The sequence below is a fragment of the Pleurodeles waltl genome, chromosome 6 (genome assembly GCF_031143425.1).
Source record: "Pleurodeles waltl isolate 20211129_DDA chromosome 6, aPleWal1.hap1.20221129, whole genome shotgun sequence".
NCBI lineage: Eukaryota > Metazoa > Chordata > Amphibia > Caudata > Salamandridae > Pleurodeles > Pleurodeles waltl.
The window spans coordinates 511,486,178-511,630,356 of NC_090445.1; positions in this window are offsets into that span (position 1 = coordinate 511,486,178).

The following is a 144,179-nucleotide window of genomic DNA, read 5'->3' on the forward strand; positions in this document are numbered from 1 at the left end:
TTGTTTATCTGACAGCCACGTTTTGACACCATACCAGCAGCTCATATGAACCCTGAACATAAACTCATGAGGGTGCTCTATCTTTGCAACCCTATCTGTCTGTTATTCCTTCTTTCTGTCCTTCTTACCATCCTTCCTCCTTCTTTGTTCTTTTTTCTTTATTCTTCAGTCTTTCCTTTTCTCTTTCCTTCTTGCATTCCTTCTTTTTACCCCTTTTTCTTTCCTCCTACTTGCTTTCTTTCTTTTTCATACATTTTTTCTTTCCTCCTCTCCTCTCCTCTCCTCGTTGTTTCTTTCTTTTTATTTTTCTTTCTTTCTTTCCTTCTTTCTTTCCTTCTTTCTTTCTTTCCTTCTTTCTTTCTTTCTTTCTTTCTTTCTTTCTTTCTTTCTTTCTTTCTTTCTTTCTTTCTTTCTTTCTTTCTTTCTTTCTTTCTTTCTTTCTTTTCTTCTTTCATTCTTTCTGCATGTGAGTGCCCAGGGTGAAAAATATTTCTGCCAGTCCGTTTTCAGTTTCTTTAGGAAGGGGAGCTCCAATTTTGTGCTTCAAGGTTTTCCGTTCCCATATACTGCTCTTTAGTCTTGCTCAGCCCAAATCTGGTGTCATGTCGCTGTCTATACTGGGCATCACCTTACGGCTGCAGTTCTACACAATACATGCATATTGTTAAAAGCACAAAAAAGTGCTCTATATGTGTAGCAATACCCTCTGTACGTACAGTGATAGCACCACTACAAACTGTATAGCATACTCCCCAGCCTGGGTACCCACGAATTAATATGCCACACATGGAGCTATGTATGACACATCTTTATTCTTCTGCATGTAAATGCAAACTCAACATTCTAAACCTGCAATCACTTCCCCATGTTCTAAAATGTACGTCATAGCTATATGGAGTCCTTCAGAAGCCAAAAGAGTTCCATCATTCATATTCACATGACACTAAATCTCACCCTCTGTAAAAAAAAAAAAAACACACAATCATAACTCTTCAATGAGTGTTACTGGTGCTCTGATTACTTGTCTAAATTGTGTCTTTGGAAACTGGGAATCAGCAACAGGAGTGTCCATGATCTTTCTGAATCTCTATGTTGACATCAGTATCTGACGAGTGATGAACCACATGTCTAAAATCCAAGGAATCTTGCATAATCGATTTCCCAGAACGTGGGGCACTCACCATGTGTCCTTTGGTGGTTACAACATGGAATTGCTAAACATCAGATGGAGCATCAGACTTAACGTTTTCTCGGCTGACGTACAAGTACTTGATCCCCTCTTGTGAAGACAATGGTGGTCATTACAACATCGGCGGTAAAAGCCGCTTACTGCCGTGCAGAAGACCGCCAACACACCGCCGCGGAATTCCGCCACAGCTATTATGACTCACAGTACGGAATCCGCCCAAATCTAGACACCCACACAAGTCCGCCACACCAAAGGTCAGTGATAAACTGGCAAAAACAAATCCTCCACTGTCACGCCAACAGAAATACGCCCACTCTATCACGACACACGAATCCACGCGGCGGTCTTTCAACTGCGGTATTCCATTGGCGGTACACACCGCCGTGCTCAAAATACACACACATTTACAAAACACTGCCACATTGGACAATTCGAAACACACACACCTGATACACATACACACACCACTCCCACACACCCATTACAATATAAAACACACACCCACATCACCCACATCACCCACAAACCCCTACAACAAAAAATTCTGAAAGAAGGCCAGAGAGAGACAGCACCAGCAAGAACAACCACATCCACAGGCACACAACACCATCCCCCACAGAACTTCCACGCACCTCACACAACACACCACTACATATCAGCACACTTATCACCACACACATCACCTACACAACCCCATGGCATTGCAAAGACACCCCAGGTTCTCGGAGGAGGAGCTCAGGGTCATGGTGGAGGAAATCGTCCGGGTAGAGCCACAGCTATTCGGATCACAGGTTCAGCACACCTCCATTGCAAGGAAGATGGAGCTATGGCGAAGAATTGTCGACAGGGTCAACGCAGTGGGACAGCACCCAAGAAATCGGGAGGACATCAGGAAGAGGTGGAACTACCTACGGGGAAAGGTGCGTTCCGTGGTCTCAAGACACCACCTGGTGGTTCAGCGGACTGGCGGCGACCCCCACCTCCTCCCCCACAACTAACAACATGGGAGGAGCAGGTCTTGGCGATTCTGCATCCTGAGGGACTCGCAGGAGTAGGTGGAGGAATGGACTCTGGTAAGACAAATCTTAACTATTACATCTCCCACCCTACCTGCATGCCAGCACATACCCCCACCCTCACCCTCACCCCCAGCGCTCCAACTCTTCACATATGTCCCAACATCACAAACTACCCATCCCAACACCAAGCCCTGCATGCAACAACAAAGCATGGACACCCATCACTAAAGCATGCCCACTGCACATACGCATACACCCCCCTAAACCATCATCACACAAGTTCCACACAGGAATGCAAGCACTGGGGTACACGGTCACCCACCCCTTGCACACCATGACACACACAGATGTAATAACCATCCTTTTATACCCCTGCAGGACCCCTACCCAACGTCACCCGACTGGAGGGTCCACACATGTCCACACCACCAACAGAAGAGGCCCAAAGTGATGACAGCAGCTCTGTCCAACTGGATCTAGATGAACAGCCTGGACCATCGGGGACCTCGGGACAGTCGGTTCCCCTCACACTGGCACAGGCCACCACAGAGCTTCCCCCCTCTGGAAACACCAGCACAGCACCCACCCAGAGGGCCCATACCTCTGTCCCCAGGACACGTCAATCAGATGTGTGTCCACCACTACAGGGAACCCAGGCTAACCTACCACCCCAACAACAACAGGGACCTGGGGGCAGTGGCAGTGGGCACACGGTCCAGGGGACGGAGGCCCAGGAACACAGGGGAAGTGGGAGGGCTGCTGTGCAACAGGGGTGGACAGGCCAAGGGAACCCACTCTCCACGAGGCCCTCTCCTCCATCATGGGAGCCTACCACCACTCCCAGGAGACGATGGCAACGGTACTGGCCAAGTTTCAGGAGACCCAGCGCCTGCAAGAGGAACAGTATATGGGCTTCAGGGAGGAACTCAGAACCATCAGCTCCACCCTGGGCACCATCGTAGGGGTGCTAAAGGAACTCGTGAACACCAGGAGGGACACTGTGGCACCACAAGGGGCCCCTGACACTAGCATGGACGATGAACTGCCCACCACCTCCGCCGGCGCTAGTGGACAGGACGCCCCGCCACAGGACCACCACACCAGCACCCAACCCCCTGCAGAGGGAGAACCACCCCGCAAACGGTCCCTGAGATCCAGGACCAAGACAGAACATGATGCCAAGTCCCCCGCCAAGAAATGAGACCACCCTGATTGTCATCCTACTGTCCCACTTTGTCACCCTGTCCATACTCAAACTGCCCCAGCTCCACTTCCTATGCCCATTAGGGCAATGCACCTGTGAAACTAATAGACTGGACTCTGCCATGTCAATTCCTCCATCACCCCTCACCATGTCACTACCACTAATATTGAGCACTTAAATAAACACCCTTAAAGCACAAAACAATCTGGAGTCTGTCTGTGATTTCGAAATAGTTTATTAGGAATTACAGTGACAAAAAGCTCTTTCAATTGTAATGTCAACATACCTATGTCACACAGCTCTAGTCCATGAGGAATCTAAGCTGATGTCACACAATGGGACCCACATCTGTGAAATCGTAAGGCAAAGTGACAACTCAGTGACCATACACTGGGTGAAAACGACAGACAGTAGAGAGGTAGTAGTGTTAATGTACATGTAGTAGGCAGGTTTGTATTCTTACCTGTGATTCACTGGAAATATTGCTGGATCACTGAGTCCCTGTTGTTCATGTCTTCTTCCTCTGCTTCCTCGTCTTCACTGTCCACAGGCTCCACAGCTGCAACAACACCGCCATCTGGACCATCCTCCTGCAGAAAAGGCACCTGTCGTCGCAAAGCCAAGTTGTGAAGCATACAGCAGGCCACGATGATCTGGCACACCTTCTTTGGTGATTAGAATAGGGATCCACCTGTCATATGGAGGCACCTGAACCTCGCCTTCAGGAGGCCGAAGGTCCACTCGATCACCCTCCTAGTTCGCCCATGGGCCTCATTGTAGCATTCCTCTGCCCTTGTCCTGGAATTCCTCACTGGGGTCAATAGCCATGACAGGTTGGGGTAACCAGAGTCACCTACAAATGGCAAGGGACAACTGTTAGACATGCACTAACCTGTAGGGATATACCCAGACCCAGACAACCCTTCCCACTGTCTTGCTTCCAGGTACTCACCTAATAGCCACACACGGTGCCTCTGGAGTTGACCCATCACATAAGGGATGCTGCTATTACGCAGGATGTAGGCGTCATGCACTGAGCCAGGGAACATGGCATTCACATGGGAGATGTACTGGTCTGCCAAACATACCATCTGTATATTCATTGAATGATAACTCTTCCGGTTTCTGTACACCTGTTCACTCCTGCGGGGGGGACCAAAGCCACATGGGTCCCATCAATGGCACCTATGATGTTGGGGATATGTCCCAGGGCATAGAAATCACCTTTCACTGTAGGCAAATCCTCCACCTGAGGGAAAACGATGTAGCTCTGCAAGTGTTTCAGCAGGGCAGACAACACTCTGGACAACACGTTGGATAACATAGGCTGGGACATCCCTGATGCTATGGCCACTGTTGTTTGAAATGACCCACTTGCAAGGAAATGGAGCACTGACAGCACCTGCACTTGAGGGGGGATAGCTGACATCAGGTCTGGCTCCAACTGGGTACACAGTTCCTGGATTGTGGCATGGTCAAGCCTGTATGTGATAATCACATGTCACTCCTCCATTGTTGACAGGTCCACCAACGGTTGGTACACCGGAGGATGCCGCCATCTCCTCACATGTCCCAGCGGACGGTGCCTATGAAGAACAACAGCGAGCACAGAGTCAACCAACTCAGAGGTACGTACCCACAGTTTACCCAGAACACCTTTCATACTCAAAAAGTGGCCTGTATGTGTGTTGAGTGTAGGCCTAGGTATGTGTGACGCAGTTGAAAATGAAGCCATGTGGGCCCCTGAAATGGCGTCTGTCTGACCTCTAAAGTCGGACAATGGGATGTGAGGTAACTGCGCTGGCGTTGTACACCATCACGGTAGGCGGTCGAAGACCGCGGCGCAATGCTGCATTGGTTAACATTGACCCCTATGGGTCCCAGGAGCCAATGACGATGTACGCCGGCAGTGACGGTACGCACCGCCGCGGACGTGACCGCCATTTTCTATCTGTGCAATCACTCGATACCTGATCTTCTACAGGAGAGGACCTACACTGCGAGTGCTGCTGTGACTTCGGTCTGGAAGAGACAATGGCTCGAGTGTCTGGGGAAAGGGCTCCTTCCTTCACATCAGATGAGTTGGAGAAACTCGTGGATGGGGTCCTCCCCCAGTACACGCTACTCTACAGTCCTTCAGACAAACAGGTAAGTACACAGGGAGCATGTTGTATGGGCTATGCCTGTGTGGAGAGGACTGGATGTAAGAAGGAAGGGGGGAGAGTGCTGCGTGCATGAAAGACGGGGAATGCATGTGCCACATGCCAAGGGTATGGATGGGGGCCAATCACTTTGACGGTGCAGTTGGTAATTACTTACTCTTCCCCCAGTACATTTCATGTAGGTCAGCGCCCACCTGAAGAAAGATATATGGCGTGCCATCGCCAAGGACGTCCGGACGCTGGGGGTCTACCACAGACGGAGCACCCACTGCCGGAAAAGATGGGAGGACATTCACCGCTGGAGCAAGAAGACGGCGGAGGCTCAGCTGTGGATGGCCTCCCAACATGGGAGGGGTGCCTGTCGCACCATGACCCCCCTGATGTTCAGGACCTACCCGGAGTTGGATGGGCGCTTGAGGGCATCACAGCAGCCACATGGGGTGAGTACACTCTCATTCTGCTGACATTGCGCGCAGTGGAGGTGTCTGGGTGGGGGAGTCGGGCTGTGGGTGTCCCTAGGCCAGGGCAAGTTCCATAGGCAAGCCCCTCCGTAAGGCAGGCCATGTGGCACCCCAGCCCACCTCTGTAGAGTGGCAAGTACACCTAGTCATGCCCCTGTGTCATCTATGTGTGCATATGTCGTCCATAGCCTTGTAGGCCATTTCCCAGGAATTGAACAGTGCAGCCCAATATCGCGGCGTAGTGCAGGGGGCTTCTGTGTCTGTCGTGTCCGCCAATGGTAGCAGTAATGCATGCACTCAACATGTCTTTCTTCTGTCGTCCCCCCCTTTTTGTGGTCTCCTGTTCTTCTGTGCATTAGCATCATCAGGCGGAAGAGCAGTGGCACCGGAGCACCAGGGGGCTGCATCCCACATGGCCATGGAGGGCCACACTACGGACTCGGAGTTCACCAGTGGGACGGAGGGCGAGGGGAGCTCCACGGCGGGGACAGGAGCTGACACCAGTGACACAGACTTGTCCTCTGATGGGAGCTCCCTTTTGGTGGCGGCAACATCTGTGCCCCCCCCCCATCTACAGGTACAGCCGCCACCCCCCTTCCAGCACTGCTCTCACAGCACCTCCCAGCAGCCCCTCAGCCTTCGCCCCATGCCCGCTCTCCCGGGAGGGTGGGCATCACCTTCGCCCCAGGCACCTCAGGCCCTGCCCCAGTCACCCCTGCTGCCCTCATTGAGGAGGCCATTGACCTCCTCAGGTCCCTCACTGTTGGGCAGTCTACCATTTTGAATGCCATCCAGGGTGTAGAAAGGCAGTTGCAACACACCAATGCATTCCGGGAGGGCATTCATTCTGGTCAGACAGCCCTTCAGTGAGCTTTTCAGACTCTGGCCTCAGCACTGATGGCAGCCATTGTCCCTGTGTCTAGCCTCCCCCTCCAACTTCCTCCACCCAGACCCAATCCCCTGTACCTCAGCCTATCCCAAGCACACCTACAGACCAGCATGCACACACGTCAACACACAAGGGAAGCTCAGGCAAACATAAGCACCACACATCGCACAGGCACTCACCCAAGTATCACACACATGCAGACACACCAACATCCACTGCCTCCACTGTGTCCCCCTCCTCCTCGTCTCCCTCCTCCCTCCCAGTCTCGTCTACACTCACACCTGCATGCACTACCTCTACAGCCACTAGTACCATCACCGGCACACCCACCACCACACCCCGCTCACGTGCAGTCACCACCCCCACTACCATTCACACGTCCCAGTGTGTCTGTGACGCCCCCTCCGAAGATACACAAACGCAGGCACACACCCACCTAACAGCCATCCACCTCATGACAGCCTCCAACGCATGCACCTTCACCCAAAGTCAGCAAACGAACACCTCCTACAACCACAACCTCTTCCTCCACTCCCAAACCCCCTACAGCTACCCGTCCCAGTGTGTCCAAAAAACTTTTCCTGTCCAACCTTGACATCTTTCCCACACCTCCCCCACCCCGTCTGTCTCCTATGTACTGAACTAACACCTCAGCCACAACATCTCCGGGACCAGTGGTGCCTGTAGCCACCGGAATCTGGAGTGCACCGGCCACCAGGGCAGCCAGTGTGGCACGGAGCCACAGCACAGACAGTCCCCCACCTGTGAAGCATCAGAAGTTGTCCAGTGCCTGGCCGGAGAGGGGCAAGACTCCAGCCACCAAAGCCACTCCCAGGGGTCCCGTTGGGAGTGTGGAGTCAGCTGTGACACCATCCAAGGTGGGGAAGGGCCACAAGAAACCCGGCAAGTCTGGGAAGAGCAGCACGGCGGACAAGACCACCATCATCCCCGCTGCCCAGGAGGCCACCTCCAGCACAAGCCCAGCTGCCCAGGACAGGCCCGCCAGCACAAGCCCAGCTGTCCAGGACTGGCCCGCCAGCACAAGCCCAGCTGCCCAGGACAGGCCCACCAGCACAAGCCCAGCTGCCCAGGACAGGCCCGCCAGCACAAGCCCAGCTGCCCACGACCGGACCGCCAGCACAAGCCCAGCTGCCCAGGACAGGCCCGCCAGCACAAGCCCAGCTGCCCAGGACGGGACCGCCAGCACAAGCCCAACTGGGCCATGAAGGACCACCATCAAAAGCCCCGCTGGGCCATGAAGGCCCGCCAGCAGCTGAGTCCCTGGTATGGAGACCGCCGTCTCAAGCACCGCTGAACAGGGCACCACCGTCTCAAGCACTGCTGAACAGGGCACCGTCATCTCAAGCACTGCTGAACAGGGCACTGCCGTCTCAAGCACCGCTGAACAAGGCACCGCCGTCTCAAGCACCGCTGAACAGGGCACCGCCGTCTCAAGCACCGCTGAACAGGGCACGGCCGTCTCAAGAACCGCTGAACAGGGCACGGCCGTTTCAAGAACCGCTGAACAGGGCACCCCCATCTCAAACTCCGCTGAACAGGGCACCGCCATCTCAAACTCCGCTGAACAGGGCACCACCATCTCAAACACCGCTGAACAGGGCACGGCCGTCTCAAGCACCGCTGGCCCATGAGCGGCAAGGGCACTGACGCAACTGAGCCCGTCACAGGTTAATGATGTACTCTGGGCACAGAGCCCCCTCCAGAACCCGTGTAGAGACCCATCCACTACCTCTGTCCTTAGCAGGATGAAGCACTCTGGGCACCATGCCCCCTCCAGAACCAGTGGAGAGATCCATCCGCTACCTCTGTCCTTAGCAGGATGAAGCACTCTGGGCACCATGCCTCCTCCAGAACCAGTGGAGAGATCCATCCACTACCTCTGTCCTTAGCAGGATGAAGCACTCTGGGCACCCTGCCCCCTCCAGAACCAGTGGAGACTGTTATCCACTTGAGAGACTGTGGCTTTGCACTCCCCAGGATGGAACAGTGGGCAACCCACTCACTGTAGAGACTTGAGAGACTGTGGCTTTGCACTCCCCAGGATTGAACAGTGGGCAACCCACCCACTGTAGAGACTTGAGAGACTGTGGCTTTGCACTCCCCAGGATTGAACAGTGGGCAAACCACCCACTGTAGATACTTGTGAGACTGTGGCTTTGCACTCCCCAGGATGGAACAGTGGGCAACCTACCCACTGTAGAGACTTGAGAGACTGTGGCTTTGCACTCCCCAGGACTGAACAGTGGGCAAACCACCCACTGTAGAGACTTGTTAGACTGTGGCTTTGCACTCCCCAGGATGGAACAGTGGTCAACCCACCGACTGTAGAGACTTCAGAGACTGTGGCTTTGCACTCCCCAGGACTGAACAGTGGGCAAACCACACACTGTAGAGACTTGTGAGACTGTGGCTTTGCACTCCCCAGGATGTAACAGTGGGCATGTGGCCCTCTCGTGGATTTGGCGTTGTGCACTCAACCGGCTGAGGTGCCCCCCTTGTCCTCCCCCTGAGGTGCCTGTTTTATTGCTCTCTGATGCCCCTGCAGTGTTTTCTCCGTCATGGTTGGGGATCTTGTGTGGGCCTCGCCCATACCGTGTGGTCCTAGTGTTCCACGGACTTTATTTGAGCACTACCTGGACTACTATGCTTGGTATATATTTTGTACATGGTGTATATATATATTTTTGCCTACTTGCTTTTAATATATTACAATGGTTATACTAATTTCCTTTTGTCTTTGCATTCTTCCGGGGGGATTGGGGGGTGTAGCTGTAATGTATCAGGCTGTATTAGTGTGTGTGTTGTCGTGGGTGGGGGTGGGGGTGTTGCGTACTGCGTGTGTGTGTCACTGTTTTTTCCCTCCCCCCTCCCCTGTGTCGTAGGTGCAGTACTCACCGTGGTCTTCGCTGCCGGCGTTCTTGCTCCTGGTAGAGGAGCAGGAAGACTATTGCAGGTAGAATTTGGAGTTCTGGATCCATGGTGTCCTCGTTCCTCGTGGGGTGTGTAGAGGTGAGCGTTTTTCCTTTGGGATTCCTGTTTCCGCCGTGTTTTTATCCACGGTGAATCCGCCCCGTAAAAGGTGGCGGATTGGCCTGTCATAATAGTGTGGGCGGTACATTGTCTCCCGCCTGTCTGTTGGCGGTGACCGCCGCGCTGTTTGTACCGGTTTCCGCCACTGTCGTAATTGCAAAATTTTTACCACCAGCCTGTTGGCGGTCTTACCGCCGCTTTAACACCGTCCGCCAGGGTTGTAATGACCACCAATGTCTTTTGCATCTTGCCTTTTGTCTCCACAGGTTTTCATTTTCTCTTCATTATCTAGGTCTTTTAAAAGGAATTCTCCCTCAGTTCTTGATCTTGTGTTGGTCCTTTGAGGTAACTTGGTCGTCATTGCCCTCCCAAATATCACTGTTGTAGAGCTTTCACTTGTGGTCGAGTGAGGAGTCGAATGGTAAGCTTATGGGATTTAATTCAGGTCTTGATGTCAAGCTTTTCCAATGCAGCTCCCTGAACAGCTGTCTTTAATGTACTCATGATATGTTCAACAAGGCCATTGGCCTGTGGCCCAAGAGGTGAATTCTTCTGATGCTTCACATTAGGCAGAATGAGAAAGTCTCTGAATTCTTGACTATCGAAAGGTGGGCCAGTGTCAGATTTTAAAATTGCAGGAATACCATCTGTTTCAAAGCTGCTGTCTAACCTCTCAATGACTCTTTTCTGAGTGGTACATGAGAGATATTCTATTAATGGAAAACAGGAGTAATCATTGACAATCTCCATCAAGTGATGTCCATTGTCCATCAAGTGGACTGAAAAAGTCAACAGCAATTCTTTCCCAGGCACGCTTTGGCAACTCTCACATGCTTAAGGAGTGTTGAGTAGTTTGCAATGACAGACAGTCGCATAGATGACAGGCCTTTAGTTCTCTTTCATCTAGATGAGGTAAACAAATTTGATCTTGGAGAGCTCGTTTCGTGGTATGACTCCACGATATCCTTTATGGGCCACTTTGATTAGCTTTTGTTGCAGACTCTCCAGATTGACAATTCTTGAACTCCTCAGGATAATGCCTTCTTGTAAAAAGACATCCCACAGCGTTTGTGTTTTGCTTTGCTTTTGCCGCCCTAAGTGCGCCGGGTATGCCCAGACGTGGGTCCCGGGCTCACTGTGCCACTGGATTCAAGCTAGTCTGGCGGATGAGGGGTGAAACCCCGAAACCGGTCCCAGGATGCTTGTTTCCGGTCCAGGGAGAACCTGGCCTGGCAGTTCGGGCTGGACTGTTCCCATGAGGAACAGGGTCAAGACTGATTTGCATATGGCTGGGTTCAAACTGGGGTGGCATGGTGAGCAAAATAATGGATGGATTAAACCCAGATCTGTGACTGGGGGTGAATGTTTGATTGGTTCCGCATTCCGTCCATCCAGTTACGCTATCCCACAGCGTTTGCGTTTTGCTTTGCTAATGACTTCTTGTGTCATGGACAGTTCATCTTTCACATTTTTAAACTTCTGGTATTCACTGTCACTAGTAAGAGGTCGAGTATGATGGTTCCGTGACTGATCTGTAATAATCTCTTTCATGTTTAAACATGTCACTATATTGCATAATGGCAGTGACAATTTGTTGTAACGAATTGGCAGCAGCTGTGCTTGATTTCACAAAGAAATGTATGCAGGCTCCAGCTGTCTCAGAAGGAGTACCTTGTTATGGTATAGGCACTCTGAAGAAATAGTTGGCAGGGCTTTGATCTTTCCCTGGACAATGCACAGTTGTCAATCAATCAATCATAGCATTTGTAAAGTGCACTATTCCTCAAGGCACTGAGGTGGGGGTTGGGTGCTGCTACTGCTACTGCTACTGCTCGAACAGCCAGGTCTTGAGGTGTCTCCTGAAGGTTAGCAGGTCCTGTGTCTGTCGCAGGTGGATAGGACGAGTGTTCAATGTCTTGACACAAGGTGGGAGAAGGATCTGCCACCAGCAGTCGTTCTTTGAATGCGTGGAACGGTGGCGAGGGCAAGGTCAGTGGAGCGAAGCTAGTGCGTCAGGGTGAAGAAAAGTCATCTGTTGAGGTATTCTGGTCCTGTGTTGTGCAGTGCTTTGTGAGTTTGGGTGAGGAGCTTGAACATGATTCTCTTGTTGACGGGGAGCCAGTGCATGTCTCTCAGGTGGGCTGTGATGTGGTTGTGGTGGGGATGTCCAGGATGAGGCATGCGGAGGCATTCTGTATGGGTTGCAGTCTTTTCTGGAGTTTAGCCATAGTTCCTGCATAGAGGGCGTTGCGGTAGTCCAGTATGCTGCTTACGAGGGCTTGGGTGACCGTCCTTCTGGTTCCGGTGGGGATCCATATGTAGATCTTCCGAAGCATGCGGAGGGTGTTGGATCAGGAGGAAGAGACGGCGTTGACTTGCTGGTTCATTGATAGCGATGAGTCCAGGATGAACCTGTGTAGTTGTGTAGTTGTACTCTTGTAATCCTAGACCGCAATGTTGATTGCGAGGAAGCATCATGACCTTTGGATTGCCAAAGATGGACAACAATGCTTGATGATCTGTCAAAAGCGTAAAATCTTTTCTGTATAGGAACCAGTGGAAATGTTCAAAGTCCACACCACTGCTAAACTCCTTTTCATATTGTGAATAAGCATGTTCAGACTGGGACAAACTTTTGCTTCCATGTGCCTCAATATGTCTTTGAGCATGTGGGTGTCCACTATGCTATGAAAAGATTGTGCCTAACCCGACCGTGCTAGTGTCAACAACAAGTTCTGTATGGAGCTTTAGATCGAAATATGCCATTTCAGTTGCATTTTCAATAACTTGTTTGATTCTCTTAAAGCTTTTATCACATTCATGTGACCAGGGAAATGAAACCTTATGTTTTGCCAACTCTCTCAATTGAGTACTCACAGTGGCAAAGTCTTGTAGGTATCTGGAACAGAAACAAGCCATGCCAAGGAATGACGCTAACATGGAAACATCTTTTGGGGGACTGGCAGTTGGCAATGCTTGTACTTTAGCTGGGTCTGGTGTCATGCCCCCATCAGAAAAGGTATGGGCAAATAATTTTAGCTTTGTCTTATTTAACTCACATTTCTCAGCATTCAACTGTAAACCTGCATCAACAAATAATGGTACACTTGCTTTAGAGGGTTATTGTGTTTCTTCTATGTAGCTCCGAAAACCAATACGTCATCATTATAGTTGAAGGTATTCAGATATGTCAGATAACATTGTAAGAAATCTCTGCAGCTGATGAGACAATGAAACTTAGTCTCTCACATCAGTACAGACCAATATGTTTAGAAAAGATTGTAATGTATCTGCAAGTCTCCTCGCGTTCAACTGATGATGTCCTTTATTTAAATCAAAGCAAGAGAAGACCTTTACACTATCCAATTGTTTCATCATGTAGCAGTGTGCAGACTGGGATGTTGTTATCTTTCAATTACTTTTTTCGCTTGACACATATCCATGCAGATGCATAGAGCACCTTCACTGTCCTTTTAGGGTTCTACCACTATGGAGAAACCCATGACATTGGACCAGTAGAATGCTCAATGAAATCATGTCTAAGTAATGATTCAAGTTCCTTTTTGTATAATTTCTTGTAAATGAAATGCAATTCCTCTGTGTGTTTGAGCAACAGGATGGACATCCTCATTAATATGCAAATGCACTTTTATAGCCTTAAGTTTTTCTATCCCATGAAACAACGAAGAGAACTGACTTACTATTTCATGATGAGCATTCATGTTGTAGTTCACTGAGATCAGTTCCACATCACCAGTTCTGCTGAAACTAAATAAACACCACTTGACACCGTACCTCGAAGCGCGTGAATGGGCGCTTGTACTTTTTTTTCTTGTATTTCACCGTCACTACGAATGAACCTTTACTTTTTAATTGTGTCGATGCAGCCCAGGCGTGCACTTCACTTGTGGCAATGGAGTTAGTCCATAATATTTCTCATCAGGCATAATATTTATCAACGAACCACTGTTGATAAAGAAAGGCGGTGAACAACTGTTTATTTTCAGTGGTATCTTCTAACAATGTTTGAATTACTTTAGTGCTCTTTCATGTCGACGTTTCTTTGACTGATATTTTTCTTCACATGCAGCCAGTCCAACATGTGCACATTTTTCTGAGGTAAACATCATAATTGCACAATCATCTTCTTCACTTTGGCTTCATATTGATACTTTTTGACAACCAACCTTGCTTCTGAAACATTCAGTCAGCCATTTTGTCCTCTTGCCATGACACACTTACCTTTTCCTTTGCCTTGTAAACCATTACCAAGTAGTTCTCCTTCTCACAGCCGAACAACGAAGCGGGGTGTGAATTAAGGATATATGGCGCTACGGGTAATAATCTACCCACAGTAGATATCGGGGAACCTCATCAGGGAAACACCCTACCCTCGGAGGAAAAAACACCTCCAACTACAAACTAAATGTGGCGAGGCTCCCTTCTTGTGATACAGAAAAACAGGAATATTAAGTGAACACTTCACAAAAAAATATTAATTTCCATACATCAGTTCATAATATATCACAATGGTCCTGGAGTCAACCAGTCAAGTTAATTGATGAATCCAAAGTTTTTATTCCGAATCAGATTCACATTTCACAGTCTGTAATCCACAGGTTATAGTCCTTCCAGCCAACACGTGTTTCGTCTTGGGAAATAATTATATCCCTTACGACTTCTTCAGGGCTTCTTAATTCAGGCACTAATCATCAACAGTCAAAATTGTGAATTCCTTCACTCCAAATTTTGATCCATAACACCGGTAGTGTTTCAATAACCCATTAGTCCGCAACTCCTTATTTTATGGCTACAGCGTCTTCCAGTACGGACGCCTTGCGAGTACGCTCCTTCTCACAGCCTCTGCATATCTGTCCAATAGCAGGACATTTACCTTAATGTGAAAATGACAATCCACACCTGAAACACAACTTCTTTAACATCAGGACATCACCTTGAGTCTTTCAGCCTTGTGTTTCTGCTTGCTTTTCATTTTCATGACTGACACATTAGGCATCTTCCACCTCAATGACAGCAGCTTGTCGATCGCATGCTTTTAGCTCTGGCAGTCATGATAACTCGCTCCAGATTAAGAGTTTTTCTCTGCATTCATCGTCTGAATGAACCTGACAGGCATCCATCAATTACTTGGAGAAAAATTGCTTCCTCATCATTAAGTTTATTGAACTTACAGTGTATGATGAGTGTATCAAGTCTCTCAAAAAATGTGTCTATGGTTTTACCAAATCTTTCTCGTTCTTGCCTGAAAATGTACCTTTTGTAATCTCCATTTAGCATTTAATTGATTGTGAGATTCAAGGCTTCTTAAATTTGACAATACGTAACGTCATCAGCTTGCAGCATTTGCTTTATGACTTCTTTCACACCTTCACCAGCAAGATTCTTCAGGTCTTGATAACCTTTTTGTTATCTGTTTCTTTAAATGTGTAAATGAAATAATCAAATGTCTCTATTGAGGCAGTCCATCTATCACCAATATTTTGCTTTTTGGCTGTATCAGATGGTGGTGCTTGTTTCAGGAAGGGGGCAACAATATAACCATTTGTAAGAGTTACTGGCATTGTTATCTGAGTTCTTCATCTTCATCTGCTGTCCATCGGGACCTGTTCCAGTCATACCAGCCAGGCCCCGGGACATGCTGGCCTCTGGGTCATCTTTTATAACTGTGGGAAAGCTGGCCTCTTTCTTGATCTCCATTGGAAGAACAGCTTTCTACTTTTCTGACCATCAATTCAGGTGTGGATGGCTCCATAAGCATAACCCTGGGCACTTCTCCTTGGGCCACCTCCCAGTGCTGCAGTATGGTGACTCTCTTTAATTCATTCTGGTAAGCAGAAGGTAACCTTGTGTCTGAATTTCTGCATGCTCAGGTGTTATTTTGCACTTTTTGAAACTTACTTGATCTCTGCCTCACAGAGTTTTTGATTGCAATGTTATAGTGTAATTTGCTGTTGCTATTTGCTGCACTTTCAAAACCTGGTTGTAACCGCCTTTAGCAGTAGAGCTCCATGTACTTTATAGCTTTATATTGCGTAGTTGTACTGTACTTCTTCTCTGTATGGCCTTGCTAGTACTTTCCTGGTCAGCTATGTGTAGACTTCTCAGTGAACTTTCTTTATCTTGAAACACTTTACACGAACTGGAGTTGCTCTTTGACTCCATATACGCCAAAATTTGATTCTGCACTTCAGAGGCGGCACATGTGGGAAGCACAAACAGTTTACTTGGACCACGGCAACCTCTCTGGGAGAGCACAGTTGATCTTCGAAAAATGTATCCTCTATCTCCCCACTCCTCATCTTCCCCAGGCTGGGTACCCGCCAAGGAATATTCCACACGCAGTAATGTATTGCACATCTTTATTTGTATGCATGTAACGGCAAACTCAACATTCTGAACCTGCATTCCCTTCACCATGCTCTAACGCTATGTCAGAGCCCTACGAAGTACTTCAGGAGCCAAAACGGTCATTCATACTCACACAACACTACAACATGGATAGGTAGACAACGGTTGTTGGAGTCGGCCCTTTCTGCAGGGTCCTCCCCCAAAATTTTGCCTTCACCCTCCTGTTTTCTGAATCCGTTTTTGTTGGCTTTTAGGATTGCACACTTTAACAATGCTAACCACTGCTAAAGTACTTGTGCTAGCTCCTTAAAACATGGTAGAATTAGCTTATATCCACTTGGCATATTTAAATTACTTGTAAGCCCCTAGTAAAGTGACACTGCCTGTGCCCAAGGCATGCAAATTAAATGCTACTAGTGGGCCTGCAGCACATTTTGTGCCATCCACATAAGTAGCACTTTCAACAGGTATCAAGCTGCCCATTGCACCCTGTGTGTACCTTTTAACTGCCTTTTTGATCTGGTGAACATTTTACAAGGCCTAAAAACTTCCTCTTTAATACATATGTCATCCCTAGGGTAGTCCCTGGACAGTCCAGAGGGCAGGGTCAGTGTATTTAAAGAGTTGTACCTGTACGTTTAAGATATACACATCCAGGTAGTGGAAAACTCCCAAAGGTTTTTTTGTTTTTTTTACTCCTGCAAGACCTACCTCTCCCATAGGATAACACTGGAGTTACCTTATTACATTTTATGAGTGTAATTTCCAAATGAGAACAGGTATTTAGTTTATGTTTGGTGTCTCTGGAATTGTAATGAAAAATCCTAACTTATGGTGAAGTCAGATTTTAAACTACAGATTTCAAAATGCCACTTTTAGAAAGTTGGCATTTTCTTGCCTTAGCAATTAGGTGTTTGCAGTCTGTCTCTGGTTCACATTACTGGGTGTAGTTAGCAGTTGGGCTTTGTGTATTCCTCCTAGACAGCCATACCCAATGGGGAGCTAAGATGTGAATGGATGGGCTATCACTGGCAGAATGGGAGGGAGGAGCTGGACACAGCCCCACTTGCACTTGAATAGGCTGTGTCCTGTCTCCAGGCAAAGGGCTGCTTCCCCCCTAGTTAGTCTGGAGCAAGGGCCAGGAAAACAGGGACATTTTGCACTTCAAAGGCCTGCCTCTAGAAGCTTCTTCCCACTTCAGAGACTAAACTGGACATATATACTGGACCTCAGACACCACCACTTAAGTACACTTGTGGAGCCTTCCACTGTTCTGACCATCACTTCAGGTATGGATGGCTCTATAAGCACAACCCTGGCACTTCTCCTTGGGCCACTTCCCAGTGCTGCTGTATGATGACTCTTCAATTGGTTTTGGTAAGCAGATGACCTTTCCTTGTATCTTAATTTGCTGCGTGTTCAGGTGTTCTTTTGCACTTTTTGACACCTGGTTGATCTCTGCCTCACAGCGATGAAGGAAGAAGGACTGCTGTACTGTTGAAAGGATTGTCACTTTGCTGGACTGCTGCTCTGAAGCACTGCTGCTATGCTATCCTGATGTCCTCTTGGCTGGGTGAGAAGGATGAAACCTGCATCTCTTGAACCCAGTACCCAGAATGACTCCAAGGGCTAGTTGGCTGGCTTCTTGATCCGAAGCCTCAGGGATAAAACACGCATCCAACAATATTGGACCTTGAGTCTGCCATTTACCCTGCCAACTGGTGCCTCCCCAATCCCGTCCCTTTGCGAGTTGGCTTGAGATGCTCTGCCAGTCTCTGTGGATCCAGCTGAACTAACGCATCTCTGCTGCACAATGCAAACCAGAGCAGAATTGACTCATTACCGCTGCTTTGTGGATTGGATCTGTTGCAAAAATCCACATCACATCGCAGCTCATTAGAACCACTTATGTGCGATGCATCCTCAGGACAGGCCCTCGCATCCCTCAACGTTGGCAGCCTGATGACAACACCAGACTCCTCATCACAGCCTCACAGCCCTTCAGAAATGACTCCTCACCCAGACTGCGCACCGCACCCCCAATGCCGGACTTGCATTGCAAGCCCCATAATTGGGATCCTTGGTGATGGAGGCCCTCACATCGCAGCCTTGTTACATCCTGGAACCAGAACATCTTGCAACACATCCTCAGCGTGGATTCTCACAGTGCTCCACAAACCAGGAATTAAGGTACTAGGTTCAGCTGGCCTAAGTGGGTCCCTGTAGCTGGCCCATGCTCCATCGCAGTCAGGCTGAACTTATGACTTTGTCATGGTCCAGGGCAACCAGATATCTGCAGTTGGCACTTTATGCTTCTTGGGGCTATTTTCTCTAAAATAATTGAAATTGCATATCTCCAGATCTACTGATTGGATTTTCATCATTTGGGCCCTTGTTTTATGTATTAACCTTTTTTCTATTTTGTAAACTGATGTGGAACCCCTTTTGTGTGGTGCTTTCAATGTATTACTGTTTGAAGTGTTGCATACATATCTTATAAATAGCCTCTAGGTTATGCCTGACTGCTCTTTGCCAAGCTACAAAAGAGTTGAGCCCAGGTTAATTTAGGTTTATCCTGTGTCTCACCCTAAGAAGGCTTGTGGCTCCTGCTTGACCAGCACCCACACCCCAGTCAAACAACAACCCATTTTCTTGCAAAGGTATACTATAGTGGCTCCCAGACAAGATGTGCTGTAGGTTTCACAGTTGTAGCAGCAGTGCAAACAGTTTGAGTCTCTAGGCACTGCACAAGAATGGAGAGCTGCCATCTACCCACTTCTCGAGTTTGAGCTGACATATGTTAGCTCATATCTTCCAGGCCCAATCTGAGCACAATGGTCTTTTATTTCTACTAGTTTTCAGTCGCACACACTCTGTATTACAGACTTTACCTATATTCATTGCCTGAAAGGACAAGTGCTGTGGAACAAATAATCTCAGACACATACTTTCTGTAATTGATTGTTTTTTCATATTATATTGAACTAAATTGTGTACATTTTATTGCTGGCAAAAAGGGATCCTTTGGCATGATTATTGTCCCAGCAATGGATCCCTGTGCCCTGGCTGACAGGAACTATGTCAGGCTATTGATATTCTTATTTCCTAGGGGCACTCCATCTATTTGACACTATGCTCGGTGTACTGTAAAAACTGCTCTATTCTAACTACCCTGTCATGTACACTACTCAATAAATGGCATCTCCTAAGTGTTCTTTGCTCTGTGCATAGTCACTATACTTAATTCTGCTTTTCCAACAGACTCGGGGCATGCAAAAACCAGTATACTTGCCACACATGCCATTTCTGCAGCAAATGACTCAGATATAGATTGTATTGTTCAGGTTTTGTGTGGTATTCAATAATGATGTTTAGACTTAGGACCCTGGCCAGGATCACACATTGCTTAGGAAGTAGCAATGGAATGTGGATCTCCTCATTACATGTTTATCAACATACTCTCTGAATTATATTGCATTAAAAATATTTTGCCTACTTTAAAGTCCTAGATAGTCACAAATCATTTAACCCAGCAGCACAGGTGCCCCCCTGACATTAAAATATCATTGTTGATAATTCTTAGTTTGAGTAAATAAATCATTTGTAACTATCGAACACTGCTCCCAATGTGCAGACTATCCTGAACTCTAATCAGCTGCACAAATTCTAATTGGTCGCTTTCACTTAGCATCAAAAAGTCAGGGCCTTTACACGCATGCCAGAAAGTCAGTCAAAAAACGTTATTTTGGTTACACTAGTCACCATAAAAGTGCATCAAAATCACATCATTAATATACTCATTACAATCCATTGCATAGAATACAACATATAAAACACCAGAAAAAGATACAAAGTGTAAGCTTGATAATAAGCAAGACATTAAAGAACTCTTAACTCCAACATCATTTCAGGCTGCGGCTGGGCCAGTCCTTATCAGATCCGTCCTTCTTTCAGCAGGTATGATAACAAGTAAAGTGCGTGTTGGAAAATGGGTTATTGGTAGGGCAGGTAGGTACCTACACCTAGCAACAAGCCACAAACCTCCACAAAAGTACAGTTAGGTCTCAGTAAATTAATCCCAGCTCTACCCTTGGTAGCTTGGCATCGAGCGTCAAGGCTTAACTTAGGAGACAAAGTGTAAAGCATTCAAATATCACAAAACAGTATTTAAATAAAACACAGGAAACAGTTTAAAAATCCAAAACCAATTTATAAAAATAGCTTATATTTTTATCTTTAAAATGACACAAAAACGATTAAAATCGGTTCAGGGGAACCGGAGATATGAATTTTTAAAGTATTATTATTTTCTAGCGCATAGAAACAAAAAGCGCCAATCGGGTCATCTGGTTGCACCAGGACCGGGACAAGGTCAAACTTTCAGGCCGACCGCGATGGAGCCCTGCTCGGATACAGGTCGCGGGAAGCCTCGGTTAAAAAGTTACCTTCTGACTTAGTCTTTATTTTGAAGTTTTTCTTCACCGGGACGAACCTGTCAGTTGGATCCGACCTCCTGGAGCCCTTGTCCGGATACGCGAAGTCGGTTTCCTCGGTGGTGATTTCTACCTTCGGACTTAGTCGTTTTTTCGAGATGAAAATCCTTCGACCGGGGTAAACCTGGATCTTGATCCGACGTCCGTGGAGCCCTTCTCGGATACGATGGCTGGAAGGTCCCGGTCAACTTTTAACGTTCGGACTTAGTCTTTTTTTTCGGATGTTTTTCTTGACCGGGACGAACCACGAAGTCAGGCCGGGTCGCGGTTGAGGCAAGCCGGCTAGAATTTCCGCGTCGAGTCGGTCACTTTATGGAGCTTTTTTCTAAAATTTCTCCAATCTTTTCCAAACTTCTGGGGCTTCACCCAGATGTTCTTTTAAGGTTCTTTTGGGGTCCACAGCTCACCCCAAGGGTCCAGAAGTTCTGTGATGGTCCTTGGGAAGTGCGGACTTCAACTCCCAGAGTGCACCTGGCGCAAACTCCTTTTTGGCCACTGGGCAGTGGTCAGCTGGTCACTTTTTCAGGAGTTGGTGCAGGGGACTCTGGTTAGCAATTTTTCACCTGTAGCAAACAGGGAGTCCCTCCTTGAACCAGTTGAAGCCAGGCAAAGTCCTTCTTGTGGTGAAGCCCAAGTGTGCAGCTGGTGCAGTCTTTCTGAGTGCAGGGTCCAGGTGCAGGCCTGGGGTCCAGCAGGGCAGTCCTTCTTCTCCTTGTAGTTCTTTCTTCTTGAAATTTGGTGGGGATCTGAGGCGTGGGTGCAGGTCTGCCAGTTTTATCCTTGCTCCTGGGTGAAAAGCAGGGGGGCCCTGGTCCTCCAATCAGGGACAGGGTCGTCCCCCTGGGATGACCACTTCCTGGGAAGTGTGGCACAAATCCATCCCAGAAGGCAACAGTCTCTAAAAATCCAAAATGGATGAATCTGATTTTTAGAGGAGAGATCTGGCTGAGCCCACCCACTGGTGTGGCTAAAAATCATAAACACACCCCTCTCCTGCCCTCTCCTAATCTAATCAAGGGGGCACCTAGCTGTCTGGGGTTGCAGGATGTGGGGGTGTTGCTGGGTGCTCCAGATGTCCTTCTCTGCCTTTGAAGACCAGTTTGGCAGCCCTCCCCCTTCCTGCTTCCCCTTCTGCTGAGGGGAGATTCTCTCCCCCAAGCACATTCCTTTGTGTGAAGCCAGGCCACTTCACACCTCATTAAAGTGGCCTGGCAGAAGCTGCTGCAGGCTGGCCAATCAGAGCACAGCAGCAAAAACAATGCAGAGCTGAAATTGGCAACTTTTTAGGTAAAGTCTAAACTTTTTACCTGCACTAGTTATATTAAATCCAACAACTGGAAGTTGTGGGATTTATTACAACAATCAATTTGATACCAAATTCTTGGTATGTAACATTTAAGGAGACTTTAAAATTTAAAATAAAGTCTGCCCATTCTAGCCTATGAAGGCCATTTACTTCAATGAGGGAAAAACGAATTTGGCTGTTTTTACCTCACCAGGGCTTATAAATCTATTTTTATAAAGTCCCTGCTTATAGTTACATGGCACCCAGCCCTAGGGGCACATAGGGCACACCTTAGGGGTGACTTATATGTAAAAATAAGGTAGTTTAAAACTTTGGAAGTACCTTTAATTCCAAAGTCGAATTTGCATATAACTTTAATTTAAAAGCAGCCAGCAAGGCAGGCTTGCTTTTAAAATGACACTGGGCACCTCAGCAATGCACCTAGGTGTGCACCACCTATGCTGTGGTCCCTAAACCTACATGCCCTACCATATACTAGGGACTTATAGGTAGGTTTACTTAGCCAATTATAATTAGCCTAATTTGCATATCCATTTTACACAGAGCACAGGCCCTGGGACTGGTTAGCAGTACCCAGGGCACCATCAGAGTCAGGAAAACACCAGCATAAAGTGGAAAATGGAGGCAAAAAGTTATGGGGCCTCTGCAATCAGCCCCAGTTTCTCACACAACCCCCCCCCAGCCCACACGCCCAGGAGACTCAGCCCAACCCTGGGAGAGTCTTCCTGGCTTGTTAGGCGAGGAAGACAGTGAAGAAAACTGGCTGTCCCTTTGCAGGGCCTACTCTGCCTTACATCCCCCTGTCAGGGTCACTCCCTCTGGGTAGTGAAGCCATCCCAACAATAAAAGGACCCAACTCAAACTGAAACTTCCCTCTAGGGGGGTCTTCCTCCTCTCTCTCTGCCAACTTGGGTAGTGAGGTGCCCACCTCCCCTACTCCAAACTTTGCTAGGGCAACACCTAGCTTACCCAAAGAGGTCACCCAACACTTGAGCAACCCCACCATGACCAATAGGGTCAGGGGGCCTACTTTGCTATTGGCTCTGGGGTCTGCCTCCCAGGCCAAGTACAGTGCTGCCAGGAAGGCTAGCACCCAGCAGAGGCTACTGACAGCTGTCAGTACCCAGAACCACACCCTAAGCTCTCCACTGACAGGTGGCTGAGCTGCTTTAGGGGCATCTTTGGGGTCCTGGCACCCCTCTTGCTGTCTAGAGTGGGGGGCTACCACCTCCTGTGGCAGACACCCTCCTTCCACTCTCCCTTCTGTCAGTGCAGGGGCAACACCTTGCATCTGGACAGCTGCCTGACTACTCAGGACTTCCTTGGGGTCAGGTGAGGCCTCACCAGTGCCAACTCTGGGCTCCCCCCCTACTGGGGCAGAAGGCCTTTGGCTCCCTGGAACTCTCTTTAAGAGTGGCCTACCCTTCCTTTTCTTCTTTCCTTTTCTTGGGGACCCTTGTCTCCTAACTGTAGGGACTGACTCCCCAGGACTTTGGGTTGGGGGGGCGCCCTGGGCGACCACCCCATCTGTGACCAGACTCACCTCTGGGAGGTCATTGCCCAGGATACAATCTAGGGGAAGGTCAGCACTGACTACCACCCTAATCCAGTCAAGGATACCCTCCCTCTCTAGGGGCACTATGGCTACAGGTTTGGAGGTGACCTCCCCTGTGGCTATCCTGACTTTCTTTGTCTTTCCTGGGACATACATGTCTGGGGTCACTAACCGGTCACTCACTACAGTGTGACTGGCACAGGTGTCTCTCAGGCCAGTGGTAGGGATCCCATTCACTTGAATGTGGTGGAAGTGCCTACTCCCACCCTCAGGGATCACCAGCTTACCATCTGGTCCTGTCTCCCAGCACAATGCTAGGAGGACTTCATCATCTGAGGAATCCTCCTCTATGGCTACACTGGACAGCCCAGTGCTAACCACTTTCTTTGGACAGGCTGCATCTCCTCTGAAGTGACCTGTCTGCTGACAGTCAAAGCAAGCCCTACTGTCCAAGAGCTTTTTTAACCCTGGGTCTCCCTGTCTCTGCATGTCAGATTGGGAGTGGGATTTACTCTCCTCCTTCTTAGGGTTCTGGGGTACAGAGGGAGTCTCTGTGGTGGGCTTACCACCTCCCTCCTTAGGTTTTTGGGGACCTGTCCCCCCCTTCTTGGAGTCTCCCCCCTGGGACTTGACAACCACCCTGGTTCTCAACCACTCATCAGCTGCCTCCCCTAGCTCTCTAGGGTTGGTCAGCTTAGAGTCCACTAGATGCTGGCGTAACCTTTCTTGGATACAATTGGTCAAGATGTGCTCTCTCATGATCAGATTGTATAACCCCTCATAAGTATTTACTTTGTTGCCAATAATCCAGCCCTCCAGTGCTTTTAGTGAGGTGTCTACAAAGTCAACCCAAGACTGGGTACTGACCTTCTGGGTGTCCCTGAACTTCATTCTATATTGCTCTGGGGTCAGACCAAACTTCTTGGCTAAGCACCTTTTCATACTAGGGTATGAATCTGCCTCCTCCCCCCTTAAGGTCAGAAGCCTATCCCTCCCTGAGTTGGGGACCAACTCCCACAAAAGGGAACCCCAGTATTGAGGCCTAACCCTTCTCATTTGGAGTGCCCTCTCAAAGGCCCCTAGCCACTTATCTATGTCATCCCCCTCTACATAAGCAGGAACTACCCCCTTGGGTAATCTGGGGCAAACTCTCCCACCCATGGACACCTCAGCTTCTTTATCGCTGCTTCCATCTTTTTTTTCTTTGCTTGCCCACTTTTTCTTTTCTAGGGCAAGCTTATCTGCTTCCAAAGCTATGTAGGCTAGCTGGGCTTCCAGCTCTCTCTCCCTGATGGATGGGTTCTCTCCCCCTGAAAGGACCCTCTTCCTACCACTAGCTTTGGGTCTGCCCCTAGTGACTGTGTCCAGTGAGAACCGTTCCTCCTCTTCCTCACTTGGGGTCTGATGCCTTTCCTCCCCTGAGTGGTTAGAGTTAGCATCATCCACTTTTGGTTCCTCCTCTGGAGCTTCCTCTGTCTCTACCTCTTGGGCCTCAGCCCATGCTGTCAGGGATTTAATCAGGATTTCCTTCCTGAGATTAGTGGTTGCAGGCAACCCCCTCTCAATACACAACCCCCTAAGCTGGACTACTGTCAGTGTGGGTAGGCTAGCCAGATCAAGCTCCATGGTTCCCTAGTTTTGTGTCAACAAAAACTTTTTGCAAAAATTGGAAACAAGAATTTAGAAAAATTACAAAAATTCAATAATTGAAATTAATCCAAATTAATTAAAAAAAAAAATTAAAATTAAAAATTAAAAACAATTTTTGCACTAGGACAATTTAAAGGATTTTTAATTTGTTTTATCTAAAACTGTAACGTGATATTGAACACAAGTACAGGATCCCGTCGCTGCTTCCAATTATGTTGGAAAATGGGTTATTGGTAGGGCAGGTAGGTACCTACACCTAGCAACAAGCCACAAACCTCCACAAAAGTACAGTTAGGTCTCAGTAAATTAATCCCAGCTCTACCCTTGGTAGCTTGGCATCGAGCGTCAAGGCTTAACTTAGGAGACAAAGTGTAAAGCATTCAAATATCACAAAACAGTATTTAAATAAAACACAGGAAACAGTTTAAAAATCCAAAACCAATTTATAAAAATAGCTTATATTTTTATCTTTAAAATGACACAAAAACGATTAAAATCGGTTCAGGGGAACCGGAGATATGAATTTTTAAAGTATTATTATTTTCTAGCGCATAGAAACAAAAAGCGCCAATCGGGTCATCTGGTTGCACCAGGACCGGGACAAGGTCAAACTTTCAGGCCGACCGCGATGGAGCCCTGCTCGGATACAGGTCGCGGGAAGCCTCGGTTAAAAAGTTACCTTCTGACTTAGTCTTTATTTTGAAGTTTTTCTTCACCGGGACGAACCTGTCAGTTGGATCCGACCTCCTGGAGCCCTTGTCCGGATACGCGAAGTCGGTTTCCTCGGTGGTGATTTCTACCTTCGGACTTAGTCGTTTTTTCGAGATGAAAATCCTTCGACCGGGGTAAACCTGGATCTTGATCCGACGTCCGTGGAGCCCTTCTCGGATACGATGGCTGGAAGGTCCCGGTCAACTTTTTACGTTCGGACTTAGTCTTTTTTTTCGGATGTTTTTCTTGACCGGGACGAACCACGAAGTCAGGCCGGGTCGCGGTTGAGGCAAGCCGGCTAGAATTTCCGCGTCGAGTCGGTCACTTTATGGAGCTTTTTTCTAAAATTTCTCCAATCTTTTCCAAACTTCTGGGGCTTCACCCAGATGTTCTTTTAAGGTTCTTTTGGGGTCCACAGCTCACCCCAAGGGTCCAGAAGTTCTGTGATGGTCCTTGGGAAGTGCGGACTTCAACTCCCAGAGTGCACCTGGCGCAAACTCCTTTTTGGCCACTGGGCAGTGGTCAGCTGGTCACTTTTTCAGGAGTTGGTGCAGGGGACTCTGGTTAGCAATTTTTCACCTGTAGCAAACAGGGAGTCCCTCCTTGAACCAGTTGAAGCCAGGCAAAGTCCTTCTTGTGGTGAAGCCCAAGTGTGCAGCTGGTGCAGTCTTTCTGAGTGCAGGGTCCAGGTGCAGGCCAGGGGTCCAGCAGGGCAGTCCTTCTTCTCCTTGTAGTTCTTTCTTCTTGAAATTTGGTGGGGATCTGAGGCGTGGGTGCAGGTCTGCCAGTTTTACCCTTGCTCCTGGGTGAAAAGCAGGGGGGCCCTGGTCCTCCAATCAGGGACAGGGTCGTCCCCCTGGGATGACCACTTCCTGGGAAGTGTGGCACAAATCCATCCCAGAAGGCAACAGTCTCTAAAAATCCAAAATGGATGAATCTGATTTTTAGAGGAGAGATCTGGCTGAGCCCACCCACTGGTGTGGCTAAAAATCATAAACACACCCCTCTCCTGCCCTCTCCTAATCTAATCAAGGGGGCACCTAGCTGTCTGGGGTTGCAGGATGTGGGGGTGTTGCTGGGTGCTCCAGATGTCCTTCTCTGCCTTTGAAGACCAGTTTGGCAGCCCTCCCCCTTCCTGCTTCCCCTTCTGCTGAGGGGAGATTCTCTCCCCCAAGCACATTCCTTTGTGTGAAGCCAGGCCACTTCACACCTCATTAAAGTGGCCTGGCAGAAGCTGCTGCAGGCTGGCCAATCAGAGCACAGCAGCAAAAACAATGCAGAGCTGAAATTGGCAACTTTTTAGGTAAAGTCTAAACTTTTTACCTGCACTAGTTATATTAAATCCAACAACTGGAAGTTGTGGGATTTATTACAACAATCAATTTGATACCAAATTCTTGGTATGTAACATTTAAGGAGACTTTAAAATTTAAAATAAAGTCTGCCCATTCTAGCCTATGAAGGCCATTTACTTCAATGAGGGAAAAACGAATTTGGCTGTTTTTACCTCACCAGGGCTTATAAATCTATTTTTATAAAGTCCCTGCTTATAGTTACATGGCACCCAGCCCTAGGGGCACATAGGGCACACCTTAGGGGTGACTTATATGTAAAAATAAGGTAGTTTAAAACTTTGGAAGTACCTTTAATTCCAAAGTCGAATTTGCATATAACTTTAATTTAAAAGCAGCCAGCAAGGCAGGCTTGCTTTTAAAATGACACTGGGCACCTCAGCAATGCACCTAGGTGTGCACCACCTATGCTGTGGTCCCTAAACCTACATGCCCTACCATATACTAGGGACTTATAGGTAGGTTTACTTAGCCAATTATAATTAGCCTAATTTGCATATCCATTTTACACAGAGCACAGGCCCTGGGACTGGTTAGCAGTACCCAGGGCACCATCAGAGTCAGGAAAACACCAGCATAAAGTGGAAAATGGAGGCAAAAAGTTATGGGGCCTCTGCAATCAGCCCCAGTTTCTCACAGTGCGAGTAAAAAAGAATAGCAATGAGTTTCACAAGGTCCAAAAACATGTATAACTAAATATGAGACAAAGACATATAGGCGGTCATTCTGACTGCGGCGGGCGGCGGTAGCCGCCCGCCCTGCGGTTACCGACTTTGGCCGCTCCGCGGTCAAAAGACCGCAGAGGCCATTCTGGCTTTCCTGCTGGGCCCGCGGGCGCCCGCCAAAGGAGCGCCCGCCGGGCCAGCGGGAAAGGCCCTGCAACACAGAAGCCGGCTCCGAATGGAGCCGGCGGTGTTGCAGGGGTGCGACGGGTGCAGTTTCACCCGTCGCGATTTTCACTGTCTGCTATGCAGACAGTGAAAATCATGCTGGGGCCCTGTTAGGGGGCCCCTGCACTGCCCATGCCAGTGGCATGGGCAGTGCAGGGGCCCCCAGGGGCCCCACGACACCCATTCCTGCCATCCTGTTCCTGGCGGTCAAAACCGCCAGAAACAGGCTGGCGGGAAGGGGGTCGGAATCCCCATGGCGGCGCTGCATGCAGCGCCGCCATGGAGGTTCAGCCCTGCCAGGGGTATTCCGGTGGGAAAACCGCCGGATCCCCTTTTCTGACCGCGGCTTTACCGCCGCAGTCAGAATGGGCAATGAAGCACCGCCAGCCTGTTGGCGGTGCTTCCGTTGCCCGCGGCCCTGGCGGTCTAGGACCGCCAGGGTCAGAATGAGGGCCATAATCCATAAAAGGTACACACAATCGACTCATAGATAAAAAAAGCCATAAGATGACCCTAAAGTGATGATGCTTGCCTGACAGAAAAATCCCCACTAGTTATTCCTCTGTCGCAAGATAGGCAATCGGTGATCTTCCTGTGAAATGAAGCCTGTGGCTTCTCCCAGATTCAGCACCACAAGATCAGAGGAGTCAACTTAATAATATCATCCACATAATCAACTCCAAGCTTCTAGTGCTTAATGAAAATTAAACATGCATGTGAGTCACCCAAAAACAGCTCGAGCACTTTATTTTGCGGAATTGATATTGAAGTAACCCCATATAAGCGACCCATAGATGAGAATAGAAAACACTTAGTTCTGTACACTTCCATCAAAGAAGCAACCATATCTTTGGTGAGGCAGAAGTTAATGATATACCCTGCTGAACCCACAAATCTCTGGCACACTTTGCAGTACAGATTCCCCAGTATCAAAAACAACACCCAAATATGAAAAGTAATGAGGAACAGGAACAGGTTGCCCTTGTAGATGTACTCCTCACATCTTGAGGTGCCTAGGGCTGAAGGCCATAATAAAGGGTTTGGTTCAGTTGGTAACACTACTGAGTGACCCCATAAAGATAACAAATTCCTGAAACAAGATATTAAGCCCATCAGAGGTTCTAGAACGTAATTGTCTGCATAGAGTAAGACTGGAACCTTTTTATTGCCAATTATTGGGGCATTTAAAAACATTTCACACAGGCCTGTGCCTAAACCATTGATATACAAGAGGAACAGTAATGGGGCCAGGACACACCCCTCCCCCCAGCTTAAAGCTATGTGAATGCTCACCTGATGGGCCATACCTTGCTGAGGCTAATAAACCATGATGGAGTGCCCCCAGCAATTTCACTTGACCGCCATTTACCCCTAAATTAATCAGGATCTCCCACAATTTAGATCTTACCACCCTGTCAAAGACACAAGACAGGTCCATAATGGACAGAGACAGATGGAGCCCTCCTTAGTGACAGTAAGTCCACTGATCAGCAGATGCAGATGTAGGCATTGCTCCACCATGCCAAACACCTCACAAAACCCCTACTGCAGCTCCCACAGAATGTCTGTCCCCCTGACCCAAATTAAGAGGCCTTCTACAACAGTTCTCCTTGCCATCTTCACTGCTGAATCCAGTAGGGATATCTGCAAATAACAACCTGGTGATTGAGGGTTGCCCTTTTTAAATATTGGAACGATAATTGCCGTGTGCCAGGACTCCATGAATCCTGATTTGACAAGGGCTTTAAAACAGTTACAAAGCAAGGGTGTCCAGAGTTCCAGGAGGGATTTGTAGAGGACCATGGGCACCCAATCCAGGACACCGGGGTTGGTGTCCTGTTAGATGGATTCTTAAGGATAGGCTCTGTGATGTTGTAAAAGATGAATTCCAAGGCTAGGGGAACTAATACCTCCACCTTGTCGTACTGAATGGGGATGTCAGAGCCGTATAATTCTTTAAAATGGTTGACCCTGTCCTCAAGGCTAATGGTGGTAATAACAGAATTGGTTTTTGTACTTGCAGAGTTAATATTATTGCCACAAACCAGACAGCCTTAGTATCTTTTATTCTACAAGCCTTGCCCAACATCCCGAGATTAATTTTGAATCTCTATTCCTATTACATTGGACAGCCTTGTACTCCGCTCTGCACTACTGGATTTTGTGACTATCCTTAGGCTTGTCCTTCAGCACCACATGTAGGTTCACCAAGGCCTTCGTGCAGGGTTGATTAAACCATTTACCCTCATTATTTCTTGGTCTAACAGTTTTATGAGAAAGCTGCTTACTACTAAGCCCAACTGGGCAAAGTGGTTGGCCACAACCCAATGGCCATCGGTAGAGGTAAGGCAATTAAGCACCATGGGGTGGTGCTTCACACACAGTTTTGACATAAGGGCTTTTGAGTCAGCACTTCTCCGTTCCAGGCAGAGGCCTTGAGTCTTAACAGTTAAAGACTGTGAATCCACACACTTGACACCTCCTAGGGATATGTAAGCCAGCACTTAGAGGGTTGTGGTTGCTGTATTAACTTTATATAATTTCTTTCCTTGAGACCCTGGCTGACAAATCTCAAATGGAAAAAGTGTCATTAATGCAGTACTCCCCCCTTTTTAAAGGTGGCTTTAGTTGGATAAATCTGGCCTAAGAGTTCATTAACATCAGTGAGATCGAATGATTTAATTTGAAACAGAGCATGGCCCCTCTTCTCCCTGGCCTGGATTGCCCAGATTGTTGTAATGGTGTTAAACATAGTACATTCACTTCCCTCCTGTGTTAACCCAAATTTCACATTGAAGACCCCACCTAAAATAATTTCATACCCTTTATGCAAGGAAGGAAGTTTTACTCCAAGGCCTAATGTAAGATCGGATAGTATATAAAAATCAGTCTCAGTATACCCACTGTAGAAATTGATTAGTACCATGTTCAGGCCATTGGGCAAGATAAATAAAAAGGCTTAAACTAGATCACTACTGGTAGTGACCAGGCTAATTGTGCACTCCAAAGTTCCTTTAAGCCAGGCCACTAGTCCCACCCTTAGCATGCCAGAAGTAGATGAATAGCTAGGACCATATAGGAGACATAGTTGTCCAGGCTGATGACATCAGTGGTCCATGTCTCTTGGAAAACAATTATGTCATAGTTGCAGATAAAATCACTCAAGTTCTCACTAACCAATTTACTAACAAGACCAACAGTATTCCAAAAGAGTGTGTTAAGCTGTTGGGTGGTGTCAATTGAATTTGCTAGATTCCACATGCCTGTTCCTAAGGAACATGCATTCGATTTGGCATTGGTTGAACACCTGCTGTTAGCTCAATCAAGAGGTAGGCTGAGTACCCTTTTCCGCATCTAGCATCCTAGACAGGAGTCACTTCAATGGCCTGGCAAATACTGTGTCAGTCATTCTCATATAGGTCTCCCAAAGGAATAAACTGATTTTCAGTAGGAATATTGTAAGGGAGTGACTAGGTTCACATAGGGTAATGGAAGCCCTACTGAACTTTAAAATTATTAACCAAATCTCTATAGAAATAACCAAGGAGAGGTATCTTCATATTGCCATGCTTGTTCTGACCTGGGTAGAAGGCCGGTATAAGGTCACCTGCAGTCATACGGCTTCTAAAGGTGGCAACTACACAATCCCCTGTGAATTCCTTGTGCATATTCACCACCCAGCACACTCTTTTCTATAAGGACTTCTCTGAACATGTTTGCCTTTTACCAGATGTTCTCATGAATCCAGGGGGTAGTTTTATTAATTAGTTCCACTGTACTGTCAGCAACCTCAGAGCGTACGATTGGAACTCTGGCCATAACTATAACATAGGGGGAAGCTGCCAGTGGGAGGTTATATATGGAGGCATGCCCTCTAGCCAATCCAACCTTCTTAAATGGTATTTGGCTGTTTCCCAGTGCCCCTACCAGCTTGTAATCTAGGCACCTCAGGGTCCCTCAGGTGGCTATATGTAACCAGACTAACTGCGCAGGCTCCATCAAACACTTGAGGGAACGGCTGCCTCTTTCCCACAACTGTGCGGGAGAGGGGCAGCTGTCTCTTGGGCGAGTCTTGTCCTCCGTTGTCCTGTTGTCAAGCTTCCACTCTCTGTTATTCCTTGGGCAAGCCTTGAGTCCAGATCACTTAATTTTGCCTCAAAACTCCCCAGGCGGTCATGCAACCTCTGTAACTTGAAATCGAGACAATCCTCAACATCCTTGCTAAACTGGGCGAGCACATCCCCAATGACCTCTTTGATAGAACAGAGAGTATCAAATGTTAGGTTCCCTGAGGGCCTGGGCTTAATTAAATTGGCTGTTTGTTTATGGTTTGCCTTGGTTTCAGTTTGGTGCTAGGTGTCATAATTGGCTTAATGGCTAGCACATTATGGAAGGAGATACAATTGTCAGGAGTGACCCCACCCGCACATGCCTGACCTGGAGTACATTGACACAAGTTTCCCACACCAAAATTAGGATTGTCATCCTTCTGGCTCATGGATACAGGTTGTCGCTCATGGATACACTTCAAGGAAATAGTGTCACGCTGCAAAAAAGCCAAGTAGGATGATTGGGCTTTTACAGTTACAGCAGCCAGGTTGTGGAATTCCCTTCCTGATCTGATCAGGAGCTTGAGCTCATACCTATTGTTTCATAAGCAACTTAAAACCTGGCTTTTCGTACATTATATTCTTTTGGGGCCTGTTTTTGTAGTTGGGTTGTTTGCTTTAGTTGCCACTGTTTGTTCTGTTTCTCCTATTTTCTAGTGCTTTGATGCCTCCTGGTTTAACCCACTTGTGAAATATCAGGAATTAGGATGCAAAATGAATGAACCTCTACAATCGTTGCGTAGGTTAATGTTTGATAACCGCCTTTCTACCATAAGAATTTCTATATTGATGACATTCACTACCTTTTTTTAATAAACCCATCTAGCTCACTAGTCATTCTTTTTTGCAGCAGCGTCCCCCATATTAGGACCTAACTTTTGCGTACCCATCCTACTTTTCCTTCAGGCAAGCAAAAAGGAGGTCGGTGGTATGTCACAAAATAGGTTTGGATAATTGTTACTGTCAATTACAGTCATGTGAAGCACTTAAAAATTGCTCACAGATGAAATTACTAGTACCTTTTGGAACAAAACCAAGTGGGGTGGCCTAGTCCAGCCTCCTCTGGGCTCTGACAGGTGCAGATGAGCCCGCTCTTGACCTGGTCTTCACCAGGGCATGAGCCCGGGCATGTCCTGCACCATGGGAAATGCAAGCACTTATGAGCACGATGGAATGCCCCTCTTCCAGCCCGAGGGACTGCTGGGCCACAGCAATGACAGCAGAGTCCAATGCGGACTAGCAATGTGACCCACACCGTGAGAAAACCAGCGCTTCTGATCATGATGAAATTTCCTTCCTCCGAACCATGGGGCTGCTGGGGGATGAATTTCCAAGCAAAGACAGCAGAATCCAATGTGGGCTAGAAATGTGACCTGTGCTGCAGGAAAGCCAAGCACTTATGAGTGCGATGGAATGCCACTTAGGATTAGGCTTGGGTTGAAGACTTTGTGAAGTCGCAAAAAAACTCTGTCACGCTACGTGGAGTTCCGCTAGAGGGCAGAGTTTCTAGCCACGCCCGTTCACGTGACATTTAATTTCACTGACAACGCAAAGTACCTCGCTTTGTAATTCTCATGTGAATTGTTTTGCTTTATTTTTTTTCCCTTCCTTCTTCCTAATCCTTCCTTATCTCTTCCCCTCAGAAGTCCCCAGCGCCATGGCAAAGCAGGTAAGCAGCAGTACCAGGCCCCCATCTGCAAGCCCCAGCCACCTTCCTTGTGGACGGCGTGAAGGGATGCAGTCCTGCCCCATATTTTCCGAGGAGGAGGTGGCTGCCTTGGTGTTCTATGTGCAGCGCCACCTTCCCTCCACCTTGGCAGCAGGCCCTGCCCTGGGTACGGCCTCTGGGAGCACCAGCAACATTGGGAAGGATGTGCCAGGCTGTGTGCCGCAGGTCCAGGGTCCGGCACACCCAGGAACAGTTCATGCACTGATAGGCCGACATCCTGGACTGGGAAATAGACCTGCTCGACCTGCTAGGCTTTGAGGTGGCGGGGCTTGGTGTGTAATTAATTATTAGTTGTGTTCTGTCATGCTAATAGTTTCTTCCCAAATAGCAAGCATGCTGTGCTGCCTAATTGTACTTGTTTTTGGTGCTTGCTTGGGCTGTTTAAGAAGTAATGCAGACACTTGTCCTGTGCCCTGTCTAAGATAGTAATTGTTAATATTAGTATTAGTGAGTTAGCATGCTCTCTCACTTCTCTGTGCCTTTATTTTTATTAATTTGTAGCTCATACAGTGCCAACTGCCAAGCAATTTCCCAGTGATGTGTAGTAGTTTTGCATGCATACAATCTATGCATTGAGAGATTCAGAATGAGATGAGAACTGAAGAAATAATTCATTGCAATGTATTAGTAATTCCAAAATGTAGTAGGAAATTTAGAATAGAGTTAGGAAATTTGGAATAGGATGGTCCAAGATACTAGTATTATTATTATTATGATACAGGCACTCTGAACCTCTGATGTAGTAATGTTACTGTGTTTGCATTTCCTTTAAAAAAAGGAATATTCTTGGAGAGATTATTAACAGTACCACAAACCTTTTCAATTTTTTTTCCTTACATCATCCAGCATCCAGGGGCAGGAGGGGCGTTGGTGCGGACAGGGCTTGTGAGGCAGCTGAAGGTGGCCTCTCCACAAGTGCCGGGGCAGATGGCTCTGCTGGCCCCAGTAAGTCCTCCTGTTGTTGGTAATAATAATATTTATTTCCCTAACTTTTATCGCTACACATTTAAAATTATTTTTGTATCTTTTACTGTGCCTGTCTTGTATTTTTCCAACTCCACTTCGATTTATCTGTTTCGTAAATTCTTCTTATCCCTGCATTATCCTGTTTGCTTATTTTCTTTGTTTCAAGTTTCTTTACTTCAAACTGTCGGGCTGTACTAACCTGTCTGTCTGTAGCTTCCTTTCTTCTGCTTTGTCAGTGAGCTTTCCCTCTCCCCTTATATATCTTATCTTGTGGAGTGGTGGTAAGGCTCGGAGAACACACGTACTGGAGTTTGCATGCCCATTTAAGGTATTCATGTTTCGTGAGAAGTCTTACTTTTTTTTGCTGCAGCTCAATCATGAAAAAAAAGGGAAAAAAAGACGTTTTTGAACATGGTCATGCAATTGTTTGTACCCTCCAATGTTGTGTATGTATTATTAGTATAATAGCAGTTGATGATTGTGCACCTTGGCTGGAAGTATGAGGAGAATGGCCCCACTGCATTAGCCAACCAAGACCATGGTGGTCATTATGAACATGGCGGTAAACATCGCACTGCCGGCGGTGGCGGTAACTACCGCCAACAGGCTGGTAGTCCGGACCGCCAAATAATAAAGCCAATGAGAAACAAGTAGCGGTCCATCCACACACCTACATTTTTGTAGTCCATACGATGATGAAGGAGGCTGCCCTCAGGCTGGCGGAAAGACCCTACCCGCCCACCAAATAATGAAACACCACACCGCCACCAGATCTGGGGCGGGAACCACCGCCAGGCAAAGCATAGCAGAAACGAACAATATAAAAGGAAACACTCACCGGAGGTACACAGAACACGCCAACGCAGACATGAAGCGAGAGTTGAAAATAATGCCAGTGCTTCTCCTTGCCATAGTCCTCCAGGACCGTGCCCGATGACGAAGACAACAACGGTAAGTAGCGCAGCCTAGTACACATGGGAAGAAAGGGCAGAGTTACACACCCACCCCAACCACCCTGCAACAAACTCCCATCCCCTCCCACCATCCCAAACCATACATACCTGAACAAAATGTACTTATCAGACACAAGCCAACAAATACCTGCACCAATGTACACGCGTGTGCACACCACACACCCACAGTGAAACGCTGCACAACGTCTCTATATTGTGCCAACAGCACTGCTAGGCACTTATATTTTATTTGAAAGAACCAAAGTAATGTCCAAATAAGGCCATTGGCTAGTCCATGATTAAGTTCCTAAAGGGCAAATATAGCCCACATGTGCAAAGAAAACTCCACTGGTAAGGGGCATCATTGGGGCAGTCATGCACCTCAGGGAACAGGGGAAGGGGTGGCAGGGTGGGGACTCAGGTTTCAAAGGGGGGGTCTTGGGCTTACGTTTAGGAGGTGAAGGGGGTTTGGGCTTGCCCTTGGAAGAAGGGGGAGTGGGCCTGGACCAGGGGGTGGCAGAGGGACCTGGGGCAATACGGGGCTTCTTCCTCCTTGGGCAAGGGGCACGGGAATGGGAAGAGCAGACAGGGGTGGACTTATATGAGGAAGGAGTGGACTGGGCAAGGGTATGGGAACATTTAGGGACAAGACAGGGTGGGCCGGTGGGTTCAAACCTGTCAACATGGGATTGGAAAAGCTTCTTAGGTGCAGTTGGAGGGGATCTGGATGCAGATCTAGGAGTGGAGGTTGATGGAGCGGTCGTACCAGGTGTAGGTGGTGTGCCAGAAGTGGATGCAGGTGCCTGTTTAGTATACTTATGTATGGTGGATGAGTGTGGTGTGGATGTGTGTGAACGTTTGAGTGTTTTGGGAGGAAGGGGGGTGGACACAGTGAGAGAAGAAGGCTGCCAGTGTAGATGGATGTTGTGTGGGTGTCTGCAGGTCTGGTGAGTGTGCTACAAGTGTCTGTGAATGTAGTTGTGGTGAGTGCATGTGTAGTGTCTAGGGTGCATGTCTGGATGTTAGCTGTTGTGGTGACTGCAGGAATGGGGGCAGCAGCAGTGACTGAGGATGCAGTCCATGTGGGTGTGCATGTTGAGGTGACAGACAGGGTAGTGGGGAAGGTTGACACACTGGGGGAGGTGGATGTTGTTGTGAGTGCTTTGGTATGTTGGGTGTGTGCCTGCCTGTGGTGGAAAGTTTGTTGCTTGTGTTTTTCTGTGTGCTTCTTGTGTGTTGATCTGTGTGCATGGCTGTCTGTATGTGTGCTTGGGATGGGTGAAGGGAGTGGGGTGCTGGAAGGGGTAGAGGTGGTGGGAAGGGAAACGGAAAAACCAGGGACTCTGGATGCCATCAAAAAGGAGGCCAGAGCCTGAAAAGATCTCTCTAGGCCAGATATGGCACTGTGAATGCCTTCCAGGAATGTATTGCATTGCTGTATCTGGGATGATAGCCCCCAGATGGCATTCACGATGGTTGTCTGCCCCTCACAGATGGTCCTCAGGAGGTCAATAGCCTCCTCCGTGAGGGCAGCAGGGCTGACTGGGGCGGGGGATGAGATGCCTGGGGCGAAGGAGACTCCCACCCTCCTGGGTGAGCGGGCACGGGCAACTGGGTGGGGAGCAACTGGGAGGGCAGTAATGGTATGAGGGGTGGTAGAAGATGACATAGAATGGGTGGGCCCAGTAGGGTACGCCACCACCAGGGAGCTGCCATCAGAGGAGGTATTAGAGTCACTACCTCCAGTGGTAGTTGCCTCCGCAGTGGTACTCCCATTGCCCTCCAACCCACTGGTCCCCTTGGCGTTGGTGGACTCTGCCTCCTTGGAACCGTGGGCTGCTGCATCCCCACTTGCTGGTGCCTGAGCTCCCTTGCCAGATGATGCTAATGTACACAGGAACACAAGAGCACAGGGGTGGGGAAAAAAAACAAGAAATGTGTATGTCAAATCCCTGAAATAGGTACATTTTGGGACACAGACACTCCAACCCAGGTCAAGCACGAACCCTCAGCAGACACAACATACATTATGAATGTGCCCCTGACTAGTAGACACCCGACTAGTAGACATGACCCCAGAATACACCACATTACATTCCTGAAACACAACTCTGATACACTGTGTGAAGTGAACCCATGAGAGACTATGCCAAGCCAATATATCTACAGGTTCACAAGGCCACAATGAATACCAGATGACAAAAAGGGACCCCTCATAGGCCTACAGACCCTGCAAAAACTAGCAATGACACTATCCCAAGGACATAGAAGGGTCGCAGGACTGCGGGGACACACCTGTGCCTGGCACTACAATGCATGCATCCCACAGCACCCAAATACACCCATCGTAGTGGTATCACAACAGTGTTGGTAATCACCCCCTTGTGGCTGCTGTGCAGCCTCAAGCACCCATCCAAATCTGGATATGCCACTGGCAGAATGCAGGCCATTAGGGGGGTCAGGGCCCCCCTTCCTCGATGGGAGGTCTTCCCCAGCTGGGCCTCTCCGGTCTTCCTGGACAAGCGCCTCAGATCCTCCCACTGCTTCCTGCAGTGGGTGCTCCGCCCGTTGTAGACCCCCAGGGTCCGCACTTCCTTGGCAATGGCTTGCCACAGACCTCTCTTTTGATGGGCGCTGACCTGCATGGAACACACAGAGTAAAGAAACAGACGTCAGTGTGGGTGCCCGCTACACAGATGCCATGCCCATTCATACTGACATGGCCCATGGAGACTTGCAAATGAACATATTACAAGCAGATCGTGCCAGACAACGTACGGCTGGGAAGTCACACAGCAAACACACATGCATACAGGTATCCGCCACAATCACACACATCTAAGCATGACAGATAGCAACTCACCTCCTCCTCTGGTCGCCCATACAGCTTTGCATACAGGGGTAGGACCCCGTCCACCAGCTTCTCAAGCTCCTCCGAGGTGAAGGCCGGGCCTGTTCCCCTGTCACACGTGCCACCTCAGGGACCAGAGTCAGGACACAGCAGCACACGCAGTGGAGTTCTACCCTTCATGTAATGCAGGAGTCAAGGGTCTGTCAAAATGGCGGTAGATACCGCAGTGGTGTGCACCGTCACTGCCGGCAGCGATCATGATTGGCCCAGGTTCCCCATTGACAACCATGTAATCCAATGATCAGGTGCACGGCAGTGAACACCGCCTACCGCCATGACGATTAATGCCAGCGGAATGAAGTCATTTCCACACTATCATACCTGGATGGCAGGAGGCTGCCATTTTGCTTTTACCACGTCTCCATAGCCTTGCCAGGGGCCTCATTCATTGCCCCATTCTCTCTCCCCTTTGTTGATTACTGACATGATTCTTTGATCTCCACATGTACTCATGGTTGGAAGTGGGTCTAGAATGTGATGCCATTATGACAGAGAAACCTCAGCACACATTAGCCTGATGGTGTACCTCATTCTTTCTGTTTGTGTGCGTTACCTATGTGTCACATTTTAGAATAGTATAGTGACATCATGTGGTGCAAGTGTATGTCGAAACTCAAAATGTGTTCTTTCATCACCCATAGGTACAGACCCATGTGGCGAGGGAGGGCCCCATATGTTTATAGATCCCTGGCAGATCTGGCCACTATGGAGGAACGTCACATTATTATTGCCTACCAACTTAATAGAGCTACAATCCATGACTTCTGTGCATTAATGGATCCTGTTCTGATGCCAGCCAATTGGAATCAGCATGCCATCCCTACAACTCTGCCAGTGCTATCTGTGCTCCATTTTTTGGCCACGGGGCTCATTTCAGGTGACAGTGGGCATGGCTGCAGGGGTATCACAACCAATGTTGAGCCACATTCTCTCCAATTTCCTGGATGAATTTGTTCAACACTTGCAAACTTATGTCCAGTTCCCCAAAGGGCTGAAGTCAAAATCAAATCTGGATTCTATGCCTTTGCTAATATCCCACATGTGATTGGTGCCATTGATGGAACCCACATAGCCCTCAACCCCCAAGAGTAAATGAACAGGTGTATAGAAATCGTAACTATCACTCAATGAATGTCCAATTTGTGTGTACTGCTGATCAATACATTTCATATATCAATGCAAGGTTCCCAGGATCAGTCCATGATTCATTGTCCTGAGAAACAGCAGTGTGCCACACATGATGGGACAACTAGAGGGGGACAGAGCTTGGCTCATAGGTGAGTGTGTATGACACTGGATCAGTTACAGAGCTGACAGGCAGGCTGTATGCAAATAAAATGTGTGTGTTGAAGTCCTCTTTTGCCCACTTTTGTAGGTGATTCTGGCTACCCCAACATGCAATGGCTCCTGACACCTGTGGGAATTCCATGACAGAAGCAGAGAGGAATTATAATGAGGCCCATGGTCGTACTATGAGGGTGATAGAGCGCACTATAGGACTCCTGAAGGCAAGATTCCGTTTCGTCCATCTCTCTGGAGGATCCCTGTGCTATGTCCCTGACAAAGTGTGTACGATGGTGGTGGCCTGCTGCATGCTGCACAACTTGGCTGTGAGGAAAGCTATCCCACTTCTGGAAGAGGAGGGTGCTGTTCAACCAGCCCTGCAACCTCAGAGGAGGGATGAGAGTGATGGTGAGGAAGAAGAGGGGTAAGATATCAAATCCAGGACCCAGCTAATCAGGCTCTTCTTCCATCGACTCTCAGGTACTGTTCAATGATGCTGATGTTTTCACTGCATTGTTTAAGTATGACTCATGTAATAGGTACTGTGGTGTCTTTTGTCAGTGACAATGCAAAATCATGACTGAAGTGGCAGATGCCAGGGAACACAATTTTATGTACAGTGTGACATACTTCAGACACTAGAGTGTGTTGGATTCCCTCCTGCAATAAAAGTGGGATTATGATGGTAACTGGCTAATGCATTCACATTCACAATTGATCTCTCGTATTGATTAAGGACATATATTGTGAGTGCACAGGTGTATTTATTAAATTTCAAAATATACATAAGTGTTGGGACAGTGAAAGGGAGTGGGCACATGGTGAACAACATACTCAGGTACATATGCTCAACTGTTGGTTGCACAGGGGTATAGTCCATGGGCATGTTAGCAAGGTAGCTCAGTGTCACACAAGGGAGACTGTTCAGGGCAGGGTCACTTCCTGGCACAGAGCTTGGTCTTGGCTGGTCTTTCAGTGGCATATCAGGGTCTGAGGGCACGTTTGTGAAGGTGCAGCTGGGATGCATGTGTCGGGGTGCTGATGTCCTGTGAGTCCTCCGGCAGTGCCACCAATCCAGTGGATGCTGAAGATATAGATGGCAAGGCAGTGTCCTGGCTAGTGGTAGGGGCCTGCAGGTGGGTGGAGGACTCAGGCTGGCTGTGGTACTGGCACTACAGCACCCCTGCAATGGAGGCCATGGTGGCACTGAGCTGTTTCCATTGCTCCTTGGCCTCCTGGTGGTGTGCTATCTGCAGCCTCTGATTCTGCTCCAAGGTGGCCAGGTTCTGGCCCATCCTGTCCTGGGAATGGTGGTATGCTCCCAGGACCTCATATATTACCTCCTGGGCTGCTGCATCCATCCTTTAGCCAACCCCCGGTCCACTTATGCCCTTCCACTGGCCCCCTATGCCTGTGTCCCATGCACAGGTCTGGCAGTCCCACTTGCAGCTGGTCCTTCATCATCCTGCCTTTAGATGGGTGGAGACTCTGGCTTCTGTACATGTGGGCAGCCAGTTTGTGGCCTAGTGACATTGGTGTGGGGTCGTTTGGCTAGAGCTGATGATGGTGGCTTAGTGGTTGGGGTGTCAGTGGTGTCCTGGATGGGACCTCTGGAGGGTGACAGTTCAGGGGTGTGGGATGGGCCAGGGATTTCCTCTGTGTCCAGACATCCCTCTGCACTCTCCTGATTGGGGCCTCCGTCTTCAGGTGGAGGACTGGCACTCCTTGACGTCTCCGTCCGGGTGGCATGGGTGGTGGTGCTTGTGTGTGAGAAAATATCGAGATGTGGGTGTACTGTACATATTTGTCAATTGCAGCACTGGTCAGCACTAATTGATGGTTACGTTCCCATGTAGTGGCATGCAAGGTCCCTTTGTGTACATTTTGGTAAATTTTTTGTGGGGGGTGGCGGTGCATTGTGGTTGTTGTAGTGCCACTGGGATTCCATGCAGGGGTAGGTGACTGTGCACAGGGAGCTGGATGGTGATTTGTTTGGGGGACTGTGGGCATGCAGGGGACTTGGATGTTGGTGTGTGGGTGTTGTGGACTGGGTAGGGGAGGGGTCCTGGGGGTAGTGAGGGGTTGGGGTGATACATGCATTACAGGTGTGGTTGACTTACCCGAGTCTAGTCCTCCATTGAGTCTGGTGAGGCCCTCCGGGTGCAGGATAGCTAGTACCTTCTCCTCCCAGTCTGTGTATTCGGGTGGAGGAGGTGGGGGACCACGACCAGTCTTCTGCATGGCGATGTTGTGCCTGGATGCCATGGACCAAACCTTCCTGTGCAGATCGTTCCATCTCTTTCTGATGTCCTCCCTTGTGCGGGGATGGTTTACCACTGCATTGACCTGGTTGAATATCCTCTGCCATAGCTCCATCTTCCTGGCCACAGGTGTCTGCTGCACCTGTGCCCCGAATAGGTATAGCTTGACCCTGAGTATTTCGTCCACCATTGTCCTTAACTCTCTGTGGGTGAAGCTGGGGTGCTTAGGGGGTGCCATTGTGTGTGTTGTTGGTGGTGTGTTGTAGTTGTATTGGTGAGGGTGCTGTTGTGTGGTTGGGTGTGTGTCTTGTGATGGTGTTTGAGCAATGTATGGGTTTTGGTGGTGTTTTTGTGTGTGACCTGTGTGTTTAGTGTATGCCTGTTGTGTTGTCAATACCTGTTGTGCTATTGGCATTGCAAAGGATTGTGGGGTGTGTATGTGTGTGTTTTATAGTATTGTGGATGTGTGTCAGGTGCGTGGATTTCAAACTTACCAATGTGTGCATTTGTTGTTAGAGGGTCCCATTGCTGGCCGTGGCGGTCCGTACCGCCAATGGTCGTTCGACATTCACTGTCCACCAAGCTGATTTGTGCATCATTATTTGGTGGAGGGTTTGTCTGCATGGCGATGGCGGGGTGGGGTGGACTGCCTTTCCGCCGTCGTTGGCCCTGGCAGTGGGTGGAGGTTGCAGGATTTTTGGAGGTTTGACTTTATGGCATCATTATTTGGTGGTGTGCAGTTCACCGCCACTAGCGGTCTTTTGTTCACCGACATCACGGCGGTCGGCGGTGATTGCAGCCAAATTCATAATGAGGGCCCATATGTCCTTCATTGACTAATTCTTGCACCCTTTTATTTCTTTTGAAAAACGCAGATTCATCAATAGCTAGTTCTGCCCCTCTATTACCAAATCTTTTTTTCTACTTGACTAACTGGCTTTTAAAAAATTGGCAAACAACAAAATGGCCACCTGATATTTTGATAGAAGAGAAGTCTGTAACTGAAATTTTGTGATGTATTGCAGTTGTATTTTGCAATTACAAAAAACACGATAGGGGGATGCGTATTTGCCATTTAAAATGTGCAATGTTTTATTCCAGCTGCACTGACCGCCAGGGCCAGCAGCAACAATGCCAGCGCAGATGCGACTGCGGGAGCAGATGAGGGGGGAGTCTCTGCGGCGGCAGTGGTGGGCGGTGGTAAGTCCTATTGCTTGCTTATTGACAATTAGTGATATAGTCACTACAAGGGTGTACTAGTGTTTTTATTGATTCATTCATCAACACCCTGCTTTAGCAAATGCAGTGGAAGTTAAGTAAGTATTAATGTCTTCTTCTATCTGCAACATAGCAGACTAAGGTTCAAAAAATGAACTTGAAATATGATGTGTTTTGAAAAATTGAAAGAAGGATGGAAGTAGAATGGATGGGTGAAATACATTATAAGTGAAAAGATGTGTGTATGGATGAAAGGGTGTATAATAATCATATAGGTGGCAGATGAGGAGGCTAACAGGATGCATGAGTGGGTAAAGGATGGATGGAAGGGTATACAGGTAATACAGATGTGTTATATCCTTACATTGGCTTCCGATTAGGAAGAGAATCATTTTTAAAATGATTTGTCTTACACATAAAACACTTCAGTCGGTGGGATGCGATTATTTGAAATCCACCTTGTTGTTTTATCAACCTCCAAGACACTTGAGATCATCCTCTAAATTTGTGATTAAGGTACCGCATTGTAAAAAAGCCAGATGGGGAGATCGGGCTTTTACGGTGGAAGCGGCCAGGCTATGGAATGGTCTGCCTCTTTTGCTGCGTCAATTATCAACTCATTGCACCTTTAGGAAAAGCCTTAAAACCTGGCTCTTCACTAATTAGATATTTGGGGTAGCTTATGGGTTTGTTTCCTGTATCTCTGGTCTGAATAGCGATTCAATGCTTTTTGCCGGAATGCGCTCTATAAATAACTCAATACAATACAATACAAAGGATAACAGCCCAGTTCGGTCAAAGTGTATGGGTGAAAGGATTACATGACTGGATGAGTGAACGGACTCCTCAGATGGGTTAGATCTCTTAGATGGGTAAATGGGTGAAAGGATGCATGGGTGGTCATTGGGTAAATGGATGTTGGTGAAAGGTTAGTAGAGAGCCATGTTTGGAATTTGGATGGTTTTAAATGGAGAAGGACTGGATGAGAGAATGTAAAGCTTAGTTTAAATGGTGTGTATCACAGCCAAGGGTGAAAAATAACAGTACTAGAAGAACACATTTGCAATGATGAAAAGATAAATCCTTGGAATGAGGAAACAAAGGAGCTATTCTTGATAGGGGAATTCTTCTCACCTACTTTACTTACTTGGAATGTTTTTTATCAAGGTTTGATGCATAATTTTGGATGGTATTTCAGAATATTCCTTTGACTCATAGTATTTATTAAGTGGTAATATGTTTCCCATGCCAGAATTCAATTACCATCACCTCCCTCACTCGTTATGGCCTTTCACCAGTGCCACTTATGGTGACCTAACAGCTGCATGGTTAAATTCAGCAGAATCAGCACTTCAATGTTGGCTGTGCAATGTGCTTTTGTCAGCTTAAGGTAAGTTAATGTGGCAAACACTTTTCAATGCATGGTCAGTGAACTGCTTTGCCTCCTGTAGCTCCACATGTAAGTAAAGCCCTTTTTCCTCTGAACACCTGACCCCTGTCAGGAGTTCGAGGCCCTCCTCTGCCCCTAGGCTTCTGCCTGGGCCTCATCCCTGGTGTGTAGTGGGAGAGCTCTGCTTTCCTACTAGGTTGACCTCTGCCTCTCGCCTCCTTTTCCCTGTTTTGATCTCTGTGTGCTCTCTCTTCCATGTCTGCCCCCTTTGTTCCCCTTTTTCCATTCACTCTCCACAGTGCTCCTTTTGACTCTTGCTTTACACTCTTTCTTCGTTTTTCCCTCCACTCAGCTGTCCCTCACTCTCCCCTCTCTTTTTCTCCCCCACCGCTGCTGCCCCTGCAGCCTCGCCCCCTCCTCTATCTCGCGCTGCACTCCGCCGCTGATGCCCCCACAGCTCCGCCCTCTTTTCTCGCACTGTTTTCACCCGCACTCCCGCCTTCCAGCTGTCCTCTCCTCCCCCTCCCTACTTAATGGCGGCCACTTGCATGCCGAAGGTGTGCCTAAGGCAAGCCCATCTGGCCCGGATCGCGCCCAGTGCCGGAACCCCTGTTTTTCACCCCCCACAGCTGCTACACCCGACTCCGGAATGAAGCCACCACCCTCCACGCACTCAACACCGGCCGCTCATCCACCTGCCATCAAGCCACCCCGCAGCTCACCCGTGGACCCTTCTCCTGCCAGAACTGCACCTTCACCAGCCTCCATGCAACTACCCACCCACCAAGGCATGACGCGACCATCTCAGATTCATCCTACTCAACACCCCCTCCGTCCATAAACACGCACCAAACCTTTGAATCTACTCAACTCAGCCTCCCCAGATGTCACCTTGCTGACCGAGACCTGGATGAACCCCTCCTCAGTGCCCGACATCACCATAGCCATCCCAGACGGCTACAAGATCACCAGCAGGGACCGCATCAAACGACCAGAAGGAGGCATCGCCATCGTCCACAAGAATACCCTCAGAATCATGACCAGCACCAAAGACACCCTCAGCACCACCAAACTCCTGCACTTCCAGATCCACACTGACCCAAACACCACCCTCAGAGGGACCCTCGTTTACAGACCCTCCGGCCCCCGACAACAGTTCAGTGACTCCATCACCGACGTCATCAGCACGCACGCTTTCACATCCACAGACTACATACTCCTCAGGAACTTGAACTTCCAGCTCGAGAACACCAACGACAACAACTCTTCCACCCTGCTCAACAATCTCGACAACCTCGGCATCAAGCAGGTCGTTGCGACACCCTGCCACTCTGCAGGACACACGCTTGACCCCATTTTCTCAGCCAGCAAACATGTCTCCTTCAACCACACCACCGAACTCCACTGGACCGACCACTGCTGCATCCACTTCTCCTTTGAGAAACCCACAACACACCATCACCTGCAATGGATTCCCCTCTGCAGATGGAACAGGGTCACTGAAGACCAACTAATCACTACCCTCTCCCGGAACCCACCTATCAACACCACTGACACAGCAGCCTGCAATCTCAGGCAATGGATTGACGACTGTGCCAACACTCTTGCCCGATCAGGAAACTTTCTAACAGATGCACCAACAGAAAGGTCTTCTGGTTCACAGCCAACCTCCAAGAATCCAAGCAAACATGCAGAAGACTTAAAAAGAAGTGGCGCCAAGACAAGACAACCTCACAGCCTTCAAGAACGCCATCCGCATACACCACCAACTCATCTGAACCACCAAGAGAACCGCCCTTCAAAGAATGCATCGAGAACAACGCACACAGCTACAAGGAGCTCTTTAACATCGTGAAGGAGCTCTCCAAACCCGGTTTCAACATCAATGACATCCTGCCATCCTAAGACGTCTGCGACTCCCTAGCCACCTTCTTCTACCACAAGATCGCAGATATCCATGACAGTTTCAATACTCAGACCGCCCGTCAACCATGGACACCATAGACTCACCACCCACCAGCCTCCTGCTCTCCTGGACCCACGTCAACAACAACGACACCATCACAATCATGAACACCATCCACTCTGGCTCACCATCCGACCCCTGCCCTCACAACGTCTTCAACAAAGCAAGCTCTGTCATCGCACCCCAACTCCAGAAGATCATAAACAGTTCCTTCGAGACCGTCACCTTCCCGGAGAGCTGTAAGCACACCGAGATCAACACCCTCCTCAAGAAACCCAAGAAGGACCCAAAGGACCTCAAGAACTTCCGGCCCGTCTCCCGGCTCCCCTTCCTTTCAAAAGTCATAGAGAAAATGTCAACAAACAACTGATGCATTTCCTTGAGGAGAACAACACTCTGGGCCCATCCCAATCCGGATTCCGCAGCAACCACAGCACTGAAACCGCCCTCATCGCTGCCACTGACAATATCAGAACCATATTTGACAACGGCGAAGCCACGGCCCTCATCCTCCTGGACCTCTCAGCCACATTTGACACCGTCTGCCACTACGCACATGCCTCAATGACGCAGGAATCCACGACAGAGCCCTGGACTGGATCACCTCCTTCCTCACAGGCAGAACTCAGAGAGTCCGCCTCCCTCCATTCCGCTCTGAAGCCACCAAAATCATCTGTGGCGTACTCCAGGGATCGTCCCTCAGCCCGACCCTATTTAGCGTCTACATGGCTCCGCTCGCTTACATCACCCGATCTCACAACCTCAACATCGTCTCATACGCAGATGCCACCCACCTGATCCTCTCCCTCACCAAGGACCCCGCCATCGCCAAGACCAACCTCCACGAAGGAATGAAGGCCATTGCTGAATGGATGAAGAACAGCTGCCTGAAACTGAATTCGGAACACTGAGGACCTCATCTTCGGCTCCAACCTCTCCGCATGAGACGACTCCTGGTGGCCTGCAACACTGGGAACCGCACTGACACCCACCGACCACGCACGCAACCGGGAATTCATCATGGACTCATCAAGATCAATGACCCAGAAAGTCAACGCCATCTCCTCCTCCTGCTTCAACACCCTCTGCATGCTTCGGAAGATCTACAAATGGATCCCCAATGAAACCAGAAGGACGGTCACCCAAGCCCTCGTAAGCAGCAAATTGGACTACAGCAATGCCCTCTAAGCAGGAACCACAGCCAAGCTCCAGAAAAAATTGCAACGCATACTGAACGCCTCCTCATGCCTCATCCTGGACATCCCCTGCCACTGCCACATCATAGCCCACCTTATCTACACTGGCTCCCTGTCAACAAGAGCATCACATTCAGACTCCTAACCCATGCTCAAAAGGCACGGCACAACACCAGACCAGAATACCTCAACAGATAGCTCTCCTTGTACACCCCGACCTGACAGCTTCGCTCCACCAACCTTGCCCTCGCCACTGTCCCACGCATCCACAGAATGACTGCTGGTGGCAGATCATTCTCCCACCTCGCTGCCAAGACATGGAACACTCTTCCCACCCACCTGCATCAGACACAGGACTTACTTACCTTCAGGAGACATCTCAAGGAGACTGTTCAAGCAATAGCAGCCCCCTGTGTCTTGAGACATTCACGGGTGAGTAGTGCCCTCTACAAATACTCTGATTGATTGTTTGATTGTTGAATGCATGGCAATGCAAAAACAAGGTGTGTTACCCTTTCCTCCCAGTGCCCACTGTGTCAGTCACTTTGTAGTACTTCACTCCTTTAATCTTTGTTAAGTTCTGTTCCAGACTTCTGAATAATTTGAAAAATACAATTTTTGCTTGCACCACATTGTTCCAACCAAGTGATAAATGTAATTAATTATGGTCTCCATAACGAATTTACTTCTGTTCTAGTTTTTCCCTTTCAACATTTGCCAACAACAGAGAGTCACACTACTAGACAAACATTAGGCACATGATGATGAGGAATTGATCAGTGTGTACTCTACCTACCCATCCTAATACCCTCTATCTTATCCTGCAGTTGAGTACATTAAGAAGATTCCTTTCCTTACTGAAAGCAAATGTATTTTTTTGGGAAAAAGTAGCTACTACAAAGTGTGGTGGAGGAGTGGCATGAGGACAGTGAGAAAAGTAGTCCATAAGTATGTGCCTTGATTTTCCTGAATGGTATAGTCGGTGGCAATGTAAATGCTCCATATACAATCTATATCCCATTCTTTAATCCTTTACCTGTACTGCAGTGCATCGGTTTTCCCACTGCCTATTTTTTGGCAGACAGGATGTCTGCATGATTGATTATGTTATACTATGTGATGTGTTTCATTTTAGTATTCATTGGCATTGTAGTCCAGCTACAAAGAAGCACAGGACCTTTGGAATATAATAATTTTCTAGTACAGCTGCCCCAGCTGCAGACAGTAACAAGTAAGACTAGGTCGCCAGCTGTGCTAGCAATGGCACCATTAATTGAGCACACTAGGAGAGAGAAGAATACTTGTACTCCATTGTGCATATTATGGCTGTGACAGTTATCACTTTAAACTTAAATGGCCTGAGGTGGCCCCCAAATGTACTGCTACTGTCCCATGACACTACATGATTTTAAACAAGTGTTTTTCTCAGAGCATTGTTTACAATTTCTCTCCTTTCTTTTTTGATATAGCTATTCCTGCTGGTCCACCATCATGGCAGGAAATAGCAGCCTGGCTGTGGCGGACGAAGCATACGGGCTGAGTACCAGCGGCTGGTGATCCTTGAGGAAGAGGAGGAGGAGACAGCAGCAGTTGCTGCCAGTATTCAGGGCCGCAGCCGAGCCCCAGTGCTTCCAGCCTATCAATACCTACACAGCAGTGCCAGGAGAGTTGCCTGCCGTCACATCATCCCTCCTGAAACTCTCCTCCCCCCTTGGACACCGTGTTCCAACACCACATCCTTCGGAGGCTGGTGCTGATCAAGGCCCATCAGGTACGTATAGAAGAGCTCCTCAGAGGAATCCTGGCCCACCTTTAATCAAGTGCCCTCCTCTGCCCTGCCCTTTTTTTATCCTTTTATTTTGTGGTTGAAGAGGGTGGAACAGGTTTTTGCAGGACTTTCTTTTTTTTTTTTTTTTTATTCACCGTGGACAAATGGACAGGTTTTTTTTTGGCAACTTTGGTTGGAGAAAGGGACATTTGTTTGGGGACAGGGGCGGGCCAATTGTGGGTGGAAGGGATGGGTATTTATTCTTTTTGCTAGAGACAGGGGAACATAAATAGTTTACAGTTCTTTATGCCTAAAATCTTTTTTGGGGTGTTTAACTGCGCACTGCAGCCTTTACGCAGCATGTTTTTCAAATCTTCTGACAGTGTATTCCTTTTTTAGCACAGCATGTTTTACAAATCTGCTGACAGTGTATAACAATTATTTATGTGTTAGATAGGGTAACCTTGTCCTAATACTCTAGTCTCTGCAGTGCATTCTGCAAATTTGACCTATAGGAGTGGAGCGGGAGATTTTCCATTGCCAGTTATATTGCCTAAACTAAAAGTACAACAATGCTCCATAATTCTCTTACTTGGATGGATGAAGTGAGCGCTGCATGGTTTCTAAAGGTACCAGGTGGTGTAATAGTAGCATGCTAGTGCACTAACAGTGAAGGCATTGGAAGCGAGGTCACACTCAACGTAGTTGAACTCAAATGAAGATACTGCACACTGAGTTGAGGTTGCTTCTACTGCATCTGCCCCACCAAGTGTGCGATTAATCAATGGTATAAATTATTAATCAACACCTCAATAAATCACACAGCCCGGGGAAGAGGTTTAGGGATCTGATGAATGGATGGGAAAGGGATTTTAGGAAAGTTGTGACAGAAAGACAAACATTACACAAACACAATATTTATCTGGGAAAGGGTGATCAGTAGACTGTTGTGGGAGGAATAGAAAAACATGAATATGTATGACACAGAGAAAACATTTACATTATGTCAGCCCCAGTGAGACCCAAGCTGTATATATCTAAAACTGTTTGGACACCTATGTTTGCAACATAGTACATATAATTAATCTTGGGGTGAAACTAACACACATAGGATAAAAAACAGAATGTGGAAAGAAAAATAATAGTTTGTATTGCCAAATTGGGTGGTGCATCTGCAATCTTCTTGGATTGGCCCGTCAATCTTCCTGGGTGCCTGCCTGTAGCGGTCCGATAAAGTAAGCATGATTGTTATGGTGCAGGAGAAGAGAAGGCCTGTGGATTGTAAATCAGGAATGATTATCATGATATTGTAGAACCAAGAAGGATGGAATGGAAGGTAAGCTTCATGAGGAGTCGTGTACCAAGAAGACTCAGGGAGGCAGAGCAAGAGCAAAGAACTTTGCAATCATTAATTTTATGACTGTTGTGCGATCAATTAAGTGAGAGCAATTACAACAACCAACAGTCACAGACAAGTGGCAGCATGCATTGGGATGATCAAACTTGCAACTGTCATGATCCTCATAAATAACATTTAGGCTGGAACACGTGAATAATGTGACATTATCATCCATCACGTCTGTCTCCTCGAGTTTGTTACAAGGGGTCCCCCACCCAACCACCACATAGTTTTAAATTTGAGCCAGCCAGCAGATATTCACAGCAGCATTGCATTTCCTAAATCAAGTAATCGATGAACCTCTCACCACCAGTCCACAGATTGGAGTAGGCCTCTTAGACTCATCCTCACATCATCCATGTTGATATCCATGCAGTTGATAACTTCCTTCTTCTGGCGGTTGTTTAAGTTGTCAAATCATGCTCTGATTCCTTCCATCATCCTTCAGACTCTGATTAAAGATTACTATGTCCAACTCCATTCCAACTGCTCCCGAGAGTCACAGTCTCCCGACCCAATTGAGATACAGCGACCTGTAGCGCATAGCTGTGTTTAACAACAAAAGAAACAACGAGTGTTTTTTTCTGGACTAGAATTTAGTTTGTTAGCTAAATGGACTGGTCAGGTATTCTTTGACAAATATGAACCAGAAAGCAAAGCACCTGAAAATAAAGGAGTGTGAAAACGCCAGCAAAAAAATGTCGCTAAGTGTCAAAGGGAAAGGAAAAAAATACCTTCAAGAAAAAAAGTATCACACATTATTAATATGCCACCAACACTGTAAATCGATCACAACACAAACGCAAGCCAGTGTGATAATATAGTTCAACAATATAAATGAAACATGCACTCCCACTAGAGATTAGTCACACAAACCATCTCAACATTGAAACAAGTATTCCTCATATCAATCGCTGAGACATATAGCAATATTACTTACCTGTTCCAATCAAGCATAGTGGCACATTGCTTATCCTCTTCGATTCAGGAAATGAAACACACATTGGCCAGTAAGTTGTAAATCAAATATCTGGGGCAGTCCTGCTAGGGGGCAAAAGAAAGAATAGCACAGAATGGAGGCAGGCATAGTTTCTCAAATCTCCTTGAAGTGATTTTGGGTGATGGAGGTTTCCTCAATGCACATTGGTCCCACTCCAATTTGGCCATACATGTGCCTAAACAATTACGATTCATGAGTCATTTAGACAGAAACAAACAATATAAAATAATAAGGCTCCCCCCAGATAGCAATTTTTTTTCTCAAAGCACTTCAGCAATAGTAGAAAGTAGAAAGTTCTATGGTGCCCTAGATCTAGTCAGGCATGTAGAGTTCGTCCTCAAGCTCATGTGGTTCACCCAGACGTTGGTCAGCTCACACACTACCATGACCTGAGTCCGACCAATCATCACCCTCATTCACCTTCTGTTGTACTTCAGGTATGCTGTATTTTGGTGGTATAAAAAGTGGCGTGTACTCCATATGGGCAGAGGAGCGTTGCCCCCCCCACCAGCAGCGGCAGCTGCAAAACCTTTGAAAGAAAACAATGACAAACAATGTTTATTACTGTTTTCTTTAAAAGGGGCGGGGACACGGGGTGGCGTGCTCTGGGCGGGAGTTCTCAGCACCACCCCCTCAGAGCACATTTGTGTTTGGCTGGCCGTCTCGGACCGGCCAAACACACATTCGCTGTAGGCTGTCTCCAGCCCGGCAAACACACATGCGCGGTAGGCTGTCTAGAGCCTGGCAAGCCTGCCTGGGAGTGCCCTGGCTTTGCGCTACCAGCCAAACCTGATGCTGCTGTGGGCAGCATCAGGATTGGCCGCAGGGCAGGTTGGGAGCCTGTACCTGCAGCAGCGATGAGGGACAGAGGAGCGCGGCGTGGGTCTGCACCGAAGAGGTAAGTGTTTTTTGGGGTGTTTTTAAATTTTATTTTATTACATTTTTCCACCACTTCCCTGCCCCTGAGTGCCTCCTCCCCACCCTGCCCCTTTCATGGCCCATGAGCCGCTACTGGGTATAAAGTGCTGATATATTTTGATCATGGTCAATCTCTGAACGTTTTGGGTCCTTTTCACTGTCACAACTGCACTAGCTGCACTGAACACATGCTCATCAGACTGACTGGCTACAGGGCAAGCCAGATACTTTACTGCCAGCCTGCTGAGCACTAGCCATTGGTGCCTCTCCCCATACCAATACACCAATGAGTTTTGATCGAGATAGACCTCCATTGGGTCATCAAGGTAAGCCTTGACCATCCTCTCAATAGTCATTGGTGCTCCACCTTGCTCGAGCTCTTTTGCCTTCGCCTCTTCCGTGGAATTAAGCCCTGCCTTTAGAAACCAATCAAACGCAGATTTTGGGGCTGCTGCTCCTGTTACTGTTGTTGTTGCTGGTGTTGATTTTGGCTGCTGTGAACCAACAGCACTGTCTGCAGACTCTATGGAAGTTGTAGGCTGCACCCATAACTTCTGCCTGTGAGAGGGCCTCTAATTTCCAGCCGTTCTTTTTCTAGGTCTCTGTCTTGCTCAGAAATTCATGTCTAGTAGGTTGAAACATCCCCATCTGAAAAATGAATGGAAGTAGCCAGCAATTGTTTGTACCATGGGTCAAGAATTGTGGCACAAATGTAATGTTTAGATGACACAGGGGGTCATTCCTACCCTGGCGGTCTGAGACCGCCAGGGTAGGGGACGGAGGAAGCACCGCCAACAGGCTGGCGGTGCTTCTGGGGCTATTCTGACCGCGGCGGTAAAGCCGCGGTCAGAAAAGGGAAGCCGGCGGTTTCCCGCCGGCTTCCTGCTGCCCCTGTGAATCCTCCACGGCGGCGCTGCTTCCGACCCCCTTCCCGCCAGCCTGGTTCTGGCGGTTTTCACGGGCGGTCTTCCGACCCCCTTCCCGCCAGCCTGGTTCTGGCGGGAACGGGTGTCGTGCGGAGCGCGGTACCGTCTTCTGGTGGTTCCCGCCAGGCGGGCGGCGACTGCCGCCCGCCAAGGTAGGAATGACTGCCACAATGTCTCTTTAAAGCCTTGTATTAACAGATAAGTGAATGATTAAGCTCTCAGCCAGCTCCTGCGCATCTGTTTTTTCATCCACACCCGCATATGTTTCAGACACCTCGTCTAGCTGTTTCTGCAGCAGATGCACCAATGGGATAGCTTAGCCCATATACAGTCCTGATTGCTGATCTCCCGAGTGAAAATGTCAAAATGAGGCAGCATCTCTATCAGGCATTTGACCCATTTGTCCATCTCAATGATCATGCCTTTCAAAGTTGGATCCCCTCGTTGCATGAAATATTCATTGATCAGTCTGTACTGCTCAAACAGATGTTGTAACATGTAATAAGTAGAATTCCAACATGTTGGCACCTCCTGTATGAGGGCTTTAACTGGCATTCTCTTGTCACTCAATAATCCTCAACACTTGCAGGCTTTAAAAGAATGGCTAAAATGAGTGCATGTGGACAGTAAGTTGCTGACGTGGAGTTCTTTTTTGAGGAAGTCCTGTACAATGATGTTTATGCAGTGCGCCAATTACAGGACCCTGAAATGGCCACCATCTGACATGGCCTTAACTATATTACTGCCATTGTTCGTGGCAACAAATGCATTGTTAAGCTCTCTGGGACGCAGCCATTCAAAGACCCTGTTTTTTAAGTCATCCAAGATGTTTGCAGCTGTATAGGATTTCTCCTTGGCGAACATAGCTCCTGTTACATACTTCCGAGCACCATTAAAATTTCAGCTGTGTCAACACCTGCAGATATCATTTCTCTAACCCCCACAAAAAAGATCATGTGTCCAGTGATGCACATGTAATCAGTGGTTTGGCAACTGGTCCACATGTCTGTCATCAGGTGGATTGTGTGGACAGCACTCTGCTGCTAAGCTTGTCTAACCAATTCCAGCACATAGTGATATAGCGCTGAAACAGCAACTCTTGCGTAATAGGTCTGGCTGGGAACCTTCCATTCCGGGAAGATAGCTGCCACAAATTCTAGAAAACCCAGTCCTTCTACAAAAGAAAAAGGGAGGAGGTCCAACGCTAACATTTTAGCCAGCTTCCCGTTGTACAAATGTGCTGTTGAGTGGTTGCGTTCGTACTGCCCCGCCTGCCTAAACATGGCAGTAATAGTAGCCTGGATCTTTTTCTTTGCTAGTGCCACTGATGGATGCGACTTAGAAGGTGGTGTTAGACTCAATGTGCATCTGAGGGGTCCAGCCACTGTAGGTACTTGCCTTGGTGTTTCGACCTGACTCTGAGTCTTCCTGTGCTATTGCTATGTTGCTGATGTGGGTGACGGCACTACAGCACTGCTGGGGACAGGCTAATTTCTGTAACAAAAATGTCACCCTCTTCTTCATCTTCCACCATGATTGGATAAGATTCCCTGCTTTCAACACCCTCACTAACAACACATGCAGTCTTTTCCTTTTGGCCGCTAAGGTGCGCCTTGCAGCGAATTGCGTGGTGTTTTCTCAAAAGGGTTGTTTGGCCTCCAGTTCCATGATGAGGGAGTGGTGCTCCCAGCTTGCTCACCAGGGGCTTGTGCGGCAGACATATGTCTTTGCTCAAAAAAGGATGGGGGAGACAGACCAGTGGTGGGAAGCTCCTTCTTATCACTGGCAGCTTTCTTGTTCGCAGCTTTCTTTGGGGCCATCTTTTAGCTGTCAGTTGGCAGTAGCACTTAGCTTCATAAGTTGAAGAGATGTCTGTGTGCTTGTGAGTGTGGTCACGCGTCACGTTGTGCACAGGCCTTCTGTCTGGCAGTACTGTATGTGATGTCTCTTTCTCACCGTGCACCTAAAAGCAAACATGCAGGAAGGCTCATTGCAACTTAACATTGTTTTAGTTGCATTAGCAGCAGAAAGAAAGAATATCGTTTAATGGTTACTAAAATAAACGTATACGTATTTATGAAACACACTCTATCTATTTTTAAAACCACCACACCAACATTAACTTTCATTGTCATGTTCAGTCATTAAGGGTAAGAAATAGCAACAACTGCAACATACAGAATGAAACTGTTAGCTTTGTCTGCATCAAGTTGGCGTGTGGCACTCAGAGAGGTGCGGGTGACAAATGGAATAATAATTGTTGAATAATGTAATGTTATGTAATGTAGTGCAACTGTACGCCTATGTCGGACAAGGACTCATGGGGAAAATAGAATAAAAGTAAAAAAAAAAAAAAAAAAAAACTATTTACATTTATTTAAAAAAAAATGTATAAGACTGTTTTTATAAAGGTAAATAAAATACGGTTTGTGAAACAAATTAGAAAAAAGGATAACATTTTTTAAAAATAGATGTCAATTGCTGATGCTAGGGGATGGGGACTAGCATGAAAAACCACAGGGATTTGGGAGGCAAAAAGTGGTGGAGGTGAAAAATGCAAAAAAAAGTATGTAATAAAATATAAAAAAAACTGCTCATACAGTACATTTAGTAATAAGCAGTGACTTACTATGCCTGTATAACACACAAAATGAACGCCAGCTACATGGTCAAAATACAACCAGGAAGAAGGCATGGCCATCACAACAAAGAAGAACACATGCAGGACTACTGGATGCCTAAACAAAATGGCCACCAGCCACATGATCAAAGAACAAGCAAGATGAATAGAAAACAAAAAACACATATAGGGATAGAACTTTAATTGACTATACAAAGAGGGCCCCTGGCCGCATGGCATGGGGAACAAAGACAAATGGTGGCATATAAAAAATACTCTCATGCACTGGCCGGATAAAGAAGGCATTGTTACAGGAGAAAAAAACTGCATTAAGTCAGTAATTCCAAAAACTAAAATTAAAGGGGCTAAAAATGTTACAACAACACACATCATACCAAGGCATCAAGTACTATAACCTCACCATACACTATTTGCAGAAAAAAAAATTGAAATCCCGCCAAATCACATTTTGTTATCTTTAATCCAATGCCATCCATGGTGTTTCAGTTTGGTTGTTTTTTCATCATGCTTCCATGACTAGTACTGGGCCTACAGCTGGAAGGTCTATTCCATTAGCAGCTATGCCACTTAACATTAACATTCAATTTAATGAATTTTGCAAATTTACAAAACAAAACATAGAGAAAATGTAGTGAACTGTAAAACATTTTTCCTTTGTAGAACAAAACGTACAAGTAAAGCTATAAGCAGGCCCCAGATGCAGGCCACCCACCACAATAAATTAAAACAAGCATTTGCAATGCAATGGGTCTCGCATTTGCTCGAGTTAGAGCTATTAGCGATTTAAACTCCTAACCAGACTTTTCTTGCCATATAAATTGAAAATGAAAAGTAAAACAGTTTCACATAAGTGAGTCGATTCAAAATGCCACTCCACGATCGTGAAGGAGACACATAAAAGGAAATAGATATTTGCACACATTCAAAGGTATTGGCAAAAGTACAAAGGTTGATGTCCAAGGCGGTAACCAAACCGCCCCAAGGAGGGACAAACGTAAAGCATTTACCAATGATAACAAAGGATTTTGGAAGGGCAAACCCACGAATGAGTGATAGTGATTGGCTTGAGGTGGGCGTGGTTAAATGCCCAAATAGGTAACAACATGTTGGAAAAGCAGCGTTTGAGCACTGCTATGCTCGACCTAAAACAGGGATGGCTGAAGGTGGCACTCACCTCCTGTGTTTGGCTCTGCAGCAGGTGTGACATACACTTTTAGCATCTCATTTCTCATACCCTTCAGGGACTGGTACCCCAGGCACTACCTTTGCCCTCTGGTTTCCATCCTCTACCTCCCTGAGTGTACTCCTGCTTTGCCCAGAAATGAGCCCTGTTTGCATAAGGCAAGCAGACTGTGATGGTTCGGCTGAAGTGCAGTGTCTTGGGGAAAGGAGAAGGCATAGTCCTGCACATGTACTTGATGGAAATGGCTGAGCACACCCTGCATGGACTTCAATTCACCAAAAAGCTTGGGGCAGTGGATGAGAAATTATGTGTTCTTTAACCTTTTGAAATAATAAGAAATTATAGCACATGACCTTTAACACGATCACATGACATCATAAGAATTATGAACCAAGTACCTCACTTCTTTCTGACAATACTGTAACTTAGGAGGGGAAACCTTATGTCCGTTCTCACCCAAATGATTCAAAAGCGCTATCATATCTTGTCTGCAAGCTTCACGTGTATTGGACACAATCATTAGGTCATCAGTATACTGAACTAAAGCAGATTGAAGTGGCATGTTCAAAGATTCCAAATTCTTCTTCAGGATCTGATTAAAAATGGACTGAGAATCTGAAAATCCCTGTGGAGTAGAACACCATGAATACAAATGGTTGCCGAATCAGAAACAAAAGAAGAACTGACTATTCTCATGCAAGGGCACTGAGAAAAATGCTTGTGACATATCAATAACTGAAAACCATTTTTATTCACATGGAATCTGGAATAAAATCACTGCTGGATTTGACACTACGGGACAACAGGATACTGCAATTTTGTTCACCTTTCGCAAATCTTGAAATATGCAATATTTCCCACATGGCTTTCGCAATCCCATAATTGGCGTGTTACATGGGCTACACATCACTTTTTTTAATACTCCCTGCTTAACAAAGTCTGCAGTTACTGGGTTAATACCTTCAGTCACTTCTGGGGTCATGTGATACTATGGCAATTTGGGAAAAACTGCATTTGGCTTCACTGCCACTTTAACTGGTTCAACACCTTGAATAAGTTCAATATCTTTACCAGAGAAATCCCAAACTCTCAGCGTTATTGTCTCTTGTAATTCATTAGGCAAGTCTTTAACTGTCATAACAGGAAACAATGTAATGAGAGGATACATCTCATCAGTTTGACTGGAAGTCTCATCATCGCTATTGGTTTGAATTTGTATCCTTTCTTGTGTACAAGTGATGGAACATTTAAATTTGCATAATAAGTCTCTTCCTAGCAGACTCACAGGACTTGAATCACAAACCACAAATTGGTGCAGACCCTCAAAGCTTCCTATTTTAAATGGAATGGACTCTGTAATGGGATTTACCAAATGCTGATTAGCTACTCTATAACCTGAATTGTCCTTCCTAAAAGGGGCACATTTGGGACTTCTTCTGCAGATCTGACATTGAAACGTGTTGCTCCTATGTCAACCAGAAATGAAACATCATTAACTATAACACTTGCATTCACATAAGGGCCATGTTGATCTACCTCCAAATGAGGCAGCCAACACACATTCTTCTTCTGAACTCTCACTCATGTATTGTTTACTCATTCCATCATCACTGAGATCAATCAGTGGGTATTGTGTGATTTGCTGATTCAAATTTGCATTTGTTCTTTGGTTTGCGTTCTGATGAGGAACCATTGCCTGTTGCTGTGCTATCGGAACTTGTTGTATCTGCATTTGCTCTGGGACATAAATTTGCTGTTGGGGAAATAGTAACTGTTGCTGGGGAACCTGCATTTGGACTGCTTCATTAGGGACATTCATGCTTTGGCTACAGGGCCTTTGAAGTCTCTGATTTTGAAATTGGCTGTTGTCAACCATCTGCGCAACACCTCTACCTTTCACCAAATTATTTACATTATTAAAGGGACACTCCTGTTTACAGTGTCTTATGTTGCCACACGCATGACAGGAAAGCATTTCCTTCATGTTCTGAACATAGACCACATTCAAATTCAGATCTACTCGAATTCTGCAACCTCTAGTGAGGCACCATATTTCCCTGCTGCTGTGTTCCCTGCATTCCTCCTACGTTCATCATTCCCTGCGGAGTCTGCATACCTGCTGCTTGGGCAACCTTAATCTGTATCACCATTGCCTTTTCCTTTAACCTTTTCTTGTTTAAATCAATCTTATCATTACAGTATTTTGCATATTGCAACACTTCTTAAATCGGCTTTTCTTGCTAGCAAATCGAATGATTCATGATCATATTACTAATTTCAGGCTTCAATCCCTGAATGAACCTAGACAAAAAATGAATTGTGTCTCTTGGCTCAGAAATTCCTTTGCCACTGTATTGCCTGAATGCTTTAAACGTTTTCTCATAATAAGCCTGAACAGACTCCTGAGATATCCTGTCAATCGCCTTGTAATAGTTTTTCAAAACTTCTTCAGACGGCGCACCTGTTACTGCAGCTCTCAGTGGCTCACACGTTGCCCAATCAACACTCCTCTTACACTCAACAAGCATGACAAACCTCTCAGTTTGCTAGTACCATTCTACTGGTTTCTCTGTAAACTTTGAGTAATCATTTGTAAATGACAGCATTTCACTTCTACTCCAAGGGACATGAACAAAGTTCCCTCCTGGAATTTCTTTTGTTGGCATCAGTTTTACAGTTCCTTCAGCCTTCTACTTCTTCTGATTTATTTTCTTTGCCCATGTACCTTCCCATTTCTATAATTCCCCCCATGTTTGAATGCTGTGAATCAACTCCTTAATGTGAATTTGCATTCCAGTTGATCTCATGTTTGCAATGTATCTCGCATTCTAATCTGTAACTCTTCTTCAACTGTTTGCATTTATTTATTTCGATTTCATATTTCTCAGCCAAATTTGCTAATTTCTCATAAACATGTCCTGCTCGGGGAGTAACATCCTTGCACTTGAAACGTAACTCATTTTCACGGTAAGAATGATGTAGACTATTTATTCAATTCAAGTGTTCTCTCAATCGCTTCATTTAATTAAAATTTTAATCTAGTCTTTTCTCCCTCAGGCATAGTTTCCTGAAGCTGAAGTTCAGCTCAAATTGGCTCACCATTAAGTCAATTATTGGGCTGTCAATCCTTGTAAGCTAATGTTATTACCATTGCTTCGGGGCTTAAACTGTGGTACACTGCATGGGGCTCCTATGACCTGCTCTTGAGCCATCACAGATGATCCCATTGAGCACGGGGTATATGTTGCATCAATCAGTGGACCAACTCCATTATACATCTGGTTCAAACCAAATGAATTGATAGGGGTCATGGCTGCCACTGTAGTGCTTAGTCTCCACATTTCTGCATTAGTTCCAAAAGGGGAATTCATTCCTGGATTTGAAATCTGAGGACCACTCTTGTTGTTACCTTGGACATACAATGGGTCTACTGGACCTATGGTCTCAGGAACTGTTAATGCTTCTGGTCCTATCAAATTCAACTGATTTTGCAGGAACCTTAATCCTTCACTCTGACCAGTTAATACTGTACCAAAAGTCTAATTTGACTGATTTGGGGCAACATTCTGCGGTGTCATTACTGGGGAATACATAGGCATTGTCTGGCCCTAGTTCACAAATTGTGCAGGTGACTGTACAGTAGGTGTGGACTCAAACTGAGTCATTCCTGCATTCTGAATTTGCTGTGGCATAACTTGAGCTGGAACAATCTGAACTGTGTTAACATTTGGAACTGTTGGGTAAATCGCTGTCACCTTTGCAACATTAGCAATAGGCACATTTGGAATTATCTGAACCTGGCTTTGTGCAACTGGAGCTGTGGGAACACTCAGGACTACATTATGATTTACTAATCCAACTGCATTATATGGTGGGGACGATTCTGCAACAACTGAGTTAGATAAATTCATCATCTGAATCTCTCTCGACATCTACTACCCTGTTATCTTCACCCAATTTATTTTCTGTATCTTCCTCAGATTTCTCTTTGGCTTTAGACAAAAATCTTCCAGCACTTTCCGGTGTAATTGCTAGAAACAACTTTACTGCATGTAATGTATCTGCTGTCCACATTCTCAGCTCTGCGTTCCATCTAGCTTCTGCTAATGTCTTTTCTGCTTTCCTTGTTCTCCTTTCCAATTTCTGAGCCTCTTTTTGTCTCGCACCTAATTCAAAATAGCAAGTGCTTCAAATTGTGCATGTTCAGGAAGAGGCTTTGATTCATACATCACCCTCCTCAGATTCTCCAAAATTCTCAAATTAAAAGATTCTTAACAGGGAAAAGCTAAGGTACCCTCCTTCTCAGTTATTTTGCACCATTGATTTACCCAAAGACATGTTGAAACTCCTCTCTCTTCCACCACCTTGAATGCTGGTGTACCCTCAGGTGGAGTAGGCTCATCCTTTCTAACTGGAATAGCAATATCTCCTCTCAACGTGCTCATTAATGCTTTGAAAAACTTCATTTTCACACAAGTCTAATTCATAAATGCAAAATCTATGAAACTAGAAAGTAATTTTCAGTCTCAAAATCCTTTTCACAAGCTGTTCTCAACCTATAGCAGCGCAGTCTTGTCCACAAATCTGTGTGCGGCTTTTCACACCAACCAACCTATCCCAGCACGGACCAAGTGATGCCACACTCACTCCGCTCAGCAGCTGGGACTCATTCCAGAGCCATCTCATACACCTCTCACCCAAAACCTAAATGCAAATATTGCGAGCACAAAACCTGTCTGCTCACTATGGGTAGTGCTCAAACACTTCCGAAGCTATACGGAAATTTTGACTGTGGCCTTTCGCACAAACAACTATTCTTCTGGCTGTGGCTTTCTCACGAACACAAGTAAGATTTGACCCAAAAAACTCACTCTGATTGGCACGGGTCCTCCATGTCCACGCATTCACCTAATATCAACCAACAACTCACACACTCAAGGGAAATACTACTGATATTATTGACAGCACTCAATCGACCAACACCTTACCTGCAGGCAAGAAATTCACCAAGTGTCTCTATACACTTGTACAATACTACAGTCTTAGGCCTCGCAGGACTGGTTACAACAACAACAACCACGTGAGCAATGTTTTAGCACAAAGCACAACATTCACTTGGAGTATGCCAACTCCCCACTAAATTACCTTGAATACGCAGAGTCCCTATTTCACTTCTTATATCACACTTCACCGCGATTTAGCCAAAGCAGTGCAAGCACAAACCGTAGTCAAAACACATACCGTACACTTGTAACACAGCGCTGGAATTTCATCAACCCTTACACTATATCAAGAACAACGCATGATGTGGGCAAATTCTGACTCTCCTTCTTACAAGACAGAACCGTAACTCTGCTACCAAAACTTCTGACATGCTGGGCCACAGGGAAAGTTTCCTTCTCCCCAGATTTCGGTTCATAAACCACCAACGCTCAAGTGGGATACCATCACCAATCTCACCCCCTTAGAGGTTGACTGAACCTTTGGATTTGGTGAAGAGTGTAGTAGTCAGAATCATTCAATCACAACTCAATGACATTTAACTATAAACAATACTAAACCCCAAAACAATTTAAACACTAAATAAAATACCAAACCGAATAAAGTTTCAAAGCTTTATTACAATCCCAAAATCAATGTCACATATATGATGCGCAAAACTAAGTTATAAACATACATGAAAACCATAGGCTGACCAAAACATCTGAAAATATTTAGCCTCCTAAACATACATCAATACTGTTAAACACTCCAAAAGAATAATGTAAATCAGCAACAATACAATGTGCACATTATTGTTAGAATTTCAAAGCAGATGATGATGACATCAGTAACTCATCGGAATGATAGTTAAGCATACTATTTCAGGTTTCAGAACTGGGCCATTTCTACTACTAACACAAATTAGGACTTGCATATGTGAGAACGGGCTAACACATGCAAGCAAAAGCCCAAAATAAAAGAAAGACAAAATTAACTTGAAAAAAAATCTAAGTCGGATAATTCACTTACAAATATGATGGTGTAAGTCACTAGCTAAGAAAAGGAAACAAGTTGTATCTCTCCTCATGGGACAGCAAACCGTAGCAATTCGTCAAACAGGACATTCATTTTCTTCTGGTGTAAGGTGACAGCAGCATCAAGATGGTGCAGAACACAAGCTGCACATAGGACAAAATCAGCAGTTCAGAATTAGTTGGCCTTATTTGTACCTAACCACATAACAGAATGCAACAGTTAGGACTATGATGAGGAAACTCAACAGGGGACTTTAAAAAACAGACAATGACAGCAGATTTAAACAAGAATAAACAAAACTCTGACAGAGTTCTAAATGGAACCAGGGCAGGGGAGAAGACTGAGGAAGACTGAATTCAGTTCCAAAGTTCTTCACTAATTAGAAGTATGTATGATCCATTCATTGGTCCTTTAGGTGGGTGCATTTCAGACGTCAGTTTCAACATCCAATCACTGCAGATGGCACCACCAAATTTGCAACTTTCAGAAATCTTCTCAGCAATAGTGAGTTGTCATCTAACAATTTTACACGTCTGTAACCAAATATTGCATTTTCTATTTATTTGATACTTGAGATCCCTTTCTCATGATCTACAATAAACTAAACTAATTCATTTCACATGAGAACTACAGATTTCCTATTCTGTTCGACAGCTAGAACAAATAGTGTTACATTGTTGCATCTAAAACATGTCTCTTGCCTAAAATACAATAGGACATTCAACATTCACGTTAACAGCTTCAGAGAAGATTTCAGGTCACAGGAAACAGAACAAGTGATTTTCCATTACTGCAAAATGAATCTCCTTACGCCTAGTTAAATCAAGGAAGCCTTAATGCACATTAACACCTTTAATGCATTAATAAACTTATTGCTCATCTTACAATTCATATATGCAAAAAAATTATTTAATAATTTAGATGCTGCATAGCACAAGCAGGGGCAAACATATTCGACCTCACATGAATATCCTTGGTTACAGGATCAAACCTCATTAATACTACAGGGGTTTTCCTGCAGAATCCTCTTAGTTGATTGTATTGGAAAGTTATCTACTGACCCTGATATGATGAGACTCTCACCATCACACTAAGGGAATTCTAGTAGGTCAGGGCATCCAGCTATCCACCTGAAGCCATCCATCATCTAAGGTATGTGAAACAATTTTGCAGGGTCTAGGTCAGCAACTTTAGCGAAGCCCCTTGAAGCAAGCACCCATTACTAGGTTAAAAGTATAGGTCCTGCCCCTCCTGACCACCAGGGGGCATCCATGGGGCATCTAGGGAGGTAGGGTGGGGGAGCTCCATCAGAACTCAGCACAAGTTACATGCTTGTGCTCCTCCCAGCCACGAGGGGACATCAGGGGGAAGTGAGGCAGAGTAGCACCAGCAAGAAGAGGTACATACGCAAGAGGCACTTGAGTTCACGAACAGTCCTCAAATGTTCCTAAGGACTTTCATACCTCTAGCCTGTGAGAATTCCGGATGCCCAGAATTTCAACAACAACACCATCCACGCTCCATGCTGTGCTAGGCTGCGTGCTCATGCCCCTCCACCATTCTATCATCTCAAGCTATAGACCAGCTTGCCAGGAGGTGTGGCGGCAATTTGAACCGGCAGGAGACAGAGAAATGGAGAAGTGTGGCACAATGGTTAGAGCGGCAGACCCTGATGCAGAGATCTGGCCTGGGAACAGGGTTCAATTCCTGCCTCAGCGGGTCTTGGGCTCAATTCCCTTGGACCAGATAATTCTCGCCTCGGTGCCTAATCTAATTAATGGGTTCCACTCTGTAACTCTGGGCACTAGCTTGCTTAATCTCCACAACGGCCCTGACAGTGCTTGGATGCCTGGCTTCACCCTGGGGGTTGCCCAGGAGTGGGCGCCTCACAGGGAAAAGCCAGGAGGGGTTCCACAGCGGTATGCGTACAGCACCTTGAGACCCTAACAGGTGAGTAGTGCGCTATACAAGTGCGAAGTTTACAGTTTACAGAGCCTAGAGCCTGATGTCCAGAGCAAAAACTACAGACGGGATGGGAACAACAGGAGCAACAGGTGCAGTGGGGTAGCGTTGCACCTAGACCCTCAAAGTGTGAGGAGAGAGGCACTTGCTCCCTTGCTGGCCCTCGCAGTCTCAGTTGGGGATGCCACAAAGAAAATATAACATGTGCCGGCAAGGGAAGGGAGACTGCTCAACCCTGCAACCTAAACACATGTGGGAAGCACTTCACCGCCACTGGCTAATAGGGCTTTTGACGTAAGTAGCAGAGACCCCCTAGACTACATAGTAACGCAGGTCTGACCCGAAGGAAAGGACTCCACAATCTGATTCCTCTGCAAACTAGCAGCAGAGGGTCCAGAGTGGGGGCAAGCTCTCACAGAGCCACACGTAATGGAGGCATCAGTCGTTCAACCCAACAACTTGGGGCTAAGTCCAGCATATGGCACTGCCTCAGTAGAGACACTCATAGGGGGTCCTAAAGTACAAATATCACTCTTATGCCCTGCGTTAACAGTTGGTCATCATGAGCCCCACATCTTTCACATTTCCCCCTCTTAAGCAGGGACTGCACCATCACCATCTCTGAACAGAGAGTTCACTACAACTGAAGACAAAGCCGCCCAACTATTAAACCCACCTGTGGCCTGCTCTCCCCCCATTTGAGGTTGGATATCAAATGCACAGGATGATGACCGTCGCCCAAGTAGTCTGTGAGCTTGAGTGGTCTCCAGTGTAAGGGCAGTCAGGGGCAGCATTTAACTCCTAGAGACATCTCACATACCCGGGAAAGAAACAAAAACCTTGCCCGCCAACCAGGGCACGATGAGTCTCACAGACCAGGAGCTAAGGAGCACTGTCCGAACAGTTCCTCAACAAAACTGAGGAGCAGATTGACAGAACACTCAGCTGCACTACAACAGCAAAGATGCACTTGGGAAAGGATGGGGGGATCAACACCTGGGTGCACCACAGATACACAAGAGCTGGCGATGATCAGAGCCTCGCAGGACACCATGGCAACGGCACTTCTCTGGCAGGCAAACAAGATGGAGCTGCAACTTAACTTGATTCAGTCCCTGGCGACACACCTACTTGAAATCACAGCAAAGGTAACATACTTAGAGAGTCACTTCACCTCAACAAAGAAGGGAGCTCAATGTTTCTGCTCCCCACGTATCACCAAGCTAAGCTCCCTACCCAATATCCTGAGTGATCTAGTTGGAGTAGTCAAGGTGACAGCATGAAGAGATGAAACTGTAGCGGCAACCTTTACCCCCAAATGTGCCAACCAATCCAACCAGCCCAAGACCAAGGTCCAGATACAGCAGAATCATCGGCAACCCCAGGCATCCTTTCCCAAATATCTCCTAGGGCAAAGTGCTTAACCACAGATATCCCCCCACCCCAAGTAGGGACATAAAGCCCTGTAAGTATGAAAAACTGGAACCAAATGTTGAAGTAGTCACCACCAATCATGGTGATACATACAATCAAGCAACTCCCCCTCAACGCCCACTCAAGTTTTAACCAATGGCCTTACAATGAGAGCAAAGAAGAAACAAAAAAAGCAAGCCCGGAAACAAAGCCAAAGGAGATCGGACAACAGGCACAAAATACATTTTGCCCCCGAAGTACTAGAAGTCAGTGGCACAGCAAGACTGTTCCCAATTTCTCAGACACGCACAACACAAAAAGGCTTGCAACAAGAGCAAGTGGCAGAATCGCTGCCAGCCCCCTTACGGAGAAAAGGGGAAGCCACATTCAAAGCACCAACATTTGGCAAACTCAGGACATCACAACTGCCTCATCTACAAGAACACATAGCAGCAACAAAGATAAATCCTCAGAGGGAGCAGAATGCACTGGGCCTAGTTCATCATCGGAAAACAGAAAAAGAGGTCCAGCAGATATACCAGGGAGTCTGGGAGCTCAGAAAGCCTCCCTGGATCTTAGAATCCAAGATCTAAGTACTTGTCCAAAACAATCCCAGTAAGAATGACAACAGCCTGCTCCAGAAAGGAGGGTGCAAGGGAGTACTCTAGCCCACACAGTATACAGGAAAATTATCCTGAGCCGCAAACTGGCACAACGAGTGCAAAACAACCACAGCTCATAGAGTCAGCCGGCACAACCAGCTATGCGAGCAGCAGGGAGCTGGCCCACTACTTAGTGGCAAACACAACTCATAATGCCCCTTCTGGCATGGATACCTTTCATTGGGCTACAGCACCAAGTATCCGGCAGGCGGTCACGCTGGCCCCGCTACCTGTTGGATATGACCCACCAGAACCAGTAGAACAGGACTCTCTGGAACTCATTTTCATCCCTCACTACAACTCAAAAGGACTTATAGACATTTTAAACAGAAGGAACCTACTGCAGCTATTCTCTCAGGGGCCAGCTGTCAGGCACATCACCTCGGAAGACATGGATTTGGCCAGGTTTGAGCCACCCTTCCTAAACGGAAGCAGAGAGGTTACAAAAACAACCTGGAAAAACGCAGCACAAAGGGCTGCAGTTTGGTACTCAAGAGAGACCTTTGCAGTTTCGGACATTGAACCATACATTCCTCAACCTGACAAATACCCGTTTATCCTTTTAAATACAGTCCCTAGAGACAGGCTGAAAACAGTCTTAAGAGGCTCGAGTTGGGGAGGAATCACTGGACCCCTAAAACAGAGGCCCCGCAGACAATAACCATAGTCTGCACGCAAAACAGAAGAGAGGTCCTCACATTCACTCCCACAAAGCAAGCAGAGGGACTGGGTAGAACCAAGGTATAGGTCCTAGCAGTAAGTGGAGCGTAGAGCACAATCCCTTGTGCTCATCCAAATCCCTGTCAATCTTGTCATGGAATGTGGCAGGCCTCAGGAGTATTGACAGATCCAGTGAGGCAAGGTCCTATTTAAACTCTAACAATATCAGTTGTATGCAAGAAACTTGGGAATGTGCTCCATCTCACTTGCCAGGCTATTACGAGATCTTCCAGTCAGCCATTCGCCCAAGTATTTTTGGACGGACCTCTGGTGGCTTATCTACCTTCATCAAGCACGCACTCTGTTTGGCAGCCACTGAGCTGACCATCAACAGCAAAATAGCCCAAGTAATCATCATTAGTGGTGTGAACATTGATCAAGAAAAGGTAGATCTGATACTGATCAACTGCTACATAAATGCTGCAAGGAAATTAAAGGTAGTAACAATCCTCGAACTCCTGGAGAACCTGGAAATTGTCATCTTCAGTCACCCCGGTTATGAAATAGTTATACTGGGAGACTTCTATGTAAGCAAGGGAGAAGCACAACTAGAGGATGCACCACAACGACAGAGGCTGCCAACTACTACAACATTTTCTTACAACTTTCAGATTGTCTTCAACCCACCAGGAGTTATTGAACAATCTGAAAGGCTGCCCCTTTTCCCCATCCTTCAAGGGAGGCTCAACTATTGATTACGTGTACCTCTCAGAAAAGCTCACGCAGAGACTTAGCGCTTTGATGTCACGGAGAGCGATCATAATTCTCTGAAATGCATCATTGACCTTCCAGCTCAGGCAGCAGAGCAGTACACAATGGCAGGGGCCTCAACGGGCACAGAGAAGGTACACCTGGCAAGAAGAATTAAATGGAGACCAGAGCATTCATCTAAAACAGCTCATGGTTAAAAACTCAGCCTCTGGAACCTAACCTGAATCTTGAATGGTGGGTGAAGTCGGTGGAAGACCTAATCACTCTGCTTCATGGCAAGCCAACAGGTGCTTACTCACCTCACCCCGCCTGGGGAAGTACAACATTACAACTGGACAAAAATGTTCATTACAACTAGATAAAAATGTTCTCAAGGCAAGGCGGGAACTTCGTAGAGTCCTATGTAAGCATAAACAACAGCCCACACAGGACACAGTGGCTCAGATAATACAAATCAGAAGATCCCTCAAGAAACAAATATCAGAACACAAGGTGGCAAAAGACTGGAAAGAATGGAAAACCATATTTCAGCTGCTCCAGGACCCAAATTATGCCGGTTTCTGGGAGCATGTAAACAAGTTAAGGAGCAGCCACAAGTCAAGGGAGAATGATGTAGCAGAGACTGCATGGGTCTCTCACGTTACACTCCTGTACACGACCTGTGAACCAGACTCAACCAGCAATAGGCTTGACAAGACTCAGCAAACATCCCCCCTCACAGTGTAGGGCCCCCTCAACGGTTGAAGAACCCCTAGAGAGTGAAGCAGATCAGCCAGTTGCACCTGACGAGGCAAAAGGTGTGGATCCCAATCATTTCTCCATTAGTATGATAGAGAATGCTATAAAGAATACTAGGTAGGATCGCACCTGAGGGCCAAAATGCCTACCAACTTCTCTGTTCAAATGCTCTACTTCGGACTGGGCAGAGAGGCTGTCTCAGCTCTATAACAGCGCGTATCAGCTGACCACTGTCCCAGACACCTGGAGAGGGTCCATACTCAAACTATTGACTGATAGCTCTCCTGTCTGTAGAGGCAAAAATGTATGCTCAACTGTTGTTGGGCCAACTGGAAGCCTTGGCTCAGGAGAGTCAAATCCAGCCGTTTTTCCAATCTGGCTTCAGACCTGGGGCCTCAACAGTGGACAACATCATGGTGCTTTCATACCTGTAGCATCAAGCAGCTAACACCAATCCCCGCTGCTAATCTGCTGATTCGTAGACTACAGTGCGGCCTTTGACAGAGTAGACAGTGAAACCCTATGGAGGAAGCTTTCAGCATGAGGCATTCCCACACAACTCCTAAGAGCCGTCATCTCAATGTACACCCACACTTAGGTCTGTGTTTTAATAGGTCCAGGTACATTATTATGGAAAATAGAAACCAACAGAGGCCTAAAGCAGGTCTGGGTTTTGTCCCCACTACTGTTTAATTTGTACACCCCAGATTTAGAGAAATATCTGAAGGCAAGCGGCCTGGTTCTACCAAAGATCGCCCCCACAAGACTCGAAATCATCCAATACGATGATGGCATTGTGATAATCGACTGTACAAAAACTGGCCTCCAGCGAGCTCTAAATGCCCTGAACACTTTCAACATGGCTAATCATCTTCAAGTAAACCAGGAAAAAACAAAAGTCCTCATATTTGGAAGGTTCAAGAACAAGAAGATCATAACCTGGCAGCTGGGAAGCCATACCATTAGCACAGCCAGGTAATATAATTACCTCGGGGGGTTGTTCACAGAAAATAACATGGGAGGGAAACAGAAAAGCGCGATCAGGCAAAAAGCTGCAGCCATCTCATATGGAATCTCCCAACTGAGTAACCAACTAAGAAGCGCTTCCGCAGCCCCAATACTGAGGGTAAAAAAGTGACCCTAATTCCTGCTCTTCAATACGGTTACCTGGCATTTCCTGGGTCATTAGAACCCACTACAGTATGCTCACTGTAGAGCATATTTAAAAATCTTCCAACTACCGAACTACACCCATCACTCCAGGCTCAGATTGGAAATGGGCCTAGTGTCACAGCAGATAGATTGTCAAGCCTTCCATCTTGAAATATTACATGAGGCTCAGGAAGGCCAATATGCTCACATTAAAACATCCCTTGAGAACGATATTCGAAACTCCTGGCAACCAGTGGTTCTTGCAGCTAAGTAAAGCACTGAAAACCTTTGAAACGGGTGACTCCATTCAGCTGGCAGACACTGTGACATTCAGTGCTTGGAAAAAATCAATCAACAGAAGAGCAAAGGAAATCTCAAGGGAGCACGATTTACTGTCAGCCAAATCTCCATCAACAGTGCCAGCATTAAACGATTCTTATTTGATTGGTGCCCCACAACCATACCTCCTAGAAACAATAAATGCAGTAATTCAGCACCAGAATTTGTATATGTGAATATTAGTCCTGCCAATCTAGGACTTTAATACTTCCAGGATTTCACATAGGGACAAAAGAGCCTGCAGGCTCTGCTTCTACCATCATGAAAGTCGTCTACACCTTCTGTGCTGCTGTCCCATATTAGCAGCCGATAGGAGACAGTTAATAATTCCAGTAGCTTTGGCTCTGGGGGCGCGGATTTGCAAGGAGATATCCAATCTCTGCTTTTCACACTCAGCCGCTTGGACTTTGGCTAGATGTGCAAAATACGTGACAATTCTCAGCCGTCTGCTAGCCCAGTCAGTGGGGGTGGACAGCATGGTGCGCATGGGGCCAAAGGAATTCTACGCGTCTTGCTGAAAATGGAGACAAATACTAACTCCTTCTTCACAGATTTGTTTTCTTTCTTCTTAGTTTTATTTAATGTGACCAAAGTGCAAATATTATCCCTGGTGCTTTTTTTGTAAAGGTTTTAATTAACTGAACAATACATTAATACTACTATTTAATGCCACACATTATTCATAACATGTTAGAACTGATTTAAATGTGGATTTATTTGTCCACATATGTATAACGGGCAATAATAACATTTATTTATATCAATATAGGCATGTTTAATTAATATTCTTTTAATACTTCAATAACACTTTTAATATTAATTCACATTAATTTATTTTATTTAACCCCTTCGCTGTCAGGCCTTTTCCCCCTCAGGTAGCAGGCTTTTTTTTGGCAATTTGGGTCAGTTCGCACTTAGGCCCTCATACCTTTTTGTCCACATAAGCTACCCACGCCAAATTTGCATCCTGTTTTTCCAACATCCTAGGGATTTTAGAGGTATCCAGAGTCTGTGGGTTACCCTGAAGGAGACCAAGAAATGAGCCAAAATACAGCAAAAATGTTGTTTAAAAAAAAATAATTGGAAAAAATGGCTGCAGAAGAAGGCCTGTGTTTTTTTCCCTGAAAATGGCATCAACAAAGGGTTTGCAGTGCTAAAATCACCATCTTCCCGGCTTTCAGGAACAGGCAGACTTGAATCAGAAAACCACATTTTTCAACACAATTTTGGCCTTTTACTGGTACAGACCCCATTTTTACTATTTTTTGTCCTTCCGATTAGTGACAGAAATGGGTGTAAAACCAATGCTGGATCCCAGAAAGCTAAACATGTCTGGAAAGTAGACAAAATTCTGAATGCAGCAAGGGGTAATTTGTGTAGATCCTACAAGGTTTTCCTACAGAAAATAACAGATCAAATTAAAAAAATGTGAAGTTGAGGTAAAAAAAACACTGTTTTTCTCCATGTTTTACTCTGTAACTTTTTCCTGTGCTGTCAGATTTTTGAAAGCAATATACTGTTACGTCTGCTGGGCTCTTCTGGTTGTGGGGATATATAGGGCTTGTAGGTTCATCAAGAACCCTAGGTACCCAGAGCCAATAAATGAGCTGTAACTTGCAATGGGTTTTCATTGTATACCGAGTATACAGCAATTTATTTGGTGAGATATAAAGACTGAAAAATAGTTATCTAGGAAACCTTTGTATTTCAAAAATGGGCATAAGATAAGGTGTTGAGAAGCAGTGGTGATTTGCACATCTCTGAATTCTGGGGTGCCCATACAAGCATGTGAATTACAGGGCATTTCTCAAATAGACTTTTTTTTTACACACTGTCTTACATTTGGAAGGAAATAATATAAAGAAAGACAATTGACAGTAACACTTGTTTTGCTATTTTGTGTTACCCCAAGTCTCCCGATAAAAATGGTACCTCACTTGCGTGGGTAGGCCTAATGCTCGTGACAGGAAATGCAACATGAACACATTTTTACATTGAAATCTGACATGTTTTTTCCAAAGTGCTTGTAGATTTTGGCCTCTAGCTCAGCTGGCACCTAGGGAAACCTACCAAACCTGTGCATTTTTTAAAACTAGATACCTAGGGGAATCCAGGATGAGGTCACTCATTCTGTTACCCAGAATCCTTTGCAAACCTCAAAATGTGGCAAAAAAACCCACCTTTTCCTCACATTTTGGTAACAGAAAGTTCTGAAATCTGAGAGGAGCCACAAATGTTTTCCACCCAGCGTTCCTCCAAGTCTCCCGATAAAAATGATACCTCAGTTGTGTGGGTAGGCCTAGCGCCCGTGACAGGAAATGCCCCAAAACACAACGTGGACACCACATTTTCCCAAAGCAAACAGACCTGTTTTTTGCAAAGTGCCTAGCTGTGGATTTTGGCCTCTAGCTCAGCCCGCACATAGGGAAACCTACCAAACCTGTGCATTTTTGAAAACTAGACACCTAGGAGAATCCAAGATGGGGTGACTTGTGAGGCTCTCACCAGGTTCCGTTCCCTAGAATACTTTGCAAACCTCAAAATTTGGCCATAAAAACAGTTTTTCCTCAGATTTCGGTAACAGAAAGTTCTGGAATCTGGGAGAAGCCACAAATTTCCTTCCACCCAGCGTTCCCCCAAGTCTCCTGATAAAAATGGTACCTCACTTGTGTGGGTAGGCCTAGTGCCCGTGACAGGAAATGCCCCAAAACACAACATGGACACATCACATTTTCCCAAAGAAAACAGATGATTTTTACAAAGTGCCAAGCTGTGGATTTTGGCCTCTAGCTCAGCCGGCACTGAGGGAACCTACCAAACCTGTGCATTTGTAAAAACTAGACACCTGAGGGAATCCAGTATCGGGTGACTTGTAGGGCTCTCACCAGGTTCTGTTACCCAGAATCCTTTGCAAACCTCAAAATATGGCAAAAAAATACTTTTTCCTCACATTTCAGTGACAGAAAGGGCTGGAGCCTCAAATTTCCTTCCGCCCAGCATTCCCCCAAGTCTCCCTATCAAAATGGTACCTCACTTGTGTGGGTAGGCCTAGTGCCCGTGAAAGGAAATGCCCCAAAACACTATGTGGACACATTAAAATGATCAAAATCAAATCTACCTGTTTTTGCGAGGAGGGGGACATGTGTTTTTGGTCCTGGGCTCAGCAGCCATATAAGGAAACCTACCAAACGCAAACACTTCTGAAAACTAGACACCCAAGTGAATTTAGGGAGGGGTGACTTGTGTGAATCCCCCAATGTTTTTTTACCCAGAATCCTCAGCAATCCTCAAATTTAGCTAAAAAAAAACATTTTCCAACATTTTCTTTGTGGGATCAAGGCACCGGACAAATTTCCTACCACCCAATGTTCCCCTCAGTCGCCTGGTAAAAATTATACCTCACTTTTGTAGGTGGGCCAAGTGCCTGTGACAGGGAAGAGCCAAAAACATGTCGAAATTGAGGGAGAACCAAAGCGGGTCCAAAGGGCAGTTTGAAAAAAAAATCATTTTTAGGCTGACAAGTGGGGCAGAATTTTCATCGGTATAGATGAGACAATGCTGGGTGGTAGGAATTTTGTGGATTCCTGCAGATTCCGCAAGGTTCCATCACAAAAACGTGGGAAAAATGTGTGATTTCCAGCAAAGTTGGAGGTTTGCAGGGCATTGTGGGTAAGAAAATGGTGCGGGTGCATGTGAAGCATATCACCCTGGGATCAACCAGATGTTTAGTTTTCAGATTTGTCTAGGTCTTGTGGATTTTTCTACATGGCAGCGTCCCAAAGTCCAAAAAGTGCAGCCCTCACCATTCCAAGTGGGACGATTGTGAGAGTTAGCCAAGCTTTCATGGCCCAAATGTAAAACCAAAACCCAAAATAATCAAATGTCCTCTTGCTTGGCATGGAATAAGATGTTTTAGTGTGTGGGGGAGAGCTGAAAGACTGTTACCCCCTTCAGTTGGGGTGGGGGCATAACCAGGCCCATACTGATTGGTAGCCATCACCCCAGTATTTTTTGTTATTTGTAGTCCCCTGGCATCTAGTAGGCCTTCTGCCCTTCTGGGGAGTGGATCGGGGGTAATTGTCCCATCTGCCCACTGGGCAGAACAACTTTGTCCCTGTTTATTTGGGGTGGGGGTATGGCCATACCCCCACCCTCTGTTTAAAAAAAAAATCTTCCCTAGTGTCTGGTGGGGTTTCTGCCCTCAAGAGGGGCAGAAAAGGCCTAATAAAAAAATTGCCCCCTCGGGAGAGCCCCTTGCCTAAGGGGTCGCTACCCTTATGCCAATTTCATACCTAAAAAAAAAAGTCCCTGCCTTCTCCCCTCCCCCCCAGGGGCAGATCAGCCAAATCAATATAGGCCGATCTGCCCCTAGAGGGGGCAGAATAGGCACAACAAAATTATTGCCCCCTGGGGAGCGACTCTTGCCTAAGGGGTCGCTCGCCTTACGACACAAACCAAAAAAAAAAGACAAAAAGAACAATCCCTGGTGTCTAGTGGATTCTGCCCTCCCTGGGGGCAGATCGGCCTAATCAATATAGGCCGATCTGCCCCCGGAGGGGGAAGAAAAGGCCTAACCATTATTTGTCTCCCTGGCAAGCGGCCCTTGCCCAAGGGATCTCTCCCTTTATTACATAACTTTAAAAAAAAAAAACTAATTTCTTGGTGTCTAGTGGGTGTTTCTGCAGCCCGATTGCGTGCTGACATAATTAGACGTCACTGGGGGATTGGGGGTGGAAGAGGAAGCGATTCCACGTCCATCCATGACGAGGGTGTGGGTGGGAGGCCCAGGGAGGGAGCGCTAGCACTCCCCCGTGGGCCAGGTGCAGGATGAGCTGGGCTCGTCCTCGGCACACGGCAACCATGGCCGAGAGTGAGCCCAACTCTTCCAAGGCACCCGAGGGGTTAATACAAATTCAAACTTTCGTATTAAAACGGTGCAATATACGAATGGTGGCCACATGGTTCACTAAAATTCAAATTTGCACATTTAACAACTCATGTTAATTTCTCTATTAGGCTTATAAACACATGTTAATTAATCACCATATGCTAACTTCTATGTCACTAATTTAATAATAAACCTTTATCTCTCTCATATTATACCAATGTGATCCTTACTGCCTAGCTTTTATGCTTTTGTTATGCTCATGGAGTTAGTAGTGAACCTAGTTATGTGCTGCCAGTTACTGCAATTTCTTGCTTTCCTTAGAATCTTGCTTGTGAGTCTAATAGACCAATCTCCTAGTGTCCTTAGAAGTGAGGGTTATCTTTCAAAGGCTACAAATGCTGAATTTGCAATGGCAGATGCACTTTTATATTAATAAAAAAGACACAGGGGGTTATTCTAACTTTGGAGGAGTGTTAATCCGTCCCAAAAGTGACAGTAAAGTGACAGATATACCACCAGCCGTATTACGAGTTCCATAGGATATAATGGACTCGTAATACGGCTCGTGGTAAATCCGTCACTTTTCCGTCACTTTTGGGACGGATTAACACCTCCTCCAAAGTTAGAATAACCCCCACAATGTGTTTGCTAATGACACAGACTTGTATACTTAATTCTTCCCTGGAGTTCAGCCCCTTAGGGTCCAATGTCTCAAAATCTACAATGTAGCGAGACTCCAATATCCTCAAACTTCGTTCTCTATTGCCTCCCCTTTTACTCTGATTAACCTGGTCAATAACCACAAACTTCAGGAGGTTCTCATTGCCCTCATGATGACTAAAGAAATGCTTCGCTACTGGATAACTTTTTACATTTGGGATGATTAATGTAGATTGAAGGTGGATATACATTCCTCTACTTTTAGATGTGGGTTGAACTTTTTTTATTGGTATTGTATGAAATTAGAAAAAAATTCTTTGGTTCATATATTTGTAAAAAAAAAAAAAATAATTTATTTTTCAGTTTTTTGATTCATAAGAGATGAGGACTACATTAGATCTGGAAAGGAGAGGAAGGTGTGAAGAAGAATTAAATGAAAGGAGGAAGAAAAGAAAAACTAGGTAGAAAACAGCAACATGGTAAAGTAATTTTGCCCACTTGGGCAGAGTAAACTCGTGTATATATTCAATGAGTGTGTATTGAGGATCACCATTAGTAATGATATTGGAAGTTTTGAGTATTATGTATTATACCATGTATTGTATTGTTAGGAATTGAAACTTTCTTTGATAATAATGGTTGAGTAAATTATTGAATTACCATTGTACATTTCTTTGAAGAAGCGCTTCATTAGGTAAAGGTACACCAAAATGGCCGCCATGGACATGAATTGATCTAGTCCTCTTTTTATTTTTATGGATCAGGATATTTAAATGAGGTGGAGGAATGTTGCTTCGTCTGTGATCAATGCTTGTTGCCGAAAGGCGTTGGATTTAATTTGATTGCTGTGAATAAATGTTTGGAACAGTATACAGAGGTGTCCTGGCCCTCTTTGGAATCAACAAAGAATTTTGTGATTAATATATATATAGATAGATAGATAGATAGATAGATAGATAGATAGATAGATAGAAAGATATATAGAGAGATATGCCCTAGTAGGAACTTCGGCGCCTTTTGACAAATCTTCACAAAATATTCAAAATGTGTATGCCAATTACTTCAGCTGCTGTCTTGAAAGTTTCAGGCACTGAAACTTTGGGGACAACTTTGGGGACCCAAAACGTGTTTTACCCGTGCATTTTCACATATGGTCTTTGGATACGACTACAGCCCAAACCACAGAATGGAATTAAACCATTGGCCAAAATTTGGCAGGAAGCTAGATCTGGATGCGCAGATTCGCGAATCCACTGTGATTTTCAGCCAAAATTTAAATCAATGCATTTTTGCAGTGGCAAGGTCCAAGGGGGACTCCAGCACCAAGGGTAGGGAGTTAGGGTATTTGTTCCCTGCCTTCTTTTCTTTTGTTTCCCAAGGCCATTCTTTTTCATACAAGGACCTCCTCTCAAAAGTTATTTAGGCATAAGGACCCTCTCCTGCCAAGAAAATCCAGAACCTGGTACTCCTCATCTTTGACAAACATAAACATCCCCAATTCCCACTGCAAATCATTTTTATAATGAGGAAATAATATGAAACAGTGTTTAGCAAACCAAAGGTCAGTGAGTGTGGGGATTTGGTCAAGGGTGTGGCTAAAAACAAAGGTCCTCATTTATGAGGAATTGGCGTGGGGCAGCGCTGCAAGTCTTCTTGCTACACTGCCCACTGCCCGCACAAATTGCTGCCTAGCTCCAACATAGGCAGTATTGTTTTTGTGCAGGTAGGGGCACCTTCCTAAACAAAAACAATCCTGAGAGGTATTTTCCTCTTTCCATTTGTGCAGCAGAATGCAACACACATGGAAAGAGAAACAAATGAGGAGAAATGAAAACATTTCTCCTCATTGTGCCTGCGTAAGGTTTTGGCACTGCTCCAGTTTACATGATTTTGTAAATCTGGGGCAGCATCAAAATCCATGGTTGTTGCATAGGAACACCCCTACAATGCCCATGGAATGCCTCCTTGACACAGAGTAAGACAACGTAGCGGCTTGCGCTGCTTTGACTTACTCCATATCTATAAGGCCATGCACAGCTGCATAAGGTGCCTGTGCGTAGCCTCATAGGTATGACTGAGAGGCTTGTGCCGCAGGAGCATAAATAAAAGGGAGGCTCTGGTGGTGCAAGCCGTTCATAAATATGTCCGTAAATATTCTGTACGTTGTTTTAGGTCTTTCACGGTCAGATAGCTACATATAAAATAACAGGCATCTTAAAAGAAAAATAAATAAAAAAGTGGTTACTCATTGGGAAATGCACTGTAGTGCATTATGAAACCTCTATTAGTTAATGCACTGCAGAGGTTTGTGTGTAACCAGACAGCCACAGAATTAAATCTTGGTTAGTACAGTGAAGAATGGTGACGTGTATTTTTAGTGCCACAAGGTCACAGCCTGTGACAAAAGCACTGTGACAATGTAAGTAATTATTTCATATTTGTATTACACAGAGTAAAATATAGGCCACTGAAAAATGCACAAAACGTTTTAAGATAAAATGGTGTTTCCAAAATGTAGATTTAAGTAATATCAGACCATATGTAATACATTTTTTTAATAGCTGTGTAGGAGGCTGGCCTGGCTTGTAATGGGTTCCAGAGGTAGTTACACTCTGTGCCAGGTCCAGTTATCCATTATTAGTGTAGAAGAGGTGTTTCTAGCAGCTTAGGCTGATAGAAGGTAGCTATGGCAAAGCAGCTTAGGCTGAACTAGGAGACATGTAAAGCTCCTACTATACCACTGGTGTCATATGCACAATATCATAAGAAAACGCAATACACAGAACTACTAAAAATAAAGGTACTTTATTTTTATGACAATATGCCAAAAGTATCTCAGTGAGTACCCTCAGTATGAGGATACGTTATATACACAAGATATAAGTACACAAACCAAAATTATGCAGGTAATAGCAAGAAAAGTAATGCAAGCAGTGTAAAGCTAGAATAGATTGCAATAGGAGCACATAAGTATAGGGGCAACACAAACCATATACTCCAAAAGTGGAATGCGAAACACGAATGGACCCCAAACCTATGTGAGCTTGTAGATGGTTGCTGGCACTGTAAGAAAACAGTGAGGGTTAGAAAAATAGCCCACCCCAAGACCCTGAAAGGTAGGTGTAAAGTTCACCTACTACCCCCAGAGAGCACAGAAGTCGTGATAGGGGGATTCTGCAGGAGGAACAAACACCAGCAATGCAAAAACAGTGGATTTCCAGACCTGAGTACCTGTAAGACAAGGGGACCAAGTCCAATAGTCACGACAGTGTCGAGAGTGGGCAGGAGCCCAGGAAATGCCAGCTGAGGGTGCAAGGAAGCTGCCACCTGTTGGAAGAAGCTTGGAGTTCTGCAAGGAAGAAGAAGACTAGGAACTTCTCCTTTGGAGGATAGATGTCCCACGTTGTGATGAAGCTTGCAAAGGTTCTCCCACGCAGAAAGACCGCAAACAAGCCTTGCTAGCTGCAAGGGTTGCAGTAGAGGTTTTTGGGTACTGCTGTGGCCCAGGAGGGACCAGGATGTCGGCACTTGAAGGAGAAGACAGAGGGGGCGCCCAGCAACTCAGAGAGCCATCACAGAAGCAGGCAGCACCTGCAGAAGTACCTGAACAGGCACTTGGAAGGAAAGTGAACTGGAATCCACCGTAAGTCACAAAAGGGAGTCCCACAACACCCGAGGACAACTCAGAAGGTTGTGCACTGCAGGAAGGAGTGTCGGGGACCCAGGCTTGGCTGTGCATGGAGGAAATCCTGGAAGAGTGCACAGGAGCCGGAGCAGCTGCAAATCACGGGGCACCCAGCAATGCAGCCTAGCGTGGGGAGGCAAGGACTTACCTCCACCAAACTTGGACTGAAGAGTCACTGGACTGTGGGAGTCACTTGGACAGAGTTGCTGATTTCCAGAGACCACGCTCGTCGTGCTGAGAGGGGACCCAGAGGACCAGTGATGCAGTATTTTGGTGCCTGCGGTTGCAGGGGGAAGAGTCCGTTGACCCACAGGAGATTTCTTCAGAGCTCCTGGTGCAGAGAGGAGGCAGGCTACCCCCAGAGCATGCACCACCTGGAAACAGTCGAGAAAGCCAGCAGGAAGAAGTGATACAAGGTTGCTAGTAGTCGTCTTGCTACTTTGTTGCGGTTTTGCAGGCGTCCTGAGCAGTCAGCGGTCGATCCTTTGGCAGAAGGTGAAGAGGGAGATGCAGAGGAACTCTGGTGAGCTCTTGATTCGTTATCTGGGGAGATCCCCAAAGCAGAGACCCTAAATAGCCAGAAAAGGAGGTTTGCCTACCTAGGAAGGAGGATTGGCTACCAAGAGAGGTAAGAGCCTATCAGAAGGAGCCTCTGACGTCACCTGCTGGCACTGGCCACTCAGAGCAGTCCAGTGCACCACAGACACCTCTGTTTCAAAGATGGCAGAGGTCTGGGACACACTGGAGGAGCTCTGGGCACCTCCCCTGGGAGGTGCAGGTCAGGGGAGTGGTCACTCCCCTTTCCTTTATCCAGTTTCACGCCAGAGCAGGGCTGGGGGATCCCTGAACCGGTGTAGACTGGCTTATGCAGAGATGGGAACCATCTGTGCCCATCAAAGCATTTCCAGAGGCTGGGGGAGGCTACTCCTCCCCATCCTTCACACCTATTTCCAAAAGGAGAGGGTGTTACACCCTCTCTCAGAGGAGATCCTTTGTTCTGCCTTCCAGGGGCAGGGCTGCCTGGACCCCAGGAGGGCAGAAACCTGTCTGAGGGGTTGGCAGCAGCAGCTGCAGTGGAGACCCCGGAAAGGCAGTTTGGCAGTAGTGACCTATGTACAGTGCACATGTAATGGTGTCCCCGCACTCACAAAGTCCGGGGAATTTGCCCTGAACGATGTGGGGGCACCTTGGCTAGTGCCAGGGTGCCCACACACTAAGTAACTTTGCACCCAACCTTCACCAGGTGAAGGTTAGACATATAGGTTACTTATAAGTTACTTAAGTGCAGTGGTAAATGGGTGTGAAATAACGTGGACGTTATTTCACGCAGGCTGCAGTGGCAGGCCTGTGTAAGAATTGTCAGAGCCCCCTATGGGTGGCAAAAGAAATGCTGCAGCCCATAGGGATCTCCTGGAACCCCAATACCCTGGGTACCTCAGTACCATATACTAGGGAATTAAATGGGTGTACCAGTATGCCAATGTGAATTGGTAAATTTAGTCATTAGCCTGTTAGTGACAAATTTGGGAAGCAGAGAGAGCATAACCACTGAGGTTCTGGTTAGCAGAGCCTCAGTGAGACAGTTAGGCATCACACAGGGAACACATACAGGGCACATACTTATGAGCACTGGGGCCCTGCCTGGCAGAGTCCCAGTGACACATAGACTAAAACAACATATATACAGTGAAATATGGGGGTAACATGCCAGGCAAGATGGTACTTTCCTACAAGCTGTCCCTTCAACAACTCCTCAGGGGTAGTAAGCACTATGTATATACAATTACAAGTAAAATCACACACTTCACAGCCCAGATGTTAACTCTTTGCACTACCACTCAAAAAGAACAAATCTTTGTCATCACAAAGCTATGAGTGATTCAGTCAGTTAAAGCCAGAACGGGCTCCAAAGCATCCTTTATGTGTGTATATTTTACCATTTGCATTTGGAGATCAACTTGTAGCTCACATTTGCATTTCATTCAGGGAGCAGGCCCTCTGGCACAAAGGCTTCTTTAGCTGTCTGTGCAGATTCACTTCACAGCACAGGAGACTCATCAATTAAAGTTCAGCTGAAGCATTTTAACAATCATCTGGGGAAATGCACGACTCCTTTCCAGGACTCCAGGGCCCCCCTGGGGGTGGAGACCCACATATTGAAGACCTCTGCCATACGGGGTTGGGTGCTTATAGGGGGTTGGCTGCAGGGCTAGTCTTTATGCAGGTGAATTTGAAGAGAAACACATATATAATGAAGTTGCCCCATTTTATGTGAACATCACAAATTGGTCCAGCTATATTGATGAGAGGAGATTAGGATCTATTGGATGAGTTCTGCCAGTGGTTGAATTTATGTAATCCGAACTTAAAGTTCACTTGTAATAAAAACAGGTCACAGATAGAATTTTAGATATCTGGATTAAACATCAAGAGGGGCATCTGGAGGTGTCTCAATTTCTCAAACCTACAGTGAGAAATATGTTACTGCACTATCACAGTTACCACCCACGCTGTCAAAAACAAAGGATACCATTTTGCCAATTCCTACACCTACGCCTGAACTGCACTGACATCAAGGATTTTTTTCATACTGCTCAATTTTTTGCTAATAAACTGATCTGTCATGGGTCCGCTAAAAGATTAGTTAAGGGCTCCATGAAAAGAGCTAAGTACTACGACAGAGAGAGTATGTTTCATACCAGAAATAGCGCAAAGGATGATCAGCTGGTGTGCTTAGTATGTCATTCCAATTTTAATGAGAAAATTAGAAACATTATCAGGTCTCAATGGCATATTCTAAACACTAACTCAGACACAAAGGTTTTGGACAAACCTGTGGTTGCCTTCAAGCGAAACCACAATTTGCAAAACATTCTTGTTAAGTCTTCTACAAAAAGCTCAGAGAAAGTTAGCCAGAAGTCCTTGACAGACACCAGCCTGTTAAGATTATCCATAAGTGTGGTACCTGCCATGCATGTGCAGGTCATATCGTATCTAGTGAGATCACTCTCAAATAGAACGGTCCAAATCAATAGCATGACTAACTGCTGCATGCAAAATGTAATCTATTTCATTGTTTGCCCATGCGACTTAGGGTGTGTTGGAGAAACAGGAAGGGAGTTCCGGATGCACTATATCAAGCATAAATCAGTAATACTTTCTTGAAAAGTTAATGCTCCTTTGGTATCACATTGGTCTCAGGCAGGTCACACAGAAAAAGAATAAAAATGGACTATTTTGGAGAAAGTGCATGTACTTAAAGGACTGAATGGTAATATCAAACGTAAAAAAAAGAGACGTGTTTTGGATTTATACTCAAAGCATTTGAGGAGGGTCTTAATGACGACTCCCCATTGGAGAATGCCATTCTTCAATGTAGCAATTGCAACATGCGTGGATCAGCTAGAGTTTTTTTTCCGGTAAGAATTTAATGCCCTGCTATTTTTGCCCATATTCTCTCTATAGTTTGTCTTATTAGCTTCCTGTAGATTTCCATGGGAGGTATTTTGGGCTTCCCTAGAGAGTAGTTTGAAGCTCTTGATATTTCTCATAATGGCCTTTTTTAATGTTTGTATGTATTGTGTTATTTCTGTTTTTTTGGTATTTTGTTTCCATTTTTTTCTGCATATTCTCATTTTTTATTCATTTCATTTTTTAATTCTTCACACTTAATGCTGTTCTGTCCATCTTTTCTATAATCTGACTATTATTTCATCACCTTTTTTGATTGTTCTTTAGTGAGTCTTCCGCTTATGTTGAGGTAAGTTATGTATGCAAGTTTGTGAGTGGCATGTGCATGCATGGTAATTTTTTGTTGACACTTTAAGGTATTTGTTCATTGAACACTGGTGAATGCATAATTTTGGTGAATAGGTTGGTTGTGTTATATCTCCGGTCACTGGGGTGTTTTTATCACATGGTGTTAAGTGATGTGGATGACTATCCAATGTTTTTACATATGATTATTACCTGTTTTTAGTAAGTGGTAGGATTTGGGAGCCTGTACTTATCATCGTTATACTTTCTTTAGAACTCTGATGTGGTCTCACACAGCTTATTTTTAATGTTTACCATCTGAGGAAGGTGGCCCCGCAGGAGTGCGGTAACCACCGAAACATGCAATAGCGTTGGATAATTGGACTGGATAAAACACCTAAGGTTATTATATTGATCTGGCATTGGAGAACTGGCCTGGACAAAATAGTTAAGGACATTATATTGATCTCACAGACTATTAGGTTAGAATACCATGGATGTTCAATAAATTAATCTACCCTGACGGAACTAATGATGTAAACAAACAATATTTTATAAAGGAACAAGGGTCCCTTCGATAAAAGGACTATAGATATAAATATCACATAGAATCACAATGAAGTCTATGGAAAATATGCAATAATTCAGTATATTTATTCCAAAATGAAAGTAAAGAAACAGTGTAGTGGGAAAACAAAAATGTCTTGGAAACCATTAATCATAATTGCTCAGGCATACCCAATGTGACAGAAAGCACAATAAAAGTCACAATTTTGCAGTACTCTTCCTCATGTCAAAACATATATTACTGTACAGAGTCCAAGTACTAAATGTCAATGAAGTTTCAATCCCTTATTTGACTATTGGGATCATCATCAGGACATAAAAAGTATGCCTGAGATGCACATAAGTAGCCACTGACTAAATACCCAAGACCAGAATAAACCTTTGTTGGTACTTCTGTCAATCGTGAAGTTCTCAATTAATCAACCATAGTTATGTCTCTCAATCAAGGCCCTCATTGGGCAATTAGCAGTAATTACTTACGGCAAACCATGTTGCCGGATGTCCTCATCAGAGCCAACAAAGTCTAGACAGCATAAGGCATGTGTCATCATGCAAGCGAATTATGGGAAAAGAAAGCCTGGAGCCAAAAACAGTCCCACGTGGAGCCAAAAACAGTGCCGCATCATACGCACCAAAACAATAAGCAAAACTTGTTGGGTTATGTAAATGCATCTGTGTTATTTAATGACCCATAGACAGACTGGAGATGAATTTACTAGTCCAGTGTCAGGATTATGCCGGGGTGTCAGTTATAGTTACCTTAGGCCACGAGTTATAGTTACTTGAGATAATGATAGCTGCTGAATTTCTATAGTTTTATGTGCTAGCAATGTATAAACCCTACTCCAGTATTACTCCATGGCCGGGTGACAGTGGAGTATGTCCAAGTCATATGATATATAGTCTACATGGAGGCCCTGCACCTTGTGCATTCAGAGTTCTCTGCCTTACTCATTTTCCAAAGATCACTGGGGCTATAGTAGGTCCTATGAAAATAATTAAGCAGAACCATTTGTAGGGGATGGCTAGTGTCTGGGCCACTGTTTTATACTCTTGCAACTCATCATCCTCCAACTCCCCGACCTCTCCCTCCCAAACCACCCACAGAAGTATTGAGCATGAGGGAGCTGTAAAATCTTGGCACCCCCTTTCTACTTTGGATGTTCCATGCTCACCTTCACCTCAAGATATCTATATTCAGGCAGCACTCCCAGCGTGTGCCAATATGTGTCTGAAGCATGACACAGCTGGAGATATCTGAAGAATTGGGATTTATGGAGTTCAAACTCCTCACTAAGAAGCAAAAGGGAAATGTGATCACAGACCCATACATCCCCCAGTTTTGTGATATCTATCAAGTCTCATTGACAGAACACCCGGCAACTTGCCATGCGTTTTTTCTAAGTTTTAGTCTCAATGGGGTTTGTGTAGTAAGTTTCCTGAGCCATCGAATATCGGTGAGTGCAGCACGTCAACAGAAAAGGGGGAGTCTGGTGACCTGGGAGGGGTGAGTGCGGGGGAAACCCACGGGATAAAAGGGCCAGAGGCCCTAGTTTCTTAAGGGACATCAACTCCACCTGCCATGTGGTGTTGGTCCGGTCCTCAAAAAAACAGTTACCAATCAGTAATATTTTGCAATACCTAATAATAAAGATGGAGACAAGGAAGCCCAGAGCCACCCATGTAAATGGGCAATATGCATTTGGTTGAGGAGGGTTTGGGGTCTTAGCTAGCCATAGAAAACGATATACCTGTGATTGCAGGTCACAGACGTATGTATGTGGAAGGATGAATGGGTAATACTGGAGAAAGGTATAGGGAACAGGGCAGTACTATCATTTTTTAAATTGCCACCCTGCCTATTAAGTTCAACTGCAATGAGGTCCAATTTTCTAAACCTTACCGGTTACACCGCAGGATAGAATAAGTTTAAACTCCAAGCCTACTGTGTGTCATTTGAGATATGTATTTCTAGGTATTGAATTGCATCTGCAACCTGCTAGTATTTGCATCTGGTTGGTGTTTAGGGCACATACCAGCGAGATGCACATATGTGGACTTCTCCCAATTAACTACCAACTCCGAGGCTGTTCTGTATACATATAAAATGTGTAACAGGTGGGCCAGAAAACTCTAATGCTGCTGCAAGTAAAGAAGCATGACATCCTTGTATAGGGATCTGGGGTTCCTTCCCAAGCTATTCCACCATGGACTCCAGTGCTAGGGAAAAAAGAAGTGGGGAGAGGGGCACCCCTGGCGTATACCCCATTAGATAGGAAACTGGGAGGAGAATGCTCTGTTAACCCTTACTGAAGCAGTAGGGGCATTCTAGAGGCCTGCCACCAGTGCCACAAATCATGGAACAATGTTCATTTTTCTTAGGACCTGAAATAAGGAGTGCCAATTTATAGTATTTGAAGGCTTTTTTGTAGTCCAAATGGAAAAACACAGAGGATCCTGCAGGTTTTCAACAAGGGCCAATGCCACGTATAGCCTGTGCATACACTGTCTTTCTCCCCTATGGGTCATAAAGCCGGTTTGGTCCCTGTGGACTGCAACCTAATCCCTTTAACCAACCTAGTGGCCAGTAGTTTGGCCAATACTTTATTATCTACATTGAGAAGTGAAATAGGTTAGTAGGAAGAAAGTGCCTCTAGGGGTTTATTTGGTTTTAGAATAACAGAGATCAATTCACAATGTAGGTTGTCTGGGAGAGAGCTAGAGCATCCTAGAGCATTAAAAAGGTTGAGAAGATGGGTATCAGTATCAACGAGAACCGTTATAAAACAACTTATTTAGGAACTCATTTGGACCTGGTATCTTTCTGGAGGGCGAGATGGTCACTGTTGCCTGGATCTCCTCCTGTGTGAAGGATGCATCCACATTTTCTCAGTCCACCTCTGAAAAGGAGCATAGGAGGAAGTTGCTCACAATGGGGTAGAACCGTTCAAGTCTTGGCAGAGCTTCCTTCTGATGGCCCACAAAAGCGTTTGCAGTCTTGTGGGACATGATGTAAGGAGCTCCTTCTTACCTTTGCTGTGTGGCCCACGGTGACTTGAAGCTACTTTGCTGCTGAGTGGCTTCTCAGTGTGGTGGCAAGGGCACAACCATCTTGGATCGGGAGCCACACAGGTGCCGGGGGCCAGTCTTGCATGCGTGTTACTGACATACGCCGCATGGAGGGTAAAATAAGGTTGTTTAGTGTACATAATTAGATATACCCTCACGTTTTCTTGCAATATACACTTACGGATATTTTATGCATATATATATATATATATTTTTTTATCCCAATGTAAGATGACTAAACGTTTCCTTTCCTGGTCACTTCCTGTATTCCACTATAAAAACAGACTCTAGCCTGATGCCAACTGAGTCACAATTATTTATTTGTTGCTTGCATCTGTTTTCTGTGGGCCTATGCAGTCTCCAGTTTCTTCTTGCCAACCTGCTCTACAGAGCGCCTCCTGAATTCTGATTCCAGTATGGACCAGCCTAAAGGTTTTTCTGGACTCCAGTTTTTTCCATCTTGCTAGGTTATTCCATATAGCAGTTCCATTTTAGACTCCCAGTCGTCATTCTGGTGTCCGTTCCTGCCTCTGGCGCTAAACAGTCTTATCTTTACGCTGCAAAGTTATCTATCGCCTAGAAGCTCGGCTCTTGACACCTAGAGATGAATCAGTGTTTGTTCAAGCACAATCAGGGTATTATCCTAGCTCTTATTTCCTTTTGTGCCAACCAGTAGAGGAGCTTACTAGCTATATTTCCATGTTCATTGATCTCATATCTGGACATGATCTAAGATAGCTTTGCCGTGCCTAATAGGTTGTGCCCGAAGGGACACATGCAGTTTTTCCAACAGTGTTGGGTGTACTCTTGCTTGTCCCAGTGCAAGTTGGGATTCGAGAAGGAGGATCTTCTCCTCTTGTTCTGTGGCCTTTCATTCTCTATTTCACTCCCTGACTTGGACCATGGAGGGGGCCTTAGCCCTTATTGTTGCCTTAAACATCTCCTATAGGCTCACTGGGGAGGTCATAGATGGAGTGTTGAGATCAAAGTATTCACTGATGGGGTCATGGAGGAGATCTGTGAAATCAGTCTTGAAACCAAAATACATTTAACCACCATTAAGACAGCACAGAAGTGTATTTCGACTGGGGGGTGGTCTGAGAAAACTCACAGGAGAATCTGGGCCCCTACAATATGGTCAATACCACATGAGAACACAAAAAAGCAATCTATTTTTGAGTTGCAAGTGAGTGGGGTGAGATGTGTGAGTAAGACTTTGTGGGTGGGTAAGACTTTTGTTGTGTGGGTGCCAGACATGCCAAGTGTCCACTAGATACATGGACATCACCCATCTAGTCAACACTTGAGATCTTGTGGTCATAACACCTGTGTTTGTGTCCAAGGTTCTATAAATTACTGCATTAAAATCACAGCTCTCAGGCAGAGCGTGAGCTTGGGTCTGTACCAGTACATCGAAGAGTGCCTACAGTGTGCTTGAAACCAGTGAAGGAGGATTGTAAATGCTGCATGGCTGTCCAGGGAGAGCCTTCAAGGGTTCTCTCTAGGACATTGAAGTGCCCCAGGGCACCCCTGTGCACCTTGCTAGCTGACGGCAGAAGAGACCTATGGAGCATTATTGCCACCCCTCAGAGCCTCTGGCAAAGCTTGCATGGTAGACTCGGGAATATCTGTATCTCCTGAAGAAGAGGCATCTAGTCCCCAGGAGATGAGTTTCCTGTAGCAGAAACACCCCACAGGAGTGCCTTTTAATGTTTGCAGTACTTCCAATTTCTTAGTCTTATCTAGGGGCTCATTGACATTCCAGGTTATTTCTTTGAACTGATCAGTGAGAATCTCTTGTAACTGCAATTGGCACATCAGTAAATGGTGTGCCTGCTAGAGTACTTCCGCTTATTGCCAGTTTACTGACGGAAATGGACAAATCAAAGGGAAAACTGCAATAAACATCTATGAGGGAATATCTATTAAGTCTATGTAATATGGCTCAGAATTCTAGGAGTATCAAACCAGATTCGGGGAGTGTGTTCTGATACGGTCCTCTATGTCTGTCGGGTCTGTTGCAAGCCCCACATTATTGTCAGCTTGGCCAGAGGTATGCCCGGTTCTGCCATAGCGTGTACTGGACCATTGTCAATGGAGTCATTTGGATCCACTCCAATCTCTAGGATTGACCTCTGATCCTCCTTTCCTCTTCTTGTCTTTGACCCCCCAAAGGTCTGTATGTGGCCATTCCTTAACCCACTCCCAAACCTAATTGGGGGGTAGAAAACAGCATTTTCCCATTGTAAACAATCTTTAATTTGGCTGAGTATATAAGCATATTTTTTATACCAATTGCATGCATTTTTTACTTTACCTGTTTAAAGGATTTCCTATGCGTCAGCACCAGTCTTCTATAGTTTGGGACTTTCAGTATTTTGCAGGATTCATATTTAACCTCTCCAGCTTCCCTTGCCCCATGGAATATGAGGTCATTGTAGCTTTAATTTATCAAGTGTGCGATCATGGGCATTGGTAGGGTACCAGGTGGGGAATTTGGCATCAGTGCCCAATGCTTCTGCTCAACTAGGAAGCACAGAGAGATCATGTTGCTGGGCAGGAATGTTTTGAGCAAAGTTTCCAGGAATTTCTAAAGTTGAGATCCTTCAGAGTCCTCTAGGAACCCAAAAAGGCACTGGTTGTATCTTTTGGAGCGACCCTCGGCATCCTCATTGCAGGCTGACATTTCACCATTGGAGCTTTGCAGCTTCAGGAGTGTTTGGTGAAGGGCCCCAACTGTGCCTTCCAGGGTAGCAATGAGGTCTTCTGCCTCAGTGACCTGGAAGGTAGTATTATGTAGATTTTGTTGGAGAAGGGCATCATCTGCCTCTGCCACCCCAGTGTTTGACAGCCTGGCTGCAGAACTGGATAGCATGTGGGATTGCAGAGGTATTTGAGCATGTACTATAAACCGCGGATGCCCCTATAACCACTAGGGCATTCTCAGGTTGCTGGGGGCAGCCTCCTGGGTGAATTACTTTGGCAAATTTGTCAAGATTTTCTTGTTTCAGGAGAGCTTTATCTTTGACCATGATGAAAGGTGGAGCCACCATGTCCTGAAGGGGACCCTCAACCAGTCTTGAAAAGGATGCTCATCGGACTCACCTATCCCCAGCAATGAGGGAGACATGAGCAGTCCATCAGAAAAGGAAAAATAAAGCAGGTATAGAGCTCCCACCACCACCTGACTGTGACCTCTCTCTTGAGCACGACACCGCTCATTCAAGGTGGCAGCAGCAGTGATGATGAGTCCTGCACCCCCGAGTTGAAAAGCCACCAAGTCACACAACCTACCCCACACACACCACAAGCCATCCAGTCCGAGGTTCCTGGGTTGTATTTTCACAAGGGCAGGGTGATCACATTGCACCTAATCTCACTCAGAGTCCTGTAAAGATACAACATGATGGTGTTAAAGGAGAAGCCTGGCCTTATGCAGCTTGTGCGTGTGTGCATGGGCACATTAAACATGGAGAAACCATGAACTAAGGTTGGCTCAACTGTGCCATTCTTTCACATGTAGGAACCTGGAAGTAGGAAGAGAGTCCATTCTTTCACCGATTTTGCCCTGCTCTAACTGCATGTTGCTGAAATTCCAAAGAGGAGGCAACAGGATGAAAAAAATTATATTGTTAGAACAGAAGACAAAACTGAGGAATGAGGGCTATCTGCTTCACCGCCTTCTGTGGGTCTGTAATGGTCCTGTGTGAGAAAGTCATCCATTTAGCCCTGTTCAACCTACTTTTTTCTGACTGATGCTGGTAGTTGCTGACCCTGAATAAGCCCTGGGCTCTGCTAACCAGGCCCAGGGCCAGTTCTCTGATGAAAAAGGTACATGGTGAATGCTTTGATGAGGTGATAAGTGGCCTGAATAGAGCAGCGGTTATCTGGTAGGGGAGATCTGCAACTGCATATCACAGGCCAGAAAGGGGCTTGGTAAATCAAGCTGTGCTTCAAAGAGAACAGGACAGAAAGGAATGCCATCCAGGCCTTCCCCCCTCTTTCTGTACCCCACAGCCAGGCCAGAGAATGGAATTTGCAACTGGTCTGGAGGGAGAGTGTTACTAGAAATGAGCCACACCAGTTGGTTGGTTTATCCAGATCGCACTCTGCTGGAGAGAAATCCTCCATCTTGGATTTTTTAAGTTCAGTGCTTTGTGGAACAATAATACGATACACTTTGGAGGAAGCTGTCATACTTTTGGGTGGCACCCTGCATTTCATTGGATGGGGTGCCCCCTTGCTTGTCCTCCCAGACCACTGAATAAATATGTGAGAGCAGCATAGCAATTCAGAACTGTTGCTTGAAACTACAAGGAGAAAAAGGACCGCCCTGCTGGAACCCTGGGGTGCACTGTGAGAAAGTAGCCTCTTTCTAGCCTTGTTACCCCCACTTTTGGCCTGTTTGTGAGTATATGTCAGGGTGTTTTCACTGTCTCACTGGGATCCTGCTAGCCAGGGCCCAGTCCTCATAGTGAAAACCCTATGTTGTCAGTATGTTTGTTATGTGTCACTGGGACCCTGCTAGCCAGGACCCCAGTGCTCATAAGTTTGTGGCCTATATGTGTTCTCTGTGTGATGCCTAACTGTCTCACTGAGGCTCTGCTAATCAGAACCTCAGTGGTTATGCTCTCTCTTTACTTCCAAATTTGTCACTAACAGGCTAGTGACTAAATTTACCAATTCACATTGGCATACTGGTACACCCATATAATTCCCTAGTATATGGTACTGAGGTACCCAGGGTATTGGGGTTCCAGGAGATACTTATGGGCTGCAGCATTTCTTTTGCCACCCATAGGGAGCTCTGACAATTCTTACACAGGCCTACCATTGCAGCCTGCGTGAAATAACGTCCTTGTTATTTCACAGCCATTTACCACTGCACTTAAATAACTTATAAGTCACCTATATGTCTAACCTTCACCTGGTGAAGGTTGGGTGCAAAGTTACTTAGTGTGTGGACACCCTGGCACTAGCCAAGGTGTCCCCACATCGTTCAGGGCAAATTCCCTGGACTTTATGAGTGCGGGGACACCATTACACGCGTGCACTACACATAGGTCACTACCTATTATAGCGCCACAATGGTAACTCCGAACATGGCCATGTAACATGTCTAAGATCATGGAATTGTCACCCCAATGCCATTCTGGCATTGGGGGGGAAATTACATGATCCCCCGGGTCTCTAGCACAGAAGCCGGGTACTGCCAAACTGCCTTTCCGGGGTCTCCACTGCAGCTGCTGCTGCTGCCAACCCCTCAGACAGGTTTCTGCCCTCCTAGGATCCAGGCAGCCCTGGCCCAGGAAGGCAGAACAAAGGATTTACTCTGAGAGAGGGTGTAACACCCTCTCCCTTTGGAAATAGGTGTGAAGGCTGGGGAGGAGTAGCCTCCCCCAGCCTCTGGAAATGCTTTGATGGGCACAGATGGTGCCCATCTCTGCATAAGCCAGTCTACACCGGTTCAGGGATCTCCCAGCCCTGCTCTGGCGCGAAACTGGACAAAGGAAAGGGGAGTGACCACTCCCCTGACCTGCACCTCCCAGGGGAGGTGCCCAGAGCTCCTCCAGTGTGTCCCAGACCTCTGCCATCTTGGAAACAGAGGTGTCTGTGGCACACTGGGCTGCTCTGAGTGGCCAGTGCCAGCAGGCGACGTCAGAGCCTCCTTCTGATAGGCTCTTTCCTCTCTTGGTAGCCAATCCTCCTTCCTAGGTAGGCAAACCTCCTTTTCTGGCTATTTAGGGTCTCTGCTTTGGGGATCTCACCAGATAACGAATGCAAGAGCTCATCAGAGTTCCTCTGCATCTCCCTCTTCACCTTCTTCCAAAGGATCGACCACTGACTGCTCAGGACGCCTGCAAAACTGCAACAAAGTAGCAAGACGACTACTAGCAACCTTGTATCGCTTCATCTGCCGGCTTTCTCGACTGTTTCCAGGTGGTGCATGCTCTGGGGGTAGCCTGTCTCCTCTCTGCACCAGGAGCTCTGAAGAAATCTCCGTGGGTCAACGGAATCTTCCCCCTGCAACCGCAGGCACCAAAAGACTGCATCACTGGTCCTCTGGGTCCTCTCTCAGCACGACGAGCGTGCTCCCTGGAACTCAGCAACTCTGTCCAAGTGACTCCCACAGTCCAGTGACTCTTCAGTCCAAGTTTGGTGGAGGTAAGTCCTTGCCTCCCCACACTAGACTGCATTGCTGGGTACCGCGTGATTTGCAGCTGCTCCGGCTCCTGTGCACTCTTCCAGGATTTCCTTTGTGCACAGCCAAGCCTGGGTCCCCGACACTCCTTCCTACAGTGCACAACCTTCTGAATTGTCCTCTGGTGTTGTGGGATTCCCTTTTGTGACTTTGGGTGGACTCTGGTTCACTTTTCTTCCAAGTGCCTGTTCAGGTACTTCTGTGGGTGCTGCCTGCTTCTGTGAGGGCTCCCTGAGTTGCTGGGTGCCCCCTCTCGAATATTGGACTTGGTCCCCTTGTCTTACAGGTACTCAGGTCCGGAAATCCACTGTTGTTGCATTGCTGGTGTTTGTTCTTCCTGCAGAATCCCCCTATCACGACTTCTGTGCTCTCTGGGGGTAGTAGGTGCACTTTACATCTACCTTTCAGGGTCTTGGGGTGGGCTATTTTTCTAACCCTCACTGTTTTCTTATAGTCCCAGCGACCCTCTACAAGCTCACATAGGTTTGGGGTCCATTCTTAGTCCGCATTCCACTTTTGGAGTCTATGGTTTGTGTTGCCCCTATACCTATGTGCTCCTATTGCAATCTACTGTAATTTTACACTGCTTTTATTACTTTTCTTGCTATTACCTACATAATTTTGGTTTGTGTACATATATCTTGTGTGTATATCTTATCCTCATACTGAGGATACTCACTGAGATACTTTTGGCATATTGTCATAAAAATAAAGTACCTTTATTTTTAGTACTTCTGTGTATTGTGTTTTCTTATGATATTGTGTATATGACACCAGTGGTATAGTAGGAGCTTTACATGTCTCCTAGTTTAGCATAAGCTGCTTTACCATAGCTACCTTCTAACGGCCTAAGCTGCTAGAAACACCTCTTCTACACTAATAAGGGATAACTGGACCTGGCACAAGGTGTAAGTACCTCTGGTACCCACTTCAAGCCAGGCCAGCCTCCTCGATGCACCCCCAAAGGACTGCTCTTTGAGGGACTGTTCCTGCTGCACACTGGGAACTACAGCCCTGAGGACTTTGCCTTGCTTCCAAAAGGATTAAGGAATTAACTTTCTGAAAGCAACAGGTTAACAGAGCTTCCCTACACCATATCCACAAGAAGTCACCAGCCTGGAGTGTGTCCAATGGACTTTTAATGATTTGGTCAGGTGCATTGTTTGAATTGTAGTCCAAACATCCAAGGACCATCTCAGAGCTTCTAGACCCTTGGAATTTTGTTTTGGACACTTTGAACCATCAAGGGGAACTCCAGGAAGACGTTCCAGACATTTGGAGAAGTTTGGCGCAACGTTTGAAAAAAGCTCCATAAGGTGACCAACCTGTCGACTACAGTCAATCCACCGCTGCCGAACCATGACCCGGCCTGAATTTCAGGCTCGTCCCACTGAAGCTCGGGAGCTTTTCCTTATCGAAAGATTTCCAGGAGTTGACCGGGAGTGCCTACTGAGCCAAGCTAATGCCTTCACATCAGATCCCGGCCTGACAAGGAGGCTTGAACGATGATGAGAGAAAATCCTACAGAAAAACAACTAAGGCCGAAAATGAACTTTTCACCGATGCCTCTGGCTCCATTAATCCAAGCAGGGCTCTATTGCGGTTGGCTTCAAATTATGACTTGGTCTCGGTCTAATGTGACCAGATGTCCCCGGTTGGTGCGAGTGGCTTTCAAGCACTAGAAAGCACATTTTTTTAATATAATCTTCAAAAATTCTTACCTCTGGTTCCATATATTGGATTCTTGTTGTTATGTTGTCATTTTAAAAATGTAAATATTTCCTATTTTAATAAATTGGTGTGGGATTTGGTGTAGGATTTTTATTGTGTGTTGTGTCTTACTTATTTATTTACTGTTGTATTTCAATGCTGTACATACCTGTCTTCTAAGTTAAGCCTGCCTGCTTGCCGCCAGCTACCAATTGATGAACCAGGGGCTAATGTTTTGAGACCTTTACTGGACCTTATGTTGGGGTGGTGGCCTTGTTACTAGTGGTAGGTGCATGCTTTTCCCTACTGATAATATATCCTTCAACGTACTTGGTGTTCAGCAGTATGGATGTGTACTTGTGTTTGAATTACACCATACACTGAAGTAAGTTAAGATCTGTACAAATCCGCAAAATTGACTTAGAAAAAAACGTTATTTTTTTTTAATTTGGATTAAAACTGTTTTTTGATCCATTCATTTGTTCTATTTCTGATTCCAAAGTTTGTGTGGCCCAAAACTAGGGAAACCACAGAGCTGGAGCTGGCTAAACTGAACAAACTCAAAGTGGCTAAACTTAAGATTCAGTGTAGGTTCAGCGGGCTACCTAATAGCAACAAGATAAGGAAGGCAGAGTTCATTAGGTCCCTTAAGGCCTGAGCACAGACAGCACCAGAGAAGGAAGGGTGGATGATGACACCTCATCTATTTCTTCTGGTGCTAGGTTCACACTTCCAGCTAAAGGAGGGAGGGATGCTCCCCCACAGGCAAAACAGAACTGTCCCTTAAAGAGAGAAAGGTTCAGGGTCAGTTGGAAGCCCTAGCTTTAGAGAACGAATAGCTAGAACTAGAAAAGAAGAAACGGGAAAGAATAGAGAGAAATGGTGGCAGCAGCAATAAATAAGCTGCTGAGATGTCCAGGGGTGGTGGATTTAATCCCAGGCTTCCCAAGACAATAGGTCCCATGTACACTGAGGGGCTGCTATTGACAAATGGTTGTCTGCATTTGAAGAGGCAGTTGAGATGAGAGGGGTCCAATCTAAGTATTGGGGGTTCACTCCTGTGGGAACTGATCCCTGTAGCTGGGAGGGATAGACTCCTGGCCCTACAGGGATATGAAGCTAATCTTACTCCCACATGAAGCAATGCTTAGTCAAGTAATGTTTTATTACTCCAGAACAGTACAGAGTGAAGTTTAGGGAAACCCAGAAGGTGAACACACAGTCTTGATGGACTTTGTGGATATGTCAGTGAAGTCACTGGAGGGGTGGATTAAGGGTAACCAAATGAGTTCTTATGGGTGCTGTGTAGTTTAATTCTTAAAGAGCACATCTACTCATTGTATACAAAAGAAGTTACACTAGTACCTAGTAGACTCAAATGTGTCTGATTCCAGTGAACTGTGGGAGACAGCCAATGAGTGGGTAAGAACCCAGGTTTCCAATCAACACCAGGGAGGTGATCAAAAGAAAGGAGGACAAGTCCTTCCCATGGGAAAGCCCAGTGGAAAGAAGGTTAAAAACAAAAAGAGGGCTCACAAGGCCAACAAAGGCAGGGAAGTTCTGTGACCAGATGAAGGCAGGTCTGTATGATAACCGAGACACAAGAGAGGAGATGCTGTCTATGGGCCCTAAAAAGGTGCAGCTGGTGGAAAAGGACAGAAATCCACGCAAGGACCGCCGTGCGGGGAAACTTTCACCTAAATGACGCGCCGTCTGCCTCATGGCTAAAATCGATGCTCCGCCTGCATCGCAGCTGGGAGATCGATGCAACGCTGCAGGAGAAACGATGTGCAACACCCACAGCGGCTGCTGTTAACGACTTAAGCCCTCACGCAGCAGGGTTTCTTGACACCGTGCAACCGGATTTTAATGCAACATCGATGGGCACAGAAAATCAATGCAAAGCCTGCCCGGACCCGTGGTGCCCATCTGGGTCGACGCATCACTCTCTTGCGGGAGAGAAGAAATGACGCACGCCATTCCGACCGGAGGAGAAACGGCACATGGTTTCACTTGCTGGTGAGAATTCGACGCAACGCTGACCTTTTCCGACACACACTCGCTGGTGCAGCTTTATTTTGACACTACCCAGGTACGTTTGTGCAATAACAGCGTTCTCACTGTTTTCTAAGGATTAAGACTCTTATTCTTTTTAAAATTTATAACTTGACTTGGGTATGTCGGATGGTTATTGTTTTGGTCTTGTTTTGTTTAGATAAATATTACCTATGTTTCTAAGCCTGTGTTTTCATTTTGTAGTGTTTTCACTGAGTTATTGTGTGTGCTGGTGCAAATACTTTACACCTTGCTTCTGAAGTTAAGCCTGCCTGCTCGTGCCAAGCTACCAAGGGGGTGAATGGTGGTTAACTGAGGGTGATTCTCCTTTACCCTGACTAGAGTGAGGGTTCTTGCTTGGACAGGGGGTAACCTGACTGCCAACCAAAGACCCCATTTCTAACAGAGAGGTACAGACAGAGGCCTAAAATCAATGGCACTGAGGTTGAGGCTTTGAGAGATACAGGTGCCAGGGTTACTATGGTCACAAAGAAGCTGGTTTCTCCAGAACAGATCATACCTAGTGTGTATCACCAGGTAACCTATGCAGACCGCAGTCAAACTCCATCCAATGGCAATGGTGAGTTTTGTAATGGGAAGGTGCGCCAGGCCCTAAACAGGTATTTGTGTCTCCTGCACTCCCAGTGGACGGCCTACCGGGAAATGATCTTGACGCATCTGACTGGTCAGGGATGGAAAGAGTGATCCATGCAAGGATGCTGGATCTCCCTGAGTGAGTGTGTGCTGTGATCAGGTCACAGACTCCTCTGCAGGGAAAGGCTGGACACTTTGACTCTGAAACAATGGGCCAAGCATCCAATAACAAGAGAAAGGATACTTGGTCCTGTGAGCCAACTATGAGAACTCCAGAGGTGCAGGAGGAATCTAACCCTGAGGGGGAGAATCTGACCTCTGGGGGGTGGAATTCCCCCCTTGCAAGATCTGTCTGACCTCGCAGAATTGACAGAAGCTGGTGGACCCAGCTTTGTCCGCTTTGTCAGCAACAAAAGAGTGCCCCACTCTTGAGGGCCTGAGGCACACTGCCCCTATGCAAGAGAAGGGTGATGTCAGTGAATTCCACAGAGTCTACTGGGAGGATGTAGTTCTATATACTGAAGCCAGAGACCTCAAATAGGGAGCCACCAGGAGGTTGGTGGTCTCCCAAGAGTACAGATAGTTCCTCCTCACACTTAGTCATGACCTCCCCTTGATAGGTCATTTGGGTCAGAATAAGACTTGGAACTGGCTGGTTAACCATTTCTATTGGTCCAACATGTCTGACAAAGTGAAGGAGTTCTGTAGTTCCTGTGCAACGTGTCAGACCAGTGGAAAGACAGAGGGCAAACCAAAGGCTACATTGATAACTGCCAGTGGTTGGGACTCCCTTTGAGGGAGTGGTGGTAGACATTGTTGGTACCCTAGACCCACTAACTGCATCAGGGAACAGCTATGTCTTGGTGGTAGTGGACTATGCAACAAGGTGCCCTGAGGCAAGTCCCCTCAGAACAGGCACTGCTCCTTTTGTGGCTAGTTCTCTACTTGGTGTGTTCACTAGAGTGGATTTCCCAAAAGGGGTTGTTTTAGTTAGGGGCCCAAATTTTATGTTCAGCTTTCTGAAGGCGATGTGGGAAGAATTTGGTGTCACCTACAAGTTCACCACCCCATATCAACCCAAGACTAATGGTCTGGTAGAACGGCCCAATAGGACCCTGAAGGGTATTATCAATGGTTTGTCTGAAAAAATCAGGAAGAGATGGGATGTTCTCCTACCATGCCTACTGCTTGCCTACAGGGAGGTCCCACAAAAAGGGGTTGGCATTAGCCCCTTTTAATTGCTGTTTGGACACCCTGTAAGGGGCCTGGTAAAAGAGTCTTGGGAAAAGCCTCTCAACGAAGCAAAGTACAATGTGCTGGACTCTGTACTAGGCCTGGGATTTCGCATGGCAGAGTACAAGTACAAAGCAAACAGGAACCTGGATGCCAGCCAAGAGCTCATTAAGCTCTAGTATGACCGGAAGGCTACTAGGCCTGAGTATAAACCAGGACAATTGGTGTGGGTGTTGGAGTATGTAGCTCCTGGGGCCCTCCAGGACAAGTGGACTGCTTACTATCTAATCCTAGAGAGAAAGGGGGAAGTTATCTATCTGGTAGATGTTAACACCCCGATGAAACCTCACAGGTTCCTGCATGTCACTAGGTTGAAAGCCCTCCAAGACAGGGCAGTCATGACCATGCTGATGCTCATGGAAAAAGGAGGAGAAGGGGAAACTGAGCCACTGCCAGACCTCCTCTTCCCCAATGTGCAAGGTGGGTCAATGGAGGGAGTTGCACTCTCTCCCAAGCTGACAGACCAGCAGCAAAAAGACTGCAAACAAGTGTTTGAGCAGTTTTCTGGGGTGTTCCCCCTGACCCCTGGTCTCCCCACATGGTGTGTCCATGACATTGACACTGCTGACAGCCTACCTGCCAAAAACAAGTTGTACAGGTTATCTGAGCAGGTCAGAGCCACTATCAAAGCTGAGGTAGCTAAGATGCTGGAATTGGGGGTAGTTGAATCCTCTGACAGTCCATGGGCCAGTCCAATGGTGCTGATGCCCAAACCTTATCCCCAGGGGAAAAGAAAGAGTTGAGGTGCTGTGTGGACTACAGGGGACTGAATGCAATCATGAAGACTGTTGCTCACCCTATATCTAGAGCTGATGAACTCATTGATAGAGATTAGGGGCTGCTATGTACACGAGTATATTTGATTTGACCTCATGCTACAGGCAGATTGCCCAACAGTGAAGGAACAGAGGAGATGTCAGCATTCTCCACACCAGAGGGATATTCCCAAATTAAAGGAATGTCATTTGTTTCAAAGAAGTCCCTTGCCACTTCCCAAAGGTTGGTGAACAGGGTCATGCCTGAGCTGGAGCAGTTCAGTGCAGCTTATTTGGATGATAAAGTTGTGTACAGTTCTATCTTGGAGGGTCACCTGAAGGAAGTGCTTCAGACTCTACGCAGGCAGGCCTGACTATTAACCCCAGTAAGTGTCCAATAAGGCAGAGTTCAGTTGTGTACCTGAGTCACCGTGTAGGTGGAGGCTATGTACATCCTCTCAAGGCCAAAATCCAATCCATATTGGATTGGACCACTCCTACAACCCAGGCACAGGTCAGGGCCTTCCTTGGTCTGACTGGGTATTATAGAAGATTTGTTCAGTATTATGGGACCATAGTGGGTCCCCTGACAGAACTCACTTCTAAAAAGAGGCCAAAGTAAGTCATATGGACCACAGAGTGTAAGAAGACCTTTGACACTCTGAAATAGGCTATGTGTTTAGCACCAGTGTTACTGGCCCCTGGCTACACTGAGGAATTTGTAGTTCAGACAGATGCTTCAGAAAATGGGATTGGGGCAGTGTTTGCACAGGTAAATAAGGAGAGCCTTGACTAGCCAGTTGCCCTTATTAGAAGATGACTACTTCCCAGAGAGCAATGGTGGAATGCCATTGAGAGGGACACCTTTCCGGTGGTTTGGTCCCTGACAAAGCTAAGACATACCTGTTTGGTACACATTTCAATGTGAAAACTGACCACAGACCTCTCAGATGACTCATGCAGATGAGTGGGGAGAATCCAAAGCTATTGAGGTGGTGCATTGCTCTACAAGGGATGGACTTCACAGTGGAACACAGACCTGGGCTTATCCATGCCAATGCGGATGGATTTTCCAGGTTTTTCCACTGATAAGGACTACCAGGGTATAGATTAGTTACCCGTACCTCTGCATACACATTGCATGCAGCCAACGCCCCCAAATGACACACTGCTTGCAGACACATACATGTACATGCAGCTTTGTCACAACCAATGTACCCATGATGTACTCATCTGTTGGTCTCGAGGCCCATACAACCGCCCATACAGGGGTAGGACCCTATCCACAAGCTTCTACAACTCCTCCGATGTGAAAGCTGGAGCTCGTTCCCCTGTAGCATGGGCCATCGCAGGTTCCAGACACAGGTCACAGCAGCACACGCAGTAGAGATGTAGAACCGGAGAGAGTCAGGAATCACGTGAAGTGTTAGAAAGAAAATGGTGGTCACGTCCGCGGCAGTGAACACCGTCACTGCAGGCTTTGATCATCATTGGTTCCTGTACTCCATAGAGCCTCATGTTAGCCAATGAGGAGTAGCACAGCAGTGCACACTGCCTTCCGCCATGAGGCCTAATGCCAGCAGAGTGAGGTCACTTCCACCTGTCCCTGCATACAGGACAGGCGGTTGCCATTTCCTACTGCTAGTACTTATGTTGGGAATAAATATGTGCATCATTGATATTGACAATTCCAGTCTCCTACATAAATACATGCTCTGTGTACTATGATGTTATGTGTCCATAGGTCCTGCAGTCACACCGATTTTACTTTTGGCTCACTTAGATACCAACCACTACGAAGGTATAGGAGGAGGAGGCAAGCACCCGTGTACAGACCCCTTGTGGACTTGGCTACACTGGAGGACTGGCACATCATACTCACCTATCGCCTGGACAGGGCCACCATTGCTGAGCTGTGTGCACAATTGGAGCCAGATCTAATATGTGGTATCCCTAGCACTACAGCTATTCCCCTTGTAGTACAGGTACTCTCACTGCTACACATCCTGGCAAACGCTTCATTCCAGGTGACAGTGGGCTTAGCTACAGGAATGTCACAGCCAATGTTTTCTATAGTGCCTGGAAGGGTTCTGGCTGCCTTGCTCAAACACATGAGCAGCTACACTGCATTCCCCCAGAGTGAAGATTTGCCCAATGTGAAGACTGGATTCTACGCCATGGGACACATACCACATGTGATTGGGGCCATTGACGGAACCCATATTGCCTTGGTCCCTCCCAGGGCAAATGAGCAGGTACACAGGAATAGGAAGAGTTTCCACTCAATTAATGTCCAGGTGGTGTGCCTTGCAGATCAGTACATCTCCCTCGTCACTGCCACGTATCCTGTATCTGTGCATGATGGCTGTCTTGAGGAATAGCAGCGTCCTACAGGTGATGGCACACATACAGAGGCACAGAGTGTGGCTCATAGGTGAGCATACATTTTCACACAATGTATGTCAGCATATGGCAACTGGAAGTGTACTCCATGCCATTGTAAATGGGTACTGTGTGTCCCTCACTACTTCTAGGTGACTCTGGCTACCCAGACCTGTCCTGGCTGTTGACCCCTGTTAGGAACACGAGAACAGGGGCTGAAAATCAGTACAATGAGGGACATGGCCATGCCAGAATGGTTGTAGAACGCATATTTGGCCTACTGAAAGCCCGGCGGTTCCATTTGACAGGTGGGTCCCTATGCTATGCCCCTAAGAAAGTCTGCCAGATTGTGGTGGCATGCTGCACAATTTGGCCCTCAGACGCCATGTGCCCTACCTGCAGGAGGAAGGGGTGACAATGCACCTGTGGCAGCAGTGGACACTGAGGACAGTGAGGAGGAGGAGGATGTGAACAACAGGACACATATCATACAGCAGAACATCCAGTGACACTCAGGTAAGACTGTAGATCTGTTCATGTCTCCATTTCTGTGTGCTGTGTGCTAGCTTTGTTGAGGTAATCACTGCCTTAACCTTTCAATTGACTGTCACTTCTGCCTTCCATTTTTGCAGATGTTGGTGTGGTCACAACAGTGTACTGATGTGATGGCAACAGACTGCTTAACAACATTTGTTTGATGGGTTCACATTTTACATGACATTTGCACAGGATAATACAGTTCATTACATTGCACATTTCTGTCTGATGAAGCACTATTACTCCAGTTGTGTTCAAGGATGTTTATTATTGAAGTGACAATTATGAAGGGATAGTGCAATAGAATGGGGTGATGGTTAAGAAAAACCACAGTGTAGTGGTCCAGTTGGTTTGGAGCACAGTTTCAAAGTCCATGGGGTCATAGGATGAGAAGCAATGACAGTCCAAAGTGAACAAGGTGACTCAGTGGCACACAATGGGGACATTCTGGAGGGGCTCATTTCCTGGTGGTGGCCCTGGTCTTGGTAACAGTCTCTGGTGTCTGTCTGTGTCACATGGAATGTTGCAGGGTGGTTCTTCTGCTGCAGATGGAGGGGTGCTAGTGGCCTGTGGGTCCTGTGGCTGGTACTCCTGTACACTAGCTGCAGCAGATATTGATGGATGCTGAGTGGAGTGGCTAGTGGTAGTGGGCAGCTGGTGTGCTCTGTTCTCCCGCATGGTGTTGGCCATGTTACCTAGCACCCCTACAATGGAGGCCATGTTGGCATTTAGGCCCTGCAACTGCTGTGTAACCTCCTGGTAGTGTGCCACCTGCAGCCTCTAGTTCTCCTTCATGATGGTGATGACCTGACCCATCCTGTCCTGGGATTTTCGGATTGCCCCAGGACATGTGCCAGTGCCTATTGGGCATTCAGTTCCCTGGACCTGCCCCCCCCCCCGGCACACAGCTGACCTCTCACTGTCCCTGGCCCCCTGTGTCTGTGTCCCCTGAATGGTGTGCCCACTCCCACTCCCACTTACACCAGGACCTTCTTTGTCTTGCCTCTGTGGTGTCAACTCTGGTCCCTGTACAGATGGACACACTATTGACTGACGTGTCCTGGGTACAAGGGATAGGGGATGTTGGGTGGTTGCTGTGGTGTTTGAGTCAGAGGGGGGGTCCCGGGGGTGGACGGACTGTGGGATGTGGAAGCCGACTGACCTGTGGTCCCAGATGGGCTAGGGAGTATATCCAGCTCGGGACATAAAGAGTTGCTGTCATCACTGGGGGCATCTTCTGGTGGGGGACTGGTTGACGTGGCCCCTGCTCGCCGCTGACATTGGCTGGGCCACCTGTGGGGATGTAAGTGATTTGTTAGGGTCATTGTCTGTCACATTTTGCGCATTTCTACCTTTCCCTATGGGTTTAGTGTTGTCCTCCCACCTTTGTTAGTGTATGGTGTTGGATTGTGGGATTGGTTGTACTTTATGCTGTCCATGCATTGCTGGTGGGTGTGCATGCAGAGCTGGGAGGGGTGTGCCTGCAGTGGTCAGGGCGTGCAGAGGTACGGATTTACCTGTGGTCATTGGGGTGGTGCACTGTGTGGGATGGGGTAGGGTGTCGGGGTGATGGGGTGACATGCCATGCATGAATTGGTGGAGGTAGTATAGTAATGGTGACTTACTCATGTCCAGCCCTCCAGTGACTCCAGTGAGGCCCTCATGATGCAGGATTGCCATGACCTGCTCCTCCCATGCTGTTAGCTGTGGGGGAGGAGGTGTGGGTCCATCGCCAGTCCTCATGATGGTGACATGGTATCTTGCTGCAATGGAACTCACCTTCCCCCGTAAGTCGTTCCACATCTTTCATATGTCCTTCCTTGTGCATGGATATTGTCCCATGGAGTTCACCCTGTCCACGATCCTCCACTGTAGCTCCATCTTCCTGGCAATGGAGATCTGGTGGACCTGTGCACCACTGTGGCTCTACCCTGACGATTTCTTCTACCATCACCCGCAACTCCTCATCTGTGAAACGGTGGTGCTTTTTTGGGGACATGCCTATTGTGTGCTGTGTGTGTTGTGCAGATGGTGTTCATTGTTGTGGTAGGGTGTGTGGTGTGTGATGTGTGATGGATATATAGGTGGACTTGGTGTGTGTGTGCAGCTATGTAAGGATTTGCCTGGCAAGGTGTGGCAGTCTTTTTGTGTTTGCAAGGGATTGTGAGTTGTGTGGGGGGGTGTTTTATAATGCTGTTGGTGGGTCTGTAGGGTGTGTGTTTATGTGTCAGGTGTGGGGTTTTTGAAAAGGCCAATGTTGGCTTGTAGTGGTGATGGGTGCCCAATTCCACGGCAGCGGTGTGCACCACCAATGGTTGACCACTGTTGAATGTCTGCTGTGGTGATTCGTGGGTCATAATTTGGAGGGTGGTGTTTTGCTGGCATAGAGGTGTGGGTGGTGGGTCTGACAGTTTTTTGCCTTTGTTGGGTCTGGCGGACTTGTGGTTGTGGCAGTTTTCTCACGGTTTGGTATTTGTGTGTCAGAATCTGGCAGGCGGATTACCACCTCTGCGGCGGTCTGTTGGCGGCAGTCACCCCGGCGGCCTATGGAATTGACCTCCAATGTCATAATGACCACCATAGTGTCTCTGAACCCACAACTTAAGAAATACATCTTTTGGGAAAGTTGTTTTTTGAATTGTCAGTTTGAAAATGTCACTTTTAGAAAGTGGGTATTTTCTTGCTTAAACCATTCTATGACTCTGCCTGTTTGTGGATTCCCTGTCTGGGTCAGACTGACAGTTGGGCTGTTTGTTTCCCCTCTAGAAAGTGAGACAAAGGGAGCTGGGGTGTAGCCTGCACATCCTGATGGGCCACCTGAGTTAGAGTGGAGGGAGGAATGGTCACTTACACCTAAATGGGCTGTGCCTGCCCTCACATAAATTCAGTCTCCAACCCCCTGGTGTGTGTCTGAGACCAGGCCAGGGCAAGGCAGGATCCTGTGAACAACAGAGACTTTCCTTTAAGGTTTGCCTACTTCAGAGGCAGAAAGGGGTACAAGTAGTGGACCCAAAACCCCACATTTTTAGATCACTTCTAGAACCAAGAGGTACCTCTGCCAAGGAGAAGAGTTGAAGAGCTGAGCAGAAGTACTGCCCCTGCCTGTGACTGTGCTTTGTTGTGCTATCCTGCATTTGCTGCTTCTGCCTGTGAAAGGGGACAAAGACTGGACTTTGTTGTGCATTCCTGCTTGAGAAGAATCTCGAAGGGCTTGAATTGAGCTTACCTAGTTTAGAAGTCTCAGGGCCATCAAAGACTTCCTCTGCCACCACCTGGACTCTCTGCTGAGACTCCTGCCCTGCCAAGTGGTGCCCTATCCAGCCCCTGTGCCCTTAGAGGTGAAGTTGGCAGAACAAGGACTGAAATCCATTGACAGAAACAGCGTGCAGGGAAATGTTCGACGCACCATCTGCAACGCAGCTGATAAACAACGCGCCACCTGCTTTGCGGCTGAAATCAACCTCCACCTGCATCACGGATGGAGAAATCACGTAACACCCGCTTGCAGCTGCTGATAACAACGCAATCCCGATGCAATGCGGTTTTCTAACACCGTATGACTGGATTTCTCATGTATTGTCGCTGGCAGTCAAAGTCATTGTGAACCTGGGCGGATCTGAGGAGCCCTGTCCAGAAATGAACGCATCGCTCTCTTGCGTGGGAGAAAAGCAAACGCATCGCCTACCCGACCAGGGAAGAACGACGCCTGGCCTCACTTACGAGTAAGGAATCGACACATTGCTGACTTTTCCAACACACACTCGCCCGTGCGGCTTTATTTTTGACACAACCAGGTACTTTGTGTAAAATGAACTTTTCTCTATGGAGTAAGACTCATATTCTTTTCAAAATTCATATCTTAACTTGTGCAAGTTGTATTTTTGTTGTTTCAGTCTAGTTTGATTTAGATACATAGTTCCTATTTTTCTAAACTTGTGTGGTATCCATTTTGTAGTGTGTTCCCTTTATTACTATGTATGTTGGTACAAATTCTTTACACATTGCTTCTGGGATAAGCCTTCCTGCTCGTGCCAAGCTACCAAGGTGGTGAGTGGGGGTTAATCAGGTGTGTTTCTCCTTTGCCCTGACTATAGTGATGGTCCTTGCTTGGACAGGGGGTAACCTGACTGCCAAGCACAATACCCCATTTGTAACATTATGTAACATAAGTTTTTCTGTTTAATTTGAAATCTTGATCAGTGCTGATTAATCAAATATATCTAAAGCCCACAACAATATTTGGATCAATCTCATGACTAAAAAGATATTAGAGAGACTTTGTATTTCTTGTAATGGCTGTGCCTTCCTGGATCTTGTGCTGATAGTTGGCTTCCAAGCCATGTTTTCTCAATTAGAATCTGATGTTGGTATTCTAAAGACTTTAGGGACAATTGAGAACTATAATCTGATTGCCACTGCATACTTGCATATGAACCTTGAACTCTTGAGACTGAAGAGTTTGTAGTAGTTTTGTTGTGATTAACCCAGTTATTTTCAGTCAGTGAAAATCCCTGTACATGATAATTCCAGTTCATAATAATTCATGGGTAATTCTTGAATCATACTGGGGAATGTTGCCACAAGAGAAAAAAGAGCCCAAAATTAGCACAAACATCACCCAAATGTAACCCATTGGCCGAAGTTTGCATAGCACTTACCTTTTTGCTGTTTTATATATTGCAGACTTGACCTGAAGGTATTGGAATGCTTTACATGAACATCAGTTACATTACACAAGGACACATTCATTTTGGTTTTAGGCATGGCAAGATTAAGTGACTTGCCCAGAATCAGAGGATGTCGAGCTGAAACTTGAACCTGGTTTCCAAGTTGCAAAGTCTGCAGCTCTAGCCGTAACACCACATCTTCTGCCCTAAGTGTAACAAATAACAAAGTGATCAGCTGGTTAAATAAACATAAAGATAGCAAATAATTTAAAAGTGCTTTGTCGCTATTTGAGAACTCAGGGAATATGTCCTCATTTTAGGTTTTTAGAGCACTAAGCATCATTTCTATGGGAATAAGACACTCTTATTTTTATATTTTTAAAGGAAATGCTTTAAGTATTACAGTTTTGATTACATCAAGATGACCTCAGGTGTGTCAAACTTTTGTAAAATACAGAATGTTAGCAATCTATTCATTAGAATAGTGTTAGTAGGCAGAGGTCATGGGCCCTGACTCGGATGATTGAGGGCAGGGATGAGGGTGCAGAGGAAACAAGTTGACCATGCTGGGCATGTAGGAGGGGTAGTGGTAGCATAATAGACCATGGAGGGCAGGGAAAAGGGGGGCAGGGGCAACAAACTAACCATGCAGGACAGGCAAGAGAGACTATGGCAATATAACTGACTGTTGAGGGCAGAAAGAAAAGGCAGTGGCAGTACAACCATGCATGCCAACAGACCCAATTCAGGCAGGAGACTCCCTTTATCTGAATCCTGCCTAAAATATCCTGTTTTTCAATGTAAGTCACAGGGGGAAATCAATTCCCCAGGTTTTTTTCAAAGTCTTCCTCCTACCAAGTTCAAAATGTTGGCAAGTATGGTACGTTGGATCACAGAGGGCAGGAGGAATGGGGTAGGGACATGGAGTCAGATAACAGAGGCCAGGAGGGAGATGTGCCGGGGCACCAGACTGATATTACAGGGCAGGTAGCAGGGGTTGCAGCAGCACAATACAACACACAGGGCAAGCAGGACAGCAGTGCAGCGTAATAGACCATGGAAAGCAATAGGGAGGGTACAGGGTCATGCACATGGACAACAGAGAGCAGAGGGGAAATAGGAAAGGGCAGCAAGCTGACCATACAAGACAGACAGAAGAAACAGTTGCAGCATAATAGACAATGAAGGACATGAGGGAGGGGGCAGGGGCATGACAATGGACCACACAAGACAGGAGGGAGAGGATGGGGCCCATACATTGAAAATTGGGGCCGGGGCAAGGGGGCAGAGCAGGAGCAGCAAGCTGACCATGAGTGGCAGGCGGGGTGGGCACTGGAAGCACAACACAGCATGGACAGCAACAGTGAGACTATAATGGCACACACACAGACAAAGGTGGGAAGGTGAGGGGGGAATGGGGCAGCAAGCTGACCACACAAGGTAGGTGGAAGGGGCAGTGGCAGCACAAAGACCATGTATGACCAGCCAGTAGTTAGTGGTAGCACAACAAACATGGTGGGCAAGAGGGAGGGGGCAGGGGCAAGCACAAAGGATCATGGAGGACAGAAGGTTGGTGTAGGGGCTGGACACAGACAAGAGAGGGCAGGGGAAGGGGCTTCACAATAGACCACACAGGACAGACAGGAGGAGCAGCTGCAGCACAAGAGAGCATTGAGGGCAAAAGTGGCAGCAAAATGGACCAAAAAGGACAAGAGGGAGGAGATAAGGGCATGGAAGTCAGACAGGCAAGATAGAGGTCGCAGGGACAGGTGGCAGCCACCTGGCCATGCTAGGCGACGGGATAGTGGCAGTGGCAGCAGTTCATCAGAACACTCAGATTAGATAGGAGAGGCAGTAGCAGGTCCATGGAACATGGTGGGCAAAAAGGAGGGAGCAAGAGCATCCACACAGACATCGAAGGGCAGGGGGAAAGAGGATAGGGGCAGCAAACTAAGCACAATGGCTAAGCAGGATTCAATGATGAGGCATACAATTGGGCAATGAAGGACAGGAGGAGTGGGCAGGGACATCTAGCTAAATGAAGTGCATTTGCAGCCCATCGGACCATGTAGGGTAAGAAATAGGGGTCTGGTGAATGGACTCCGATAACAGAAGGTAGGAAGGAGGTGGATGGGGCAGCAAGCTAACTGTTCAGGGCAGGCAGGAAAGGCAGTGGTAGACAATGGTCACACAGGGATGTAATGATGAAGCATGGTCATGAACTTGGCCAATGGATTACAAGGATGAGGGGGGGCAGGCACAGCAAGCTTGGTTGGTAACAGCACAGTGCCAGGCCAGGCCCTGCACCTAAACCTCCCACACTGTGCATTGCGATGGTCATCTTACTAGATGCACTGAAAAAGTCAAAGGTTACAGGGATGTTATAGTTAGGAAATAGGATAACAAAACTTAGAAATTCACTAAAAACCTAAAGGTTACAGGGACATTATAGATAGGTTCAAATTTTGCATGCACAAAACCATAGAAATTCAGCCGTTATAGTTAGTTATTTCAAGTAACTATAATTCATGCCCTAAGGCAACTATAATTCACGCCCTCACCATGCACTGCTAATTACCCTAGATATTACACCACTGATGACATCTTCTATGACACCATTTGTAATTCCACTGAAACATTTGCAGTAAAATTGTTGATGAGAGAACTGTGCTTTGCAAGGGCGCTAACTATGGTTACCTTAGGGCACAAGTTATAGTTACTTGAAATAAATCTAACTATAACAGTTGAATTTCTATGGTTTTGTGTGTGTAAAATCTCAACCTAACTATAATGTTCCCTGTAACCTTTGTTTTTTAGTGAATATATATACACGTACGGTCGCCAGTACATAGTTATGGTTAGGACTATGTTTCCATAGGAAAAACATGTTTTGACTTGCCTATATCTTTGGCCAGTGATTCTTGTTGCGTATGGAAAGTTTTGAAGTGATTTGTCATACGGGGGCAAAAAAAAGGGGGGGGAGGTAAAAACATGTGCATTTTCTATGTTAATTCCAATAGGAGTTTTAAACACGACTGCAGCCCGAACTGCTAGATGGAATTACACCAAATTTGGCAGAAAGCTAGATTTTATTCCACAGACTGTGCTTAGTTATTTATTTGGTGTAAGTCTGTTCAGTAGTTTAGGAGAAATTAAAGGAAATTCCAGTTTGTATATCTGGGCGGAGCCTAAGCACAGATCTCATGGTGAAGTCTGTTTGGATGTCAACACTTTAACCAGGAAGTGCTGCCAGCCATCTTGGGACCAATATACATGATAGCATCCCATTGACATGCTTTGTTGTGAATGGCAGTCTTTGAGGGTCACAAAAAGAAAAATATATAAAGGGTGGTAACAAAATTTACTTACAATATAAATAATTTGTTGATGGTACCATACTAATTTTAGGAATTGTGGTGTGTTCTAAGGTCACCCTACTGGGCTTTCAAGAATCATGTTTGAGAGAAAAAATGTTCTCATTAGCTTCCCATAGAGGTGATGGAAGGTGTTCCAGAATCAAAAATGAGGTCATATTTTCTGTAAATTCACACTGTCTTTCTCAGCCAAAGGAGAATGAAGTCTGAAATTCTTAGTAAAACATGTACTTCCAACAGGAGCAGCCTGTCAGTTGACTTACTTGGGTTCTACTGCAGCCTCCCAGAGTGTTCTAAAGAACAACTGGTGCACTAACAGTCTTAATTATGACAAAGGTTTTGCACAGCCGAAGCCATCTTGATTGAGTCAAAATGGTAAAACGTAAAACATTTAAATTAGAAAGGAACAAAATGAGGGGGTTCATTTTGTCATAGATATTATGGTTAGTGCTGTGTGGGAAAAAGCCTTTACAAGAAAGGCGAATCCTGCATGCTATTACCACGCAGGCTTAACCACTCATGCAACATTACCACCCATGCCATTACCATGCATGCCTATACAACGGATGTGCCTTTACCACGCACGCCAATTCATTTCATTTAAAAGGAATGAATGGTAAAGCATGTTCATTGTAAAGGTTTTACAAGTGAGTGATAACTATATATATATATATATATATATGTATATATATATTTTGTTTAGAGCCATTAGTGTTGGCGCGCTCTGTGCTCCTGACTGCTGTAGGTGCTCTGCAAAGCATAACTGTCTGCACGCTGATAATTACCCTATATATATATATTTTATATATATAGCTATATATATATAGCTATATATATATATATATATATATATATATATATATATATATAGATATATATATATATATAGATACTTATTACTTACCTGTAAAGCCTATGGTGTAATTTCATCCAGCGGTTCAGGCTGTAGTTGTCTCTAAAATCCCCATGTAAATTATAATAGGAAATGTACTTTTTTTTAACCCCACCCCCTTTTTATCAGCCCACAGATGATGGATCACCTCAAAACTTCACATGTACCCTACGGTAACTATACCTTGTGCCTTTGTCATGTAGTGCTAATTACCCCAGATATTACAGAACTCATCATGTCATCTTTTAGAACACCATTGATAAAGTTTCTGTAACATTTGCAGTAAATGTATTGATGAGATAACTGTGCATGGCAGGGGCACGAGTTATAGCTAAAATATAGAAAACATCTCTCTCCTATCACCTATCAAACACAGAAACATTCTTCAAAGAAAACAAAAATGTAATGCCACACACAGCAAAATGTATTTATAATAATAAAAGAAAAAATATATCAACAATTAACATTCTATATCATCATAAAATGCAACCCCCCCTCCCTTACATGAAGGAAACAAACAAAAGACTCAGACAGGAAAAGTAAACACACAGAACAAAGACTACAAGGATCTCAAAACTCTATAACATAAAAAAGACAAAATTACAAACATAAACACACTATGGAGCAGGAACTATACTTCTCACATCATAATTCAAAGACAGTAAAACCATTCAACATATAACAAATAATACATACAAATCAGATTGACAAAATTACACAAATGTAAAGAATATCTTTCAAATATTCAGATAACAAAATATTCTCCAAGAATAGTCATTGAATAAGTCACATACTGAGTTCAGTCACATAGATTCCTCAAAAAGGGGAACCTTTCTGGCTCTTGGTCTTATTTGTACAAAGTTCAATTCCAAATGTATTCCAAGATGTTATTCTTAGTACTCGATCTTATATTAAATTTAATGACCAAAAAACCCCAATCTCCATAAGGTATCTAAGGTATCTTGTCCAGTTTAAAGATACCCCATCCAATTCACCGACGCGCGTTTCGGTGGACATGCACAACCAAAGAATCCGAATTCGAAAATTCCACCTTCCTCAGGGCATTCGGTAATAATTGTAACAAAGAGTCTTCTGGATAGCTGGATATCTAATACCAAATAAATATAGGTGTATAAATGACACCGTTTTAATAGTACCAAACATTTCATAAACTAATTCTGTGAACACTCACAACCCACCGACCAAAAATGAGGTAGATGGAATAATCACGTGCACTCGATGCAGAGTGAAACAAACAACATATCGACACCACCCCCAGTGCCAAATAGAGTCAAGAACAAATAAAGATAAAGCACCTGTATAGTAGCCAAAGATAAGAACACACCCACGTGCAGAATAACACCACAAACAAATTAAAAAATATATTTAAAAAAGGCACCTTAGTGCGTGAGTTATAGCTACTTGAAATACCTCTAACTATAATAGTTGAATTTCTGCGGTTTTGTGCATTTAAATGTGAGCCTAACAATAACGTCTCAGTAACCTTTAGTTTTTAAATTGAATATATATATATATATATATATATATATATATATATATACACATACATATCACTCTTTTCTGTAGTCTCTTTGTTAGACACTTACACTTTTTTCTCCTCCTATCTTTCTGAAATACTCAATCTGCACCTCTCGCACCTCATCTTCAGCAAACTCTTTTTGCTGTCACCTGCACGTACTTCTTTGCATGCATCTCCTTCACTTCACTAATCACAATCACACACAAAATGGATCAACACATCCATCCCCTATTGACTCAGTTTCTTTCTTGCTAATCTACCACTCACACTTTGCAGGACGCACCCTTGATAGCATTTTTAACAACATATCCATATTATGTGTGGGAGAAGAATTTAATTTTGCCAGTGGAATTGGAGGCATTTGTTAATTGTGCTGCACTCTTGTAAAGTGGAAATACTAATAAATTCTGCCACCGTTATTAATCTGCAGTGTTTGGTTTTTAAAGAGGGGTGGAAGAGGGAGAAAACACTCTATGTTTAAAAACCACTGCAGATTCAACTAAACTGCAGTGATCTATAAACATAGAGGGACAGTTCCCTCTTCTGGCCCTGTTTAACAACTACTGAATGAGCACTGATGTGCATACCCCTTGAAGCCCTCACATACTCAGAGTTTATATGCTCTGAGTATCTAAGGGCGCTGAGGGGTAGGCACAACAGTGTATACCCCTCGGGACCCTTGCATACTCTCCAGTAATCACTGCAGAGTATGTTAGGGTGCCGAGGGGTATACCCTACAGTGCACCCCTCTGTGCCCTTACATACTCTGTAGCTATTACTGCAGAGTATGTAAAAGTGCCAAGGGGTATACAGAGCAGTGACAAATACCAAATGCACTTATAGTGCATACCCCTCATACTTTGCAGTGGTTACTGCAAGAGTATGTAAGGGGCACAGCAGTACATAGCCCTCAGTGCCCTTACTTACTCTGCAGTAATCACTTCAGAGCATGTAAGGGCGCTGAGTGGTATGCACTGCAGTGCATTTGGCACCAGTATTTTGTAGCACAAAATGCATCCTCCCATCCATTTTAAGGGTGCATTTTGTGATTAGAAAATATTGCCAAATGCCCACTCCACCTCCATCACGGAATTTCATGGAATTTTAAAGTCATTCCATGGAATACCGCAGGATCAAATTCTGCAATTTCCACTCAAGCCTATTCAAAATCCAGTGATCTACCCCTTATGTGAAATACATATCTTGCCATCCCTTTTCACATCATGGTCACACAATACCGCAATTCTAAAAGTCAGCAGTTTTAACCAACAATACTAGCACACGCCTTACTACAGGTACCCTGCTGAAAAAGATCAAATGCTTTTCTCTCAGTGCTTCTAAAGAAACCTGGTCTTGATGAAAATGACACTGCGACTCACAAACCAATAGTCAGTGGATATTGCTTGGATAAAATAATTGAAAGTGTTGCCTACAAGGAAATGCAGAAAATCATAAAAACATTCTTTAAGATGCCCAAGGCGGTTTCTATCCTAGTCTCTACAATGGATGAACTACGGACATGTACAAATGCAATAGGAGCAGCCACCTTGAGCTTATTAGACCTCTCTGCAACGTTTATTATGGCCCAACGCTTAACATTACTCACCAGACTAAAGAATTTGGGCATTCAAGAAAAAGCCATGGATTGGACCAATTTCGTCCTATCCAGCTGGAGATGCATTGTCTCCTTTCATATCCATACTCATCCACTTGGATGCCAGCATCCACCAGGGCACAAGCATCTCTCCCTTCTTCGATATCTACTGCAGGTGAACCTGAACGGATTCAATATTTCACATTACAGCAATGCAGAAGACACCCAGATTATTCAAGAACCACAAGGACACAACTCCTTGATTTGAACCATGAGTAACTGCGGTGAAATGGTGGGTTAATGCCAAGCACCAGAAACTCAACCCAGACAAAGCCACTATCCTTAGATTAGGCAGCTGGCCGCCTGCAAAAGAAATGCCAGCCTGGTCTGCAGACCTAGGAGGAGCACCCTTACAAACAAGCATAACGCAAAGCCAAGAAGTTGTCTTGGTTGTAGCTCTTACCTTGGAACTGAAAAAAAAGATTCTGTAGTTAAATCCTCAAAAAACATGCTCAAAATTTTATGACGGATTTTTCCTAAGCTATGCTTCCCACAAAGAGTTCACACAACAGCCGTACTTGTACTATCTCACCTTGACTCTACAGACAGCAAGTATTGAGGAGCTCAAAAATGTATCCTAAATAATAGTACAAAGGGTCCACAATTCAGTGGCCTGACTACTTTTGCACCTGAATCAAGAGGACTCCATCACCCCAGGTTTTCTGAACGTACACTGCTTCTCAGTGTTTTGGTGGATGCGCAACACACCCAGCACCGTAAGATACATGATCATTTTTTTACAGCAATAATTTCACAATCACTATCATAATAGACATCTCCGATCCAACACAGTTCGACAGCTGAAAGAATCACACTTCATCAAACCTGACTAGAAGGGCATTCGTTGTAAGTCCACATCAGCAGAGTTGTGGTATTACCTACCACACGCACATAAAGAAACTAGAAAAAACAGCTCCGTTTTTGAATGCTGTAAAAAATTGCACTTTTTATTTTCATCCTCTAAGTTAAGATAAATAAAAGCAACTTCAAGAAAATACCAAGAAGCTAGTTAGCCACAATGAAAAACAGGATAACACTTCATACAGACAAGAAGTTAATTTTTCAGCCAAAATAAAGTTGCATGGAGTGCGTAAAGCTGCCGACTTTGTAGCAGGGGAATCAGGCTTGAGTCGGCGAGGGCTCAACATCCTGTGATTCTAAGCAAATCACTTAAATCTCCCCGTGCCTACCAAAAAAATGAATGTGTCCTTGTGTAGCGTAACTGGTGCTAATGTAAAGCGCTCTAGTACCTTCAGGTCGAGTTCGCGCTTTATAAAATCGCAAAAAATAAATCTCTACAAACTACAAGCCGTGCCAGACTTGCAGTGTTAGGACCTCACCCACCTCTTCCCATATAGGTCCTATTGCAATCATACAGTTTTACAACCATACCGGTCGACTTTTACTTGCTCCTGACATAGCGCCATAATACCACACTAATAGCAGTTTACCTTTCTACGAGTGACGATAACATCCGCTTCAGTTAAGCCTTGTATGTGTACCAAGATCTCAAGTGATTCAGCTTCGGGATTTCTATCAAAATCCACCAGAGGGCACTGTAACCCTACATTTCACAGTTATTAGAGGTTTGGTTTTTATTGATAGTACCGGTTCTTTTCATTGAGTTTTGCAGCATTTTGACTGTGCATACGTACTTGGCACAACCTTCAAAGTGTAATAACACGTGTGTAATAACACAAGCAAATCATGGGTGCTTTGTGGCAAAATACATTTTGACTGCAAATTCACATCTCATTGGGACCGGAGTTGCATTTCCAAAGCGTTCGTTCAGTCATAATAGAGCATCTCGCTGCTAGGTTATTGCCATGAAAATCATTTCTATGTAACTGAGAGAAGGCGTGCAATACCAATGGCATGAAAAACTTCTAATTAAAAGTTTTCTTTTTATTTTGTTATGTCTTGCATGAAGTGAAAACGGCACATCCAACTTCCCACGTTCAGGGATCTCAAACACATTACGATAGTACATAAGGTTAGAAAAAGATCTAGCCCCATAGCACTTGAAACTGTATCTTTAATTTGCAGATATTCGTAATCACAAATAAACCTCTCTTCTTAACTATACTCTTAGATCAGTGAGATACAGGAATGTTCTGAGGATTTTCTCCATTCCACCTACTGAAAAACTGATAATCCTCTTCGTAATTCTCTTGCCCTCTCTTCCCTTTCCAGTGGCTACAATTCCATGTCAAGAAAGTGACATTTGGCTCTGCTCAGTGAAAGAAATTGGAAGAGACGGGAGTCAAAAGAAGGACAGAGAGGTGAAAAGAATGGTGTAATAGGAGAAATGGATTAGAGGTGTCGTGTACCCCTTCATTTGGGGGTCACACCTAAGTAAGTTTCCTAGTCTCCCATCAGCAGACACCTAGTCTTGGCCTCTGTGAGAAAGCGAAAACAGCTATGGCCCCTGGTGACCCCCTAAATGAAGTCGGTAGGGTAAATATGGGGTATACAAATTGGGTAGCGAGTACAGGGGTGAGTGAAGTAGAGGTACAGAGGTAAGGTAGTTAGAGAAAGGAAGAGAGGTGAGGTGAGCACAGAGATAAAGGCGAGGAGTTAGTGAGAGAACGGTGTGGTTGAATTAGAGAGGAAAGTTGAGAGGATGGGTTTATGGAGAGGTGATACAGAAAAATGAGAGAAACCTAAAAAGAGATGGCTAGAGAGTTGGTAAATGGTACTAGTAGACAGACAAGGTATGCAGAGAACAGAGGTGAAACAGAGAGAAAGAGGGATATAGACAAATATATAGTGATGGAGGGTGGAACTGTTACCGCGTCCCTTTATGATACATTTTTACACATTGGGACTCGTTTTAGGCCAATGAATCTTTTGACCCTGTTAAGAGACACCTTAGGACGAGATAGCTAATCAACATGTCAATCAATACGTCAATAAAATCATCAATATTTATCACAACAATACATTTTACTTTAGTCAAAGACATTAATCAAACTCAAGACACCACCATGACCTTGCAGTCATGAATAACCACACCAGTTTAGTATGAATTTAGTGATATTTATTCCCTATTGGTTACAATACTACTAGCAAGTTTATTAGTCTCAAAACCAAGAAACACAATAGCATAGTCACAATATGGCAACTCTGATAAGATTTCATCAAAGTTAGAATCACAAACATTAAAATATAACACACCGTCAGCATAGATTATTCTAAGCAGAGTATATTAGCGCATTGTTCAACAAAACATAGATTCAGTCATTTGTCTATTTGCGTCAGTTCAGTAAACCCCTCACCTAACCTCAAATTAGCATTGGCATGTTCAGCTTCATGCAAAACAATTTCGTAACACCAATTTGGAAAACATCTAGCTATGGCTCCTGTCAAAAGAAAAGCAGTTGGTACCTAGAAAGAAAAAGCAAACAGACAATCACAATTTCATTGTCATATAGTTACCCTCCAAATTTGGTCAGCACTCAGGTTCTGTCTTTGTCTTCAGGACATCAGTTGATTCGCCATAAAAAGAGATTCAGCTTCAGCAAAAGGGAAAAAGGGGCACTTCCCTCATAAGGAGGTAAAGTGTAAATGGGCAAATTAAGGACAGAATGGTTTTAAGAACCAAACAGCAAAGTCTCTATGCAGAGTGACAAAGTGCCTGGGTCATACCAAATAGCATCAGCATCACCCCCTCTCCTAGTCTCCTGCTCCCTAATTCTAATCCACTTCCTGGTGACAAGGGTTTTTATCCCCTTTTCGTTGTACATTCCCCTAAAATCTAATTGGACAAGGGGTTGCACCCCATTATCTTTAACCAATTAAAAACACATTAGCTCATCAAATTTGTCACCCCATAACAGTTCTCATGTATTTTATTGGTGCTTATGATTGACGTCTTTAACGGGTGGAATGTCCGGTATGATTTGATCATCTTGTGGTCCTTTGCACATCTTCGGTCAGTTGCTCCATTGTCCGTACCGGTTTAGGCGACCTTGTACATCATGTTAATCTACATTGTTGCATTTAGCTAAAAATGTTACTATAGGCAGGGTGAATTTCATGAGAACGGATCTACTACAGTTACATTCAGCTTCTAACTTTTGGAAAAACAAGAGTTCATGTCCTTTAGCAAGTCAGCACACTGCATGTTAGAAAAATACATTTAATATGAGAGTCAGGCAGCTAGGCCTCGACTCATGCTAACTAAGGCCTACTGCTTTATTAGCAAGAATCTAATACATTTAGCCTTTCAATGATTAATGTAGAATCACAATTTAATAAACATTTCACCATTATTAGTCAGTTTCATTAGTCCCTGTATACATTGGAGGCCACTCCCCGTGGTCACATTTCATGTCCACGATTTAGCAAAACATGTTAATACAGTTTCTATGTGGCATTATTATACATTAGTTTATAAACATTTCATGTTAATATAGATATATAAGCTACGCTCTCTCAGTCCCTCCTCTGATGACCTTTGTCATCACACAAACCTTTCCCTTTCAACCTTTCCCTTTCAACCTTTCACTTTAAATTTTTCACTTTGCGCATGATGCGCATTTCATCATCTTGCCCTTTGTGTGAGCTTTCCCAAATTTCATTAAACATTTTCTCCCTTTCATTTTCTTCATTTCTTTTGCTTCGTTTTGTCAAATTTCTTTTAATTCTTTCAGTAATTTTGTATGTTCCCCATAATCCCAATAGGCAAATCAGAACAATTAATAGACCCCCTAATATTTTTGCAAGTACCCCATTCCAAATATTACTAAACCAACTCCCTACTCTGGTAATTCCTTTTCCAACTTTCTCCCAAACTCCAGGTTCCTTCAAATCCTTCAAATCTGCACTATCTCTTGTTAGGTTAGTAAGCATACTTCTAATCTTTTTGCTATTGTCAGGTATGAACAAGCAACAATGACGCTCGTTAAGCATCTTACAGACTCCGCCGCTCTTCGCTAAAAGAATGTCAAAAGCAAGCCGGTTTTGAAGAGTCATAGTTCTTTCCGCAGCAAGTTCAATATCTATCAGAAGTATAGCCCCTGTGAAATTTGTCAGCATGTTATCCACAATAGTAGACAACTTTCGAATCTTTAAGGAGTTTAAGATAACCCCTACTGAAGGAATTATGGCTCCAAATATGTCATCAACGACAGCAGCCGCTGTCTCTCTCCTTTGTCTAGCATGTTGTAATTCAGAGATTTTAGGTATTTGTTTTAAGTCATCAATCTGGTAAATCTTTGGGAAAACTATTCCCAAATAACATGTCCCATACCATCCCTTAGGGAGACGGTAATAAGCATTAAGTCCACATATGTAATAGATCCCAGGGATCACTGGATCCTGTCCATTTAACGTGAATGTCCATTTACTCTGAAACAAAAACACATGCCTGCATTCACTCGTTCCCACAAATTAAGTGTCAAGCTCAGATTTTGGCCTATATATACAAAGCCTTCCTACATGTAAGGCATCTATAGCTAATTTGCCCTGCATCTTTATTGCGATGTAAGCATAATCATTTGTGTATGTGCATTTTTCTAGTCCTTTTTCTAGTCTTTCTTTCAGTGCCTTGTGTCTATCATCAGCGTGATCTAAAAAGCTCTTCTCTACAGGTGTTAGTAGACAGGTCAAATTATTGCGGTGCGCATAAGCTGTGCCAAAGGTTAGTGTCGGCTCAAAGAAACCCCTAACTAATTTTATACTGTGTTCCTTAGCTAACTTGTTCAGAAATTCAATCACAGGCACAAAAGAAAACACTACATCTAAATTGGAGTAAAAATATTGCACATGTTCCTGGTCATAGAATCTTGTTAGCAGAAAACTACACCTTATCCCTTATGTTAGAGGCACACTATGGTAGGTGACCCTTTCTTGTACTGATGAAGGAATCTTTGTGCACACATAACAGTTTCTCGCATCCATTTTATCAACATTCTCATTCAGCAAGTGACAGAAGACATTAGTAGAAAGTTCCCCTTTTGAATTAGTTCCCTCATGCAAGTATTTTGTATCCTGCTCAAACATTTCCCACAGTGTTAGTGTAGCAGTCTCAGGTTTTAAAGCATTGTTAGTCACCTGTTTATCCAACCAAGGCACTTCCACAATCACACCTAGAATTATTATTGCACACACAATACCTAATATAACACTTAACCAACCACACACCTTACCCTTCTTGCTACTACCTTTAGCGTAAGCCATGATCTGTAAAGAATCAGACAGCAGAAAATATAAGACAAACAATCAACATGAGGACGTTTTAAAGCTCTTTTTTTTTTCTTTCTTCTTCTTCTTAATGCAAAGTCTCTCTTTCTTTTGCAAGTATTTACAGTGTTTCACTCACCCCAGGACCCTTTTGTCCAATCAGGTTAACAGCTTGTCATAATCAGTTTTCAGTGTCAATTCAGGTTATCAGTGTCACATCCGGTAATTTTTCAGTCTCTTTTTCTCAGCTTTTCAGCTTTCAATTTCAATTTAACACAGTCTTTTTCTCTCGTTGATTTTAGGTGCCGTAATATTGGCCTGGTACCTCTCGATCAAAACAGAATGCTAAGAATTCTTGTTGCCATTCAGATGTCGTTGCATATGCCCATTCAGGACCTGCGTACCTTCTGTTCCCGACTCTTTTTCTTTTCAGTCTGCGTTCGCTTTGCAACTCTCTTTCACTGAGGTCCTCTTTCCTAGTTGTGTCAACTTCTTCCTCTATTGTATCACCAGGGATCACTTTCTCCCTTGCAGCTTGCTTCTTTGGCCAGTCGTCTCCTTTATGTGTTTTCTTTCTGCTTGGCCTTTCAGGACATTGAACAGCACCCTCCTCTTGTGCTATGGTGTTTTCTCTTGTGGACCTGCAAGCGGCTCAGGAGGAGTTGATGTACTTTGACCTCCTTCTGCTCCTTCCCCTTCGTCTTCAGGGTCTTTAACAGGCTCAAGTTCAAACTTCTGGGAGAACCTCTCCTTGACTTGGTTCTCCTGCTGCCTCTGCTGAGATAGGCTCACCGTCACCTCTCTCGAACTTGTTTACTGTTTGAGGGACTAAGCCGTCCTCGTTGGGCTCTCCTTCAGTCTCAGTTCCCCTTAGAGTACTCTCCGGCCCTGAGACTTTCTTCTCTGCAGTTGTTATTTTGGACACTTCAAGTTCCTCATCAGGATACATGCCAGTCACCTTCTTTGGGTGACTGGCATGTATCCAGTTTGGAACGCCTGCGCATTTCACAGCAGTGGTTGTTGTCAGTATCACTTGATATGGTCCCTTCCAATGCGGCTCCAAACACAACTTCCTCACATGTTTCTTGACAACCACCCAGTCACCAGCTTGCAGGGTGTGACCTGGATCACTGATCGGTGGCAATGTGTTAGCCTCCACCTGGTGAGAAAAAGAGTGGATCACATCAGCCAGACCCTTGCAGTATTCCAACACCATATCATCCGTGATATTCACAAAAACATTTGCAGGTACTGCAGGCAACCTCATAGCTCTGCCCATCAATATCTCATTGGGGGATAGTCCTGTCTTCTTATCAGGTGTGTTTCTCATTGACATCAGCACTGAGGGCAATGCATCTGGCCACTTCATGTTGGTAGCTGCACACATTTTTGCCATTCTCGACTTTAAGTTACCATTCATCTGTTCCACTAGTCCTGATGCTTCAGGGCGGTAGCTACAATGCAGCTTCTGCTCAATGTCCAATGCAGCACACAAGAGCTTAATCACCTCATTGTCGAAGTGTCTGCCCCTATCTGATTCTAAAGAAACTGGAAATCCGAACCGTGGTATTAATTCTCTAAGCAACAGCTTTGCTACTGTGAGACTGTCATTTCTACGTGTAGGGTAAGCTTCAATCCAGTGGCTGAAAATGCACACAATCACCAACACGTACCTCAAGCCTCCACACACAGGCATTTCAATGAAATCCATCTGCATCTTGCTAAACGGACCTCCAGCTCTCCCTATGTGGCTCAAAGTCACCACAGTCCCTTTTCCTGCATTTATATGTTGACAGATGATGCACCTGTGACAGGTAACCTCTGCGGCTTGTCTGCATTTTGGATTGATCCAATCAATTTTGAATAATCTGATCATAGCGTCTCTCCCAAGGTGTGCCTGACCATGGTTAAGTCTTGCAAACTGTGATAAAATACTGTTTGCAAAAACCAGCTTCCCCTCCTCTGAGACCCACAAGTCGTCAGCCCTCTGCACACATTGCATTCTCTGCCAGGAGTGTTTTTCCTCTCTGCTAGCACGGCCCTGCAGTGATTTTAGCTCATCTAATGTATCAACCACTCCTAATGCAAAGTTCAAGCATGTTTCATTTTCAGTTTCAGGTAGTAGTTCCCACTGTTCCTTGAACGATATACAGTTCAATGAGAAAAACCTTGCGACTTGATCTGCATAGCCGTTTCCCATTGACACAAAGGGGGTCATTCTGACCCTGGCGGTCACCGACCGCCAGGGCCAACGACCGCGGAAGCACCGCCAACAGGCTGGCGGTGCTTCCATGGGCATTCTGACCGTGGCGGTACAGCCGTGGTCGGAAACGGGAAACTGGCGGTGTCCCGCCGGTTTCCAGCTGCCCCAGGGAATCCTCCACGGCGGCGCTGCAAGCAGCGCTGCCATGGGGATTCCGACCCCCTTAACGCCATCATGTTCCTGGCGGCTTTATCCGCCAGGAACAGGATGGCGGTAACGGGTGTCGTGGGGCCCCTGGGAGCCCCTGCAGTGCCCATGCCAATGGCATGGGCACTGCAGGGGCCCCCTAACAGGGCCCTACATTGATTTTCAGTGTCTGCCAAGCAGACACTGAAAATCGCAATGGGTGCCACTGCACCCGTCGCACGCCTTCAACTCCGCCGGCTCCATTCGGAGCCGGCTTCCTCGTTGAAGGCGCTTTCCCGCTGGGCCGGCGGGCGGCCTTCTGGCGGTCGCCCGCCAGCCCAGCGGGAAAGCCAGAATGGCTGCCGCAGTCATTTGACCGCGGTGCGATCATTCGGCGGCTCCCGCCGGGCGTGCGGTTACCGCCGCCGGCGGGAGCCAGAATGACCCCCAAAGTCTTGCGACTTGACATGAGCATTGCATTTCACCACAGCAATTTCAAGAGGTAACTGAATCGCATGCAACAAATCCTTAATTTGTTTGCCATTTTTCACTGGTGAGCCAGAAGAGGTCATGAAACCCCTCTGTGACCATAATTGGATAAAATCATGTACAATTCCAAATCCATATCTGCTGTCAGTATAGATAGTGACTTTCAGGTTTGCAGCTGCGTGGCATGCCTTAGTAAGGGCAATCAATTCAGCCACTTGTGCGGAATACACTCTTTCGAGCCAGGAAGCTTCTAGAATACTGGTGATTGTACACACGGCATAACCAGCTCTCAGTATTCCGACTGAGTCTCTCAAGCATGAACCATCGACAAACAAAATGTAATCATTTTCTTCTAACTTTGTATCCTTAATGTCAGGTCTGGGTTTGGTGCATAGTTCTGTTACCTCAAGACAGTCATGCTCTACTTCCTCAGTATTATTAATCTCAGTATTTTCAACAGGAAGTAAAGTTGCCGGGTTTAATACGGTACACCTCTTGAGAGAAACATTAGGAGACCCCAGTATAATGGTCTCATATCTCGTCAACCTAGCATTTGTAATGTTCTGAGTCTTAGTTCGGGTTAACAAAATTTCAACTGAATGTGGAACCATTACTGTTAAGGGATGTCCCATCACTATGCCTTCACACTGGGTGAGGCTCTGACCAACTGCTGCAACTGCGCGCAAACAACCCGGTAAGGCTGCTGCGACTGGGTCCAAAGTAGCTGAAAAATATGCTACTGGGCGGTTTGCACCTCCATGGACCTGTGTTAAGACAGACAAAGAACAAGCATCACGTTCATGACAAAACAGTAGAAAAGGCTTAGGGGCTCATTCTGACTGCGGCGGACGGCGGTCGCCGCCCGCCACGCGGTTCCCGCCGAAAGACCGCTCCGCGGTCAAAAGACCGCGGCGGTCATTCTGGCTTTCCCACTGGGCTGGCGGGCGACCGCCGAAAGTCCGCCCGCCAGCCCAGCGGGAAACACCCTTCCCACGAGGACGCCGGCTCAGAATTGAGCCGGCGGAGTGGGAAGGTGCGACGGGTGCAGTTGCACCCGTCGCGAATTTCAGTGTCTGCTAGGCAGACACTGAAATTCTTTTTTGGGCCCTCTTACGGGGGCCCCTGATGTGCCCATGCCATTGGCATGGGCACTGCAGGGGCCCCCAGGGGCCCCGCGGCACCCCCTACCGCCATCCTGTTCCCGGCGGGAGAACCGCCAGGAACTGGATGGCGGTAGGGGGTGTCAGAATCCCCATGGCGGCGGAGCGCGCTCCGCCCTGCCATGGAGGATTCTCAAGGGCAGCGGAAAGTCGGCGGGACACCGCCGACTTTCCGTTTCTGGCCGCGGCTGAACCGCCGCGGTCAGAATGCCCAGCGGTGCACCGCCAGCCTGTTGGCGGTGCTACCGCCGACCTCCGCCATGGCGGTAATTACCGCCAGTGTCAGAATGACCCCCTTAGTGTAATCAGGCATACCCAAAGCTGGCGCCCTGCACATGCGCTCTCTCAATTCCATGAATGCCTCAAGCTCTTCCTCGGACAAGATTATGGTACTCGGGTCATCCTTAACTTCCTTGCCTGTCAGTTTTATCAATGGTTTAGTGATAACCGAGAAGTTGGGAATCCAGTGGCGACAGTAGCCCACCATTCCCAAAAACATCCTGACATCTCTCTTGGTTGTCGGGGGATTCATCTGCAGTATGGCCGTCACCCTCTCTTTTGATATTCTCCTGGAACCCCTTTCAATCAAGTGACCTAAGTACTTTACCTCTCTCTGACAGTACTGTAGCTTCTTTGGGGACACTTTATGTCCATTCTTTCCCAAATGGTTCAGTAAGGCAATGGTGTCATACTTACAGTCATCTTTTGTTCTGGATGCAATCAGCAAGTCATCAATGTACTGCACTAGAGTCGAAATGAAAGGCAGTTCCAACAACTCCAAGTCCTTCTTCAATATCTGATTGAAGATGGACGGTGACTCAGAAAACCCTTGAGGAATTCTACACCAACTGTACACCTTATCCAGGAATTTGAAACTGAAGAGAAATTGGCTGTCCTCACGAAGAGGTACTGAAAAGAATGCTTGAGACAGGTCCACAACTGTGAACCACTCTGCATCACACAGAACCTAAAACATGATCACTGCTGGATTCGGCACTATGGGGCAACACTTTACCACAATCTCGTTTATTTTCCTCAGGTCTTGAACAATTTGAACCTTCCCACAGGGCTTTTTCAGACCCATTATTGGTGAATTACATGGGATGCTCGTCACTTCTTTCAGAACTCCTTGCTTTACAAAGTCTGCAATTATCTGTGATACCTGAATGAGGACATCTTGTGCCATGTGGTACTGCGGCACCTGAGGAAACACTGTGTTTGGCTTAACCTGTACCTTAACCGGTTCCACTCCCTATATTAGTCCTTCTTCTTTTCCTGTCAGGTCCCACACCTTCTCTGTCACTGTTCCCTGTAACTCAGGCGGCAAGTCAGTCACTGTTAGCATTGGGAATAAAGTTATCAGAGGGTATTCTTCATTTGTACTTTCCATCTCTAGATCTGTAAATTGCCTATCATCCCCTTCATCATCACTGTTTGTCTGCACTTCAGTTCCTTCATTTGAACAAGTAATCAAACATTTCGTTTTGCACAGTAAGTCTCTCCCCAGTAGGGACACTGGAATAGAATCACAGACTACAAATTTATGTAATCCCTGGAAGTTGCCAATCTCAACTTGAACTGGGTCTGTAATCTGGTTTGTCAGATACTGAGTTGCCACACCAACCACCCTTATGGTACGTCCTGAAAGTGGTAATTTCGGAACCTCTGCACTTCTGACTGTAGAGCGTGTAGCTCCTGTGTCAACCAAGAATGAAACCTTGTGACCCATCACCGTACCCTCCACATAGGGTCCCCTATGATCTACTTTTAGGGATGCTGCAAGCCTGCACTCCTCACTGTCAGAACTGTCATCCGACCACTCATCATTTATTCCATCCTCACCACGCAATAGGAATTGCTGTACTGTATTATTTTGACTCATTGTTTGGCCTGTGACCTGCTGAGGGAGCATCACCTGTTGCTGTCCCATCGGAGCTAATGGTAATTGCATTTGCTGCCTAGGTACCATGGGAACCTACTGTTGTACCTGCTGCACTTGTGCTGGTTGAACACGCATCATTTGTATTTGCTGCATGGGCTGTAACCCCTGCATCTGAACCATATTATTCTGGAAATTCTGATTTTGGCCCCTCACCTTTGGACCCCTCACATTTTGAAATGTACCGACATCACTGCTTTGTTGAACAACACCATCCTGCAACACATTTGGGCATTCCCGCTTCCAATGCCCCACACCCCCGCACGCGTGACATGGTGACATCTTTTTCATCCCCTGTACATCATTTTGAACCACAACAGTATTCAAATCTGGACCGCGATTCACAAAACCTCGACCTCTCGGCTGTGCCTGAAACATGCCATTCCCTTGCGGTTGCTGCTGTATCATCTGCTGTACTCCGTTTCCTTGCATCCCTGCTTGCGCTGCCTTAATCTGCATCACCATCACTTTCTCCTTTAACTTTCTCTGCTTCAGCTCAATCTTGTCACTACAGTATTTTGCATACTGCAACACCTCATCAATCTGTTTTGCCTGCCAACAGATTAAATGATTCTTAATCATCTGGCTAATTTCTGGTCTCAGCCCTTCAACAAATCTGAACAGAAGGTGATTCATGTCTTTCGGCTCTATGGTCTCCATGCCACTGTAATGTTTGAACGCTTTCAACAACCTTTCATAGTAAGCATAAATAGACTCTTTAGCCTCCTGTGAGGTTCAATAGATTTTCTGCCAATCAGTCACTTTCGGCGACACTTTCTGCTTCAAAAACTCAATCACTTTATGATAGTACTTCATCACCTCCTCAGATGGTGCTCCAGTCACCTTATCCCTTTTCTGGCTCCCGTGTCGGCCAGTCCACACCCCTCTTGCACTCAAGCCATAGATCAGGTGGAACTATAATCTCATACAGGGTATTCAAGTCCTCCAAGACTCATTTCACAAGCTTCTCAAACCTATCTGTCTTCTGGTACCACTCTATTGGCTTCTCCCTCAATCTGGGAAAATCATTTGTGAATGACAGAATGTCTCCCCTGGACCACGGCACATGGACTAGAACCCCTCCAGCTGTTTTTCTCATTGGTAACATCTTTACTGTCCCCGTGTCCAGTGCGGTTTTAGCCTGATTTGGTTCCGGACTTTCGCCCTTCTCTTTATCTCTTTTCTTTGCCCATCTGCCTTCCCACTTCTCTAAGGCTTCCCAGATTTGCGCACTGTGCAGTATCTCTTTAAGATGCGCTTTCATTCCGGTAGATCTCAGGTGCTCAAAATCTTCAGAATCAAAGTCTAATGTGTAGCTTCTTTTCAAATGTTTAGTATTCGCAATATCTATGTTGTATTTGTCTGCCAGGTTTGCCAACCTCTGATGCAGCTTGCCCACTTCTTTAGTGATCTTGGGGCACAGGTACCTCAATTCTGCCTCTGTATATGACTCTAATCTGTTTACCCCCATTGTCCCTTCCACTAGTGGCTTATCTATAGTCACCGCAGTATTTTGGGAGGCATAAGTCTTTTCTAACCACTCATTTAATTGTTGCGCAGAAAAACCTTGCAACAAAATATTCCCTGAATGCATCAATGGTGACTGTGATGTATCTGTACTCATTGTTTGTGGGGCTAACACACCTAACTCTGCTTTTCTCATTGCCTCCAAAGGAGCCCCAATCGGACTGAGGTCTAACAAGGACCGGAGTCCTTCTGATGATTGTTCTCTTGGTGATAGTGGCTGGGGAGTTCCTGTGAACCCTCCTCTTACTACCTCTAGGGTTTTCACGTTCTGATCACACACATCAGGCTTACCCTGCACATACAATGGTACTGGGGGAGCAACAGTGATTGGTAATGATATGGCAGCTGGTGTCTGACCTGGTCCCAAACCCCGTGGAGCAGTAACTCCCAAGGCTTGACTCACTGTAGCTGGTGCAGGTACTAACGGAGGCCCTGCTGCTGGATTATAACCTGGAATCAGCTGTTGCTGCGGCTGGGGCAGCAATTGCGGAGTTGGCTCAATCTGCACTAGTTTTGGTCTGGTATATATCGGATCAGGCAGCACCATTAGACTCGTGTTTGTCTCTAGTACTGGGACGTCTGGGCAAATCCTCTGTATCTGTGGTGGAGGTTGCAACTGTATCTGCGCGTCTGGTGCAGTGGGTACATTGACACCATTCTGTATCAAAACCGTATGACTTGTCTGCATTGCATTTGTAACTTCCTTACTCTGTGTTTGGTTCCCAGGACCCGCACTAGTGCTTGGAGCAGTATCATTTATGGCATATGGTGGCGGGCGATCATGTGACAACTGATTAAGAAACTCTTCATCGTCTGAGTCATCTTCATCTACCCAAGACCTCTGAGTCTCCTTAGACTTATTAGAGCCCTTGTCTGTCTTACAGGTGGCTTTCTTTCCCTGTGTCTCATCTTCTTGTGTAATTGCCGCAAACAATTTAAGTCCGTCAACTATTCCCCTTCTCCAGATTTTGCTCTCATTGTCCCATCTAGCCTCAGCTAATGTCTTTTCTGCCCTTTTTATTCTACTTTCAAGTTTTTGCTGTCTTTGTCGTATGGCCATTAAATCCCAGACTGCTAATGCCTCATACTGATCTGGTCTCTGAGGTGGCTTTTGTACACTCAACATCCACCTTAAATTATTGTATTAAACGTTCCATTCTCTGGAAATGCTAAGCATCCCTCCTTCTCTGTTAATTTGCGCCACTGCTTCATCCAAAGACATGGCACAACTCCCTTCTCCTCCATTACTATATCAGCTGGAGTACCCTCAGGCGGTGTAGGCTCCCCTTCACTCGCCATAAAGTATGCATCTCCTTTTAGAGCGCTTTCTAAAGCTTTGAAAAAATTCATTTTTACATCTTTTATTTTTTGTTTGAATCTAATCAGGAAGTGACTTTAATTCCCAGAACACTCTTCACCTGCCTTTCTCAACCTTTTGCCTCTCACGGACAGCTGCCAATCCGTGCATGACCCCTCTCAGCAATTGACCTATCCCAGCGCTGCACCACTGACGTCACACTCACACACTGCATCCTCCTTACACTGAATTCACACCAAACTAATGCAAAATTACTGCGAGCACCTTTAACAACAACAACAACTCAAATTTGCCGGTTTACTAAAGGAAGGGTATACAATCGCTTCAGAACTTTACAGAGATTTCACTTGAAGCCTTGGCCGCTAATTTCTCCTTCTCAGTTCCCGCATACGCAAGCAGAATTCGACCCGCAAATCCTACTCTCGACTTGTCAATGGTTTGTTTTAGTGCACTATAGAACTTGCCAAATCTCCATCGAAGGTTTCACACACACAATTTTGACTCAAACTCGACTTGTCAACCACGCCCGTTTGACCTATTAAACCACACAAATTACAACATGAACCCAAGTGTCTCCTACACTTGTCAATATACTCCGGAGTCTTAGACCACGACGGGTCCGTGCATCACCAACCAACCACGTGGATAATGTTTGAGCACAAAGCGCCACACTCATATGAAGTACGCCGAGTTCCCTACTCTCATACTGCGGAGTACGCCCACTCCTCCTAAAACAACATTACCTGGCCTAAACACACAAACTTCACAAATCACCTGCAATATGCATAAGCTAAGCAAGCGCAAATTATATACCACACATGCTAAGACGCCGGTGAACATTCCCAACTCACGTAGGCAGGCTTCCGAGGTCCAAGGAAAGTAATGGGGAATTTAGAAACGCATCATACCTCTAATTTGCATTATCTCAAAAAAACCTTCTAAACAATAATTCTCCGTCCTAGGGCCCCAAAGGGCCTAAACCGTTGCTCTGCTTCCAGAACTGTTAACACGTCCCTTTATGATAAATATTTACACATTGGGACTCGTTTTAAGCCAATGAATCTTTTGACCCTGTTGAGAGACACCTTAGGACGAGATAGCTAATCAACATGTCAATCAATACGTCAATACTATCATCAATATTTATCACAACAATACATTTTACTTTAGTCAAAGACATTAATCAAACTCAAGACACCACCATGACCTTGCAGTCATGAATAACCACACCAGTTTAGTATGAATTTAGTGATATTTATTCCCTATTGGTTACAATACTACTAGAAAGTGTATTAGTCTCAAAACCAAGAAACACAATAGCATAGTCACAATATGGCAACTCTGATAAGATTTCATCAAAGCTAGAATCACAAACATTAAGATATAACACACCGTCAGCATAGATTATTCTAAGCAGAGTATATTAGCGCATTGTTCAACAAAACATAGATTCAGTCATTTGTCTATTTGCGTCAGTTCAGTGAACCCCTCACCTAACCTCAAATTAGCATTGGCATGTTGGGCTTCATGCAAAACAATTTTGTAACACCAATTTGGAAAACATCTAGCTATGGCTCCTGTCAAAAGAAAAGCAGTTGCTACCTAGAAAGAAAAAGCAAACAGACAGTCACAATTTCATTGTCATATAGTTACCCTCCAAATTTGGTCATCACTCAGGTTCTGTCTTCGTCTTCAGGACATCAGTTGATTCGCCATAAAAAGAGATTCAGCTCCAGCAAAAGGGAAAAAGGGGCACTTCCCTCAAAGGAGGTAAAGTGTAAATGGGCAATCTAAGGACAGGATGGTTTTAAGAACCAAACAGCAAAGTCTCTATGCAGAGTGACAATGTGTCTGGGCCATAGCAAATAGCATCAGCATCTCCCCCTCTCCTAGTCTCCTGCTCCCTAATTCTAATCCACTTCCTGGTGACAATGGTTAATCCCCTTTTCGTTGTACATTCCCCTAAAATCTAATTGGACAAGGGGTTGCACCCCATTATCTTTAACCAATTAAAAACACTTTAGCTCATCAAATTTGTTACCCCATAACAGTTCTCACGTATTTTATTGGTGCTTATGATTGACGTCTTTAATGGGTGGAATGTCCGGTATGATTTCATCATCTTGTGGTCCTTTGCACATCTTCGGTCAGTGGCTCCATTGTCCATACCGGTTTAGGGGACCTTGTACATTATCTACATTAATCTACATTGTTGCATTTAGCTAAAAATGTTATTATATGCAGGGTGAATTTCATGAGAACGGATCTACTACAGTTACATTCAGCTTCTAACTTTTGGAAAAACAAGAGTTCATGTCCTTTAGCAAGTCAGCACACTGCACGCTAGAAGAATACATTTAATATGAGAGTCAGGCAGCTAGGCCTCGACTCATGCTAATTAAGGCCTACTGCTTTATTAGCAAGAATCTAATACATTTAGCCTTTCAATCATTAATGTAGAATCACAATTTAATAAACATTTCACCATTATTAGTCAGTTTCAATAGTCCCCGTATACATTGGCGGCCACTCCCCGTGGTCACATTTCAAGTGAACGTTTTTAGCAAAACATGTTAATACAGTTTCTATGCGGCATTATTATACATTAGTTCATAAACATTTCATGTTAATATAGATTATATAAGCTACGCTCTCTCAGTACCAAGGTAGAGAGAGAGTAGTGAGGTAGAGAGATACGTAGAGTAAGAGGAATGATGTAGTGAGGCTGATTTTAAAAAAAGAGATTGAGTTGCAGAGAAATAAAAGAGGGGGTAGAGAGCGTAGGTAATAAAGAAAAAGATGCAGAGGTAGTGAGAGAGGTGAGACAGTGCAGTAGAAAGACAGAGGGTGCAGAAAGGTGAAGAGGAGAACAAACAATATGAATTGAGAGGTTAACTCGTCAGGCAGATAGGAGGCGTAGAGTTGCAGTGAAGGAGATGAGGAAACCAGAGAAATGATTTGGAAAAAAGAGGTGGTATAGCGATTGGTGAGGTAGAGGGGTGAAAAAGTCGCAGTACTCAAAGATGGAGAGAGGGATGAGTTTGAAAGAGAAGTAAATGATTAGAGTAGAGATACAAGGAGGGAGAGATTGATACAGAGCAGTGAAGTGCAAGGTGGGGAGTAAGACACCGAGTTGCGGTAGGCATAGAAAGTGTAGAGAAAGTGTCCTGAACACATTACCAAGGGTCACCTTGGAAGCGGGGATCCTTGGCAATTATCCACTTTGCCTATGCCTTAAAATGTCTCTGTGTAGGTGTTTCCTGCCGGCCTGGTGCATCATTTCATCATTCTGAAGTACACAAAAGAAATAGCATTTTACTACTTGATTGAGCTGCAACTCTCATGAAACGATACATAACATGTAAACCAGTAGAGGATGTTTCATAACTCTCCATCTGATTTGATGCTTGTCTGAGGATGTATGGCTTCAGATACATTATTCATCTCAAATATTTCCTGTCGATGAGTCGGGAAAGATCAAACCTTTTCTTGGAGGACAATATCACTATCCCTCTCATTTTATGTATACGTTTTGTGCTCGAGCGAACGAAGCCCATACTCGAGCATCCCATTAACAATTGCGCTTCCTTGATGCTTCCTTCAGAGTGAGTGAAGCACATACACAAGTAATTGCAGGGTTTACTCTCTTTGCAAAAGATGCCCCTGAAAATCTTGGAGACTGTAATTTGTCTTGCAAACATTCTTTGAAAAAAAATGTCACTGAAGGAGAGTTATGGGTCGATAATCAGGTCATCAGGTCAGATGTCTGTTATAAAAAACAGAATTACCACTTCAGCTGAAATGGCATTATAGTTATGCTATTCAAGCCCTATTCCCTGTGCCATGCCCACCTGTCCTCACGGCCCATCTCAGCACAAAGAAAATATTGAGTTTTTTTGATCATTTTTAACCCCTTAATTGCTGAGGCACCCCTCATTCCATATCCCCAAAGCTGAGCCCTTTTCTGATACTTCGGGCAATGTGCGCCTAAGCCTTGCTATTTTTTCTCCACAAAAGGTATCCAGGCCAAATTCTAACATGATGGATTTTCTTTTTAATTTAAATTGTTGTGCTAGAATGTGTGTGTTTTTTTCTAAAACTGATATCAATCAAATGGTTGCTCTACTACTTACCCGCCCTTGGGAACATACAAAGTTATTCAAAAAAATTAAAACAGTTCTGCAATTTTTTTAAGTGATAGTCAGTATTTTCAGTTTTTGATTTCTACTTACTTGCAGTTTGTGGAGGAAGGAGGTGAGAAACCAATGGGTTAACCCTGAAAGCTGTTTATTTCTGAAAAGTAGATCAAACTCTGAATTCAGCCGGGCACCATTAATACAGAGCACTCATAGTGTTCCTAAAGAAATGAATCATGTGTTGTGTGATATTTGCTTGTCTGGAGTGGGCAGACTGGGGCTAAACCTCACAATCTGCCCACTAGGACATTGGTGGTGAGAGCAATTGCCCATTGGCTGGAAGTTGGATCAACCCCTTTCAAATCAGTGGATCTCTATTGAAGATCACCCTCCTGTGGTGATTCCCAAGCAGGGATCCAAAAGGGGAAGGTTCCACTGAGAGCTGGAAATTCTTCCATTTCTAAAGATACCCCTCCCATTGTAATCAATACTCTGGGACTGAGCTTTGCCCCTGAGCACCAATACCAGTGAAAGGAGAAGGAGTAGCATGGCGCCTTTCACTTTCATAGAGCATGACTTGCCAAAATCATCGAGAAGACCGTCAACAGACAGCTAGCCGCCTTCCTCGAGACTAATGGATCCCTCGACCACTCGTAGTCCGGCTTCCGAGCCAACCACAGCACCGAGACCGCCGTCATCGCAGCCACCGACGACATCCGAGCCCTGATCGACAACGGGGAGACAGCGGCCCTCATCCTCCTGGACCTCTCCGCAGCGTTCAACACTGTCTGCCACTGCACCCTAGTGCAGCGCCTCAGCAACATCGGAATCCAAGAGAATGCACTAGAGTGGATCATCTCGTTCCTCGCCGGAAGAACCCAGAGAGTCCGCCTCCCCCGTTCAGATCCGAGGCCACTGAAGTCAGCTGCGGCGTACCACAAGGATCATCACTCAGCCCCACCCTCTTCAACGTCTACATGAGCCCCCTCGCAGCCATCGCACGCCAACACAACCTCAACATCATCTCCTACGTTGACGACACCCAGCTGATCCTCTCCCTCACCAACGACCCAGCCACCGCCAGAACCAACCTGCACGAAGGGATGAAAGACGTAGCCGAGTGGATGATGAACAGCCGCCTGAAACTGAACTCAGACAAGACGGAAGTCCTCATCCTTGGATCATCACCCTCTGCCTGGGACGACTCCTGGTGGCCCCCTGCCCTGGGCAGCGCACCCAAACCAACGGACCACGCACGCAACCTGGGCTTCATCCTGGACTCCTCCCTCTCGATGACCAGACAAGTCAACGCCGTCTCATCATCATGCTTCAACATCCTACGCATGCTCCGAAAGATCTTCCGATGGATCCCCACCGAAACCAGGAAGACGGTCACCCAGGCACTCGTCACCAGCCGACTGGACTACGGTAACACCCTCTACACCGGAACCACGGCCAAACTACAGAAAAGACTCCAACGCATCCAGAACGCCTCCGCACGCCTCATCCTTGACATCCCCCGTCACAGCCACATCTCCGGACACCTGAGAGACTTGCACTGGCTCCCCGTCAGCAAGAGAATCACGTTCTGTCTCCTCACCCACGCACACAAGGCCCTCCATGACCTGGGCCCCAGGTACCTCAACAACCGCCTGACCTTCTACACTCCCACCCGCCAGCTACGATCGACCAGCCACGCCCTCGCCGCCGTGCCACGCATTAGAAAAGCCACCATGGGAGCCAAGACTTGGAACTCCCTCCCCATCCACCTCCACCTGACCCAAGACCACCTCTCCTTCAGGAAGCAACTCAAGACCTGGCTGTTCGAGCAGTAGCGGTCCCCCCTCCCCCAGCGCCTTGAGACCCTCCGGGTGAGTAGCGCGCTATACAAATTTCTTGATTGATTGATTGATTGATTGATTGACACTGTATCCACGTGTGCTAATAAAGAAGAGCCTGAGGGTCCTGCAGAAGCTCTTCCCCAGCATCCCGATGTGAGGGTTCTAAAAGGGAATTCCACTGGAGTGAGCATTAGGGGGATTTCCAGCCTTTAGTTGGGACTTTGTGATGTTCATGTTCTTGCATTGTGAAGAAAGAGCACATCCTGCACAAACAGCAACCATTAGCAAACTGCTTGTGAACTGCTACTTTTCAAAGTGCATCACATTAACTCTAGATGAAAACTCAAAGTTTGTGCATTTCATTTCAAGATTCACAAAACTAGTGTTCAAATTTGTATTCAGTATGCCTTTCTCTAGTCTGTGTACCAACATAGCCTCCCCTATGTTTATTTTAAATAATAATACCAAGTTTGCAACCCACTCATTAACGTTTTATAAAACCTATTAAAGCAGCAAAAATACCAACGATAAAACCTCGTCAGCCATTCAGTTAGTGGGGTTTGTGAAATGACCCAGATCTTTGCAAGCTGTTAAACAAAGGAAAATAACTCTCTTGGACAATTACAATACATTTAAATTTGAATCTCTGTTTGCAAACCATCCATGAATCATATTCTTTGAGGGGGTTTCCAAACCTAACAGTCTAAAAGAGAATAAAAAAACCTTTCAACTGGACAGTGCTACCATCCATGAATAATATTCTTTGAGGGGGTTTCCAAACCTAACATTCTAAAAGAGAATAAAATAACCTTTCAACTGGACAGTGCTACTTTCGGACTACTCCACATAACTTTGCCCTGATGTTGCCCTACCCGCACGACATTTGAAAAGAAGAACGTCAGATGAACCAAATATGTGACCCCCGGCTTCAGGGTTCGAACTCTATATATTTGAACTAAGTAAATAGAATAAGTAAGAAGCAAAACCAGTGAATTAGGGCAGAAAACTCAGAATGTTCCTGCGACATGTAGATCGCCAAAGAGAAGTGGCTATTCCCTGGTGTTAGAAATGGGGTTTCTGGTTGGCTAGGGTATGCACCTCAGCCAGGCAGAACTTACCCTACTGTAGTCAGGGCAAGGGAGTTACACGTCCAAGATAACCCCTGCTCACCCCCTTGGTAGCTTGGCACGAGCAGTCAGGCTTAACCTGGAGGCAATGTGTAAAGCGTTTGCACAACACACACAACACATGTGACACAATATCCCCACCACAAAGGAAACACAACACCAGATTATATGAAAATATACTGTATTGTACACAAGGTAATTAGCAGACCAAACATCACATATCAGTACTATCCTGCTACCTTAGCAGTTGTCAGAACGTTACACATTAGTTACTTTGCAACCTAGCAGTAGTCACACATAACACACAGACTACTCAGTATTCTGCAACATAAGCAGTAGTCAGGAAAACACGTTATCACATCACAGCACTTGTCATAAGAATATCATAAAATGCCCATTGTGGGAACATTAGAAAACATATGGCAAGTTAGAAAAACATATTAGCAAGCATGTCCATAAAAGGAACATTTGCATACACATATGTAAAAACATCAAACGCAGGTAGGTAATATATGAATCAAACAAAAGTCTGTAGAAAGAACTTTGGATTGCAACTATATTGGTCCTATAAACAGTACCTGGTTGGATGAAGGCACATCCAGGTGGTTATTCTAACTTTGGAGGAGTGTTAATCCGTCCCAAAAGTGACGGTAAAGTGACGGATATACCACCAGCCGTATTACGAGTTCCATAGGATATAATGGACTTGTAATACGGCTGGTGGTAAATCCGTCACTTTTCCGTCACTTTTGGGACGGATTAACACCTCCTCCAAAGTTAGAATAACCCCCCCAGTGCCTAGAAGGCGAACAATGGGGCCCCGGCGCTCCTATGCGCAAAACGGGGGCCTCCCTTATAGTCTGGGGTCAGAGGAGGGCGACATGCACCTCCTCTCTTTTATAGACAGGCCCCTCTGGGGACTGTGATTACTGGGGGCCCCCCAGGGCCTTAACCGGCCCTCACGAGGGGGGCCAAAGCCAGCAAAAACAACTTAGGGCGATCTCTGGGGGGCCCCCCGGGCCTCCACTGGCCCTTCCACCAAGGGGGGAGCCCACAATAATGCCCGTTTTACCTAACAGCAGAAAAGGAGTGTCCTGCTCCTAACACAGAGGCCAGGGGGAAGAGGGCACGCCCCGCGCCTTCCCCTGGTCCTGCCGTGAAGCCACAAGAAGATCGGACCCATCCTGGGGCCCGAGCAGACACTCGCCTGCACCCGATGCGGTGCGCGAGTGTTCTTCCAGCTTCCCGGGCCGCTGCGGTGATCTTATTTAAAGGGGCACAATGCAGCAAGGAGCCTACGAGCTCCCAAGGCTCCATAAACGCGCTGCAATCAGCGCTATGGCAGCCGCAACCAAGGTAGAAGCACCCCTCTTGAAGAAATGGATGCATGGGTCAGGGGCCACAGCACCCTGCCCCTGGGGAGCAGAATCTTAAGACAAGGTCCTCAGGTGGAGGGCCCAGCTACAGGCCAGCACAAGGGAAAGGCAGCAAGTGGCAAGTCTTTCACAGTGACCAGGCAGGTCACAGGTCAGCACAGTAGCAGCAGTCATGGCGGTTCCTGGTGAGTCCTTTCAGCCTTTGGTGTCCAGTTCCATGATGATTCCAAGAGTCTCCAAATTGTGGGGAAAATTTCCCTGTACTTATAGTCAGTTCTTACAGTGTTTTACAATGGTAGGGAGAGGAGGTCTCAGCCAGTTACAACTGGTTCTGGGAGTGCCCCCTCTCTCCTTTCAGGGCAGGCTCCAAACATCAGTGGGGGGTTAACGACCCTATTGTGTGAGGCCAGGGCACAGTCTTTACAAATGCAGGTGTGCCCGCCTCTCCCTTCTCTCAGACCAGGAAGACTATTCAGTATGCAGATGCACCTCTGTGACACCTCCACCCTCCCTGTGTACAGGCTGTCTGAAAAGTATGCACAAAGCCCCAACTGTCACTCTGCCCAGACGTGGATTGGAGTCAAGCTGCAAAACACCAGAGTCATAAGCACAGATAAATGCGCACTTTCTAGAAGTGGCATTTCTGTGATAGCAATAAAAAATACACCCACACCAGTAAGCAGCATTTATTATCACTATCACAACCATACCAAACACGCCTATGCTACTCCTCATAAATCAGACAATACCCCTTACACATAAGGCAGGGCATTTCTAATGCAATCCTATGAGAAGGCAGCACTCACAGCAGTGAGACACCAAGTTAGGTTGTTTCTCACTACTAGGACAGGCCATGCAATATGGCACATATCCTGCCTTTCTACATACATGGCACCCTGCCCATAGTGCTAGCTAGGGCGTACCTTAGGGGTGACTTACATGTAGTAAAAGGGGATTTCTGGGCCTGGCAAGTAAGTTTACATGCCAGGTCTCTGTGGCATAACCTGCGCACACAGGACCTGCGCTAGCAGGCCTGAGACAGGTTTGAAAGTCTACTTCAGTGGGTGGCGCAAGCAGTGCTGCAGGCCCACCAGTAGTATTTAATTTACAGGCCCTGGGTATGGAGATACCACTGTATAAGGGACTTATAGGTAAATTAAATATGCCAATTAGGTATAAGCCAATCATACCAACTTTAGATGGGAGAGCACCTGCACTTTAGCACTGGTCAGCAGTGATAAAGTGCTCAGAGTCCTAGAGCCAACAGCGAGAGGTCAGAAAAACCAGGAGAAAGGAGGCAAAAAGACTGGGGATGACCCTGCGTAAGGCAAAAAGTCCAACACAACCCCCTACCAGCCAAAAGCCAGGGAAGAACAATCAATACCTTGATGTACTTCCCTGATTGGGGCGATAGAACAAGGACCCAGGCCCACAACAGCAGGGGCATGTTCCAGTTCTACGCCTTCCTGACTCAACTTGGATCTCTCTGTCAATGCTTCCCAGGCAGCCTAGACCAACCCACGGGGTTTTTCTAGCTGCCAATGGCCAGAACCAGGCCCCAGGCCATCTAGGAGCCTCTGGTCTCTGAAACCATAACGAGTGGGGGGCGCTAGCCCCAGGTGTAAAGCAACCTGTTTCCACTCCACTTCCAATCAGTTCAGGGGCTCTACCCTGCCACTGATCCACCATCCTAGGGTCCTCACCGATAGGTTCTACAGGGGCTAAAGGCGAGTCTCTCCTCCCTCTAACCCTCCGTCTAGGATCCCGCCCTCCTCTCCTAGGGGGGGTATCACCAGAATCCACACTTGCCAGGGTGCTGGGTACAGCAGCCCTGCACAACTTTCTTGCCAGCCCAGGATCACTACCTTGCGACTGACCACCCAACCTAGGGACGACACCCTTGGGTTGCACCGGGGTCCGGGGCGGGCTTTCCCCTCCCTGAACCCCACTTCCAGAGTCCTGCGTCTTCCTACCTCGGGAGAAGCCACCAGAAGTTTCACACGGGGGTGAGCACACTAACCGCCCCCCCAACCAGGTCAGAGTTTACAGCCTGAACCTGTCTATCTAGTCCAGGGACGACACCCTTAGACTGGACCATTGCCTAGCGAACCAGGACTTCCTTGGGAGCACACCTACCCCCTACCAGATCAGAGCTTACCCCCCCGAGTCTGGCAATCCAACCCAGAGTCACTACCCTGCGGTTGAACCACTGCTTGGGAGCACACTTACTCCCCATCAGGTCAGAGTTTACCCCATGAACCTGATCATCCAACCCAGAGTCACCACCCTGCGGTTTAATAATTGCCTGGCACACCAGGACTTCCTGGGAGGCACACCTACCCCTCACCAGGGAAACACCTTCCCCAAGGGTCACACAAGAGTCTGGCTGGCGCAGGTCTCCTGACCTCTGCCCATCTGACAGAGTCTGGATTCCCCCCAGCCCAGAAATGGTCTCACCAAGGTCATTCCTGGGGGGCTCTGCTCTCAGAGCTGACCCCTGACCCTCCAGGTTCTCCACTGGGGCCCGCAGCCCCCTCTCAACCCTATGCCTGGATTTCCGCCTCCTCCGCTGTAGAGCGAGACTACCAGACACCAGGACCGGCGGAACGCTATCACCAGCCACCCGCCCAAGTCCTAATAACAAAATGGGATCCTTCTGAACATCTGGCCCTACGGCACAGGCTAGGCTCACCTCCTGGTGTTCACTCATGGAACCCTCCAGGACCTGGGACTGGAGCTCTGGTACCCTGGGCCTCAGCCCAACCCCATTCCCTCTCCTCTGAGACTGGACATGGGGTGCCTTACCTGCCCCAATACACTGCGACCTACCTGGGACACAAGCCTTTCCCACCACAACTGGTTGGGAAACACCTAGACCACTCTCATTAGGAACACCCCGTAATGCCACACCAGACCCTCTGGTACGCAACCAGAAGTCTGCCTCCTTTGCAAGCTCCCTGGGGTCAGAGAGCTCACACACTGATAAGTGTTGGCGTAACTCTGAAAAACAACAACAAAGCAGGTGCTCTCTGACAATCAGATTAAACAGCCCTTCATAATTGTTTACTGTGCTACCCTTCACCCATCCATCTAGTGCAATGCAGCAATCCTCCACAAACTCCTCCCAAGACTGGTGGGACAGTTTCTTACCACCCCTAAACCTTTTTCTGTATTCCTCAGGGGAAAAACCATACTTCACAATCAGTGCATTCTTTACAGCGGAGTACCCCTCCCTGTCACTCTCTTCTACAGTCAGTAGGGCATCCCTCCCCTCCTCAGGAATAAAGCTCCCTAGGCCAGTTCCCCAATCCTTCTCAGGGATCCTGCGCTCTAACAGAGCCCTCTCATATTCCTTTAACCACTGACGTATGTCACCCCCCTCTTGGAACCTAGGTACCGGATCTATGGGTATGTGAGGAACATCTTTGCTACAGCACTCTACATTGCTGCCACCACTGGACTCCACCTGCAGCGCCGGTGAGTCCAGAACCTTCAGACTGCACTCTAGAGTGAGTCTTTCTCTGGCAAAGGCCCTCTCTGCCTCTGCCATCCTCTCCTGTACTGAGGCCTTCTCTACCTCAGCCCTTTTCTCCTCAACAGCTAGGCGCGCTAACTGCAACTTCAGGTCCCTCTCTTCCCACCCCTCTAGCTCATCAGGCGTCAAGGAATGAGAGGTAGCCCTGCTTCTTACACTGGACCCAGCAAGGGACTCCCTATCACTGGGGCCTTCCCTGTCAACTGGCGTCCCCAACTGGTCATTCTCACCCTCCTGATCAGTCTCTCTACCACTCTCTAGGGATGAGGTCTGGGAGCCCTCCCATTGGGAACCCTCACTACACTCAGGATCCTCTGGGTACTCCCTAAGCACACTCCCTCCCTGAGTATATGTCACAAACCTTTCAAAGAAATTCAGAGATCTCCTGAGGTCCCCTTCTACAGGCAGCCCTCTCTCTCTACAGAACCCCTCTAATTCCTCCTGCGTGTAAAACGGCAGGTCCTCTAAATCAAAGGTAAGCCCCATCTTGAAAAGGTACAAATAACTCAAATGTGACAACCACAGTACCCAAGCGTGAGAACTGAAAACAGGAAAAATGACAAAAGAGAGAAAGTTAAGAGAAGCCAAACATGTGATGGTCTAAACACAATCCTTGTAGTGAAATAATGAGTCACAATGGTATTGTGCAAGCGCAAGTCCTATCCTCACCGCTGACAACCAATGGAAGAAATGGGGTTTCTGGTTGGCTAGGGTATGCACCTCAGCCAGGCAGAACTTACCCACTCTAGTCAGGGCAAGGGAGTTACACGTCCAAGATAACCCCTGCTCACCCCCTTGGTAGCTTGGCACGAGCAGTCAGGCTTAACCTGGAGGCAATGTGTAAAGCGTTTGCACAACACACACAACACATGTGACGCAATATCCCCACCACAAAGGAAACACAACACCAGATTATATGAAAATATACTGTATTGTACACAAGGCAATTATCAGACCAAACATCACATATCAGTACTATCCTGCTACCTTAGCAGTTGTCAGAACTTTACACATTAGTTACTCTGCAACCTAGCAGTAGTCA